This window comes from Amblyomma mixtum, chromosome 3 (genome assembly GCF_055824585.1).
Source record: "Amblyomma mixtum isolate Tamu chromosome 3, ASM5582458v1, whole genome shotgun sequence".
NCBI lineage: Eukaryota > Metazoa > Arthropoda > Arachnida > Ixodida > Ixodidae > Amblyomma > Amblyomma mixtum.
The window spans coordinates 153,745,511-153,889,689 of NC_143014.1; the positions used below are offsets into that span (position 1 = coordinate 153,745,511).

Here is a 144,179-nt window from a genome sequence, read left to right on the forward strand (position 1 = left end):
TACAGAGCATTGAAGGAAGGAATATACAAAACGTTAGGTAGGAAAAGGAGAAAGTCCGGCGGACAATTCACATACGGGGGCCGCGGCGATGACTCTGGTTCGGGTGGCTGTGGATGCGGCGATGGCTCGACGGCGGCGGGCCTTGTACGATGGAACGCGTGCCTCGGCGCGGTAACTCGGCCCTCCACGCCCGCAGACATACCACCCAACCTCTTCAGCTGCCTATTTCCTCCCGACTGTGCCAACCGCTCTCTGCAACCTGGACGGGCCGGCAGATAGCATACTTCTTCCCTTTCCCTCATCATCGGGGCGCTTTTGTCAGCGCGGTGACGACGGGCAGAGGGGACGCATGAACCCGCGAAGTTCCCTCGGAGCGCCGCGCGGGAGAGCAGGAGGCGACGCTTGTCTTCCGTGACAAGCGTCGCCGAGTCGGCTATGCCTGCACTCTCCACTTTCAAAAAAAAAAAAAATTAACCCGTACCACCGCTCTAGAACTTTCCACTCTTCCTGGACTTCCAGTGTCGGCTTCGTTCGCCGATGGCCGAGCCCCGAGAGAATTCCTGACGGACCCCCAGCAACAGCCGTGCTACGTGCCTGCTGCTATTCGAACGCCGCCTCTGCTCTCTCCTGACGAGACACGTTCCACTGGTGTGTGATAGGTTTCTATGCTTGAAGTCGAAAAAAAATTGGCAGCCTTTTCTCTGTCCCCGAGGCAGGCTTAAAGCATATAGCGCTCCATAATTAAAAAAAAAGTTGCTGCCAGATGTCGGACTGTATATTTAGGTATGTATTTGTGTATGCCATGATGTACGTTCTTTTTTTTTTGCTTTTCCTGGCAGTCAGCGCTGCTGCACTATGAGTTTTCTGTAACCCCTAGTGTTCTCGTTTTGCTTACCGGGCGTCCGCCTCATTGCATCGCAGTTATGTGAGCAGTGATTGAAAACTTACTGCACTTTTTAATTGATTCCAGCCTTACACGTAATGTCTGGCTCCCAAAACAGATCAACAGTTTCTTCATACAGGCTTCAAAGCATACATGCCTAAGAAGAGGAGAATCTCAAGGTACTGTCGCGACGCCGGACGTTGGGCCCGAGTCGAGGGTAGCGAAGACCAGCGAAGCGTCGAGGAACCTCGGAGGCGAGGAGCTCTCGTAGGCGAATTAGAATTTATTTGCATCTTTACAGATAGAGATTTGAGAGAATCCCCTCCCCCCTACGAGGCGGAAACCCTGGGTTTTAAGCCTTGTAATGTCCCTAGGTCCCTAGGCAGGGATTTCGTTGTTCTTGGGCACACACCAATCGAAGAGCACAAATTGCCTTTCTTTTCACACGGCACCATAAAGGCCCTCCCTCGAATTCCTTAACGTAAGCCACAGCATGTAGGTACACACACCACCAGCCTTCCGCAGGCAACCGCTGTTGCTCACGCTGCGAACTAGGAAGTACGTGTTCTCGGCGTGTCCGTTCCTCCTGTAGGCTTGCTCCTCAGCGACGTGTACGTTTCTCCAACCGACGGGTTACGGTAAACTGACCCCCGCGCGGAGCCAGCGTTGCTTGCGTCATGCCCACGCCGTCGCACCTTGGCGAGGTCGCCGTTCTAGGGTAGCCTTGTGTAGCTTCCGCCTCATCCGGATACTCGATACGATGCGAACTGGAGCTCCGTGTACGGTCACGCGCTACGGCAGCCCTCGTCGACGCGTGCTCGTTGCCAGGCCATGGTTGCTCTCCGCCCTTAAGCGCTCCACGGTATACTTGGCATCAATGAGACACACCGGCGTCTTCGCAGACAGTTGAGACATAACAGTGCGATTTCTTACAGTTCTTAGTATTTCATCCCGACTACCATTTGTGTCAGTGCATCCGTTCAACCACACTTTTTGCTTCGCTTTTCCCGGTCGCTACCAGATGGCGCTACTTCTGCAGAAATTAGTCCAGCCCGTCCCGACAGCACGAACACCGTCGATGTTGAACCATTCTTACTGTAACCATTCGGCGATGACTGTAGCCATCGTTCCGAGCTGTCCCTACCATCCGCAGACTGCTTCGCGGGCAAGTATTTTCAGTGTTTCCAACCAAAAGAAAAGTCGCCTATCTGCTATGCTAATGATAATGCCTTGTTATACATTGATTCGGGAAAATGTTGAGGAAACTTGATTTCGCATGTTTTAAAAGCCATTCACTGAAAATAGGAGAAGGAGCCCGTTTTGAAAAGCAAAATGTGACCATACGTCTTTGATACCATTTGTAGAAGCTCCAACATCGGGACCTTCACGTCGAACAGCAGGAGGAATGTAAGCATTCGAGTCTCCCACTATCTCCGGACGCCTAGCGCCAGCTAGGCGATATCACGAGAGCTAGAAGATGAGAACCACGGCCACTTGGATCGGCGCGCGCGCGTGACCTGAGCGGCCGCGTGAAAACGGAGACGGGACTGGAGAGAGGGCGGCAGAGAAAGGGGGGAGCAGCAGAGAGAGCGACTCCGACCGTCATGTGATGGAGATCATGGATCCGAGAGATGCCTTGAATAAACGTGTTCAGTTGGAACGGGTGTGATCGATCAAGACGACCAGCGACTGACAGGAACCAGCTTTGATGAAACAAGCAATGTGCATTCGCCAATTGCCTTCACGAATTCAAGAAACAGATCAAGGGAGGACGAGTCAGCGCTGTACGAATGTCGGTCACTTCCCGCCATAAGCTACAGGTTCCCCAGAAACTGAGGTGGTAGTTCGTGCCAATGTGATTGGTTTGTGCGATTTCCTTGGCTTTTTTATGAAAGCAAAAGCGACGTAGTCTTGTGTCACGAGGGGCGTCGACATTTCGACGAAAGAGGGGACAGTGCTGGAAGTATGGAACCAGCTTTTGTTAAGGTTGGTTTTAACAATTGGAAAAAAGCTATCGAGAAGTTCCAGTCACATGAAAATAGCAAATTCCACTTGGCCTCCTTGAGCCGAAACTTGTCATGCCAAGCAGACATTCCTGTTTTGCGTCTCCTTTCGCAGCAGTACAACAAACAGCGGGAGGAGGCCAGGGCAGCACTTCGTGTCATAGCTCTGTGCGCTAAGGCCTCTGCGGCACAGGTCAAGCTCTTCGAGGACGAGGTAAATGTGATGGGAATTTGCTCGACGAGAGATCGGAGGATGTCTCGGTCCTTAAGATGTGGATGACTAAGAGTAATAAATGGGTGAGCGATGACATGCAAAATGAGCTTATAGAGATTTTTTGGTATCATTGCTGATGGAACAACCGATATAAAGGGTGACGAGCAGTTCACCTTTTACGTGCGGTGGGTGCAGAGCGATAATCTCGGAGTTCGGGAAGAGTATCTCGGCCTGTATAATGCGCCTGACAGTAGATCTGAGACCCTGTACCCGGCCATCAAAGGACATGATTTTGCACCTCGCCCCAGACTTTCACTGTGTACGTGGCCACTGCTTTGATGGGGCGGCGAATATGCCGGGTCATTTTTCGGGTGTGCAAAAAAGACTTAGTGACTAGCTGTGAGCCACGATCACTGTATGTCCATTGCAGTAATCACTGTTTAGATCTGGTACTGCAAGAAGCCAGCAGAAGTTGCGACATAATTCGAGACGCTCTTAGCACTGTTAAGGACGTTTCCAACGCAGTCCTCGACTCCAAGAAGCGCAAAAGTGTTTATGCCAACCAGTGGCGTAGCCAGAAATTTTGCTCGGGAGGGGCTCATGTTGCAGCGCGGCCTCCTCATAGAATTTGTGAAGGAATCAAACGTAAGAATAATAACTGCATTCCCATTGACAATGCCGTTGTGTATTGGATAACAATACGCATTGTCTAGACAAGTGAAATATATTTTTTTTAAATAAGAGAATGTATATTCGTATGTCTTAAAAATCGTGGCAGACTTAACTGATGCCAATGCTTCCATCTTTTTGCGTATTTAATAAGTAAAGAAAATATCACACGAAGTCTACAACTATATCAGTCCGAAACCAGCAAAGCAGCGTAGGCCACTGATATGAAAAACGTAAAGGGCATGAAATGAGCAAGTAGAGGACCAATGTTTTAATGAATCTTTGTTGTTCAAGAACCATAACATTTTTGTACATATGCAACGGCCAGAGAAAAATCTCAATGACGCTGTCCTTCGTTCCATTGTACTGCGCAGCAGCAGCAGTCACCGGTCATGTATTGTGAGTAATTGCACCGAAATTTTAGTCGCAACAGCGAGCACATGAACAAACGAGGTGTTCTGCAAAATATGCATTAGAAGTGCGGAAATAAAATGGACTATTAGAAATGCGAAGATACAGCCTGACAACTTGAAATTTGAAAAAAACCACCTTGGCGCAAATAATTTCACAAGGACAAAAAAGACGAGGAAATTGTGAAGTTATTTACGCCAAGGTGGCTTTATTCCAAATTTCAAGATGCTGAACAAACTAGCCCGGCAACATGCTTTACTGATTAACTTGACAAAGGACAAAAAAGTATCACTGGAAACAGTCACTGTATGTTGTGGGGTTGAAAATTGGGGAGATAAACACGTATTCCCCGCTTAAGCGCGGCTGACCCAGTTCAAAACCGCGTAGACCCCACCCCGTGGCCGCGAGCGCTACCGAGCGCGCGCCGACCACGGCGCGCCTTGCTCTGCGGGAACAAAGGAACGACACACTGGCTGACACAAACAAGGCATTTATTGCTATAACAACAATAACGCCAGCTAGCAACAAAATACACTGAGGAATCGAGGATGTCCGACTCACCAGCACGGTTACGAGCGAACGTTCACCCACGCTAGGGCAAAGGGAAGCTCCGAGGCCAGACGGGACGGGCTTGGCGGGAGCAAGTTCCGACCAAGAGGCGCCCGTCGACGAAGAGCGGAGCCGCGAGCTAAACGTCCGCTCGCTATCCCGGTCCCATGGAGAAGAGAGCCCGTCGCTCCCCCCGCGCGCGCAGCAAAACGCCGTCCGTGGCGCTGGTGTCGCTGCGACGCGAACGCCCTCCTCTGTTAGTTAAACACAACTAAGGGGAGTGCGTTGCGGGGAAGCTAACCACAGGGAACTAGTGCGTTGCGGAAAAGCGACCGCAGGGGACGAAGGCGTCCCCACATCCCCCCAACCTTAAATAGACCCCCGCGCCTGCAAGTTACATGCTATGGAGGGATCTCCTGGTCTTCATGCACTTGAGGCAGGTCTTGCAGCGGAGGTCACGCCGACAGCGTGCACGCAGTCTTCCGCGGTATTCCGAAGGCGGCGTGAAGGTCTCCGCTGGGACGATTCGCATGGCCCGCGGACTACGTGTCCACAGGCCCGCGAAGAGGAGGGCCGGTTGGAAACTACAGGCCAGGATCCTGCAGTAGTCGCCACGGTAACAGCAGCCGGAGGTGGCTGCTGTCTGGTCTCGCCACGGCTGCCCCGGATGGATGCGGCGAACAGGATACAGGCCGCTCCGTCGCAGCAGGCGGCAGCGAGACGATGTGCACAGGACAGCAAGCCGGAGTGGCTCCACTGGATCTGCAAAATTTCCGAAACAAACTTCGCATGCCTTTAACGTAGGTCACGGGAGGGGAAACGGCGTACACAAGGGCCTCGTGGCTCAATGCTCAACTCGCTAGCAAAACGTGTCGGGCGGCTGTGCAACGCAAAGTTCGAGAGAACCAAGCCCTTTCTTGAGTTGAACGAGAATGCTCGGTTCATGCGAGGTTACAAAAAAGGTGGGCAGCAAAGTGCGCCCCCTCTCAACACCACGGTCCGGTGGTCGTGTCACTTATGACGTGGTGCAGGCAGCTATGAAAACCTTAAGCCTCACTACCATAGTGACGGTCGACGACCCCAACAAAAGAAAGACCCGAAACGGGTTTCGTGCGCGCAGCCGCGAGGAAACATCAGCTTTGTGGAGTGGTCCTTCCCCGCTCACTGCACGAAGCAGCTTCTGAGCGGCCGGCGCCCACCGTATCGGACGGTGTTAGAGCGCCCGGGGCCGAGCTGTAATACCAGCGAGCTCGTAGCGGCACCCGTGGCCTCAGGCCACCCGGCTCCGGGAGCCGCGACTCCCAGAGTTGAAAAAGAGACAGCGAGAAAATATATGCAGAAAACTCGGACCACCCACGCGGCTTCCGTACCCACTCGCTTCGGGCTCGGCAACTCCGCGGGCGCTAGGCCTCGCACTCCCTCGATGCGGACCAAGTGGTTCTCGGGCTGAAGGTACTCCAGAAAAGAAAATCTTGACGAAAAAAACATGCTGAGCATGTCGAAAAGTTCAAACATGCTGCAGCGCAATACACCTCGCACTCAAGAAAGCATGCCGCAGGTCCTATCGATCAAAATTCACACTAAGCCTACCACTTGTCAAATCCGGACAAAGAGCGTTCCTCGAACCGAACAGACAGTCGTCCAATGTTCCAAGAGCAGGCCCCACGTTGGGCTGCCAGATGTGGGGTTGAAAATTGGGGAGATAAACACGTGTTCCCCGCTTAAGCGCGGCTGACCCAGTTCAAAACCGCGCGGACCCCACCCCGTGGTCGCGAGCGCTACCGAGCGCGCGCCGACCACGGCGGGCCTTGCTCTGCGGGAACAAAGGAACGACACACTGGCTGACGCAAACAAGGCATTTATTGCTATAACAACAATAACGCCAGCTAGCAACAAAATACACTGAGGAATCGAGGATGTCCGACTCACCAGCACGGTCACGAGCGAACGTTCGCCCACGCTAGGGCAAAGGGAAGCTCCGAGGCCAGACGGGACGGGCTTGGCGGGAGCAAGTTCCGACCAAGAGGCGCCCGTCGACGAAAAGCGGAGCCGCGAGCTAAACGTCCGCTCGCTATCCCGGTCCCAGGGAGAAGAGAGCCCGTCGCTCCCCGCGCGCGCGCAGCAAAACGCCGTCCGTGGCGCTGGTGTCGCTGCGACGCGAGCGCCCTCCCCTGTTAGTTAAACACAGCTAAGGGGAGTGCGTTGAGGGGATACTAACCACAGGGAACTAGTGCGTTGCGGGAAAGCGACCGCAGGGGACGAAGGCGTCCCCACCTCTCAACAAGATATTTAAATACCCGTATACCTTCATTACATCTACGCATCTAAGCAAAAGTCACACCATATAATGCGTCAGAAAAGGCAAATAAACACCTTGCGCAATCACAGATAGTAAACTTTACACACGGAAAGACAGACGATCCAGGCAAGAACAAAAGTATGATAGCAGAAGTCGCGATATGTACTTAGGCCATGCTGCGGTCGGTGGCTGTTCGAAAAAATTTCGGGGGCGACTGAAGCCCCCCCCCCCCTTCCTGGCTACGCCCCTGGTGCTAACATAGCACTTCCTACAGGACGGGAGTCAGCTGTGGAGAGTGGATCAAGGCCAAATAAATTACTGCCGCTTTGCTCGACGCAATGGACCGTTATAGTCAAGTCAATGCAAAGATTCGTTGAGAATTACGCCAGAGTTCAAGAGACACTCAAGGAGCTCTTGCAGACACCAGGTTCAGTGACCGAAAGCAGCAAGGCTATTTTTAGAGGTTACGATCGGCTTTTGCAGAAATTTGAAACTTTGTTAGGTATCCACATTTCCGTAGTCTTATTTGGGCCTTGTGAAGAACTAGCCAGGGATCTCCAGAGCTCAACATATTGCGCCGCAGGTGCAAAAAAGGCAGCAGAGGCTCTCTGCCAGGCGATCTCCCAGTTGCGCTCTGAAACTGCGTTTGAGAAGTTGGGGCAGGACACGAGCACAACAGCAGCGCGCCTAGGCCTGAAGGAACCTCGTATGTCAAGTCCGACAAAACCTTTTGCGAGTTATGAGACGACTGATAGACCTGTCCAGCCAGTTGCACCTGACGTTAAGGCCGCGCTGCGCTTTATTGTAAGAGGCGAAGAGTGATGGGAGAGATACGGCCTTTAGAGAAATTCTTGCTTGCTGTTTTATAATAATTTTGGGGGTTGCGTTGGAGGAGATGATGGCTAGTGCGATAGTTGCCTCTTCGGCGATATCGGGGGAGGCAGTCATGACGGTGTTCACTGACCCAGTTACACTTCCCGCAGCGTTCTTGGTTTCTATTTGACTATATACAGGTGTCGCTGTGAAAGAAACTAGACTCAAAAACTGGTTGTATAGAGTCCCGCTGTGTGCAACACGTTGCGCGCCATTTGGTTTCACCTGCACATCTGACAGTCTCTAAACCGTTTTTCCGGCGAGGAGGAAAACAGCTCTGTCGCGAGGGTAGGGCAAGAAAGGGAAACTGCTTGAAGCTTTCTTCCCCTCGCTTGTGAACGCGCGATGGTCGAATGGCGGATACCTGTTCAACAACCGCAAATATATACAATACCCGGCTATACCGCGTATGGATACCATGAAAGCGAGCTAGACATTGAAGACGCGCGCCAGAGTAACGTCTGCTGCAGAGCGTCATGCATTGGTAGGTTTAATCAGCGGCTAGCGTCGAAGTCAAGGGCAACCATTTTAGCTAATACTATGCTTTCTGGTGACCATTAACGACATAAACAATACGCAGTACACAAATATTTCGCGGCATGCTTCGTACAGGCGCGGACATAACAGCGTTGATTCAAAAAACTTCTTCAGGAACCCTTCAAGAAATGTAGCTTGCATGCTACCTCTTTGCAGCCAGTTTTTGCACCAGCCAATTTTCGCGCCAATAACGATCAATTTTCTACAACCGCGTTACCTCAGCAAGTTCTTAAGGAATGTGGTTGCTGTTCAGAATTCGACGAAAAACGTATATTCTTCCGGTGAAGTGGAGGTATTTAGCTAAAGCAATGCACTGACCAGCGTTGGAAATACTGACATATGGAGAACACTACATGTTTGGGACTACAGTCTAGCTTAGATATAGCGAACCCGGATGTATCTAATTATTGTTTTATCGAACAGTCTGATCCCTCCTTGAAAATCCCGTGGAAAAGTATAGCACTTTTTTTCAGCAGAAGATACATCCAACTGCGCGCCGCGCCCCTACAAGTGGAGCTTCTTCTAACGGCAGTCTTCGAACCCTTTTTGGCGCGGAGACGGATCTACTGAGCAGCTTTGATTACCTGCTGGCAGCGCTGGCGCTATGGAACCGCGTGACGAGGTGAACGTGAGGTGTGCTTGACGGTGACATTCGGCCTTTTCTGCTCGTTTTCCACGCCACACCGCGTTCACGCTGTGAAGCCAACCTAAAGAATTCTCTGCGGCGGCCCTCGCATAGCGTGCTTCACTGCTGAAGGGGTTGATGAAACCAGCTCTACCTTAGCTTTAATGAGATTATTGTATTTATAGTGTACCGGTAACAGGATAAGTCATGATAGACAGTGGCTAGTCCAAAGCAACGTCCGCTGCGGCTTCGATGCGAAGCGGGTTAAGCCTAGCAATGCCTAGCGCTGCAAGAGCGTTTCACTAGCGTGGGTGTAATGTATTCTTGCTTCTAGTTCACACCATAGTATGTCTATTGCCATTTTTTATATATCGAACCATAACCATTTTATATATCGAACTATTGAGCCAATCTGACAAGTACATGCAAGCTGTCGCTTTGCGCTCGTTGTTTCCACTCCACTGCGAAGATCTTGTGAGCGTAATAAGTGCGGCTGCCAAAACCGCAAAGAGCGTAAAACACAAAATACGAATGGCACGACGCAGCAACAGGCGTCGAGTTAAGATCGTGTTTTTGAGCTGTGAACAGTGTGAATCTCATAAGCCTACAGAGAAACTTAAAGGATAAGCGAACAGAGTGATGAAGTTGTCTATAACGTCGCAAAAACAAATCTTTGTTACTGCACTCTGCAAGTTCCTTATCGTTAAAAAGATACCTGCACGTAACCTTCGATCGCTACTTGGCGACCAACCCATGCACAAGCCATATCGCTTTTTTCCAATTGGTTTCCTTGCTGCATCCTTCCGTCCACAACTTTGTTCACATCCCACCCCCTCTCTCCCAGTTACCATGAACAGTAGACTACTACGACCACCGGTTAATTCAGTGATTTATTCTTATGGCGAACGCTGCAGCATTAGTCGCACTTTTCTTGAAAAACTTCCAGCTCAAACTTGTCTCCTTGTGGATTATCCCCTGGCTGGTACAGAAATGCCAGCGTTTGTGACATGAAGTCGAAGGTTTCTGCAGAAAAGAAGAAAATAAAGTGACCATTAAAACCAAAGGAATTCATGGTCAGTTCCTGAAGTAACGACTTTTTTTCGCTTTTGCTCAAAGCGGTATACACTTAATCATGTACTCTTAGAAAGTTAATTTATGACGCTTCATTCCTCCCTCTTCCATCTTGACTATGGTTTTTTCGGCCAAAATAAAATAGATGTGGCAGTGGTACTCTTTTAGGTGCTCACTGGCAAAATACTGCTGATAGCTTCTGAACTAACTGAAATAGTTCATAGTGTAATGATTGTTTCTAGGAGCTGCGCTTGCAGAAAGCTAATGGAGACGCTACAACAATAAATTAAACAAAAATGACATGACTAAAACGTCTTTGACTATCGAGCAATGCAAAACAAAGTGGCAGCTCTAAATCATTAAGCTGCTGGCATGCTATCAGTGCGCAGACTGTCATGAGAATTGACATGCGGAACTTGGTCCGATATTTACATTTATCCTCTCGTTTTTTGAGGAGCCTATTGAAGAGTGGTCACCTACGCTTCCGAATAGCCATGTTTATAAAGAAAATACAGGACATAAGTTGCACTTTCACTTCGGCTCGTTTACAGCGGTCAACATGCAACGATGAGATTGAAGGTTGTAAATTTCTATCTCTGCTTTCAGTCCTAGAAATGTGCTGTTCGACACACAGCTCAGTTTCATAGCTACATTGGAACTTAGTGAACAGTCGTCAAGAGGTAACGCTTCTTTCAGCATTCAACAAAATATTTCCCGCATTTGCATAAAAAAAAATTGAGTATCGCCTCTTCCTTTGTCCCGTCGCCACCAGATCCGGCCATTTTCTTAACGCTCCTCCTTGATCCTAGCATGCATGGCTGGCGTTTCCCAAAGGAACGACCACTTTACCTTGGCGCACCAAGCCATGGACGTTCTGAAAGCTTAATATTCATTCAAAGTTAAGTGGTTCCTCCTTTTCTCTCCGCGATATGAAAGCTCTCACATCCAATAACTTCAATATCAATCAATTATTTCATCTCAACATACGCTGGCAACAACAAAAGAAAAATGAAGGTTTGACATAAGCAGATGTCGTGGCTAAATCCTTTTTTTACTGTGCGATGTCAGTGCACGTTAAAGAACCCCAGGTGGTCGAAATTTCCGGAGCCCTCCACTACGGCGTCCCTCATAGCCTTAGTCGCTTTGGGACGTTAAACCCCATAAACCAAACCAAACCAAACCAAACCAAACCAAACCAAACCAAACCTTTTTTTACTTTATGTACAGGTTAGAATCCCCCGAATTTAAGTTCTATATCTGATGAAACACTCAAATATGTTCTCTATTCAGCCCTAACTGCAGGGTTAAGCCATTGGACGCTGCAACTAAAATCGCGTTTGCGCGGAATCAACCTTTCCAGCGTATGGTACGCGCTGAAAAGGTCCCCTGAACTTTCGCTGTCCAGACGGTGTTGCTTTTGCCTTGCTGTTTCGCTTAAAACGTATTGAAATTAGCCGCTTAACTAGGACCGAATCGAGACGTTTTAAACGACGAGAGCAGCCGCGTAACAGGCAGCAAGATTTAATAACAGCTGTACATACTCTGTGGGGAGCAATGACACATGGGTTTGACACAGTAACGCATGTACTAAGTCGTGCGTGGTATGTGCACCCTTGGTCACCCTTGGCTGCACCTGTGCGCCCTTGGCTACATGGCTGCTTTTCCGCTGTGTAGTGAGGATCTTATGACACCTCTAGAGGCCTAAACCTCTGCAAATGTAAGGAGAATCCTCGTACTTACCGTTAAAGAACTTTTGGTCTGTAAGAGCGCCGTAAAGGCTCCGATATGGCTCAAACGTAGACTATCTGCAAGACTTTTGACCAAGGCTGTACTTGCATTTTTTTTTCTCTTTCTCCTCATCCATTCCCCTTCATCTCTAGGGCGAAGGTCGGTCGAGTCAGGGGTGCAGTGGCATGAACGTGGTCGCTTCGGTGCACATGACGGTGACTACGTGCGCCTGTAGTCAGTTTTTCTCCTCCTTCTACTTCCTTTTTTTTCCTACTCTCCCTTTCCTAACCGCAGGCAGTAGTGATAGCTGCACATTTTGTGTCAGTAGACAATCCTATGCACTTCCCTTCTTGTTTTACAATAGCCACTTCTACCAGCAAACTGCTACCTCACTGCGCAGTTCAGGTGTCCACCCAGAGTGAGACACTTATTACGTCTTGTATATATGATAACCTGCCCCGTACCCTCGCTATAGGTTGTGTCAGGCTACTGTCGGAAGGAACTTTCAGCGCGTGCCTACTTCAACCTGCCGCTCAGCGTACTGCTGCTCGAGAGATGTTGAGCGGACGTACCTACGTCGTCCGGCGAGCGCGTTCCGCAGAGGCTGCGGCCCGCGACCAGGAGGCGCGGCTTGTCGCATGCCCCGTCGGGTCCCAGGGAGAAGCGCTTGAAGCGCACTTGCACCTGGCACACGGTGGGGTCGAACTTGCGCAGCACGTAGAGGCAAGCACCGCCCTCCACCGAGGGACCCTCCAGCCGGAAATGCTCCTTGGCGAAGGTGCCGCCGCACGGAGAGCCTGCAACCGATGCCCACGAAAGAGCAGACCAACATTCCGTTCCTCCAAAAATTGCAGAGCTCTCTGCTACAGCCACAGCGCCCTGTCATAGCCCTTTACTATTCAGCTCACGGCATGCGCATATTGGCGATTTAAATTCCAACATCAACAGAAAGCTTTCCAGTACGGCCTTTTGTGTACTTTTGCCTTTGGCAACTAGAAGCTATAGCTGGTGCAAGAAAATCAAGGGTCCAGTTTTCAAACCTATTCGCTCGCTAGGGCTGTGCGGGCCTGTCTGGTACCTTTGCCGTCGCACGACGGGCGTTCATTATTGTTGATTGGACAGACGGCAGCCATGCATTGGGCATTCTTGCTTGCAAGATACTTTACGACCATTTTATCAGGAGCGCCGCTATCTTTGGAAGGTGGCGCCATCTAGTGTCTAGGCCCGTACCGACCACCATGCTGGTATGTGCCATTGGATATGCATTATATGCACCGAGTAGGGTGCAGGTGGCAAAAATCAGCAATACGAAGCTTCTGCATTCATTTTTTTTTGCGTCCTAACAGCACTGAAGCCGTTTGTTCAAAAAATGGTCGCAGTTTCTGCGGGTGATAAGGCCTCAGGCGCTTCCACCGTGACCAGGAGTTATGAGAAACCTATGTGGTTTATAAAACCGTGTTTATATACCGCTGTCTGCGACGGCGGTCGAGGGTGTGATGCAGGACAACTGTCGAGCCCTTTTCCACGATATATTTGACTGAATTTGAGAGACTTATACGGTAACGAGTTTGATTTGTTGAAAGCTAAGCAAAGATAGTAATTTCTTGACTACTGTTTTAAGAGTCAGACTTTATTTGACGAGAAGGCCCAGCGTGAATGCGCTTAGTTTGCTGTTTTAATAGCTACGGCGTGGAGTTAGTTTCGTGAATGCTGACGCGGATGTGTGACAAGCGACGCTTCGCCCCTGCCATCATATACGGAATGGAAGGTTTTAAGGCTACGAAGTAAACCGTCTCGCCGAATGACGAAAATAAGGGTTGAGGACGTACGGGGGCAGACACCGGTACTTATAGCCAGGCAGAAAAAAAAAAAAAACGCCGCGCAGCATGTGCACAACCCTTCTTCCCGATTATGCTTCGGCAAGCAAGTACCTGCTATCGGTGTCCACGTTAAGCCGGCCCCTCTTTTTCCCTTCACAGCTTAATCGCCCAGGCATCGGCGTAGCTTAAATCATTTCCCTTCTTTCTGCCAGCTTGTAGCTAGCTCTCACGATATGTGTGCTGCAAGTTTTGACCTGAGCGAAAGTTGCCTTCATGCACTGTAATTTTCTGAAGTGGATATTCGCGTGTTTGAAGGAACGGCTTTTTTTTTTTCTTTTCATATAACCACATGCACACGTACTAGCGGAAGCAAATGCTTACGGGTTGCGCACTCACGGATAAAAACAAACTATTACAGTGGTGTTTCGGTTTATGGTTTTGGTTTATGGGGTTTAACGTCCCAAAGCGACTCAGGCTATGAGAGACGCCGTAGTGAAGGGCTCCGGAAATTTAGACCACCTGGGTTTTTTTAACGTGCACTGACATCGCACAGTACACAGGCCTACAGAATTTCGCCTCCATCGAAATTCGACCGCCGCTGCCGGGTTCGAACCCGCGTCTTTCGGGTCAGCAGCCGAGCACCATAACCACTGAGCCACCGCGGCGGCCCCTAGCACCAAAGTGTTCAGAGAACACACGAAACGCGGCCGATGGGACCAAACTCTTTCGGCTGGCGCTTGCAAGGCAAAGACGCCGCTTGTATTCATACGCTGATGAAAAATGGTGCTGCTGAAACAGATTGCACTCAAGCACATGCCTCTGCTGTCGATGAAGTTCGCATGGCTCTGCAGCTAACTTTTTCTGCTTCCGATGGGTGTTACTGCAGCTGACAACAACACAGTGGTAACCGTATACGACAATGAGTCTCAATTAATGCCGATATTCAGAAGCAAAACGTTTTGCAGCTGCTTCGACGCGCAAAAGACAGCGTAATGCATGCGCATTCTGCGCGCCATTCCTGGCGCCCCGCGGCCGCTCCTGCCGTCGGCGCATACTTGAGAGGAGGAGCAGCGCTGCGCGAGCCGAGTTTGAGGCTATTTTCCTCCTCGCCGCGAAAACGGTGTCGTCTACGATTGTACACGCTAGTTTTGTGATTCATCTTTAAGAGGGCTCACCAGCTACAAGGCAACTCAGATTTGAACTTTTTCTGTCGATAGATGGCAGCACCTGAGTACCCCAAAAAGAAGGGAAGTTCTATTGCCCCTCCAGGTGTGTAAACTACACCGCGACCCTTGACCGCGACACGAAAGTATTCGTTCTTCCGCGTTCAAAAAGTAGACCGAGAACTTTCTGTAGTTATGCGGTCAAGGTTGTGTGGACGGAAGCACAAAAAAGTTAGCCCATCTCAAGCCATTGAGCACAGAAGGATGTGGGGGTCATACAATGGACCATTTCCCAGTAACCCACCAATTTAGAGTTTCCGGTTTGGGTTGCCTAAGCTTCCTTGAGTCTTTTCTGCGAAAATTCTTTTACAATGGTAGGGTGGGGTTACTGGTTTCGCCTGAGCAGACAGGTGCGGTCAGTTAAAATGGCGGAAGAGAGGCTTGGTGCATCCGCAGGACATTACCCGGAAAAGGTTCCATTGTGTTGAACACCTATGTAGTCAGTCTCTAAATAAAAGGAAAGAAAGGAGCTCCTAGCACACGGCCTTATGACTGGTTTTCTTCCCATTCCCGCGTAGCCTTCCTTACATAGCTACAGAAGCATGTCCTGGGTTGTAGTGACAGCCTGTAGCTTACTTTGCCTAGTCTCGTAGGAGGTTTCCCAGCGCCGAACACCCATCTTCCGCTTATTCTAAGCACCAACAATTAAGGCACCAAGCAAATCAAAGTTGGATGAAACTTAAAAGGACGAGAAGTGTGGTTTGCAAAAGCACCGAGAGCGTCCTGTAGCTATGCATGGTGACTGAACGCAAACTTTGGCATTGCATAAGCGAGTGCTTGATTAGCTCTGTTTACATGAACCAGTAACGCGAGGTTGAGTCGGGGGTCGGGCTGAGAGAAGTCAACCCAACTCGACCGACGCGTATTTACATGAACTCGATTTTGGCTAGTCGAGACCGGTTCATAAGCAGTGACACCAAGCGTCGAGCACCGCATTGCGAGCGAGCAGTGGTAGCATCCTAGATTCAGTGTTGTCGGTAACGCGTTACTTTTTTCGGTAACTTAGTAGCGTACCAGTTACCATTTCGGAACTGTAACGGGTCACGTACTTACGTTAACATTTTTCGGTAACGTGAGGTGCCGCGTTACTAGTTACTTTTTTATTTCAATTGTCCCCCTCCGCCCCTTTTTCAAGAAAAAAACGCCGAAAATGGTGTTGCAAATAAACAAATTGTACCGGTGTTCTCGACGACCATTGTTGCGGCTCGCATGCACGGCAAAAAACACCTGCCCTTGACGACGCACTCAACTAAAAAAAAAAAAGCACGAACACGCAGTCACACACTTGTCTTCACCCCCAAACCACTCACATCCACAACTCTCTAAAGAGTGGACGCATGCCGAGCCACCAATGGACCATTTGTTGAAATCTGTAAGTCAGCTTCTGCGTAAGCTTGTTTTCCAGCCAAAAGGTCTCGTTCCACGCGACACATTCGCATTCCCTCATCTGAACAAACTCATGAATGTCGCCAGTTTACTTCAAGATGGCCCCAAGAGAGCCGTCGAAAGAGTACAATGGTACAGCACAGAAAAGGGGATTGCAGTCAACCTGCTGTTTCTGCAACTGCGGCTATGTTTCAGGTTATTGAGTTCCTAAGCGAGCGAAGCTGACCTTGAACTCCTTGACGTAAACACTCGCATTTTTGCGATAATTATGCAGGTTCAACTAAAAAAGAAATTGTTTATGTACGCTAATATATTTTTTCCGGAACTATGACATGTAAGCATTTCTTTATACATAGCTTGCACCGACGTCACATCCGGTGGCCGTTGGTTGCGAGTCGGCCATGCTGCCGAACCACCGCCAGACCGCCTCTAGCTTTCCGCTGCCTATGTTAGCTCGCAACGTGTCGATTCTCGTCCATCATTAGATTCGGTATGGTTTTGTGTGCCACCCTTGGCTGCTACGATCGTAGCGACTGCTCCAGGTGAAAGGAGAAGCCATTTAACACGAACTTCATCTGCATTGGTAAGATAATCGTAGGCATGCAAGTGCGAGCGCTCCATGACTGAGTACGAATCTGCGCGAGCTGCGGCTGGCTCGCATTAAGCGCGACGATTTGGAACCCGTCAACCCAAATTTACTTGTGCGCGGACTGCACTTTGTGACAAGTAAGAGGCTTGTGTCGTCGACTAAATGTTTACGAAAACGTGGGAAGCAATGACTACACTCTTGAATGTTGCTGTTTTGATTGACGCCATCGAATTTGTCTGAACACAAACCCAGACTGGGTCCCGTGTCGCTGCATCTTAGCTAGAGCACTAGGCAAGCCGGCTCAGATCGCCACGACCGTAGCGAGCAATGACGGCAGAGAAAGCGGCGTGCCGAGGCCAAGCTTCTCGTCTCGTTGCTTGCGCATCGCAGACAGGCTTCTCACCCACCTGCTGTAGAAATCATTGCGTGCCTCCATTGATTCGAAGGCTTTCATTGCTTCCAACTTCCCAAAGCTGGCAAGAGTACACGACATCCCCCGTGGGCCACTTCAAGGAACACATCAACGCCCGTCTTCGCGTCGACTCCCGGTTGCAGCGTGTGCGGATCTGTATCATCGCAAATTTTCACTTTGTCTGCGTAGCGTACGCGCGCCGATCGAATAAATTCAGACTAGTAGCCTGCACTGAATGGTTCATTCCTCTGTGGAGTAGGCATCGCGCCTGAAAGATAAGAAAATAATCCAAAATGTCCGAGGAGTGGCCAGGCATCGCAGGGCGGACGGGCGGGGACGGCCGAATGGTTCGGCAGCATGGCCGCAAGCGCTTGATGGGGGCGGAAGTGACGACACGTGCAACCTATGTATTGCTACACAATTTCCGCGTAATTTCGTAAGCAGAAGCACACCAAAATTACTGTAAATTTGTTGAGTTCAGCTGTTTTCTTTGTGAAGTTGGAATTAAATGAAGTGTGAGCTTTATAAAATTGTTCTTACAGCGATGACTCACTCAATAAAATTTATTGCCATGGAGTAACGGCAAAGTAACGTGCGATACTTCTTTTCGGTAACGGTAACGCGTTACCTTTTTTGTGGGTAACGTAGGGCGGTAACGCGTTCTTTTTTTTTAGTGTAACGAGTAACGTATTTAGTTACTTTTTTTCAGTAACGCCTACAACACTGCCAAGATTGAGGCACACCACCGCTGCTTCGAAGGTGCGACAGCGCAAGTGAAAAACAAGTTTGCATTTATCCTCTCCCCTCCGTTTTTTCGGCCCAGCAGCGTTTACAAGCACATCGGGGCAGGGTGGAGTTGAGTCAACCCCCGATCCCTCGGCGCGACTCGGCGCGTTTACGTGAACAAAGTAACCGGTTTTTGACCCAATAACTCGACTCATGTGTGCTTTGGTGCGAACAATGCCTTACTGTGTGTGCTGCGGGAGGGGTGGGTGGAGGTCAGGTGCTTTTGGGTGTGGCCTTGCATTCCGCTTCCTTTTCGCACCACAAGCTCAAGAAAAAAAAAGCAGAATCCTTCCGAAATTCAGCCCAAGCAAGAAAAAAAGGAAAGAAAGAAATCAAGTTCGTCCAGGTTCTAAAAAAAAGTGTGCGCACGAACACAGACAAGCAAGAAGTTGGTGGTAGAGTGTAGTAGCGGCAAAATAATTTGTCGCCAGGTGGAGCCACGTCGCACTAGTAAAATTTTAGCGCGAAATTCAAATCACCACAGAAAATACATACACAACTTTCAGAGCCTGTAAAATACAAACACTAGGTTAGATATGGATAAAAATTGCGGCTTAACAATCAAAAAAGAAAAAGGGAGGAAATGTTGCGGACGAAATTTTGATATTTGGCTTAGTTTTTGCCCAAGATGACATGAAAGTTCGACATATCTAAAAGCACCATTTTTCTGGAACTTTGCGTCTAATTGGTAAAAAAATGAAACTTAAACAATAAAATCTGTCCGCAACATTTCCTCTATTCACTAAAGACGAAAACGCTGCCACAAACCTCATGAAAATCGAGCCATGTTTAGACACGGTATAGCTTCTGAAAGTTCCCATGTATTTCCTATGGACACTGCCACTGGTGAACCCTCTTAAAGTGTCTAGCGATGTTATGAGCTAGTCAGTGATGCTGGCTGCATTTGAAATTCGTGCTGTACAGAATAACTGGACTATTTCATGTCCGAAAACGAATTGCTTTTCCACAACAAGAAATAAAGCAGGATGTCGCGAAGTTGTTTAGTGCTCTCGATGCTTTTTTTTTTTTTTACTAGGCAGAATGCTTTACTAAAGAACCTTGTTGGATGACTTTTCGTTGCGGAAGAGGTTCAGATGTTAGGCGAGTTAATATATTGGGGCATTATTGCGTTTGGCATAAGAAAAACGCAGCTCATCTCCATGCGTGAATTCCTAAAGTTTTTGGGTCATTCATGTTTTTCTAAAAAAGTGGGCGCTAATTACACAAAACGAAAATTTCGGGTTTTTCTTGATAGCGGAACATAATGCGCGTATGAAAGGGATAGTTTCGACCTCTCGATTCAATGCCGCGAACTTTTACACCCACTTCAATGTCAGTGAACTGCAAGACAGAGTACACGTTAACACAATAACAACACTTCGGTGCATTTACTTAGAATATGTCCGAACTAACTGTCTAAACGTGCGCACTTCTCAACCTTAATAAAATTGTCCTTAACCTCAAACACACCGCTGACATCGTGCAAGCTAGGCCACAGTGAATAACAAAAAGGAAGGTGGTGAGGCGCATAGCATTCTAAAAGTTGCTATGCACCTCAACTGCCATCTTTGTTCAACCATACGTGCCTTATTTTTCTCTGCTGTTCAAAGAAACCTTTGTTCTGAAATATTTGTGGGTAAAATTAATCTCTGTTTTGTTAAATCCAACTCGTAAACTTCGTCTTCACATTTTCTTTGTGCTATTCTGCGGTCGTGCGAGGATTAGTGAGTACGTGAGCGCATGCTGGGTGTCCCGAATCCTCAGTGACTTGTCTGGGGAGTAGTTCGGTGTAGGCGAAAGAAAAGACGTTGCGTCTATTATCTGCACAACTGATGCAACATGCTGCGATATCAAGCCCGTATAACAACACTTCCGCGTGTGGAAGTCTACCGTCAGCCAATTGCTTAATTTTCTTGACCTTCCTCTTTATATACATATGCACGTTTGAAGTTCTCCTTCAGTCGTTTCCTGAATAATATTCCTGAATAATTTTCTTCCTCTATGCGCGCCTATAGCAACCTATGTATCATTGGTAGAGGTAACCAGCAGCGATTTCTATACGCCGGCAACACATAGTAGAGAACGTTGCTTTTTATCCCGCAATCACGGCTAACAGAAAAAGTGGTCCCGTGGAACAGACGCCCTCTAGACGCTCTACGCGCGGTGTGGTCATCGACATGCAAATGCAGGTACACCCGCAAGGTAACTCGCGACATCCGTCTGTCGCCTCAATCCGCACATACGGGTTCGATTTTCAGCAGAGACGTGCATTGTATGCTTGCAAAAATGTTTGTAGACTGTGTGTCTGTTGCCCGGATGTGTGGATCGAGGTTATGGACGGATGTTGCGTCTCTCTGGGGAGGTGTCGTGTGGGTGTACTGGCATTTGCATGTCGACGACCACACTGCGCGCAGGGCTTTCACGAACGAAGGAAGCCTTTTATTTCACCTTTCGTTTGGCATTTATGTGAGTCTGTGGGGACTGAATTCGATCAGTATTTTCTTCTGAGTAACAAACGTACCATAATTGGATCCATTTATCGCTCACCGCCTTCATCTTACTCGAATTCCTGCCGTGAACTCAAAAGCAATCTTAGCGCTCCCAGTAAGGAAAACGGTATTATCATCACTGTAGGCGACATTAATATAGACAGCACCAATACATCTGACGTCTACTGCTCTGAATACACTAAATGTTTCTTTATCTACGGTCTCGAATCATTCATTGACTCATCCACTCGATGCATAGCTCTTGGACCGCAACCACTTATTGATCATGTTTTATCTAATGCCCTGTCACCTCAAACTGCAGGAGTTGTTCAGTTCAACATAACTGACCATTACCCTGTTTTTCTACTACTCGGCTCCGCTTATAGAAGCCTAATATGTCGAACTCGTACTCATTTCATTCACACCGCTTTGTCCACATTATATTTCATCTGGATTGGACTGCTGCAACGAAACAACCCTGTGTTAACACCGGTTTCAATAACTTATGCGCTACAACAGTAGCTGAAAACATTAATACTTGCACATCAGTAACTCCCGTTCTGCGTTGGTATTCTGTCCCTAGGTAGAAGAAACCCTTGGATAACTAACGGACTGCTGCGGTCTATTCGTAAAAAAAGATAGCCTCCATAAAAAAAGTTAAACGACAGCCATTCAACCATGCGCTTAAAAATCGTTTCGAGGCATATTCGCAAACACTTGCATATTTAAGCAAGGCAAACGTGCTTACTACCAAAAAAAGATTGTTAAGAATGGAGTAACAATGCTAAAAATTGGCAAATTATCAAATACTTTTTGAATATAGACCGTCGGCAAAGCAGTCCAACCCAATTTAATGACTGTAACAAAACACTAATTGATCCCTTGGATATATCCAACACGTTCAACAAGCGTTTTTCAAGTGTCCACCCAATGCGATATTCAGAGTCTTCTAACTCAGCGCGCTGTCGGTATTCTTTTGATATCTACCCTACACCACGTGAAGAAATCATAGCTACTATCTCCGGCTTAAAGAATACTGGATCAGGTTTAGATCAGATCCATCCATCTAAAATTAAGCTTATTGCACGACACGTGTCGTGCAATAAGCTCGCTAATCTTACTCGCTAATCTTATTGACAGAATGTTAACGCAGGTGATTTTCCCGCAGGTTTGAAAAAAGGCAAAGTAGTACCTTTTCTTTAAAAAAAAAAAGGAGATCGCAAAAATGTGATTAACTATCGACTCATAACTGTTTTGCCTTTCTTTAGCAAACTTATAGAAAAACTGATGATTTGTCGTTTAATGAAGTATCTCATTAAATTTAATATCTGAACTCTCTGTTAGTTTGCTTTTCGTCCTAACAATTCTACAGAGCTTGCGCTAATAAAACTAACTGATGCTGTCAAAACTCTATAGATCAAGGGCTCTAGGTAGGCACTGTTTTTATAGATTTTACAAAAGCTTTTGATACATTACCCATGCTATTCGTTTTTCTAAAGCCGCCGCGGTGGCTCAGCGGTTACGGTGCTCGGCTGCTGTCCCGAAAGACGCGGGTTCGATCCCGGCCGCGGCGGCTAGAATTTCTTTGGAGGAGAAATTCTAGAGGCCCGTGTACTGTGCGATGTCAGTGCACGTTAAAGAACCCCAGGTGGTCCAAATTTCCGGAGCCCTCCACTACGGCGTCTCTCATAGCCTTAGTCGCTTTGGGACGTTAAACCCCATAAACCAACCATAAACCAACCAACCGTTTTTCTAAGCTGGAATCTAGAAATCGGTGGCCTTACTCTAACCTTACGCAGTTACCTTACTGACCGAATTCAGATAGTCAAGTTCGCCGACATTTTTTCTCAGAAGTGATGATCAACCTAGGTGTACCACAAGGTTTTATCCTACATCCACTACTTTTACAAATTTTGATTTCCCTGGTTATTTTAACAAATTTAACTGTATTTTATACACTGATGATACCACACTATATACTAGCGACCGAAACTTAAATGACCTAATTACAATCTTGAACGCTGAACTTGGAATCCTAGTCACTTGGTGTCAGAATAACAAGCTGTTAATAAATCCTAAAAAAACAAATTCTATGGGTTTTCATTTCCATCATAGATAAGCTATAAATTTTATTCTACTTTGAATAACCACATCATCCCGCTTTCTAAACCTGCGATATTTCTTGGCATCATACTGGACGAACATCTGATATTGAACTTACACACGGAATCATTATGCAAAAAAGCTTTTTTAGGTATTCAGGTGCTTCTGCAAACACCTAATTACTTTCAGCAACATATTCTTCGCGCACTTTATTTTGCATTTACACGCAGTCGCCTAACTTACTGCGCATCTTCCTGGGGGATATTTTATGCAACTCATACCTCAAGCATCCGCCATTTACAAAATAGTGCAATTCTAATAATTAACTTTTCCCCATTCACTACTTCAGCTGCCTCCTTAGAACGAAATCTTATGATCCTTCCTTTATGAGCCAGCTTTCAATTCAAATTACCTCGCTCATCTACAGTGCCCGTAAAGAAGACATTGTACTTGTAATTACTGAAATTCCATCATATTGCCGCAAACACAGCAACCAGACTAGATTTTCGTAGAATGACAATTTTCTATTTCCAAAAGTTAACACTAATTACGGAAAACAAACCCCATTGTTTTCAGAAGTAACATTTTGGAATCCCCTACCTGCAGTCATTCGGGCTTTTCATCGATATGATCAAAACATTTTTTGTGGGAAAAGTAACTACATTGTGTTGCTGTTTTTATTAATTTTAATCATTTATCTTTGCTGTCTTAAATGTTTGTTGCTGTTCATGGATTGTTACATAATTAAATGTCGTATTTGTGCCATTTTTTTTGTTTGTGTTCGGCATTTTTTAATAGGAGGTCCCCCTGACAGCTTCGCTTTGGGACGTCCTTCTGTACCATTTTATCAAACCGCTGATTTTTGTAACACATTTCCGTCAATAAAAACCTGAATGTTTGATGCACCCTCCAATGCAACTCCTGCCACCCCTTCAGCAACAAACGCACGTACGCACACTTTTATCCGCTACACCTTCTAGCATAGATCTCGTAGTCTCAATGCAAGGAAGTACTGCGCGTTTAGAAGGCGTCAATACTACAGGACAACTTTTACTGTTACCCATTGTTACCGGGGATAAAAAACAACCTTCTGTACTATGTATCTCCGGCGTAGAGAAAGGGCTGATGGTTACCTCTGCAAAGCCTAGTTTGCTAAAGGCGCGCATAGAGGAAGAAAATTAGATCCGGGAAGAAACTTAAGTAGAATTTGAAACATGTATATGTATATAAAGAGGAAAGTAAAAAAAAAAAACAGTCGGCTGCTGGCAGACTTCCACACGTTGAAGTATTATTGTACGGGCTTAGTATTGTAGCGTGTAGCATCAGTTGTGCAGATCGTAGTTGCAACCTCTTTTCTTTCGCTTGCACTGAACTACTCCTCAGACAGGTCACTGAGGATTCGGGACACCTAGCATGTGTCCACATATTCACCAAGTCTAGCACGAACGAACAACAGCAAAAAAATACGAAGACGAAGTTACGGGTGGGATCTTGCAAAATAGAGAATGATTGCACCTACAAATATTTCAGACCAGCGGTTTCGTTGAACAGCAGAGAAAAATAAGGGACGTATGGTAGAACAAAAACGGCAGTCTTATATTGAGCTGCACCGTAACTTTTAGAATACAATGCACCTTATCGCACAGAGCTAAGAACAGAAGGGAAAGAAAGTTACACAACATCAGATAAAGCAGTAACAAACTGTATGGATAATAATTTTTGCGATTAACCTCTAGTTATTAAAAAGCGGTCAGTTCATTTTTGACCACAGCACTTCCAAGGATTCCTTGCCCAGATTGTACTCGATAGATAGAAAGCAGCTATATCACTAGTGTGGTGATAAAGATGGTGTCAATAATTTGCCACGCACATCGGTGCCGGTACGATGATCAGCAGTAGCAAGCATGGCCGCTGTGAATGGCGTCGGGCTGATGACAAGTTGAAATTTAAAAGCCCATTGCGTAATCACGGTTCATGATTAAACGGCTTCTCTCTTTCGTCAGCTGTCAATATAGGCCAGCACTCGCGCCATGGGCAATGGTGATTCGCTGTTACGCAAGAGAAGTTTTGCGAAGACGATCCACGTGTTCTAGTCCCATGTGCTACTCTTGTCCGAAAGGCTGTTTGCTGACTTCCTATTCAGAAAGGGTGTCCGGCTAATGGAAAAAATCGAGCTCATCGGACAAATGGAGGGCCGCGAGGCGAACACGATAATTTTGGTCCAAAGTTTTCGCCCGTTTGGGAAAAGAATTTAACATTTCAGCTCATTCAAGAACTGAACGCCTGGCGTCTAGCGATGTGTGAGGTGCAACGAATAACTAAATCCCGAAGAAAAGTCTGCTGAAGGCATTATATTCCAGTTAAAGAACCGGGCAAAGCACAAGAACTCTGTAGAATAAAGAGTTCTGTAGAATCATGGTAGCCAACGAGAAAGCCGGTGGCCGTTCACGGAAGGCTCTTGCATAAGGAAAGTTGTGTCTGTTTTCGCAAGAAACGGATAATCAGGCTCAGAGCTGGCGTGCTTCAAAACCACATGCTCGAAACCTCGTCGAGAGTCACTTTGGAGTCACACAGAGGATAGCACTTTTTGGTCTCGTCGCCTAATCTGCATATATATAGCTGTGAGAGTGCTCAGTCTACCCACATTGATATTTTCCGCAGTACATACTTCGGCTATAGGGGCGACAGATTATGGCACGTGAAGGACACCGAGTGATCGAGCAAAAAATACATCGTAGTTATTTTCACACGTACCTTTTTTAGGGCAAGAGTTTTCGATCTGGGTCAGTCGCAGTGCGAAACCTGTGCCGCTGGTCTGTCCATTTGAGTAGAATTCCATCTGTAGGCCTTCTGCGGTGACCGGTAGCACTGGCGGACGGCACGGCGCGCACAAAAAAAAAAAATTGCTGTATGCCCCCGCAATTGTCAGTAATACATGCTGTTCTCTTCGAAGCTTCCTGACGAACAGAGTGTTTCATTTAGTGCAAAAGAGATTTTTCATAACGAAATATCGACAAGCATCACTTTTGAGGGTTGAACATCTGTACAAGCGGATACCAAACGTTATGCAATTGACATTGTATTTATTTTGTTGCATAAAGGGTGTCCCAGCTAACTTGGACCAAGATTTAAAAAAAAAAAAAACCTAAGCGTTCTTCTGAACTGAAATTGCGTGGATGTTGTTAGGGTTTATCTAAAGTTACAGAACCATTTTTTCGCTCCTCCTATTTGAATAATTAGTAGAGATAAAGAAGTTAACTTCTTAAATGTAGCTTGAAACGTTCAGGCGTCAATAGGAAAGTTGTAGAGCTCCACAAATATTGTCCAACGCAGGCACTTCCAACGAGATAGACTTAGCGTGGCCGTTTTTATTCGGGAAAAACAAAAGCCCGCGGAGTTTAAAAAGTACCGCGTGGCGGCGCGCTCCGTGCGCCAGAATGCGCCGCGATTACAGCGCTCTCATCCGTGCTTTGTAAATACCATCACTCGCTTCGCACCTTTCGTGCTGCCCAAGACAGAGCTTCGTTTCGTGCTTGGTTCCAAGATAAGCGCCAGTGGGCACGGGCGGCAGTTGAAAGAAAGCACGGCTCCCGTTTCTGCGGCGATAATTGCGCTGTCAAGTTAGCAGAATGCATGCGAAGGAACGATGATAGTCTCATGAGTTTGAATTCGGGAGCAAGATCCCAACAAGCAAACACGCATATAAAAAGCCTGATAACGTCGTGTGAATTACGCTGGAAAACAGGAGCCGCGCTCTCTTTCAATTGCCGCCCGAATCCACTGGCGTTTATCTTGGAACCAAGCGCAACGTGAAACCCTGTCTTGGGCAGCACGAAAGGCGCTAAGCGAGTGATGTTTTTTTACAAAGCACGGATGAGAGCGCTGTAATCGCGGCGCATCCGGGCGCACGGAGCGAGCTGTCACGTGGTATTTTTTAAACTCCGCGGGCTTCCATTTTGCCCGAATAAAAACGGCCACGCTAAGTCTGTCTCGTTGGGATTGCCTGGGTTGGGCAATATTTCTGGAGCTCCACAACTTTCTTATTGACGCCTGAACGTTTCAAGCTATATTTAAAAAGTTATTTTTTTTTTCTCGACTAATTATTCAAATAGGAGGACCAAAAAATAGTGCTGTAACTTCAGATAAACCCTAACAACATCTACGCGATTTCAGTTCTTAAGAGCGCTTAGTTTTTTTTTTATAAATCTTGGTCCAAGTTAGCTGGGACACCGTGTATATATTGTACATAATAAAACGACAAAACCCATACACATACACGTGCACACAAACAGATAATATGCAAAAGCTACAGGTAGCGCCAGAAAAGCAAGGCTCGAATTTTAACAGCTCCTGAATGTTAGAGCGGGCGTGACTCACTGGCGCTTTCGCTCTCGTACGCCGGGATATAATCTTGATTGGTAAGCGACGAGCGAGAGCCAATCACAAGCCGCCCTTGCGTGCGGAATGCTTTGAACATCCACTCCCTGCAATATCCACCTCAGTGCCAGCATACTGTGAAGAACAGTATAGCGATTATAAAAATGCGTATCTACGTTGACCCCTCTGAAGCCTGTCTTGAGTGTCTAGCGAATGAATTCTGTTGGTTCTACGGATGTGGCTGCCGTATCATCATGCCGTGGTGAGCTGCATATAAATGGGCTGAACGGCCCCTGCTATCTTTCCAGAGGAGGTGACCCCGAATTTGACGCTCATTATAACGTCGTAATCAAAGAAATGTCCGTTTTATAGGTTGTGCGAAGCTGTCATTGGTATCGCATCCGCTTGCTTTTATATCAGGCGGTTAATGATGGAGAAGCGGGGAAATAGCGGATAGAGGGCGTAAAACCGTACCAACGTGGGATTTAGTTCTTGGCGACTGTCAGAAGCTGGCATTGCATTCATAACATTTTTGTACGCGCGGATTAAAACCGAGTGTTGTTCGCGTCTCCTTTCTTGTGTTTTGTGCACGTTTGCGCTCTTCATAGGTTCAAGACATGCATCAACTAGCATCCTGTTAAGCAAGTGACATGAACCGTTGAGAAAGGGGAAAGATACCGCCGCAAAGTTAGAAATGGGCTTGGAACCGCTCAATTTGCCGGATGCACATCTTGTAGCGTTTGAGTATTTTTCGTTTCAGACACACGTATGTTTTTCAATCAACACGGGGCACGCCACGCAGGTGAACACGTGGCGCGCGCAAGCATGCAGTCCTTAGCGGCCCACAGCGCATGCCGTTGCGAGCAGTGCAACTGCGTTGGCGCGAGTGCGTTGGCGTGACCACCAGAGCGCGGCTATCGTTCTCGCACGCACTAACCGAGGGGCGGCGGCGGCTCGACTCCACAGAAGCGCTCTCCCGTCGAGCGGAGCAGTACGGCGTCGCCGGCGTCGCACCGAGGTGCGTGGCCGTCCACGTCCAGCTCCTCGAACTTGAGCTCGACCGCGCATACACCGGCACCCTGCAAGGAAGAGAAAGTTGCTTGGCGCATGTAACTGTTCAGCACCAACGGTGGCCTCATAGTAAGCAAGAAGAGAGAGTTTAAAAGAGTGCGTTGTTGGGCGAGTCGGTCAGACATAACTTCAGAGTATACTGCGCACACAAAAAACAAGGACGTGAAGGTACACACAACAAGCGCAGACTCGCGACTGAATTAATATGAAAGGAAACACATCTTATGTGCCTTCAAGCATCATATCTAGGACCATGCGCAGTTCGGATATCTGCCTTCTTTTTGATAAAGGTTGACCGAACGGTCACTTACACAGTCATCTCCACGCTTACTGATGAAAAACGCCTCGGCAAGTTCACGTGCGACCTGATCTCTGATTCTCTTCAAAATATTTGTTTTCGTTATCAAAGGTAGACATGGCTTGTCGCGTGTGGCTTCCAGGCAAGCGCCGCAGCAGCGCAGGGCTAAATCCGACCCTGTATTTGTCTTCTTAGAAAGCTGGTCTTCCCTTAAGCGTTCGTTTAAACATCGGCCCGTATGACCGATATCCCCTTCCACAGGTTAGGGGAACCTCGTATACAACGCCCGTCCGACACCTGACATATGGGTTGGCATGACGCTTCACGCAGTCTTGCGTACTTTTCCCTTCGGACATGACAAGCGGTCATAATGAGGCCAATTCGCACGGTGCAGAAAGCACCACCGGCCCATCGCACCGCTTCGCCACATTCTTCAGATTGTGGGAAACCCTGTGAAGGTAGGGCAGCACCGCTGGCCTTCTTTCCTCTGACCGGCCACCCTACCGGCACGGTCTGGCTTTCAGCTTCCGTAGGAGCTTCTCTGCCACAGCAGCAATGACAGTAATCGGGAAACCAATCTTCACGATTACTATTGCAACTCATTTCGATACCAGCGGCATCTTTTCCAGCTTTCAGTTCCATAGTCGCATATAGCCCCTACCCTTCGCGGTTTACAAGCATTCACAGAAGTGCAATCAACGGGAAGCGAACGAAAGGATGTTCACTGTAACCTCTAAATTAATTTCATTACATACTCGTTACTCTTGCCAGTGAACTCTGCTCTCGGCCCAGGGAGCACGAAGCGCGCACGAGGAAAGCAAATGACGTGCCATGAGTCGTGCGCAGCGGCACTTTCACCCACCTGCGGCCGCAGCGTGTACTTGCAGCGGACATTCGGGGGGTAAGACATGGGGTACCCGGGCGACGTCAGCCGGCCGCTTCGCGTCAGCGTCTTGCCGCAAGGCTGCGCGGGCGCTAGCGAGGCCAGTCCGACCGCGAGCGACAGCAGCAGCGGCAACGCCATGGATGAGCAGTTCGTTCCTCCGGTGGGCTGCACCGATGTTTAACTGCCTGCGGCTCTAGCGGGGCTTCGGTGCAGCCTCGGCATCTGCCACTCGCGGCGCCAGCCTGCCGTGATCGGTGAGGCGCTCGTGGATCCGATCCGAGCGGACGTAATTCCGCATTAGCACTCGTCGGACGACCACTTGTGGAGGCATGGATGCCCGCTGAAAGTGTTGTGCTTCTTTGTGGTTTTCAGTGAGTGAGTATTCGTGGCACTCGTTTAAGGCGGTGAAACGGATGCGGGGAGAGGCTGTCATTAATGCTCTGCATTCACGTCCAGGAAAGCTGAAGCCACCTTTCAAAGAGCCCCGCATCTCTCTGTTGTCATACTCCGCACCGTATCAGCTGACACTCTTGGGGGTTAGATATTACCGGTATCTTGGCACGTCAGCTGCCACGTCGTGTTTACCCTGGCCACTTGTCAACGGCAAACTAGCACGGCCTCTCATGCTTCTATCAGAAGAGTTTGCTTTCGCTCGCGAAGATTAATTAATCCAGTGTTTCGCTGGCTGTTATTTAGCCTATCAGGTCTAGCCGCGGCCATGCCATTTTATTTCCACTTTGCCAGAATATGTGAACGTCACCTCTGCGCTGTCATCTTGCGGTAATCAGCGACTCCGATGAGCACATGATGCTAGGATTAGGATGAATTCTGTGCACTGTGCAAAGGTAGCATGCATTTTGAGGAAGTACTCCAAAAAATGTTCCCCTAGTCCAGCACGTACTGAATGCTTTACAGCTTTCCCACAGTTCCGCTTTTGTCGGACCAAGAAGTTCGCATATTTAGCCTCGACTACGTTCCAAGGGCCACCGTAGAGTTAAGAGCACAAGAAACATTCTGAGGTTCAAAAACAAATCATGTACTCATCAAAGAGGGCACATTAAGCAGGAAGTTAAACGGTCTTGGAACAATTTTTTTTTTCTTACAGCCGACTTACATGGCCCATCGCCGTTTGCAAAATTCAACATTCACCTGCAGAAGCAATCGAACTCGTGAGAAAGGGCTGCTTGCTTCACCGTGAAGGAACCTGTACTGTTTACTGTTTTGGATCCTACGCCTAGGTGTGGTAGCCGCACGCTCGCCTTTGGCCTCTGTGATTTTTAAAAGGGGTCTGAAATACCTAATTATCGATCACGAGAAACGCCTTAGAATAGCTAGGACACCTTGCAAGAGTAATAAGGGAGTAATTACTCATTACGTCCACCCAAGCGCAGCCATACGGCTACAAACATGTCCACTAAACATTTGGTCAACACTGTTCCCACTTCGAGTTATTGATCAATTCGCTCTCACCCTACTATAAGCTTGCCGTCCTGGTTAGCTCAGTTGGTAGAGCGACTGCTCCGGTGAAGCGGTGGTCCCGGGTTCGAACCCCGGACCAGGACGAATTTTTCTTTAACTGCGAAGTTTCTGAGAAAGCTGTATAGCTTTCCTTTGTAGCCGTATGGCTGCGCTTGGGTGGACATCAATGAGTAACTACTCCCTTATTACAAATCTACTCCACCCTGGGGGATTCCCCTAAACATTTGATCAACCTTGCAAGAGCTGTCGTTCCGAAATAATTCTTTCAAAATGCGCCTTAAGAGCAGATAAATAAACGAACGATGTCATTTGTAATCGTTTGCCTTTACTCGAATTCCTTCTACATTCTCTCCACTATGAAACTCCGGGAAAACTGCCTCGCCTGTCGCGATCACTGTCCGGTAACACACGTATAACGCAACGTTCACTGCTATTTTGACAGATGGCTCCGGCAGCGATGCGTGGAGAGCAGACGGTGATGAAGAATAAACGCGCTGGCTGTAGGAAACGAAACGAAAGCTTACTCTGTGCTCCGTATAGGCTCAGTTTGTGAGCGCTACGAGTTGTGTAGGAAAGTTTTAATTCGTCATTACTCTCTGTGGTAGCTCAGTGACTTTGGCGTTCGGATGCTGATCCCAAGGTCGCGGGTTTGATCCGGGCTGTTGAGGGCGTATTTCGGTGGAGGCGAAATACAAACACGCTCGTAGGCTGTGCGATGTCAGTGCACGCCAAAGAAACCGAGATGATCTAAATTATTCCGGAACCCTCCTCCACGGCGTCCCTCATTGCAAGTGTGTCGCTTCAGGATGTTAAATCTGGCTATTTACAATTTCCAGTTTAATTCGTCGTTCCCATGGGAAAATCAAGGCCGGTCTAATAATGTTTCGCTCAGCTATAGCCGACGAATTGCGTATTAGCTTTAGCATCAACCAGGGGCAAAACGATATTCAGGTGCTCTGTGCACGCTACGCATGTTCAAAATTAGACCTTCACTGTTTATTGAAAACAAACGATGAGCACCGCACAAAATCCCTTTTCGTACAGAGATTACGTGCCCAGGCGTGCACAAATTGAGGGTATAATCGCTGCCGTCCATCTCGATATTAACCAAAATTATTAGTAAACTTTTCACTCATTGCAGTTAGCGAGCACGTTGGCACTGAGGTGGTCGTATTTCCAGACCATTATTTTAGGTATAACCTTCATATCACTCCTGTGTTCCTGGACACCTGCCTGAAAAATTTTGAATCAAGCCGCCTAGTTACGAATATAACCAGTATGCAGCACGGCGCTGACTGGCGCGAAAACTCCTACCCGGCGTGACGTAGCTGATGAATGTGGCGTTTTCTGTTTCACGAGCAGTAAGTGAAATGGGAACAATTATCATTTTAATCTGCCGCTCTGCGCTGTTGGAAGGCGAAACGCAATACGCAACAGCTGCTTCACAACGGGAAGTAGTTTTTAGCCGATCTTCTCATTTTTTCTTGCGTAACACAGATTGAGTTGAAAATTTGACGGTGGATATCTCGAAACACCGGCATGCTGCGATAGGTCTACCAAATGATATAGATTAGGGATGAGACCATCTTTAATTTTCTGACATAAGAGCATCGTAACTGCGGTGACTAAAAGAGGATGCAGGAAGGGAAAGGCGGGGAGGTTAACCGAGGGAATAAATAGGTTTGCTACCTTGCACGGGGGAAAGAGATGAGGGGATACCAAGGTGAAGGAGGATAGTGCGTTAGAGAAAATTGAAGTCAGAAGGCAAAAAGCACGCGGAAAAGTCATAGCCTACCATGCAGGCCCACGGCGCTCTCAAGAAACGGAGCAATGCTTGGCAGGCCTCCACCGGCTGACTGCCCGAGAATCGTCTCCGTCCGCGGGCGTGGATCAAGGCGCTCCAGCGCACGCCATAGAAACTGTCTTTCCGCACTATATGCGGGACATGTATACAAAAAAATATGTTCTATGGCCTCATCGCATCTGCAGATAGCAGGTGCACTGTTATCTGCCATGCAGATAACAAACGAGTTCGCGAGTTTGTGAATGCGACATCAAGGCACAGGCGGCGCAGAAAAGTTGCTTCACCTCGTGGTAGGCCGGGTGGAAGCCGGAGCTACAGGTCAGGATCCAGGGATACATGACGTGGATTCGAAAACTGTCGGAAATTCCACGAGTCAAGCGTGATCTCGCGCCAAGTGTCCGAAGCCTACCCGCTGCGTCCACTTTCGACATTTGGATCGATAAACAATCACCGTCGTGATGGGCAGTTCGCGCGGCCTTGTCCACGCGATGATTACCTGCGATGCCGCTATGTACTGGTAGCAATTGGTAGGCATTATAATGTCCCTTGTTGGTGGCAGAGTGATGTAGTTCTCGGATTTCCATGAGCAGTTCTTCATTGGGTCCACGAGCTGATAGGCGATCGACGGCGGCAATTATCTGCTTATTTTGTGTCCTCCTGGTTGGCATAACCTGCGTCCAAGAAGGGCTTTCATGTACTGCTCGTCGTTTATTGTTAAAATAATCCTGACAGCCTAATACTGAACACTGTGCACGTCTCTAGACTGGAGTGGTGTAAATTCTGCGCACAATAACGGTACGATATTATTACTCTCTGCTTTTTTTCCGAGAGACATTCTAGTACTCATTTATTCTGACAGCTGCCTGCTAAATTGAAATGGCGTTGTAATTATTCTACTTCGGCAGCTCAATCTTTATACATTGTATCAATAATTAAAGTTATAGAGGACCAGCGTTGACGCGTTCGCAGTGCGCGAACGAATGGCTGCACTATAAGCGGGAGTGAATTGCAGCTACTTAACTTTTATTTACATTCGCTCTCTCTCTCTTTGACCTCTTCTTTGCACCATTCTTTGCATCTCTTGGCAAAGAATAAACACTGTTTTCTATTTTTTTTTTTCAAAAATGCCGCCAGGAACTAGTTGATATCAGGTTTCTACAAGTGGGAACGCCAGCACTTCGCTCCCGCAGAAATGCCGCGGTAGTCACACAAACTGAGAGAGATTATGTCATGCGATCTTCCTTTCGAGTGCTGTCGTTAGTCATCTTAACCCGGATTTGCGATGGCTGAATCCGTTGTGCTGGCGAGCTGAAAGCACGATGCAGACACGATGAGTTTCTATCTGACGGCCTTATCCGCCCGCGGATGGGCTTGAGGACTCATTTGCTATAATTAACGAGTCTCATTACGATGGCACGAAGCGCGCACTCAAACGTGACGCCGTGGGCAGCTGCTCTGGTGCCGTAAACAAAGGGGCATGGCGCGCGCGATTTTCTTCTCTTGTGCGCCTGCCCCAAGGGGGGTGCTGTGCTTGCAATCCCCCCTGCGGGCGAAATCTTACTCGCCATTTCAACGGAGCCGTCTCAAAAGCAATACTTGCGCGCATTCGTTAGCTCGAACATAATACGTTTCAGGAGTAGCACACAAGACCTCGTTGCTGTTAAGGGCGTTTTGTTGTTGAAGGAAGAAAACACCGATAAAAGGGATACGCCGAAACTATCTGCTGTCAGCGGGACGCTGATTTCTGTATGAAGAACGAATGGCTCAGTAATCGCACTTACCCGTACAGGGGCGTTCACGTAATGAGAGAGGAAACATCCCAGCAGTTTACTGCGCACGCTGATTCCATCTGCGTTTTCGTGAAAAAGTTTAGATTTGTGTACTTTCGCTCTTTAAAGAGTTTATACGACTTCAAAAATGAAATGTGCGTACCGCGTGCCAGGATGATGCTTCATAAGGGATGAGTGGGAATGCCAACAGGACGAGACATAGGGCCACACTTTGTAAAATACTACTGAAGCACCTCGAGGTATTCAGGGCGTTTTTTGGTTTTACATGCCCGAACCCGGTACTGCAATTCTCAGATCGGTCACAGATACCCGTCGTTTCTACCATACGCCAAATAAGGGGTACAGCGTAGTTATAGCAGGTGACATAATTGCAATGCCGAGTGGTTAATAAACGAACGTAAAACACTCAGTCATAATGCAAAAATAAGCCGGAGATGGAATTCACGCTAAATATAGTAAAACATGAAATAAATATTATGCCTACAATGTGGGAGACATGAAATACTAAGAGCAAGAACGACAGGAATCTGTACTTATATTTACAGAAATCAAGCAGCCAGACAACTTTACATGCATGCATTTTTTTTTGCGAAATTGTGTTGCCCAAACCTTTGAAAGATTAGAGGACAATATGAGTATAATTTTTATTGGGAAGTTCACTCAGGGCAGATAGTAAACAAAATTCGAACAGTATCCTGCCCATATTGAGCGGTACGTGTACAGTACACTCAAGGACTTTTGAAGGCCTACCGGCGTAGTGACTGAGGTGTCTTGTTTAATATACGCTGGCCGGAACGTCATAAAATCGTCACCAGATCTGCTGCACGTAGTCATAGTTGTGCTACTCGTGACAGTGGCGCAAGATATGTTGCCAGTGAGTGAGCAGTTCGAGACAGTGCAGTGCAAGCTGTCCTAGTAAATATTTCAGCCTAGAGAACGGCGTCATCAAACGACAATGCACTGTTCTTGCGTTACGGTATACATCCACACGTCCCGTTCTTAATCCACTCTCAGCGTCGGCATACGTGCCGTAATCGCGCTTTTCTACCGTGAAAAGGCATCTTACTGATTTCCACCATGTTCAGTCCTTAGTAGGGCAACTCATCGTTTGCCTGAAACTTGATGTCAACTCCAAGAAGTTGTGTTGTGTTGGGTTTTATGGCACATAGGCAACTGAGGCCATCATGCGTCAAACACAAGGTATTGTAAAAGTTTATTTTTGAATATTAGAGATATGTAAAAAGTCATCCTTGGTGTAAAGGCCTTCAGACATTAATATTACCTTTTGAACATGTACGCAAATTTTAAAAATGGCTACTAGTAAAAGCTTTAAACGGGGCTGGGAAACCTCAGTAGCTATCCTTGGCTGGACAAGGACACTGAGACTCCCAACCAACCAAAATTAAAAACCTCAGCCTTCTTCTCAGGCGTGAGAAAGTGGCTGAGGTGTATTATAATTAAAACAGACCTGTGGGTAAAAATTTAGAGACACTTAAAAAATCCAGTTTCTTTAAGAAAGCTGAAAACACATGATATATCAACAATTGCATCATCTCCTAAAAGCAGTGCGGGATGAAAAGGGATGTATTCGTTATAAAATTGAGCAAAGTACTTTTTCCTTAGTTTTTCCAATTTCATACAAGTGAATAAAATATGGTTAATTGTAACTTCAACTCCGCATTCTTCGCAAAAAGGTTCTTTTTTTGACAGTAGGAAATTGTGTGTCAGATGCGTGTGTCCTATACGAAGACGACAAATAATGACTTCTTTGAAGCGTTCTTGGTGGGTGCAAGATTTCCATTCGCCTAAAACTGGTTTTACAAAGTGTAGTTTGTTGTTTGATTCATTGTCCCAAGCGGACTGCCATTTTTTCCTTATTTCACAATGTACCGAGTTCATGCAATCTTTAAAGGGAATGTCTACTTTCTTTATTTGTTTGCTACGAGCCTGCGCAGCGCAGAGGTCTGCTCTCTCGTTGCCTTTAATTCCGACGTGACTCGGCACCCAGCAAAGTTTTATGTTTTTTCCTTGAGCTATGGCTTTTGTTATGTTGTGTATTATGTCACCAAGCATCGGAGCAATTGCATTTCTAGAGTGGAGAGCTGTAAGTAAACTAAGGGAGTCCGTGTAAATAATACTGTTTCTGAGGTTTTCATTTACTATTTTTTTTACAGCCAAGCATACAGCGTAACATTCGGCTGTGAAAATTGATGCACACTGTGGAAGTCTGATTATTTCATTCTCATGCCCTCGTACTACCGCACTTCCTACGTAGGTGGCTGTTTTTGAACCGTCCGTATAAAAATCCGTAAAACCATTGTATTTTTCCTCCAGTGCAAGAAATTCTTGTACTATATGTTGTTGCGGGGTTTGCTTTTTGTGAAACTGTGTGAGAGTGAAATCGCATATTGCAGGGAAGTTGTACCATGGAGGTAGTGGCTCTCGTCTGAGCGCAATGTTAGGTAATGTGTTCAGTACACCGAGACTCTCGCACATCTCTTCAAAACGCAAGAGGAGTGGTCTGGTAGTTTGTGGTTTATTATTAAAAAGTGTTCTGGATGGACACTTTGTAACTATTTCATAACAGATATGTTTTGGTAGGGAACGGATTTTTAGGACGTATGAGCATGTAAGTATGCTTCTTCTATCTGTAAGAGATGGTTCATTTGTTTCAACGTAGAGGCTATTAATGGGTGACGTCCTGTAAGCGCCAGTTGCAAGACGTAAACCTAAATTGTGCACTGGGTCCAGTCGTTTCAAGTACGATGGCCTTGCTGAACCATATACTATACTACCATAGTCTAATGAGGATCGTACCACAGAGCGATAAATTTTTAGAAGCCCTGCCCTGTCAGAACCCCAGTGTTTATGTGAAAGGACTTTGAGTATGTTCAGTGATCGGGAAGTTTTCTTTTTTAATGTGTTAATATGAGGCAGGAAAGTGAGTTTTTTGTCAAATGTTATGCCTAGAAATTTATGTTTATTTTCTACTGGTAAATCTATTTCGTTAAGGTGTAGGGTGGGGTCTGCCTGTAAGCCTCGTTTGAGTGAAAACAGAATGGCCACTGTTTTCTGTGGGGAAAATCTGAAACCATTTCTGTCTGCCCATGTTGTCAGTTTATTTATTGTTAGCTGTATTTGTCTTTCACATGTTGATATGTTGGAGGATGTGTAAGCTATCTGGAGGTCGTCTACATAAAGTGAATACATAACAGACCTTGGCATTATTTAGTTAAGAGAATTCATTTTTACAATAAAAAGAGTTGTGCTTAGAATACACCCTTGAGGCACTCCATTTTCCTGAATAAAATCCCTCGAAAGGGTCGAGCCTAGACGGACATTAAATGAGCGGTTAGATAAAAAGTCTTTAATGGAGTTCAGCATTCTGCCATGGATGCCAAGTTCAGCTAAGTCCTGAAGAATTCCGAACCTCCAGGTAGTATCATATGCTTTTTCTAAATCAAAAAAGACTGCAAGACAGTGTTGTTTGTGTATAAAAGCTTGTCTGACTGTATTTTCGAGACGGACTAGGTGATCTGTAGTGGAGCATCCCTTTTTAAAACCACACTGGTGGATATCAAGAAGTTCACAGGATTGAAGAACAAAGGTTAGTCTTATATTTAGGACACTTTCGAAGGTTTTGGCGAGGCAACTGGTCAGGGCTATGGGTCTATAACTGCTAGGAGAGGTTGGGGGTTTACTAGGTTTAAGAAACGGTACAATAATAGCTTTTTTCCAGGCCTCAGGTATTTTGCCTGATATCCAAACTATGTTGAAGAACCTTAAAAGTGCCTCTACGGCAGGTTGAGATAGAAGTGCCAGCATTTCGTAGTGGATTTGGTCGGGTCCTGGAGCAGTTTTTTTACCAGCAGACAGTACTGTATTTATTTCTTGGAGGGTAATCACACTGTTATATTTTTGGTTTGCACCTCCACTAGTTGGAAGTCTTTGTCTTTCGGCAGTGTTTTTGTGTTTTAAAAAAGACTGTGTATAGTGTGATGAACTTGAAACTGCAGCGAAATGTTCTCCCAGTATGTCTGCCTGTTCCCCTATGCTTGTTTGTGTGCCAGGTGTTGTTAAAAAAGGAATTGTGAAGGGTGAAAAGTTTCCATTTAATTTGCGAACCTGCTCCCACATTTTTTTAGGTGTCATCTGACTGTTAATGGATGAAACATAACTCTGCCATGATGCTTTCTCGGCACACCGACGGACGTACCGAGCTTTGGCTCTTGCCTTCTTAAAATTAACGAGATTTTCATGTGTCGGATACCTGCGGAATTTACCCCAAGCTCTGTTTTGTTGTTTTTTGGCTTCCTTACAGTCCTTTGTCCACCATACTTTATGGTTTTGTCGCGCCACTCCTGACGACTGAGGAATAGCTGTGAGTGCGGTGGTTATAATACAATTTGTGAACAATTCGTTTATCTGGTCAATGCTTAAATTATCTAAAAGTATATTTTCTAAGGTGGCTTTTGCTTTAAAAAGTCCCCAGTCTGCTAAATGCAGTTTCCAGCGCCGCGGTTTTGTTGGGATTATTTCTGGTGAGGAAGTTAAAGTGATTAGTATAGGGAGGTGGTCACTGCCATATGGGTTGTCAATGACATACCATTTAAAATCATTAAAAACAAAAGGTGAGCTAAAAGACAAATCTAAAAAGGTCATTTTCCCCGAGGCAGGGGAGCAGTAGGTGGCTTTTCCTGTATTTAAAAGACATACATTGTTTGTGAGGATAAAATCTTCGATTATTTGACCCCTAGAGTCACAGTGCTCGCTTCCCCAAAAAGGGGAGTGAGCGTTAAAGTCCCCAACTACTAGATACGGTTCTGGAAGTTCATTGATAAGTTCTTGTAAATCGTGGACTGTTAATGTAGAATGTGGAGGAATATATACAGAACAGAGAGAAATTGTTTTATGGCTGACGACACTGACAGCAACGGCTTCAAGTTTTGTTCTGAGTTTTATTTCTCGAGCAGGAATGCCGCTTTGTAAGATAATCGCGACGCCTCCAGAGAGTCTATTTGCCTGCTCACGATCTCGTCTAAAAGTTTTATAATGCTTCAGGATGTTCATATGTTGTGGACCTAGATTGGTTTCCTGGAGACTTAAGGCTACGGGTGACATTGACCCTAAAATGTTTTTTATGTCATCGTAATTCCTCAATATTCCTCTACAGTTCCACTGAACTAGAAAAGCCATGTTTATGTTTTGGGGTAGGAGCAACGAGAGGTTTACTTATGTTCTGGGGCCGTTATGGTAGCCCTGCCTTTTTTTCGCTCAAGAGAGCTGTTCCGCCGCTGTAGAGCAGGCGGGCTGGGAGTTTGGTCCATCACCTCGGAAGAGGTGCTGGACGACCGCGAAGAAGCCGCGGGTGTGTGGGTGTCAGGCCTCCCCCGACGGGGGGAAGTCCTGCGGGATGCTGACCTGTGGGCCGGCACTCCCTGGCTTGTAGTTGGCAGAGCAGCTTTCGCTGTCTCGGCCTGGGGCGTGGATGGCACTGCCACAGGCGCGGTGGAAGTGGCCGCGGCAGGTGCCGGAGAGACGCGGCTAATATGAAGAAAATTTAGCGTTGGTTTGGTTTATGGGGTTTAACGTCCCAAAGCGACTAAGGCTATGAGGGACGCCGTAGTGGAGGGCTCCGGAAATTTCGACCACCTGGGGTTCTTTAACGTGCACTGACATCGCACAGCACACGGGCCTCGAATTTCTCCTACAAAGAAATTCAACCGCCGCGGCCGGGATCGAACCCGCGTCTTTCGGGACAACAGCCGAGCACCATAGCCACTGAGCCACCGCGGCGGCTTAATTTAGCGTTTCAATTGGGCCTCACGGCGCCCGAAGCACACTGCAGGACAGGTTAGGATTTTTTTTCGGAGCCACTTTTCCTCAACCTATGCACAGAAAACACAAGTATTTGCTTGAACAGGGGAGATTTTCGTGTGTGCCTAATCTGTATTGCATTGCAAATTTATTTGATGGGACTCTGCAATCTTTTTGTTGCGTTATTAGACACTCCACTGACGCAAGCTGACTTGTATGAAGACATCTTAGTCACTGCTAATCAAATCACATAACGAAAACATTTTTTCTTTGTTTTGCCCGTGACGTCTGAGCCTTTTAAGTAAAATCCCTTGCCAGACAACTGCTTCATTCCTTCTCCTGTCTTCGCCAGTGTTCGGAAGGTGGCGCCACTATTCCTCAAGAGGTTCGAGCGGAGCACTTCTCTGTCGCAATGGAGGTCACACCAATTCCACCGACGAGTGATCAGATACTAACGGTTTGTGGAAGCAGGTTCGTTCTGGTTGCTTGTTTCTCTAATCCGGTCCTTTTTTTTTCCTTTTTTCTGCAGGCGACACGGGAGAATTTTTTTCTCCGATTATCGCTAAAAATTCGTTACAGTGTAGACAATTTACAGGCACAGTTTAAATGTGCATTTGGTGAGAAATACACTAAATCCGAATAGGTTGTTCGTATAATTATAGCGTTAGATTAAGCCTTCTTGCATATTAGCGCAGCTTCGTTTCGAAAATGAACACGTGCGCTTGTCAGCAGCTTCTTCAAATTTAGATGAAACTGAGAGCTGAGCAAGTTCATTTTCGGCACGTGCGTATTCGGGGCTTTGAAGGCAGGATAAAAAGGAAGAAGCAAGACTACGCTGCGCTAGCCGGACTGCGTCTCCTCGGACTGCCTGCCTATCTGCTTTGGTTCCTGGTGGTGCCGGGCGTTTCTGTTTGGTGAGGCCGTTCCACGTTCGGGGTTTTTTTGGTCAGGATTCAGGGTAGCACTGTAGATTTGAGTAATGTGAGGTTGCCTTTGCCCTGGCTGTAGGCATGGCTTTCACCTCCCCGGGTGGGGGCTCGGCAGCCTGGTTCGCCAGGCTGCCGGTCGAAAGCTTGCCTCTGATTGAATTTGGGAGGAATGGTGTCGATGCAATTCAGGTGGCGCTTGTACCGTTAGGTGATGGAGTACTAAAAATGAAGAATTCCAAAGCAATCCAGCACGAACCGAAGAGTCTGTCGAATCACTATCTCGACATTTCTGAAGTGCGACCTTTCGGGAGGCGTGGTATTCTTTGCAAGTCGGCAAACATTGAGTGTGTGTCGGATCTGCTAAGGTGTCGTACTTTTACTGCTGTTCCGGTTAAAGCCTTCATTCCGGAACAGCTTGCGTGCACCAAAGGTATTGTCCATGGAGTGGACCCGTCATCTTCCAGCCAAGAAATTCTGGAGGAATTCAGGGATGCAGGAGCAGGGGTTATTTCTGTATACCGCTGCTCGCGCGAGGTCGCAGGAGTGCGTGTTGCATAGAGTCAGTAATTACAACTTTTGCTGGTCGCACCTGCCCCTCTGAGCTGAAAATATGGCCTATTGTATATCGCGTGGACCCGTTGCAACCTCATCTGCCGGGTGTGTGGTGAAGGACACTCTTCCGACTTCAGCTGCACTGCTGGTCAACCCATCTGTTGCTTGTGCAGTAACGCCCACAGTGCTGATGATGCCACTTGCGAAAAACGGTCACAAGAGCAGAGTTTATTGGAATTAATTGAGCAAAATAGATGTTCCCGAGCAGACGATCATGCGCTCCTTAACCGCAGAAATTACTCTTACGCCAGCCTTGTGTGTTCCTCTGCTCCTGACCTTGAAGCCACGCTGTCTGCAAAGATTGTGTCAAGCGTCGAAAAAGCACTGTCAGTTGTGGTAGAGCGTATGCTCAGCAGCTTTACTCAGGCTTTGTATGAGATTGCTGCGAGTCAGGCAGTTTGTCACCCCCCACCTGCTGTGCCGCCAGTGGCAACTTCACTTCAAGCCTGTTCTGAAAGTTCAATTGGACCATCATCTTCCAATATACCGACTCCCGTGCCACCTCTCGATAGCATCCCAGTTAGTCTTCCTCGCAGCAGTGTCTGTACTACTGATGTGGAAATGACCTGCCCTACACAGAAGCGTCGTGCTTCCACCTCTCCCTCTAAGTCCTCCGTCCCCCAGTTCAAGACTAAAAAAGGGCCTGCTAAAGTCTCCTCAAAGTCTGATATGCTAAAATAGGCTGTTTCAGCCTCTATTCTCGGCTAGTTATCATGGCTGGTGTAAAGGTTCTACAATGGAATTGCCGATCTCTTGCTTCTTCTCTTACAGATTTAAAACTTCTTTTATCTTCCCATAATCCAGATATAGTGCTCTTACAAGAAACTTGGCTCTTCTCTGTAAAATCATTTTCATTAAATAGATTTCGTGTTTTTCGAGCGGACCTCATACATGGCAGGGGCGGTGGGTTAATGACCCTGATTTCTTCAAAACTGTGTCACCGCGCATCAATTAATAAAAAGGCTACGCTTCCTGACTGCGAGCTCTTAGCTGTTGATCTTACTTTACCGTACTGTGCTCCTGTCACAGTTGCTAACGTATATTATCTAGCGGGAGTAAACAGAACAGACCACCTGGACAGCTTGCTTGGCAACTCTAAAAGGGTCATTATTGCTGGAGACTTTAATTCACATCACGTTGTCTGGGATACCTACACTGACTCTCATGGTCAGATCTTATGGGCATGGATGTCGGCAAATAATGTGCGCTGCTGCAATTCTCGGGCCTAACCTTCATACGTCGAACTTCGCGTTCAGTTCTCGATTTGTCCTTGGCAGCAGGTGGGGTAGGCATAGGGGCATGGTCCACAGTTTACAGTGGTAAGTCTAGTGACCACTTGCCAATTATTTTCACCGTCTTGGTACGCCCACTCCATGATCATGGTTCTGTCCGAAAGTTAGTTAATATTGCAGCCTACAAATCATCTTTGCGCGCCTCCCTTACATCTGATGTTTGTTCCAACGGAACCGACAGGGCTCAGCGAGTGTTTCATTCTGTTTTGAAGGCTACGGAGAGTTCACAGTTCATTGTGCGGTCTGCTGTTAGTAATAAATCACCATCCCCATGGTGGAACGCTGCGTGTGAGACAGCCTTCCGCCGTAGGAAAACAGCATGGAAGAGCCTTTCGCATAACCAGAGCCCTGCTAATTGGATCAACTATAAATTTTTCTCGGCCTCGTTTAAAAGAACAATAGCAAAGGCAAAGGATGACTACAATCAAAATTTGAATACATTTTTGTCAGCCCCAAACAATAGGAAGGCTTTGTACCGTTTTATGGAACGGAATGTCCACTCCTCAGCCATGCAGTTAACAAGCTCGGTTGTGCTGTCGCCACATGAGGCGAAAGATGAGTTAGAGCGAGTCGCACAAGGGCTCGCATTACGCTTTCAGGAGCAGCTAAGAGTGCCCCTGTTCGACCCCTTTCCCTGTTCAGACTACGTGGTGGTTGACAAATCAGGACTATTAACTGTAGTTTCTTCGATGCAATCTTCGGCTCCGGGTTCGGACGGTGTTAGGGTCGGTATGTTGAAAATCTTAGCTCAAGAGTTCACTCAAGACCTCCTCGATCTGGTCAACGCTTCATTGGAAGCTGCATGGCTGCCGCACTCCTGGAAGGGGGCGAAAATAGTATTACTCTTAAAAGACTCAAAGAAAGGATTCCATCTTGATAACATTCGGCCGATAGCTCTAACATCCAATTTGGTAAAGCTCGTGGAAAGAATTGTGCACAGCCGCCTATCAAACCATGTTTCAGAAATCAACGCATTGTGTCCAGCCCAGATTGGCTGTCGCCGCGGATGCTCAATATGGTCTGCCCATGTTGATTTAGAGAGCAGAATCCGCCTTGCTATGCGAAACAACGAAGTATCAGCGTTAGCACGCTTGACATTGCTAAAGCATACGACTGTGTTGAACATTCCATCCTTCTCACGAAATTGTCATTACTACACCCGCCGTACTACGTTTATGCGTGGATCCGCGAATTTTTAGCAGGACGGCAGTTTTTTTGCACTGACGGCTCCTTCACTTCAGACACCTATGCCCAGACCAGAGGTGTGCCACAAGGTTCTGTGCTTTCGTCACTTCTTTTCAATATTCTGATGTGTGACATTCCCATCCACCTTGTCGTTACAGTTATGCAGACGACATAGCCTTCTTTTCCTCGGCAACAGACATTCATGCCCTTTATCGTTGTCTTCAGGCTTACCTCCATGCACTCGAGGTTTGGCTTAATAGCATTAATCTGGTGTTAAATGTGCATAAAAGCAGTGTCTTAGTTTTTCAGTCCAACATGCCTTTATATATATCGTTACACTATCGCACGGACAACATACCGCAGGTGGAATCCTTGCGGTATCTAGGCGTAATTTATGATGCTAGTATGGACTGGCGGCCCCACATCAAGATTAACGTTGAGAAAGGAGAGCGTGCACTTGGTCGGCTACTTCGAATAAGCAATAGGAAATTTGGCATGCGCCGGGACACGCTCCCACTCCTATACAAGGCCTATGTTAGACCCATTTTGGAATTTGGTTGCATACTCTTTTCTGGGTCCGCCAAATACAAGCTTCGTCCGTTGATGCTGTTAGAAAGGCGCGCACTGCGCCTGTGCCTTGGTCTCCCTCAGTCAGTTTCCGCCGCAGTTCTTTACGTGAAGGCTCGCATTCCCGACCTTAACTCTCGTTTTCAGCTACTAACTGCTAGGACTTTTTTTGCGGGCATTTGAGTCTGCTTCTGATGTGGCTACACCCATTTTTGTTTTCCACCCGGTTCTCTTTTTTAGTCATCATTGGCCAAGGTTCCGCCTCCCTCAAGTCGTTTTTACTCAAAACCTTTTATCGATCATTGGTGTAGATCTCAGTTTTGTGCGCAGACTAGGTTCTGCAACGTCTCTTGTAGATATTGCTTTTGATTATATTTTCCCACCTAATGCAAAGCATCTGCCGTCCAGGGCACTAATTAGTCTCCTCTCAGAACACCTTGACACTTTCCCCCAGCACAGTTTGATTGCTACAGATGCCTCCGGGGCTGGCCAGAAGGCAGCGGTTGGCATCTTTTCTGAGGCTCTCTCTTGGAGTTATTCGCTTCGAGTCCCGGATTACACTCCCATATTTCTAGTGGAGTTTATGGCTCTTGGGCTGGCTGCTTTAAAGATTCCCCCCAATGTCTCCCAGGTGATATTCTCTCAGATTGCCTCTCTGTTTTGTTGGCGATGGAGTCCAAACGGGACAATCTCTTGAGCCGCTCATTAAAGTATTTCATTCCTGGATGGGTGAAAGAGGTGCGCTTCGTTTGGATCTCAGGTCACTGCAGTATTTTTCAAAACGATGCAGCAGACTTCTTAGCAAAATCAGCTCTCAATGCACCGGTCGCCTGTATCGTCCCTAATCTCATCATTTTCGGAATGTCTCGCTTTCAGCGCTTTAAGTATCTTACCATTCTGTGCAACGATCCCTTGCTCTCTACCGTGGACTACCAACATCTCACGTACCCATGGACGGTTCGTGCATGTAAATCTCGGTAGTGTGAGGTAGCGATGACACTCATGCGGTGCAGAATCCCTCGCTTAAATCTTTACTTGTGCAGATGCGGGTTCAGTCCCTCAAACCTTTGCGCAACTTGTGGAGAGGTGGAAACATTGGAGCATTTCCTACTCTACGGCCGGAGGTTTGCATATCAGAGAAGGACGTATTTGGAAATTCCTCTTACTCGAATGAGACTGACTTTGTCGGTTCCGCTCCTTCTCTCCTTCGGTGCTAGTGCTAGAGGTTTCGCATTGCATCAAGAATGCGCTTTCCACCACACTTACATAATTGCTATCGGAAGGTTCCCTTGCTAATGGTATCCAAAATTTCCGCATTGCAAAATCATTCATCAATTTTTCTTGTATTCAATTCTCTAATCTTTATGCCCATTTATTTCTCCAATTCAGTCTTTTTTCATTTTTTTTAATCTATACTTCTATCTTTAATTCCTCTGAATTCTTTCCCAAAGTTAAATCATTAGTTTGGCAACCAAAGTTAATCCATTAGCTTGGCACCAATTTAACTTCTTTGGGCTCTCCTCACTGAACCCTGGCCAATCCCCCGTCATGGGCATGTGCCATGCCACCAAGGCAACAACAACAACATCATATCAACGCAACGATCTGATGCCCACACTGACATTTTGACAGTGTGATACCACAGCGAGCATTTAATGTCTGCAGCAATTTTTTCGGACTAAAAGTTAGGTCTGTGCTTAGAGGTTTGATTTGCTTGAGGACATTAAGTAAAAATGCTTACCACATTTGCGTGCATCTCATTATGAAAGCGGTTAATATTTATGGTTTCTGAAAAAACGGACAATCAGTAATAAATTAAAATGATGTCAAGTCATGGTAAATAAAAGTTGAAGGTTAGGGAATCGCAAAGTTTCTATAAAGCTCTCGTAGCATCCCGCTGAAACGCACACGTGTGCGCATAAGCGGGCGAAAACTTTTTAGGAGCAAAATAAACTACACAGGACGAAATTTAGTTGAGTCTAGTGACTGACTGGAGGCCAATTCTACTCATGTCAGCGCCGCGCAGAGTGCTAACAATGTCGGTCTCTCTCTCTCTCTCTCTCTCTCTCACGCACACGGACACGCACGCACGCACGCACGCACGCACGCACGCACGCACGCACACACACACACACACACACACACACACACACACACACACACACACACACACACACACACACACACACACACACACACACACACACACACACACACACACACACACACACACACACACACACACACACACAGACAGACAGACAGACAGACAGATCCAGCACTGAAGAGTCATTGTTGCCCGTAATATTAGAGCATACGGTTTGAAAGCTTTGTACCACCATATGCAAGAAGGGCAAGGTTGCTCACAAGAATTTGTGCTTCAGAACAAACAAAGGTTCACCTTCATTCGGCTACTAAAAGCTTAGCGCGATCCACCGATCTGGGAAATTCAGCGGCTTCGTGAACACGCGTGCCGGAAGAATTGCTGTACCAAAACAAAGCAACTGCTTCATGGACATCGCGAACAGCCCAGGACATCGATAAATGCAGCCACGATAGGGAAATGAAACCTGCGCACTGTGGGCTACCTTCGATACGGCCGGAAACGTCGGAAACTGGCTATGTGTTGAACGCGTTTCGACCGCTGGCTTAAGAACGGAGGGGTCATCTCGGCCCACGACCCCATGTAAGAGGGACAGGTGAGGCGCTAAAGATGCAGTTGCACTCCCCGTCTACAACAGTGGTCTTCCTGTCTAGTCTTTCCCATAGTCATTCCTATCTCCCTCCTTCTAACCCCTCCCTCTTTAACTGTATCTTTCGTACGAAAAAAATTAACAGTGCAGAACTCGGTACCTGAGGTCGACGTTACTTCTTTTCATCTAAGCAGTGCAAGCGCCCTGTTTAAGCGATGCCTTGGCATAACCAAAGAAATTTCGACTCCCGTCTGCATGCGAGCAGGTTACAGCATATTTTCAGCTTGAGGATGACATATTAAGCATGAAATGCTTTTAGCTCCCGTTGTCGGCATTGTGGTGACGTCACGCCGGGACCGAGAGCCATCATCCGGGCACTGAATTCCACTCATCCGGGCTCTGAAACGAGAACATCCGGGCACCGTACGAGATTTAACGAGATTCAACGAGACTCTCTAAGCCCTCCTACGGGACCGGGATACAAGCGCCGGTTGCTCTCCAAACGAGTCACAAAAAATAACTGCTGCCAGTGTGTTCTCAATGTTTATCAAGATATCAGTCGAGCTGTGCATTTGATAATGCACGGAATTATAATTTCCGATTTCTAATAACGCGTGGAAAAAGCACATACATGCCACAATACACTTCGTTGTCATACGTGATCTTTTAGGGGCTTTGAGAGAAGGCCGCTTAGAGAAAGAGGGGAGCTCCAGGGCGCGAATGGCTTTCGGCGGAAAACTTTCGCTCCCTCCCCAAGGATGGCGCTGCGGTCCCACACTCACGCATGTAAAAGACCGGCCGCTTGGGGAGTATCTGTCCACGCTTCGGCGAGCGCGGCTCCGGCCGCTTATCTGATTTTTTCAGCAGCGTCCGCTCCGGCGGACGCAGTTGTTGCTGCGACGCGCGTCTTTTCTTTCCTTTTTCTCTCTTTCCTGTCATCTTTTCACTCTCCTCTGTCTGTACGAGGCAGCGGTGGTGGCTCGGCTTGAGCCAGTAAGCAGGCCCGTGCAATTTCCTTTTCATCCTTCTCTCAGTCACAACAACACAACAACAACAACAACCTTCAAGCCCTTTCCCCCTCTAGCAGGCAGATGTATACACGCTCGCGGAGTATTCGAACGCGCTGCATATACATTCTTGTCAGGCCTGCGTCTCGTCGTGTCCGCGTACGCTTCTGCATCGTCCTGGATTTCAATGCCGCCACCATCACAGCTGCTTAAGCCGAGCAATGGAGCCTGTGTTAGGCCCGTAAACATTTCATGCTTACTCTACTCTCGGTTACGGGAGAGGCGCAATTTTTTTATGTTAAACGGGCGCAAAAGATGGCTACCAAAGATACTGCTTCCAGCAGATGTAAAATGGAGCGATCCATGTCTCGGCTGAGATCGTCGCGTGCCATACGACCGTTCACATTTATTAGTTAAGAAGCGGACGCCCTCGTAACCGGGCCATATTGCTTGCGGCTGCATGGCCCGCCTACGCACCATGAGCGGTAGGGACGACGCCCGAGATATATGGCTGCCGTAGACAGTCTTCCTGTGTTTAAGGCAACTGGAGTTAGTAATGAAATATGTCAAGGTAGCGTAAGTTCATAATAAGCTCTACGTCAACTTAGAAAGTGGGAATAGCCGAGTAGCATGACCGGCTATCGTTGTTGGCCCTGTGTTATTGGAATGTAAAGCGCTCCGCTTAAAATGCGGCATAGAAAAAAATGAAATGATGCATTATGACAGGATGAGGTTAAAGTATATTTGTTGACACCTGTCTGTTTCAAGCAAACATGGTTTTTACCGATAAAAAGAGATTTCTAGTTATGTAACATATGAGCACGCCAGCTGGATGTCGTGAAATACCATCGGTGCAGCTACTATACTACATCAGACAGAATGATTTTTTTGTTGTCCTCCAGTTAACATAATCGATATGAGATCCGCGTACGTGCGTAATCATCAGCGACTGGCCGTCCACGCTGAAATTCCTCGACAGCGTTAGTTCAATAGTTTGGAGCGCTTGGTGCACGAGGCATTTCCAAGGATACCAAAAAGCAGCCTAATTTTGCTCAATAAAACAACACATACAAAACAACGGCACAAGCAGCACCTGAGTTGGTTGCATTGAATGGTGCACAACACCCGCATATGTTTCATGAATGTTGTGTCCACGCATATCGGAACAATTTCAATAAGTGAGCACGAAGAACTTAAGATAGTACAGCATCCACATTGATGGCCCGCTGTGGGGCAGGAACGCTAACGTCAGGAAGCAGGAAGCTTTTACTTGCCGAACTTTCTTTGCTGTTGGCACTGCCAGACAGTCCATTTCCACTACATTCAGTCCATACTGTTACCGCTCGTTCTAGCAAAAAGCGTTTCGTCTGATCGATAGGAATCGAGAAGGACCGTTTCCGCACGAAGTGCTCGGCTCGAGGGCAAGTATTCAAACTGAAGCTCGTGCAACCGATTCCGAGAGTGGAACACTCTCTCCCTCATTTATCTCTCGCGTCATTCGAGAAGAACGGGTGGCGGCGCAGATCTGGAGCGCGCGGCCCGTTCGAACCACTGCCAGTTCCGAGCCGAACGCCGCCCGACTACGCGCCAGCGTGGCTGGCGTAGTCGCGCCGAGAGGAACGATGGCGGTGCGCTTCCCGCGGGCCCCCGGCGGGATCGGCCACAGCTATCGCGCCCTGCCACCGCGCCGGGACGCCGCAGTCGTCGCGGAGCGCCGCTTATCGGCGCCGCCATCGGCCAGCGCCTTTTCGCCGACGCGCGTCCTTCGACGGTCGCCCCCAGGCACCGTTTTCGCGCTCGTGTTTGTGGCCCACGGGCGTTTTTTTTCCCTGCTCGCGTGGTGCCAAGCTGTCTAGCGACGACGCGACGCTAATCGGGGATTGCGCGGCGAGGCGCGCTCAGTGTGACGATGCCCTGCTGGATATCGGTGGCCGCGCCCTTCCCGCTCTCCCTCCTTCCATCCGCCGCTGGCTTGTTTTGTCGCCCCACGTTTCGGACAGCTGGAGTAAAGCGCTTCGCGATAAGCGGTCGCAGCTGTGCGGCCGAGCCAGCCGTCGCTTACGTTCGAACCGCTGCCGGTTTCCTTGCGTGGGTCAGCGGTAAACGAACAAAAACGGCCCCGGCTATTGAGGCATTTGCGCCAAGCGCGTGTTAGGCGGTCGAAATAAAAGCGTACTTGCAAATCTGAGCCAATGCACCGAGATTCCTCCCGTGCGCCGGAGGAGATCGTCATCGATGAGAAGCCAATCGCGAAATTTGATTATTGACTGAAGCTTTCGGCATTACCTTCATTTAAAATGTGGGCCTTCCGCTTAGTCGCATGACACTGCCCTCCTATGGCACCTAAATTGCGTTCGATGGAAAAGGTCGAGTTGGAAATACCGTTGTCCCGAAAACACGTAAGCCAAACATTAAGAACATTAATTCAGGAGCATGAAATGCTTCCTGCCGATTATTAATCTCTACATAATCAAAACGCGTGCGATGGAAACAGCGAAACGTTCCGAACAAACCTGAAAAGAGCCAGCGAAGGACGTGAGCGGGTCCAGGGCATTGCGAAGAAAACCTCCTTTGCTTGCTCTACAGGGCTACTGGCTCCCATTTCAAAACGATTAGCACATTGGCCCGAACTCTGAAGGCGGGGGGGGGATAGCTTGTGCACGCGCACATCGAGGCACCTCTTTTCCAATATGGCTTGCTCGAGTAGAGGTGCGATGAGTTCCCCGACACTTTCTGAGATTGCGAAGGCCGAAAGTTTTGTTCAAAGCACTCAAACGACATAATACGTCGATGACAACGAGTATGGGCAGTGGTAGTTAGGAGTACGCGCACGTAGAAGCGCTAAGGATGCGGGTCAAGACTGCTAAGCTCTAAGAGTCGGTCGTTTTGAATACTTTTATGAACGCATGTCGCGTTGCCTTTTTTAACTTCGGGAGTGACGTAGTGATGATGACGGCGCTTAGTTATATATACTTACCGAATTGTAAATGTATGTGCGAATAAATTTTAATGTGCTGGATCATACTGCACCCTTAATTTGGGAAAAGGCGAGATTTTAAATACGGTTCAGCTTTTCTAGATAGCAAAATTAAAGGAGAGTAAAAAGCGAAAGTTCTTGACTAAAAAATAAAATTGGCTGGCTGTTTAACATTGCTAAGCACGAAATATTGCGCGAAAGAACAATTTATTGCAGGTCGACACCATCGCCACGACCTGAAAGCGCGATTGAGGTGTCCACTGACCCAGGGATCCAGTTATGCGCGTCTTCAACACTTTTCATCGTCATTGACAATTTACCCCATGTACGCCGATGGCCTATGCTCCAGTGTCGCGTTTCTGCAGCAAAGTTGACAATGCCAACGCTTTGACAATGCCAACTCACTCAGTTTTACTATTTTTTACTTTTTATGGCTAGGGTTCAAGGCTGTCGCCGTACGCTCCATCCGCACTCCGCAGTTTTTTTTTTTTGTTGTTCCTTCATGCGGGTTTGTAGGCATGTGGCAAAACAGAAGGCGCTGCGGAAAGCGCTGTGCAGACGACGCGACGCCAAGGCTACGCCCAACCTTCTCCCGTCAGTCAGAACGATGCACCAATGGAGTGCCTTTAGCGAAAGTAAACCCCATGACGTCAAGGGGGTTCAGAGTAGTGGGGCGGGGACGTTTTTGTTGAAGGAAAGAACGAGCGGGCTTTGATTTGAATTTTCGCAGCTTTTCGGGGCGCGCATGGCTCTAGTATTTTGCAGAGGTTATCTTCGATGCCTCATCTATGCAGTGGGCTTGTTTTTTAAAAATGTCCGGACCCTGGTCAGTGGCCCTTTAAGGTTCATCACACTTCAAGTTGGCAAATTTAAAGGAGGAAGAGAAGGAAAAAAAAATGGCTGAGGCTTAACTTGGTTAAGCCTGGAGAATGCGAAGCGTCATCGTGTGGCGTAATTTGGAGGCGCACAACCACAGCGACGGCGCGAGGTGGGCCCCCGTTTCTCCACTGTCGTGACGTCATCGTGTCACGTGGTGTGACGTCATGTATCACGTGATTTGGAGGCGCACAACCACAGCGACGGCGCGAGGTGGGCCCCCGTTTCTCCACTGTCGTGACGTCATCGTGTCACATGGTGTGACGTCATGTATCACGTGATTTGGAGGCGCACAACCACAGCGACGGCGCGAGGTGGGCCCCCGTTTCTCTACTGTCGTGACGTCATCGTGTCACGTGGTGTGACGTCGTGTATCACGTGATTTGGAGGCGCATAACCACGGTGAAGGGCTGAAGTGGTAGCTAAAGTAGTATGCTTCGCATAAAAGGACGCTTCCACCCCTGCGGGGTGACTTCAATGAAGGGAGCGTCATTTCATCATGAGGTAGCAAACTGCTGTGGCGTCCTAAATATAAGACTAACCTTTGTTCTTCAATCTGGTGAACTTCTTGATATCCATCAGTGTGGATTTAAAAAGGGATGCTGCACTACAGACCACCTAGTCCGCCTTGAAAATACTGTCAGAGAAGCTTTTATACACAAGCAACACTGTCTTAGCGTCTTTTTTGATTTAGAAAAAGCATATGATACTACCTGGAGGTTCGGGATCCTCCAGGACTTAGCTGAGCTTGGCATCCGTGGCAGAATACTGAACTCCATTAAAGACTTTTTATCTAACCGTTCATTTAAGGTCCGTCTAGGCTCAACCCTTTCGAGGGATTTTATTCAGGAAAATGGAGTGCCTCAAGGGTGTATTTTAAGCACAACTCTTTTTATTGTAAAAATGAATTCTCTTAACAAAATTATACCAAGGTCCATAACATATTCAGTCTATGTCGACGATCTTCAGATAGCGTGCACATCTTCCAATATATCTACATGTGAAAGACAAGTACAACTTACAATCAACAAACTGGCAACATGGGCAGACAAGAATGGTTTCCAGTTCTCACCACAGAAAACAGTAGCATTACTTTTTTCACTCAAACGAGGCTTGCACACAGATCCCACATTACACCTAAACCAAACCAAACTGCCGTTAAAAAAAGAACACAAATTTCTAGGCATCACCTTCGATAAAAAGCTTAATTTCCTGCCTCACATAAACGCACTAAAGAAGAAGGCGTCGCTATCACTGAACATACTTAAAGTCCTTTCACGCAAACACTGGGGTTCTGATCGGGTATGCCTTCTACAGATTTATCGCTCTGTAGTACGTTCCGTTTTAGATTATGGCTGCATAGTGTATGGATCAGCAAGGCCGTCGTACTTGAAGCGACTGGACCCTGTGCACAATATGGGTTTGCGTCTTTCAACTGGTGCTTACAGGACATCACCCATAAAAAGCCTTTACGTAGAAACCATTGAACCACCACTTGCAGACAGACGAACAATGCTCACATGCTCATACATTTTAAAGATCCGTTCCCAGCCTAAACACATCTGTTACCCACTCGTTACAAAGTGTCCATCTCGAACACTATTTACCAACAAACCTCTAGCAATCAGACCACTCCTTCTCCGCTTTGAAGAGAAATGCCAAGAACTAGACATAATGAACATATTACCTAATATTGCCCGCAAACCTGATCCACTCCCGCCTTGGTACTGCCTACCATCTGTGTGCGACTTCACATTAACACAATTTCGGAAAAAACATACACCACATGAACAGATATTACAAGAATATTTAGCACTCAACGAAAAATACGGAGAATACGAAGCATTTTATACCGATGGATCAAAATCGGCGCACTACGTGGGAAGTGCTGTAGTTCAGAATAATTGGGAAAAAATAGTACGGCTACCTGAGTGTGCATCCATTTTCACCGCCGAGTGTTACGCAGTCTTACTGGCTGTAGAAAAAATAATAAATGAGAACATTCAGAACAGTATCATTTACACTGATTCTCTGAGCATACTAACCTCACTTCACCATAGCAATGCAGTGATGCCACTAATCGGGGATATCATACATAACATAACGAGCGCCACAATACAGGGACAAGACATAAAATTTTGCTGGGTTCCCAGCCACATTGGAATCGCTGGCAATGAGAAAGCAGATGAATGTGCTGGAAAAGCTCGCAACAAAGAAATAAAGAAAGTGAACATTCCCTACAAAGATGGCATGAAGTTAGTACAGTTTAAGCTCAGAGATAAATGGCAGTCTGAATGGAATATTGAAGGTAATAATAAGCTCCACTTAGTAAAACCATTTATAGAAGAATGGAAGTCATGCTCCCACCAAGAACGTTTCATCGAAGTTATTTTATGCCGCCTCCGTATTGGACACACACATCTCACACACAACTTCCTACTTACAAAAGAAGACAAACCTGTTTGTGAAAAGTGCGGAGATGATCTAACAATAAACCACATATTATTCTCATGTACAGAACTTGAATCACTAAGGAAAAAACATTTTACTACCTTTTACAAAGAACACATTCCTTTTCATCCAGCATTGATTTTAGGCGAAGATGCACTTGTCAGGATACCCTGTGTTTTTAGCTTTTTAAGGGAAGCCAGTATTCTTCATCAACTCTAATTTACTCACCCTGTTCTTCACTGCATACAGTTATACACCTCAGCCACTTTCTCAATCATGAGAAGGAGGCTGAGGTCTTTTTCTGAGTTGTTGGGAGCCTCGAAATCCTTGCCGAGCCAAGGATGTCTGCGGAGGTAACCCAACCTTTAAAAGTTTCTCTATCAGACATTTTTAAAATTCTTGTCTTTTATCAGCTAGTTAGTAAAATAACTTTTATGCCCTTTACACCAACGTTTTTATCCACTTTGTTTTCAAACTCTGCTGAAGCATATTTTTTCCATACCTTGTTCTTGGCGCATGATAGCCTTAGCTGCTTATGCGCCAATAAACCCAACACAACAACAACAAACTGCTGTGGCGGTGAACGGAGCGAGCCAAAGAGATTGTAGCAATCGGCCACGTCCGCCCTCCTGAAGTATTACGAAGCAGATATATAGATGAGATGATAAAAAAGCGCCTTTAATCATAAATAATGAATAGTATAAATGATTGAATAGCATAAATGGTTGAAGGATATGTTATCCATGCCAACGCGAAACGGAAAGCTCCGCTCTGGAGCCTAATCCCTGCGGAAGAGAAGTCTGCCACCTGGATGAGCCGAACATATCCAGTCTCCGAGAGATTCGTACTTACACGGCAAACGCCGCTACAAAGCTCCCTTCCACTCACACAAAAACTTAACGGGCTCAAGAGACAAATAAATAAATAAATAAATAAATAAATAAATAAATAAATCAACCAATCAATCAATAAATAAATCAATCAATCAAGCAATCAATCGAAAACTTCGACCCGCCGCGGTGGCTCAGTGGCTTTCGAGTTTCGCTGCTGATCACAAGCTCGCGGGATTGAATTTCGGCCGTGGTGGCCATATTTAGGTGGAGCCAATCGGTGGAGGCGAAATACCGAAACGTCCGTTTGCTGTACGACGTCAGTGCATGTTAAAAAACTACAGCTGTTCTAAATTAATGTGGAATTCTCCACTACAAACCACTTTAACATCGTTTCTCGAATCTGGCACTGGGTTGTAACACTGTTTTGCCCTTTTGGAACCTTACTTTGAGCTTCTTGCGCACTTTTTTGCATTTTTGCACTGCATTTACTTTGCTTTTGCTGTGAATTTGTGTGCTCTTTTACTTTATAATGTACCTTGCATTGTGTCATGCTGTGTATTCTTTACATACCAACCCCCCCCCCCCCCCCTTCCCCGTATAATACCCTGAGGAGCCCTTGCGATATTCAAAATAAAATAAATAAGTAAACGTAGCGTCCCTCATAATCCATGCATCGCTTCCGGATTTAAACCCAACATACTTATACTGATCACTTCGAGGCGAAGATGCAAATTTCACTGTGAAACAAGCTGCGCTCAATATGTTCAAACTGAGCACGACCGTACACAAACGTACGCCTATCCAGTCAAGACATGCCGTCGTTGCCACCCGTAGAGCAGGTCAGCCTTGAACAATGACTTTGGGAACCTTCAGGCCAGTAGCGCTCAGGGTGGTCCTGATCCCCCGCTCCCTTTCGCTTAGGGCGGGCGAGTGTCCCCCCCCCCTCCCCCCTCGCCTCCCCCCCTCCCCAGATTCGTCCCGGGACTGTTTGGTCGGCATCGAATGATATGAGCAGCACACGCAACACGGGGAAGCCGCGGGAGCGAGAATTACTCTCTCCTTCCTAAGAATGGCTCACCCGAATCAGATGTTCAAAAACAGTGCTTTCATAAGTTGCATTCTATCAACAATCAAAGGACATGCCATGAGTACGTGTGACTGTGTTTAACTCCAAGCCTCCAGCTGCTTTTCTGGCATTGAGTCAATCTTTGATTCAGACAGATGTTAAAGGGTAGCCCTGAGCGTTCGAGGGTCGGCGCCGCGCAAACCCTCGAAGCTTTCTTCGGGGCCTTTCTCTTATTCTGACCTGGTGAACGTTTCAACAGTGTACGAGACAGGCGCTGACAAATGCGACTCTCGTCTTGGCGGTATTCATAAAACTTCTTCATTTCAGCTGGCCACCTTTATTAAAAAAAGAAAAGAAGGAATAAGTGAAACACACTGATCAATGTCTATCGCCGTCCCTTTCAGTTGCTTAAATTTCAGTTTCTTCACAGCACAAGTGGGCTTCTACCACACGAGGCGAATTTAGGGTTGCTTGGCGGCGTAACGAATCACTGGCCCGTCAACGCAACGGTTTGGTCCAAGACTTTTGCGAATGTCTCTCCCACCATCTCGGGTCCACGCCTCCTATGAGCCAAAAATAACGCAATATGGAGGGTGTGACTATACAGCGAGAAAGCTGTGCTGGTTAAATGCTGTAGAAATAGCACAACCGCCGAAATGGAAAGCTTAAACTGCACAACGCAGGATTTAGACTATATTATATTAGATTATATTAGATTAGATTATTATTATACTCGTCGCTAGAGGTCTTCACGGGCCCACATATATAGACTAGGCCCGGCCCTACTTGCCGCTACTTCGGACCGGCGCCTCTGAACCCGACCACGACCACGGCAGTAACTGATGGCCAGCCCGGCCTGGTGTTCATTCGGCGTGCCATTGCAGGCCCATTTGCTTTTCATGACGAAACTTCGCTAAAAAAGAAAAGAACTACAACAAGCAGTAAACAGACATCAATGTAGCAGCTGAAAAAGCGCAGAAAGCAAGTAGTGCAACATCGGGTTCTTACCAGCGACGAGTGCCTACTCAGGCTTGTGGCGCGCGTGATGGCCAAATTTTGTTGAGCCACAGCCCCTAGGGTAATCGCGCTTTCGAAGTTTTAAAAACTGATATGGCTGTTACTAACGACCGGTTGCAAATCTAATTGCAACCATACGCCTAAAATGTAATAGTTAAAAAGTTAACAAGAAAAAATGATTTAACCAGCTTACGGTTAACATGACTGACCTCTTTTCAGATGTCCGCCAACACTGGAATTACTATGCCGCAAAAGCCTTAATAATCTTTCGAAAAGGCTATTTTTAACAATTAGTGACGGGCTTTCCTGAAACACCTGTCGTATTCTGTCCCGCTGTTTCGAATTTTGTCACCGTGCTATTAATCATCACGCTTTCTGTCAACCGCATCCGTGAGAACTCTCCCGTAGCGCTCGATCTTTGGCCAGTGGGTACTGGTACAGCCTTTGTCAAAAGTTTAGAGCCCAGCGGGTCGGCTTTTGGGCCACATTGCTTTGCTCGTAATGCGTCCTCAGCGTCCCAAATCTGCTGAAAGTAAGAAGATTTGTCCCGCTCCCTCCGTTGCGTAGGACTTCCATTAGTGCTACAGGAGCGCCACAATAGCGCTTAGAAGCAAACCCCCTGGGCTCTAAACTTTTGACAAAGGCTGTACATCTGCCAGAATTATGATTTGCTAGGGACCTTCGTGAGCTTCACGTAGTACACAGGGTAAGCCCAACGCGAATAAGAGAACGTAGAAGGCAAGAGTGCGGCACAGGGCTGTAAAATCGAAGTGGCTAGGTCAGAAGGAACGCAGACTAGGTCAGAAGGAACGCGTGATGTAAGCATTCCCTAGCCGTCTCCTATTCATTGTCGAAAACTTCCCGCCCATGGCACTCAGAGATAGGACGAAGGAAAGCTTATCAGGAGTGCGGCCCAGCAACCGGTGGCTCATGCGGCTGCTCAACTTTAGTCACAGCAAGGCGGGCTTGCGACAACGATATATACTCAAAAGCATGCCGACAGGCCGGTCGGCCGCTGCTTTCGAATACCGCGATATTATGCCGCTTTATTTTCTCTTTTCTCAGAAAGGGGGGGGGGGGAGGAAGCAGCTATTAAGTTTTCGCGACAGAGTCCTCCAAATGCTTTAACAGGCAGGGGGGGGGGGAGCCTTGGTTTCTCCGTCATGTCGGACAAGGAGACACTATTCTTCAAGGCTGCTTCGTGCCCGTGCTCGGAAAGTGGGCCCGCCCGTCGCGGCGTGGGGGCCCGTTGCCGAGTGGCGCTATCGGAGTCATTGGCGCCCCTCGCTGCTAATCAGCCGCTTCATCTTGGGAGTGCGCGCGAGCCCTAAAGCATTGTTCTGCATGAGCCAACCGGAACGCCGCCTGGTTTCGGGCGTGCGGGTTGAGGCCGCTGGCTGCAGTCACGCAGTGTGTCCCACTCTGAAGAAGTACACGCCTCACCTGATGAGGAACCGTGTAGGGTGCTCCTCAATCAACCGGCTATACCATTTTGGTACACATGGGCATTGTACCACAATTATAGTTTCGCATATTAATTACCTCTCTGGGTCAGGTTACAGCGCCGTTTGAAAAGAACACTTTTTCAAAAATGCCTTGCTGAAAGGAAAAAAATATAGGCTAAGGGGAATTCACTCAGGAAAGTTGACCATGCTTGCATTATTGTTTACTTGACAAGATCATGGCACATGTCATATACTCGCAAATCATGAACTTCTTAGATACTAGCAACTTCTTTCACTCTTCACAGCATGGATTTAGGAAAGGATTTTCATGTGAAACACAGTTGGCACTTTTTCTACATGACCTGCATGCAAATCTTGACTAACATCCAGACTGACGCTGTATTTTTAGATTACGCTAAAGCATTCAATAAAGTATCCCACCGAAACTTGCTGCTAAAACTTTCCCTCTTAAATTTACACCCAGATGTCTTAAGATGGTTAGAACACTTTCTTACTAATCGTACTCAATCTGTGCTCATAAACAGCCAGTCGTCTAGCCCCCTACCCGTAACCTCAGGCGTCCCACAAGGGTCCGTCCTTGGCCCTCTTCTTTTCTTAATATACATTAACGATTTACCCTTGCATGTGTCTTCCTCAATCCGCTTATTTGCTGACGACTAAGTTATTTATCGTACAGTAACTAACATCTCAGACAAAAACGCTCTTCAGACTGACCTTAACAGTGTACAAGAATGGTGCTACCAGTGGTTAATGACTCTCAACCCTAACAAATGTAAGCTCATGTCATTCACCCGAAGTCTTAGACCTTTTCGTTCTGCTTACACAATAGACAACCTACCAATAGAATCTGTGCAAACATTTAAGTACCTAGGCGTCTCACTATCAACTAACCTATCCTGGAATGCGCATATTGTGAACATCATTTCATCGGCCAACAAAAAACTAGGTTTCCTCAAACGCCACATACGCCATGCACCAAAAGACTTAAAATTACTAGCATATCAGTCACTGATAAGACCTAAACTTGAATACGCATCAGCCATCTGGGATCCCCATCAAAATTATCTGAAGGCTAACCTTGAATAAGTTCAATATCGCGCTGTTAGATTCATTCATTGCGCATACTCATACGACATCAGTGTATCGTCTTTAAAAGCTGAAATTAACTTGTCACTTCTTTCCCATCGCCGGCGCATTGCTAGTCTCTGCCTTTTTCATAAATTCTTCAACAGTTCATTGCATGAAGCACCCTACATCGTACGCCGCATGCACATATCCCAGCGCACCGGTCATCCGCTTCAAGTTGTTCGTCCACGCTCCCGTACCACTGCATTCTCGGCCTCGTTTTTTGCCCGAGCAGCATCCGACTGGAACTGCCTTTCCCACCAAGTCGCATCCATTACCTGTCCATCAAGATTCCACCAAGAATTAACGCAGCTGATGATAGATTAAACCAAACCTCATGTTATATCTGTAGCCCCACCCCTTATGTAATACCCCTGAATAGGGGTCTTTAAGGAAATAAACTGAACTGAACTGAACTTGCATAATACTAATAAAAATGTCACGCGTGCCTGCAGCCATGCCTGTCTGCACAGATATACATGTATTTATTTTATTTATTTCAGGTTCCTTTGTGGCCCTTGGAGGGCATTAGAGAAGGCAGTGAGCGGTTACAAATTCGTACAGAATATATACACAACGGGTTATTTAAAACAATAGCTAACGCGCGTATTTAGCAGCATCATTACACAAGATTTCGAAGTGAAGAGAATACAAAGTAAACAATATTGCAAAAAAGTATAAAGCGCGAAAAAACTTTCGGTTTGAGAAACAAAACTATACAAAGTAATGTTAAGGCATAAGGTCATTTAGAAATACTCATAACACAAGCTGCCGCCGCGGTGGCTTAGTGGCTATGGTGCTCGGCTGCTGGCCCGAAAGACGCGGGTTCGATCCCGGCCGCGGCGGCTGAATTTCTTTAGAGGATAAATTCGAGGCCCGTGTACTGTGCGATGTCAGTGCACGTTAAAGAAACCCAGGTGGTCGAAATTTCCGGAGCCCTCCACTACGGCGTCTCTCATAGCCTTAGTCGCTTTGGGACGTTAAACCCCATAAAACCAAACCAATCATAACACAAGCTATAATACAAAGCAATGACAACACAGTTAGCAACAGTAAGCGGCAAAAATAACGATAATGCATGTTTAAAATTGGCGAAATCGCTGTAAACAGGATAGCAACGTGAAAATAAAAAAATTACAATTTTATCTAATCTACTACAAAATGATCCCGCAACAGTTTTTAAAATTTTTCAATGTTGTTAGTAGTAAGTAAGGCTGCAGGTAGGTGGTTCCACTCCGATGACGTCCTGGGAATGAAAGTTGCCAAGCAAGCAGTAGTGCGACAAAGTGGGATGCCGACCTTGTGCGGATGATCAACGCGTGTTGAAATGTAGGTAGATGGAATGAACAGTGCTCTTTTTAGGTATTCGTTCGTGTGCAAAATTTTAAAGAAAAGGTTCAGTCGTGACACTTTTCTGACCGTCTCAAGGGGTGGTAATGACAATGCATTTTTCATGAGTGTCACGCTATGTGAACGATCATAGTTCGAAAAAATAAAACGGGCTGCTCGATTTTGTACAGCTTCAAGAGCTGTCATCAATGATTTAGTTTGCGGTTCCCAAATTGAAGAAGCATATTCTACTTTAGCACGCACCAAAGATTTATAGAGTGTTAGTTTGATAGAAGAAGAAGCAAGAGAAAAATTTCTTTTTAGGTATCCCAGCATGCGATTAGCGTTGGCGACAATGTGGCTGACATGATCATTCCAAGTGAGGTTTGGGGTTAGATACACACCAAGATATTTAAACGATGTAACTGGTGTTAAAGATGTATTGTTAATAAAATGGACTGGAAGATTAGCATTTTACGACTTGAGAAGCGCATCACTATGCATTTAGTTTCATTAAGTGTCATTCGCCATTTAGAGCACCAGATAGAGACTGCGTCCAGGTCATTTTGTAGCAATTCAACGTCGTTAGAATTCTTAATCACATGATAAACAGCACAGACGAGATTTACGAATAGCTGTGCAGTGGTGTGAAATATATCCGAACAGATATAACAATGCCAGTCTGTACAAGTAGCCGGCGCTTAATGAATTTCCTCCATGATTATTGCCGTCTGAGTAGGTTTCACATCATGTTCTTTGATACCAAAGTAGAGGAAGCGCTAGAGTGGAGTGGCGAACAGCATGGATACCAATTCTTTGTGAAGCTTTTTGTACGAAACAGAGGCAGTCTTATCGAAAAGCGAATTGTCAAAAAACGCACTGAAGCATATCATCATCATTATCAGCCTGACTACGCCCACTGCAGGACAAAGGGCTCTCCCATATGTCTCTCCAATCAACCCTGTCCCGTGCCAGCTGCGGCCACCCCATCCCCGCTAACTTCTTAATCTCATCTGCCCACCTAACTTTCTGCCGCCCCCCGCTACGCTTGCCATCTCGTGGAATCCACTCCGTTACCCTTAAGGACCATCAGTTATCTTGCCTTCGTATTACATGTCCTGCTCACGCCAATTTCTTCCTCTTGATTTCTACTAGAATGTCATCAACCCGTATTTGATCACTGACCCACTCTGCCCTCTTGCAGTCGATTAGCGTTAAATACGAGTATCACTTTTTCTTTCCATAGCTCGCTGCGTTGTCATTCACTAAGTTGAACGTAGAACATGTGTTCGGCGAGGCACCGAGGCACCGCTGCCGTTGTCGAGTACGGGCGATCACGCGGAAGGAAAATCCTGTGGAAAAATAGTCCGTTATCTGTACGATTATAGCCATTGCAAAACATAAGACTTTTCAAATAAAGCGCCTTAGGCCGCGCTTTGGGCTATAGGAGCGCTCCCGAGTTCTTCGAAACGACACACGCACGAAACGGACGGCAGATGTCATGTGTCGAGATTCATTTAAAATTAGCCTGCTATGTTTTGTGGGGGCACAATTCGACCTGAATAAATTCAGTCTGAGCATACAGCGCAAGAACTATTTCAGTTAGTTTCTTTTCTCGACAGGTTTCTCAAACTTTAGTTGTACGCGCTCATGTTTCCCGTCACTGCTCCTCGTATACGTTGCATAAAAGGGCTTTCATAGCGAGTTCTTCCAATGAGCGGTATGCAGGTTAGAAAAAACAGTTGACGACTGCATGAACGAATATCACTGGTTACTGGAATATTCTACGTGACAGGGTTTAAGTGCAAAAGAAGAGAAGCAGCTGCAGAGTAAGGTTGGGATGTCAGCATCGAATAACAAAGCCAAGCCGGTAACCCGCCGAGGGCAGTGCTGCGAGCCGGTAGTCTGCCTCAACTTCCTGGTTACGCAAGTACACGGGCAACGCACGTTTTACTTGTTTTCGGATCGCAGCCGCTGCCACCTGAGAGTGCAGGGGCGCGCGCGCTCGTACACGCACGTGGCCGTGCCGAATGCAAATAAGGTCGCGGAATAAGAGCTTCCTATCACCGCGAGCGCGCAGTGACTCGCGCTTCGATTACGCGATTAGAGGCTCTCCCGGGGCGGCGGCTTGTGTTACGGCAGGCCGACACTGTGCTACCGTATTTCCATGCAATGTAAACGTTGTAGCTTCGCGACGGCCGTAAAATACGCTCCGGAGCGGAAGCGTCGACGCGTGCCAGGCTCCTCCCACGGGCCACGGCTGTGCCCTTCTCGTAAATCGTAGCCGGCAATTTGCGAAGCCGGGCAGTACTGTAATTGCTCTGCATTCATTTGGCGCTTGTTGACGGCGCTGGTGTAGGCCGCAAAGGAAAATGGATTGGTTCATTTTTGGCACGCCCATGGTCCAAGCGAACGAACACATACGTGTATGGGTTGAGGAGGGTGGGGGGGAGCTCCTGATAGCAAGCTTACCTTTCCTCTCCCCCTGAGACAACAAAATTAACTCCCCCCCCACTCCCCCCCAAAAGAAATAAAGAATATCGAGACAAAAAACTACGGGGGCCACTTAAGTATCCTTAGGTGCTATGAATGTGAAAGCATGACGCACTACTGCTGTTTCCGTAGGTGCATTTGTGGTTGATTATGTCTCTGGCATTCTGTTCGTTTGTGTAACTTAGTTCGCGTTGGCCACCGAGCGACACACCATTCGGAGCTCTGTGAGTTAATGCTCTGCAAAGGTTATACACAGCAAAAACGCAGTGGTCTGAATGAAAAATAATTCTGCAGAAGAGGCCCTGTGGCTATAGCACGTATATATACCGTGAGTGACACTAGAAGTCGATCACATAATGGTCAAAACAATTTAGAGTTCATGAAGCTATGAATCCCAAATTAAACCCCGCCGTCTCCGCAGGAAAAAGAAAAAATTGAGCGACTTTCAGAGTCACCAACTTGTCTCGCAGGCAAACCTAAGTAACAGCAATGAAGTATCCCAGAAGTACTACTGCAGGTCCTGTGCATGTTGGACTTCAGCAATATTTACGTAGCGGAAAATGGACTCGTGTCCAAAGCCCAGGAAATCTGGGCAAACGCTTCTAGTTTGCGCGGCTGCTACCTCGTGCCATGTGGCACTGAACTCTGAAAATCATCGCGGGAATTTCGAATGTTTGGTACGTCCAATTTCTTTTCTGTGGTAGTCAGAAGTAGTTGGTGTGAGCGCAGGAAGCACTTCATAGGTCATATTTTGCATCGAGGAGAAAGAGTCTGCCATGACAATCACCATGTTATCGCAAAATCTCTCGGGGTTCTCTAGATTTCTCAAAATTAGAAGTTTAAAATATCCCGATCCAGTCCCACCGTGTTCACTACTGGAGGCCAACAGATGGCGCTAGACGCTGAATGTCCGTGAAAATTGGGCACGACATCTGAAAGTGCGAATGTCTTCATAATTTCATATTTATCAATGTGTGAAACAAATGTATTCTAGCTTCACTTACAGAGAAAAAAAATGCGTGACAAGGTTGAGAGCGGAGCTGGCATGTATGCCTTTTGGGCATTGTATGAAATGTGAGTTTATTTTCTTTCGAAAGAAAATGAAAGCCGATACAAAAGCCATTGAGACTGACCATCTAGGCTCTCACTGCAGATAACAGCGCCACAACATCCGAAGAGCACACTCAGACACTTCTAACAATCAAAATGAGAATGCTGACTGTTTGCAACTGCTCGCCAGAAAACAATGCAATTCCTACTTTGTATGGAAGCAGAAATACAAGTTATTCCCCGCCGCGCCTCCAGTATGAGCCCGAAAGCATGCTAATAGGAGACCATGAAGGATAAAAACACAAAAAAGTGGTTAAATTTATACTATAATAACTGAAGATCAGTATTTAATAAATACCGCCTAATTTTACGCTTATATGCTTTCATGGTGAGGCCGAATTTTAATTCCAAGAGCAAATTGGCATATTCTGTTCAGTAACCATTGCGTTGCGCGCGCGCCATCAGCGCCCACTCTTTCGTTTCATTGCGACAGCTGCTGTCAACGCTCTCTCCCTCTTCCCCCCTCCCTTTCTCACGCGAGGCATGCCTATAAAAGCTAGCCTAGCTTGGAAAATAAAAGGTACTGCTCTCTTGCTGGCCGGCGTGGCTTCTGTTCTTCGGCGCGTTTCTTGGGCGTCCGCGGCGATGCAACAGAAACAAATTCAGAGTGGTACATTCTTGAAATTTGAGCTTCTGCTATGCACGGTTCGTGTGTTTTTGTAAATTATATCTTCGTGGAGGGCATATCTACTGTTAGTCCTGTTCAAAGTTAGCCTATACAAACGATTGTGATGTATGTGCTGGCAAAAGAAGTGTATTTGTTCAGATGCCAACATGTTGCATTTTTAAAACAAATAAAGGTGTGGGAAAATTTGCCAGTCTGCCACAATAGCCCTCAAATGCATGTAGAGCCATTTTCGAAGAATTTATCGGACGATGTGGTTCTCCATACCCGTGCGCAATATGACATTTCAGAGTAATATGGGGGATAATAATGATGCAGATCGAGCCAAAAAGAGTAATAACTTCATAATTAGATAGCAGCCCGCAGTTTTACTTGAGGTTGTACGGAACTACCACTGGATGAAAGTGCTCCGGTGCTCCCACCCCCGTTCGCCCACTGGAAGGCGTCCGCTCTCGCAAGAACACTTTAGAAGTACTATTGACTGCTCCTGTTGGCTCACTGGAATGCGCCATTAGTGAATGGCGTTGTAACGCTGCAGAAAATTTGGAAACCTATAATATACCACCTTTAAATTAGACATGTGGTGTGTTTGTAGTTGGTTTTCATAACTTTGAACTTACTTACGTTTACTTCCCTGCTACTTCTGTACCTGTATGCATCGATGTAGCCGGTGGCAGAGTTCTTCGTTACTATGATGATTTGATTTCAATAGCGCAATAGCAACTTCCCCAAAGAGCACCACGAGTAGCGGTTCGGTCTGTCCATCTTTCATTTTCCAATTTAATATTTTCCCACTCTGCATTGTCTAAAGAGCCCACTTTCAGGCATTTCACCCCGCAGAAGCCGAGTAGTCGGCCAGGGAAAAGCTTGTAACCCCTAGAAAATTGGTGGGTACCCAGAGACATTGGGGATCGAACCGCGAACTACCTGCACACGAGGCGAATACTCAAACTACTAGGCCGCCACTGCGGTGCTCCTTGTTATACTGGTGGGTAGGCTTGTGCAACAGTCAAGTTTATGCACAGCTAAACCGTAGATAATCTTAGACAGTGCCTCTTATTTTAATAAAACGAGGTCAATATGAAGTGAGTTCATCCGACAAGAGAGCCAGAGAGCCGTCCTATACTAAGTTTGCTCTTTCTGCTCTACTGTACATAGGGGTGAAAAGTGAGGGTTGCGCGCGCGCGCGTGTGTGCGTGTGTGCGCGTGTGCGTGTGTGTGCGTGCGTGTGCGTGCGTGTGCGTGCGCGCACGAAGATACACAGTGCTAAAGGCCTGTGTATTTATTGAGCTTTCAAAGAACTTGGCTTTCCAGGTTAGTTTGTAATATAAAATGTGGTACTTACACTTGTAAATAGAAACTTTAGATGGCCTTGTGTTCAAGAAATGCTTTTCATGCTGCTTCATTTTCGTTTCTTCTCAGTGATTCGACCAAAACGAGGTGGATGTACGAAAGCGACCCGAGACAGATGATCTCGTCAGCCTCGCTGGTCACGCTTGTCGAGCGGAAGTTCCTCATCACTCGCCCAAATGCATTGTCGGGCCTTGAGAAGAAGTGATCCCGCTGCTGCGCAAGCGGGTCAAGGAGCGAATAAGCTCTGACCACTTTATTTTAGAGGCGAGCCTTCACTTGAGCACAGCTGTCTTTGCCGACCATTGAAAGTTTTAGTACTCGCACTCACCTTGATCTAGTGACTCTCTCCTCCCTTCCATTTCGAGGCCTATTAAGAAGCGCAACCATCTCGGATAGACCGCTGTATACGGCTTCAGTATTCCGAACAACGCGTGAGCGCTCCGCGAAAGGTGTGCAGAAGCGGTGGCATTATCGCCAGCTTCGGTGCCTTCTTTACTTCAACCGGAGATCAGAGGCCGATAATCCTCCCTGGGAATATCCGTGATCTCGTTTTTCGTGTGCGCGTAAACATGTGTTCCACTGCGCGGAATTATCGAACCGAGGTCAGGTACACGGTGCACGACACGTGAGGGAATTTCCTACTGGAGGGAAAGCTTAGGACTACCGTTGTTTTCTTCGTTTTTTTCAGTAAATGCTATAAAAGATAATAAAATAAGAGGAGCAGAGGCGCGCCTGTCGATATGTAATCGTCCCATTAAGTTACTCGATATTCTTAGCGAGATTACACCCTCTTAGCTAGAGCTGAAGACATACTGATATCATTTGTTCATCAGGCGTACCGATACGAAGAGTTGTTTTCATCGAATCTTGGTAGCCGATAAAACGGCGTCAAATGGAGCTGCGACGTGCCACAAAAGTGAGCACACGGCTACTTTTTTGGTTGGAATGGGTTTAACTTTGTTCTGAAGTGAGGGCTTCTGCCAATCGGCGACCATGAAATGGGTACAGTAGAGAGAAAATGAGATTAGTGCAAGTGACCGATCATCACCATGTGATAGCAACTCGCGGTGCTGCCGCTCCCGACAACCCAGATAACTGGGGTGCCAAGCCTTCCTAACTCCTCAGTTTTGCGGGATATATAATCTCTTTAACTCGCCACAATGCTCACTGCAGCACCACGATGAAAAGCACATTATCCAGTCCCTGTTATGTTGGATCGGACGCACGGACGTCGCGCAAGCGGCGCACGGTGGCGCACCGTTTCAACATGCGCGGCGTGAAACATGCAAATTAGTTTAGTGCATGCAACACCATTGTAATTCACGCTAATACAAACGTCCCAATACCGTCCATATTTGTCTTTTGTTTTTGTTTCACGAAAAAGGATTGTGTTCGAACCCAAGTACCTTATGGCTCGACTGATAAACTGCCTGATCGTAGCCGAAGCAGAAGCCCAAGTAGCGTGACAAGGGGGTTTACCAGCCGCCCACATTGGTTTGCAGGAGCCGGCAGTCTTCCCGAATTTAGGTCTACATCCGAGAGCGGCGCTTTGTCATATCCTGGTGCTCTCTATTTTTTCTCGCTTTGATGAGATCGATATGGCAGCATTGCTACGCCCTCCACTTCATTTTCTTCGCTTAGGTCTGCAAAGTGGTCAACACGTACACTCGCCGTCAAAATTAAATGGAAGGCAATTTTGCTAAAAAAATTAATTTCTTTACATCTGTCATTGCATAGTGCAATTCGCACAATCACAATTAGGCTGCACATATGTATTCAAGGATGCATGTATTGGGGGGGGGGGGGGCAATGATCAAATTTTTTCGTCAATATTGCCTTCCATTTACTTTTGACGGCACCTGTACATGCAAGTACTGTCAAAACAACATCACACCTGTGTGGCCCCACTCAAAAGTGGTGTACAGACGAAAGCTGACCTGAACACCTTTCTGGTAAGTAAATGACATTAGCACACGTCCTTAATTATTCCGTGCTTTTATGACAAGAAAAAACAAAACAACAACAACAACGAAGGCTAAATAAATGTGAAGAAGTGCTCTAGATTTATTGCTGCTACCTCGCTCTTCATGTTTCCAGGCTGCGCCGGGGCAGTGTTCTAACGCGCCCTATACTAAACGTCATCCCTCTCACTTGCGACCTTATTTAGGGAATTATCTGGCCCCAAGTGCTTCACACGTCGAAACGTATCAACACACAATTCTTTTCCGGGTATTTTGGGTGAACCTAAACAGTTAGTTAGTCTATAGTTGCGTATACGCATCGTGGAATTTTATATCTGCTTTGGAATTTGGATCTCTGTCCTCCCGACAGCGCCACTCGCTCCTCGCATCCGTTTTTTTTTTATGTTTCATTTCTTTCGCTTCTTTCTCCCCACTTTTTCTCCATTCTTTCCTTTTCCCCAGCAGGGTGATCAACAAGGATATTCGCCTGGTTAGCCTCCCTACCTTTTCTTATCCTTTTGAGCCTCTTATGGAGTGCGAAGAAAAGTAAGTTCGATTATAAAAGAACTAGAAGTGAAACGCTAAATGACAGGCCACTTTGCGTACCAATCGTGACCCCAATAGTGCTATTGTCATGTTCAGCGAGGAGGACTGTCGATGAAACGGTGCACAAAACTCCCATTGTTTATTTGTTTTTTCGCTCTGGTATTAGTTCTGCGAACTACTGATGCTGTGATAAAGAGGGCATATGCACGACAAGCCTGAGAAGCGTATGTTGTCGGTGCAGGCAGAATTACATAGTTCACCAGTGAAACAGCTTGAAATAAAAAAGAGAGTGGATGAACTGTACGATACACGCGCCTCTGTGTCTGTTTTTGCTCATTTCTGCTAAGAGTTCACCTTGCGCTGCTTTCTATTCACCAAGCAGAAGCAAATATGCACGACTAAGTTCTGTGGCAATAGTGTGCTGCTAACCCTGGGCAACACTGTTGTGCACAGCACAAACATAGAAAGCTTGCTGACACGTCGCAACGGGTTGCAGCGTTCTCAGCTATTATGAAGGTCCTGAAAGAATATTCATCTGGACTAGCTCAGATCTGAACTTTATTTCCTTCTGCTTTCAAAAGAGCGTACGAAAGAATAACGTTGTATCGCTTATTGATTCGTTTATTTGGAGAAAAGGTGGTAAAAAAAAGAAGAAAGTTGAGCTAAATTTTGCATCCGGCACTGCTCCAGTCCCGTTGCTACTCGGGAAAGGGTATGCAGCGCGCATACTAAATGTACTGCAGCTTCAAGTGTCATGCATTTTCTTTGGAGTGGAGACGATCAGTTGGCAGAAATTGCGGCAGAATGTGTGTGGAAGTGCCTACTGCGGTACCAGATGCAGCAAATGAACACGCTCAGCTACGTGCTGCAACTATACTATATGCTGGAATCTCTACGGTCTGGAACTAAATCAAGGCGGTTGTGCCACTCGACAGCTTCGCCATACCATGCAGAAGTATCGTTATTTTATAGTGTATACGTGAAACAATCTTGCAGCGCATAACTTCATAATATAATGTTCGTGATGATTGGAAATGCAAAACTGACTTCACTTTGAATACTTTGACACTTTGTAATAAACCCCAGCAGAGTAATATAAAGCCCGAGCACTTTTTTAAGTGTTAGCCTAAGGCACATCTTTTCATGTTCACAAGTTAAAAAAAAGAAGACAGACGAACGAGTTCAGGCAGTTGAAAGTGTCGTATTTACAGGAGGCCAGTCTTTTACACTTTTCAGAAAATAAGTAAGCGATTAAAATCGCAATTGCTCTATCTGAAAATAATTTATTACAGCGGTCAATTACAGCCCCATAAAAGTAACTAACAATCACAGAAAAATGATCGGTTACTAGTGCGTTGTTTTTCGTCCCACTTCTACTGTCATAATAAAAATCCCCCCAGACTACAACTGAGGCTTGGCTTAATATTTTATTACACGTTATTACTTTTCAGAAGGAGTTGTTTTTCGAAGTTTTGGACGCTATTTTTTCTCACATTTTCTCGTGAAGAGGTGAGAAGCTACACTTAACACACTCTAAATGTCTGCGCTGCAGGGAAGGGAAGTATTATAACCTAAGAAGACCTCGCACATTAGCTCGTTGCGCTATGGTTGCCGCTCTTCTTTGTCGCTTCGTGCTTTGTATGGGAGCCTCAAAGCCGGGTGTAGTGGGAGGTAAGTTGCGGCGCCATCTGAAAGGACTGAGGGGGTCCCTACGTAGCAGTCATATAATATTTATCTGAACGATAACTACAGTCGAAGACGGCGGTGGCCCGGTTGTGGTCCGGACATGACATCGCGCGATGCTCCTCCTCAGCAGGTCCGCTGTCACTGCGTCCCAAAGGAAACATTACCGTCAGCACCAGTGTTTGCCGTCAGGCTGGGGTTTGCAAAGTTGCACAGCTGGTTTCACAGCTTGTTTTTAGAACAAAGTAATTGATTATCAGTGATCACCTACAAAAAAGTAATTGAATTACCCGGAACGTTACCGTTTGCAAAAAGTAATCGATTAATTACAAAATTCTAAGAAAATGTAATTGACTGCAATAATTACTTGTAACACGTTAAGTACAACTCTGCAGAAGGCCCTGGCGTATTCGAATTCGCTGCCACCGCCGCATTTATCACACCTCTGACAGCGGAAAGCGAATCCCACGAGCGCAGGCATTAGAAACACCGAGCTAACCTTTAGAGGTTCTCTCCTCGCCTGTTTTCAACTTTACGCAACGTTAAACCTGCCTCCCCGCATCCCCCTCTCCCCTCCCGGTCCCCGGTCCTGCGCAGTTGCTATAATCTTGGTCGTGCGCCATCTCCTCCGACCTACTGCCACCAACTGGCAGTTTATCAGGTGCTAAGCTCCTCGCGTGGCTGAGCGCGCTCCCTACATCGGGCGGGGGCTCCCATAAAAAACAAAGGGATTTGCAACGCGCGGTCCTCTACCTTAGAGCGCTTTCATCGGTTCCCCGTATCGGACATCTCACCTAGTTGTCATTCCACGCATGATATGCCCAGCCAACGACAGCTTGCCGATTCCGGCCGCTTTGTCTGCGTGCGGCACGCCTTTGCCACCCCGTTGGATGGAGATAGCGGGGGGCAGCTATACGACAGTATATAAGCAGCAGCCCAACACTGCGGAGAGCATCCACTGCAGACAGCATCCACTGCGAACCCCCAGCAGCCCCAGCAGCAAACCTCCAGTCATCATGAAGACTGTCGTAAGTGAGCTGTTGTGCGGCAGGATTGTGGGCGCGACTCAGAGACTTGCGAGGCCCTGGCCCCACTTAGGCTGCAAAACATTTGTGAGGCACCAGCGCACTGTTCATCCCCAACAATTTTGGACAGAAGCATTTTTGAGTGGGAAACCGTTTACGAAGGCAATTTTTCCATGTAATGTAAGATTTCGCTATAACAATCAATATATCCGCAGATCACCCGACGGCAGTCTTGCATTTTTTTTTCTGTTAACGTTTTTTGCTATCGTCAAAAGCGTTCCCCATTGGTTTTCTATGGCAAACTTAACTGTTCGATGCGATCGATGGAAACACTTTAAAAGAAAGATTTTGATACATATCGAAGAATGGAGCATTACCTTCAATATTTCCATAATAGTATCTGACAATTTTAAAAATTTTGTGGCCGAGAATGTTGTACAAGAGAAGGTTTTAAAATGCCGTAAATGCGTGCACGCAAAAGCGGCAGAGGCGAATGCGTGGATATTTTGTTGAGCTTGCTTATTTCATTGTGAAAAAATTTTTGCATGGAGTATAGATGATCTAAGGATTCCTCTGCCCCCCCCTTTCTGGAATACCCACGAGAGCACAAATATTGCCATTGCTGCTGTGACTAGTGAAATTACCAAACCAGCAATGTTTTTGTTCGGTATACACTACGGCTGCGAATTTTGTTTCGTCAAGTAAACAAAATTTAAAATATTTGCAGTGTCCCTGATTGCCAACGTTTACATCGGAGGCGCTTTCTACTTGATATGACATATTTGTAACTGCGTCAATACAGCCAAGAGAAAGCGGAGAACGATGCAAGTGCAACGCTGGCCATTCTTGCACTCGCAAAAACAACCCAGCCTTCTCTTGAAAATGTAGACCGCGTTCAGTTTTCATAATCTGAGCAAGCTTACTGTGCATGGTAGTGGAGTTTCAGTGGTGGCTGAGTTTTTGGATATAACAGCTACGGGTCAAGGGAAAGCAGAAAGCCGATTGAAAGAAAGTGCCACCACGTGCTGATACCTGAGTTCAATTGCAGTTCACCATGGCACTACTGTTCAGAAAATGTTTTTTCCCAGCTTCTCTGCGCAGAGAGCTGCAGAATGTTGATTTACATTTAAGAAGGACATCGTAAGTGAGCGGCAAATGCTGTTATATTTTCTTCTTCAGAAAAAAAAAAAGCTGACTGCAACTAGCTCATTGAACTTCAGACTACTCGTTGAACGCTTGCCATAGAACACAAGACATAAATAATTTATTTCACCAACTTCACTGACATGCAATTGAAAGCATAGAGGAATATTTGAACGGGTCGCGAATACAAATTTAGAGCTTACCCTACTTCGTATTTTTTAACGTGATCCTTTCCAAGTGCACCAGGTAGCGGCGATGACAGCTGAAGGCGTTTTCGTTCCTTTGGCACTTGCATTTCATATTCTTTATTAAGCGCAGGAGCTCTAGCGTGTTCATGCGGCTATGAGTTAAATCATTGCGACCATCAACGCAGAGTAAACACAGAGAAACTATCCTAATCGGCGGGATAAACTCAGTTAAAATTTACGGCAATTACATGATCCATAAACAAAGCTCCTGATGACAACCTGTAACTACATCATATGTTGACCTCTGTTTTAGAGCCTTTCACAGTGACTGAAAGCATACTAGGCGCGTGCCAGGAACAGAAAGCAGCCTTAGTTGAAAGGCTGCCTCACTCATTTATTAATTTATTATAATGTTAAACCACTGCTGCTTCTGGGGGATTTAAAGTTCGACTCATGATGACCTTGCTTTTAACGAAGCAGTTTTAAACCGTAGGCACTCGCTTACCAAGCGCCTCGTTGTGTGACACTGTAACGCGTCGTTTCCAACCGTTCGTCAATCGGGCGCGGTTGCGCCTCTTTCCCGCAGGCCGTCCTCGCCACCCTTGCTGCCCTCCTCGTCCTCGCCAGCGCTGGCTACCTCGGAGGCTACGGCGGTCTTGGCTACGGCGGATACGGCCTGGGCTACGGCGGCGGCTATGGTGGCCTCGGTGGATTCGGTGGATATGGCCTCGGTTACGGCGGTTACGGCGGATTTGGCGGTTATGGCGGTTATGGCGGTTATGGCGGCTACGGTCTGGGCTACGGCTTCAAGGGCTGAGGAAGAATGCAGCGTGGTTGAAAGAAGGAAAATGCGTGCGCTTGCTCCGGCTTTGCCATCGCAGAAAATGCCAATGATATCAGTGTAGCTCGAAGACGGGTAATAAAGATGTGAAACAAATCAGCGTCTCCAGCGTGCCATACTTCATATCACTTACCATAAGTGGCGTAGGAGCTGGTTGAGAAAAGCTGCAAATGAACACGAATCCTGCTTATTCATCACTGTATTTGGGTTGTCGCAGTTCAGCTACTAGACATGCCTTCAAACCTACAGTGCGCAACCTTACGTCCTCCACCCGAACTACTTGTTTTGTGTCAGTAATGTTTGGACTAGCCAAAATGAAAATATAAATGAACATAAAGCAGAACTTGAAAAAACATATTTGCAGTTCTGAGTGCTGCAGATGTCACAAATATTGCTCCCTGGAGGCCTTGAAGGAACACGCCAAAGTGTAACAGCACACGTGTACCGCTTTGTTGATCCACTTGTAACAGTAGGTGCAGTAGCACTGATACAATGCATTCAAATGGAGTCGGTTCATTTCTGCAAAACAAGGAAAGTACTCAAGAAGAACTCTAGTTTGGGCTAGTTGGTTCATGATTCAACAGGAAAACGGCGCAAAAGACGTGGACAAAAGAGACAAACACGACAGGACCAGCGCCAACTCGGGACTGGCATGTAGACACGGCGATGAGGTTGACACACACAATGGCTGGTTCGGTGCGAGAGCTTCGAGCCAGTAAAGGGCCCATTGTAGAAGAAATATGCTCAAGAAGAACTCTAGTTTGGGCTAGTTGGTAGTTGGGCATAGAAGAACTAGAGTTCTTCTTGAGCATATTTCTTCTACAATGGGCCCTTTACTGTCTCGAAGCTCTCGCACCGAACCAGCCATTGTGTGTGTCAACCTCATCGCCGTGTCTACATGCCAGTCCCGAGTTGGCGCTGGTCCTGTCGTGTTTGTCTCTTTTGTCCACGTCTTTTGCGCCGTTTTCCTGTTGAATCATGAACCAACTAGCCCAAACTAGAGTTCTTCTTGAGCATATTTCTTCTACAATGGGCCCTTTACTGTCTCGAAGCCCTCGCACCGAACCAGCCATTGTGTGTGTCAACCTCATCGCCGTGTCTACATGCCAGTCCCGAGTTGGCGCTGGTCCTGTCGTGTTTGTCTCTTTTGTCCACGTCTTTTGCGCCGTTTTCCTGTTGAAGGAAAGTACAGAAAGCCAACAAGCAGCGCACAAAGGCAGTATAGTTATAGAAATCCAGCTCTGCGTAAATAAATACGCCTAGCGCAAACTGGGGGTAAGAATAACATTGAAAGGCATAGAGGTTGGCACGAGACGGATTGCTGTAAACTACTACTCTTTAATGGGAGTTGGGGAAGGGAGACAAGAAGGTCAGATTGGTTTTCTGTGAAGAAAGGGGATGAATGCGAATGTGTGGAGCTAGGTGGCTACTAGCGGGCCTAGTCAAAGCCGCTAGTCAAGTCCCGAAGTGTATTAGTAGGCTGAACAAGGCCCAGATGAGTTGCCATGTATCTGCAGAGTCTGATCGCGGGATTCATACTACTACATCAACAGTCAGCGCCAGGATGTCCAGGAGAAGCAAAGAAGCGACTTACGCTTCCCATTCGCCTGTTGATTTTAAGCAAGCGCAAAACATACGGCCCGCAGGTACGGGGAGCTGGCAGATGATGTGGATTCGCAGGTCTTAGATGAGACGCCCAGTCGTAGTCTGTGTAAAAGACTACGTGGCATCACAGCAGTTCAAGCGTCTAAACGACGTAGTCGACCATTTTGATAGTTCGGTTGTGCCGAGTGGCTCGCTGCGGCGCAGGGCGTAACGCCAGGGTGCAGGCAGTTGACAAGCTGAAAAAGAAGGCAGCACATGCGCCATCCTCTTCTCTAGGTCCTAGTATTCGGAGCACACTTCGGCTCGGATCTTATTTATTGTACATGTACTGCTCACTTGAAATTTGGTCCCGAGAGGTGGATGAATGTCTGCGAAGACACATTTGTGCCAATTTGGCTTCTACCCGGACGAGACTGCTCCCATCAAAGCGACTGGCCATCCACTGGCCCATTGCATGCATGATGACCCGTCTCTTGTACACTGGAGTGTGACGCAGGAAAAGCCGGCACAGTGTAATAGGTTTGCTTCACTAGATGTTGAAGCTCTCACGCTACATGGAAAGCAAGCTGAACCACCATGTCTTTCGCAAGAGATGTTGTCGGGCTAGTTGGCTTGATACTTGTAATACCGTGAAAGGTTATGCGCAAAAAAAGACGACATGAAGAGAGAAGACATGGATTTGCGCTCGTCCTGTCGCGTCTTCTCTCTTCGTGTAGTCTTTTTTTGCGCATAACCTTTCATGGCACCTTGTCTTTTCTGCCTTCGTTGCCAATGCTACACTAGACGTTGGAGCATTGGCAATGAAATCAGAAAAGACAGGGTGGTTCAGCTTGCTTTCCGTGTACCGTGACACGAACAAAACCATGAAATATTCTTACAACAATGACACGTGCAATTTTTTACCCTAGGAATTGTGCCGCAGGTCTGCCGCAGGTTCCTCTAGCACAAATGAGCGCCGGCAAAATTTTAAAGTTGATACTTTCGTCCATTTTTGCCCAACAAAAACAAAGTAAAACAAGCTCTTGATTGCTGGCACAGAAATCAGACAAAAAGGTGAAGAGTTCGGAAATATAGTCACATGCACTGAAAGCCAGAATAGTCGAAATATTTTTCTTTTTAGTCTTGCTTACTGAAGTTGGAGGGCTGGTAATCCCTTCTGTGCCGCCTCAGAGCAAAAATTTGAACAACGCGAAGCTACTGTCCTGCAATATTTTTGCTTGATTTCTACGGAAATAGCCTCTTCTCCGTTTTGTACGGTCAAGAATAAAACTGACCATTATATGAATCAAAATTTAATAGGCTGTTTGAGTGAAAACCCAGTACAATGCTTTATTTCAAACAGCTACAATGGAGGAACAGGAATGTGTATTGAGTAAGATTTCATTGAAAAGAAAATTACTATATTGCTGTGCAGATGTGTTTTCGCGGCCTGTACTGCACAGCAAACAGCTGCAAGAAAAACTGAAAGAAGTGCAGTTCTTTTTTGCATTAGGCAATGATGGTAATAGTGGTAATGCTGTCCTCCCTTGCCAACTTATAAACGCGGCTTACTAGCTTCACTAGCTGAGATAGTCGAACCGTGACTTTACTTTCAGAAGGGATGCATATTTTAAGGCGGAAGCCTTTAATACCTCATCGTTGTAAGCAGGAGCTGTCGACAGAAATGTCACGCTTTTCAATTGGTCGAAACGGTCATGACGTCACAGTGCGCGAATTTTAAATGGGGCCAATTGTACTTTGGCTACTGACCATGCAACCAATTAAAGGGATCATATAGTGATGCTCCAAGTAAGTTTGACTGAGTTTAGTTAATTGCTTACTTAACGAATTAGTCTAATTAACCTTTCTAGTCAGACCAGATAAATAAATAAAACCGAGTAGGAAATTGGCCGAGCTTGGGAATCGAACCCCGGCTTCCGGAGTGCGAGTCGAGCACGCTACCACTCCGCCATGCCAGCTCCATGGTTTGGAATGAACAAAGGTGCTTCTAGTGAATACAGTGTCTTCGTTCACTCCCATCTTCCTCACTTCCCGTTACGGCGAGGTTTAGGTTTCCTCCGAGATATGAGAGACAGTTACATTTCCTTTCCTCAAAAAACAATTTACCGACGACAAAGGCGTATTTGTCCGCGTTTCAGATTGGTCCAAATTGTCGTGACATCACCGCACGCGAATTTTGACGGGTGTCCACCGAAATATGTGAGGCAGTTACTGCGCAACTTCCTTTCCTCAAATACAATTTTCATTTCCTTCATTACGGCCCTCTTTCTTCTTTCACTCACACTTCCTCCCTTCCTCTACGGTGCGGCTCAGGGGTCCACCGAGATGACAGAGAATTACAGCCCCATTTCCTTTCCTCAAAAAACATTGCGTTCAAAGGGCAACGCTTCGCGCCGAACGGGTGGCGGCGTTCCTTGGACTCCGTGGCAGCGCTGCAACACGCTGTCGCGTTCCACTCCTAAATTCGAAGCTTAAGCGTCATTAATTGGCAGTTAATTAATGCCCTAACAAAATGTACAGTGAATAATCGCGTAGCAGAATGCAGTACTCAGGCTTTCGCCTTTCACCACTTTAGCCGCTAATGTTCCTCGTAATTTTTGTAGTCGTTTAGGAGAAGTTAAATTACGTTAAAATATAGAGAGCCACAGCAAAAAGAAAAAGTAGGTTTGAGGGCGAAAGGTGCCAGATATCCTGTGAACATTAAAGAGATGGCGAGAGAGTCTATGCCATAAACTAAACAAAAAGAAAAGCAAAAACAAAGCGCTTTGAGCCCTTGCCACGAAGTAAAACGAGACAATAAAGTCGCCTGAGTTGAGGAATATAAGAATTTGAAACTGCCGCCCTTATTGTGATGCATTACAGATAATACATAAGATGGAAGAAGAACAAAATTCTAGAAATACGTTTAGAGCTACGATGGGTGAACTTAGATGCACGCAGTGAGAATTTGAAGCCTGCCTGGTGAGATTGCTTGTCTGAAAATATGACCCTTTTGTGACTCGCGGGTAACCAGTCACAAACAAGAAAAAAAAAAGAGGAGCTTTTGCGTCCTGGCCGGTTGCCGTATTTCGTTCGTCATTGAGAGCAGATGAAGTTAGCTAGCTTACGGGGATTCGTGATTCCCTAACCGCGAGGACTGTAGTCGCGAGATACACAAGATTTATGTATGTGAATAAGACTACAGGTTTATGCAGAACACGAGTATCCATACAAGTTTCAGTGTCACCAAAAGCACAGTAAAGGCACAGTTTATGATAATAAAAGGAGTTGGAGGTGATGCTTCTCAGGACAGCTCAGTGGACATGGCATTGGGCTGCTGACAGCAGTGCCGCGGGATCGAATCTGGGCCTCGGCGGCTGTCTTTAGCTGCGTACGAATACGAAAACGTCCGCGATCTCTGTTCCGACGTAAGGGCTCATGAAAGAGCCACAGGGAGTTGAAATACATCCGGAGCCCTCCACTACGGCATCTCTCGTAGCCCAAGTGTAGCTCCAATCGGAGCGTTAATCCCCACATAGCGCCGCAACAATTGGAGCGAAACGGAACTTTCTCACGTTTCAATTATCGGAATTGCTTGGCCGTGTTTACTTTATTCCAAGGATCGAAGCAAAAAACTCCCCTTACCTATCAGCCTGTAGAATGCCCCTTCTCTTAAATGCACCGCGTCCTGACAAGTACTGCTGCCGCCGTACGACCGCGTTTCGGCGTTGCCATGCGGTTGAACGCAGACGGCGGAGCAAAATCTTTTCTTCGTGCGAATTTGCATTCTGGTCGGCAGCCGCATAATCTCAGTTCGCTTAGGTTGATACGGCAGGAGGTTGGGTTTCGAAAAGCCGTTTTTTGCACTTTAATAGTATTATTTTTGTAACTTTTACCCGCATACAACGACATCTGAAAGGCAGAGTCGGGCGCAGTTATACATATATATATATATATATATATAAAATAAAAAAGGAGAATGAAGCCATTGTTGCGCAAGCACGTACACCAGTGTTTTAGTGTGGTCTGACAGGAATATAGTGGACTTGCCCTCTCCGAAAAAGGACAAAAAGTAAGTAGGGCAAAAGGCCCAGGGAGAGCTGCTCAGTTACTTCCTTCCGCTGTCTCGACCGTTGCGTTGTTTGATCAGATAGCAGTTGAATGGAAAGTTGGGCTTGTTTCCCACCACTCTGTTTTCTTTTCTTCCTTTTTCCACCAGCAGGGTCGAGTGGCATCGAGCGTGAGTGAATTCTCCACTTCGGTATAGGCACTGCAGTGCGTCGCCTCCACTTTTTGATGCATTGAGTTGTTCATCTGTAACGGTCCTAGCAAGATCCAAGCAGCTGTGACCTCCGAGGTTTCAGCGTTCTTGGCCGAGTTTGGATCCGTATTTATGGCTGGGGTGCAGTTAAGCGACAGCTTCTACTACGCGCTTTGCTTACGGTGCGTCCAAGCAGGCAGCACCACAAGCACGGCCCGCATTTCTGCTTCTCCTCCGCACCTATCACTGCACAACTAGCGACGTAGGTGCTTTTGGGCTTTGCTGCTCAAGATTTTCACAAAAAGCTAAAAAAGAAATATAAGTAACGCATGCCACTGGTCAAGACGGAAATACAGCAGGCGGTTTTAATAAAGACTACTTGGCGCTCGCCCGAATTCATGCTGCAGACGGGCCACTTCGTTGACGACGCTGTGCGCCAACTCTTAATTGTGCAAATATTCTCTTGACCTAAATATTACTCCAACTGCTTGATCGAATCCTCTAACTTGCCGATCAACAAACTTTTCGGAGGCAGCGTCGATAGAGTCTGTGGCTTCCTGAGGGCGAGTTCTAACCTCCGTGTCCTTGATCATGGTCGGTACCACCCTCGCTCGTGTCTTCAGTACTCTTTCCAGATCAGGTCACATGATCACTCAATTGCGCAGTAAATCGGCCATTATTGTATTTGTCCCGATAACTTGAGGCTCAATAAAGAATACGTGCTTTAAGCTAGTTGGCAATATTTGGATTTCGTACAAAGCCCGAATCGGCATCAAAAATGAGGTCTTCTTTATTGTTCTGGACAGAAATAATTTATCGCCCGTTTTCCGGCGGTATAATTAAGAACACTGTATTTTTGATGACTAGCGTGAGCCCTTTTAGCCGGCTGTTTCGATGTCAGTATCTGTATACTTTGACTTGTACATTTTGCATATTTCTATATTTTGCCTTTTGTACTGTATGGCTTGCAAATTTTGTAAAGTTCTGGCACGAATCCTTTGCTCTATGACTGTGTGCATCATGTCGCATTTGTCTTAGAGCTTGTTTTATGAAGGCGAAAGCCTTTAATGCCTCATACTGTCGTGGCCAAGGAATGCTAGCAAATCTGTCCGCATTTCGGCATCACTACATAAAAAAAAAAGAAACTGTGTCGAGGCTGGGAATCGAACCAGCTCGTCTGGCATTTGAAATGGAGACGCTACCACTCCGCCACGAACGCCCAAAAACACCCGAAAGACACAAAATATAAAATTAAAAAATATGAAACAAAAATACGGGAAAAAATAGGAAAAATTAAAAAATGAAACAAAAACAAACAAACAGTGCGCCAGGAAACGCTCTCGCCTTGCAGCACTTTAGAGAGCCAAAGTGCCCCTTAATTTTTATGTTGTCTTTGTCTCTGTTCCTTTCCACCCTGCAACAACCTCTGTCTTGGGGTTAGAAGTGTGGGATGTCGTTTCTGCCGAAGGATGGATCCCAACATAAAAACGTAACAACTGTTTATTCGATTAGCGGAGGCAGTGGACGAGCATACCAACGCTACGCTTGTTTCGGTAGCGGAAATAAATAGCCACCCTTCCCAGCCGGGCAGCCTGTTTTTGTAGCCACCGTCGGCGACATATGTCTCGGGTGACGCATGTCTCGGGTGACGCAGCGGTGGCGCTGTGTTTTATCGGTAACGCAGCCCAGCGTGTAGCCGTGTTACGCTGGGTCGGATGATAACAAGGCGGAGGCTGCGCGGAAACATGCGCAGAGTGTGTCGCCACAGCAGCATTCCATAAAATAAATAATTCCTCACATTGCAGTGTGAATCGTTTGCTTGTATGACGACTACCGTACTGGCGATCTTCATTGGTCCTTATGCTCTGCAACTTCCATCTGTAACTTCACTTAAGAATTATTTTTATCAACCGAAAAAAAAAAAAACTTCCGTGACTTTGATTTGGATCCTTAATTTCACCTACACATGCCGTCTTCCGTCTTCTAAAATTATAAAGTTTGAAATTCTTAAATTGGATGCTGGGTGCTAGCGTGCATGTCCCGATTTAGAGTCGCGGTTTATACTGCTCAGCACAGCAAATTGGGGGCTGCATTTTGTACTTTCTAATTATTTTTCTTCTCATTAGCGGTAACTATCACCCATGACACCAGAGCTGATATCTAGCACGTGGTGTCACTTGCTAGCACTAGTATAAAAAGTGGGGCTTACAGAAGGCAAATAGGAAGAAGAATGAACCTTGAAAAGAATCATTGCACAATACTGCGGCACTTTCACTAGCACGCAATGTAACAAACTGGCCAGCAACAAACTGTCCAGAAAAATTCGTTATGAGCAGGTTTGTTTATGCTGATTTAGTAAATATCGAAGTAATCCTTTCATTCACCGAATTTCCTTACAAGCGGGGCCGATGTAGACGGTGCGTAACTAAGGGGCTCTGTAAAGTGTCCCCTAAAATTTTTTCCACCACCTTAGAATTGAGCCCCAACCGGAACGATTCAAAGGAACCGTTTCGAACCGGCTCGGGACTCGGTTCAGTACATCATTTTTTTCAACATGGCATACTTTTTTTTTTCTGAGACAGAATGAGAAGCGCTAGGGCGTAGATTTACCCACCGGAAGCTGTCTACGCTAGGCAGTGCGAAAATGGCACCCAGTACGGAGGGAAACCTAACTGGCAGGCAAATGAACGGCATGTACACCCTTTGACTAAAGTTTACAGCCCAGTGAGTTTGCTTCTGAGCCGCACCGTGCGGCTGGTAATGCATCGTTAGTGATCAAAATCTGAAGGTAAGAAAGTTTTCGGTCCCACCTCCTGCAACGGGCAGCACTTCCAAGGATGCTACAGGAGCCCCTCTACATGGCTTAGAAGCAAACCCCTAGCGCTCTAAACTTTTGACAAAGGCCGTACCTCCGTCCGTGTCCTGTTTCTCACATAGTGTTAAACATTTCGAAGACTTAGCACCAACTATAGCTCTAGTTAGTGTTCCTTAGACGGTATGCGCGAGCTGAAAAACGGGTACTTCAGTTTGAAAAGTTGCTAGCTCATGGGCGGGTCAAGATTGGGGGGGATGGGGTGAGGCGGACCTGAGCGAGAATTTTGGAATTTAATAATCACATTGTTTTTTTAAGGCGAAAGCCTTTAATGTCTCATCGTTGTAAGCAGCAGTTGTCGACAGAAATGTGACGCTTTTCAGTTGGTAGAAACGGTCGTGACGTCACAGTGCGCCAATTTCAAACGGGGCCAATTGTACTTTGGCTAGTAACCATGCAACCAATTGAAGGAATCATATAGTGATGCTCCATGTAGGTGGGACTGACCTTAGCTAAGTGCTTAATTACCAAATTAGCCTAATTAACTTTTCTAGTCAGGCCATATAAATAAATAAAACCGAGTAGGAAATTGGTCGAGCTCGGGAATCGAACCCCGGTCTTCGAAGTGCGAGACGAGCATGCTATCCACTCCGCCATGCCAGCTCGATGGTTTGGAATGAACAAAGGCGCGTCTAGTGAATACGGTGTCTTCGCTCATTGCCATCCTCCTCCCTTCCCTTCCGGCGAGGTTTAGGTGTCCACCGATATATGAGAGACAGATACAGTTCCTTTCCTCAAAAACCAATTTACCGACGAGCGTGGCGTAGAACCGAATGGGCGATGGCGTTCTAAGGACTCCCTGGCAGCGTTGCAAGACGCTGTCGCGTTCCACTCTTCGAGGCGAAGCTTAACATCTTAACCACACATCAGTGACCGCACTTTAGGTCAAAAAAGTGCACCCCCCCTCCCCCCCCCCCCCTGAATTTTGACGGGTGTCCACCGAGATATGTGAGACAGTTACTGCGTAATTTCCTTTCCTCAAATACAATTTTAATTTTCTTCATTACGAGCCATCTTTGTCTTTCTTCTTTCACTCCCACTTCCTCCCTTCCTCTACGGTGCGGCTCAGGTGTCCACCGAGATGACAGAGAATTACTGCGCCATTTCCTTTCCTCAAAAACCGTTGCGTTCAAACGGCAAGGCATCGCGCCGAACGGGTGGTGGCCTTCCGCGGACTCCCTGGCAGCGCTACAACACGCTGTCGCGTTCCACTCCTAAAGGCGAAGCTTAAGCGTCATTAATTAGTAGTTAATTAGTATTCAGACATTAATCAGTAATTAACAATTAATTAGTGATTTGTCATCACTTAGTAATTAGTACTCAATTACATGTGACGCCACCAGTGCCACAGAAGCAGTCAAAGTGGTGCGGAAAACGCTTTCGCCTCTACGCACTTTAGACAGTCAAAGTGCCCCCTGAATTTTTGTTTTGGCGAAGTTATAGAAATACATTAACTAAACGAACCCCCTCTCCTCCCACACACACACACACACACACACACACACACACACACACACACACACACACACACACACACACACACACACACACACACACACACACACACACACACACACACACACACACACACACACACACACACACACACACACACACACACACACACACACACACACACACACACACACACACACACACACACACACACACACACACACACACACACACACACACACACACACACACACACACACACACACACACACACACACACACACACCTATCTTATAATATACGGGGTGTTTCCCCTTTTCTCCTAACACTATATATAGTTAAAAAAGGCTTTTTGAATTTGAATAGAGCTTTTTTGGCACAGCATTACCAGCGGTGTAGTACATCCCAATACCGCTAAGACGTACTAATTAGGAGGCTGGTTAACGAACATTGAATAGTTAACTTTTAAACTGCTACTGTTAAGATCCTTAATTACTAAGAGCCCTGTAGCCCACCGTAAGTAATATCCACACCGGTTTTTAGAATTTCGAAAACGTAGTTACCCTCGCCGCTGTGGCGCAACAAATTCCGACTATAACGCGTAAAAATACATGCGCTTTCGAGTAGCTTGCAGGGAAAGCAACCGCTTCAACACGCGTAACTCGTCGAAATAGCCAAAATTTTTTGGGTCACAGCACCCCAATTTTGAAATTCTAAAAACTGATATCGTTATTGCTTACGGGGGACTACATGCTTCTCAATAATTAATGAGCCCAACAGTAATAGTTAAAAGTTAACCTTTCTATATCAGTTAATCAGCCTGCTAGTGAGCACGCCTTAGCTGCATTCTGATACGTTGCTACACTGACAGTGCTATGCCGAAAAAATCGCTCTTCTAACTCAAAAAGCCTATTTTTAAGAATTGTGTAAAGTTCTAGTTGAGACACCCTGTGTAGTTTTCCTATTAGCAGCACTTCAAGTTGAGGATCCTAAGCTTCAAAGATTGGATGAGTTTTGAGAACAAGAATTAAGTTTTGTCATGAGATTGAGGGGTTTTTTTCAAGTTTGTTTTAAGATTTCAAGATGAAGAATGCGATCCGCTTTCAGAATGTTTGTTTCCATTTATGTTTGAAGAAAGTCGGGCGCCAAGAATTTTTCATCTACTGTCATGAAAATCGTCTCAGTGGTCTTGAAGTATTAAAGTATAGCAACTGTACAACTGCGTTCTCATTAAACGTGCATGGTTAAGTTTTGATGCATGTGAAACGATTCGCCAATTGTAGCGCCAACCTATAGTTACAAAGAAATGTCACATTGTTGATCTGTAGCATTCTGCACTCTTTAGATTCCGGTAGAGCATTGCCAGCCAATAATGTGATTGTTTACAGAACGCCTAATCTCATGTCGACAACAAAACCAAAGACATGAAGTTCTGCAGTGATGAAGAGTGTTAAATGCTGAAAACGCAGAAGACAGCGCCTTTAGAACTATAATTAACTACATCAGGCCACTGACATCACATCGTGCCTTGCCGATAATTAGCGTATCGAGACCAGACCTCCAGCTGGAAAAACGAACGACGGGAATTCATTTTACTTCCGTTTCATTTCATGCTGTGAAATACATGAGGGGGCGCGCCAAAAAAGCTGCGTTATCGGCAACTTGACATGCTCACATAGGGACCGTGTCAGACACTATACAAACGGTACATAATTGTTCACAAGAATTTTATCTGCAAATTACACATATTACACATATTATTACACGTATTATTTGCAAGGGAACACGAACTGTCATGTTCTTGCACTGGTGTTAAGAAATATCAAACATAGCACGCATCTTAGTACACATTTTACTATCAATCCTAAAACAAAGATGGCTTGGTTTGGTTTGGTTTGGTTTGGTTTATGGGGTTTAACGTCCCAAAGCGACTAAGGCTATGAGAGACGTCGTAGTAGAGGGCTCCGGAAATTTCGACCACCTGGGGTTCTTTTACGTGCACTGACATCGCACAGTACACGGGCCTCTAGAATTTCTCCTCCAAAGAAATTCAACCGCCGCGGCCGGCCTAAAACAAAGATATATACATACACAGTAATAAAAAGTTAAGTATATAGCATATCAAGGTTTTTAATGTATTTATTCATTGTGATATTTTAGTGAAGCTTATTCAACAGTCTTGGAATTATGTTCGATAGCATTTGCGTTCCGTAATTAGTTCTTGATGTTGGAACTTCCTAGTTTTCCATATGCCGCGTATGATATGAGTGGTAATTTTTTATTTATTTATTTATACAAAATACCCCTAAGAGCTCTCAGTTCGAGAGTATTACATAAGGGGGGGGGGTGCAGGCATGTAATCAAAAGTAAACAAATAAACCACAGCTTCAAGAAAGCACAACAACACAGATAAAAGTATATGGCTCATTGCAAGAAAAATACAAAACGCAAAATTAAACATTGAAGCGTAAATGAAAAAAAAAAACATGAACAGAGCAGCAGACAGTAACGTTAATACAAGTTATACAGCCGCCGCGGTAGCCCAGTGGTTATGGTGCTCGGCTGCTGACCCGAAAGACGCGGGTTCGATCCCGGCCGCAGTGGTTGAATTTCTTTGGAGGAGAAATTCTAGAGGCCCGTGTACTGTGCGATGTCAGTGCGCGTTAAAGAACCCCAGGTGGTCGAAATTTCCGCAGCCCTCCACTACGGCGTCTCTCATAGCCTTAGTCGCTTTGGGATGTTAAACCCCATAAACCAAACCAAACAAGTTATACAATGTCTCACAAACCACGGCATGAAAATAAAACGAGAATCATCAATAACAGAAATACAAGACAGAAACCTAATGCACTAGTAATGTACCCAAAAAACTTAAGCAGAGGTAGTGGCAGCCAATAGGTGATAAAATTTATCCGCATCAGTGACGGTAGCAACATGTGAAGGCAGAGCGTTCCAGTCAGTTATAGTAAGTGGTATGAATGAATGTGCATAGTTAGATGTACGACATGACAAGCTCTTAACTTTAAATGGGTGGTAACGGTGGTCAAAAATGGAAGAAGGCAAATAAAAAAAAGTCATTATGAAGCGTTGAGTGATGATACAGTTTATGAAAAAGTGATAAACGTGCAACTTTACGACGGAGACATAGATCCTGAAGATCAGCGCGTTTCTTCAAGGCTGTGATTCTGGTATGATGCGAATAGTCAGAGAAGATAAAACGAACTGCGCGATTCTGCAAAGACTTGATGTTATTTATTAAGTATGCTTGATGAGGGTGGTGTAAGAGTGGTGTAACCACGCAATCGGAGGTGGGAGGAAGCATGCTTTAAGTTACGAGTATGTTTTAAGAAACCTAAAGACCGATTAGCGGATGCAAGAATAAGGTTAATGTGGTGGTTCTATGTTAGGTCTGGAAAAAGGTGAAGACCGAGGTATTTATACGTGGTTACCAACTCAACTGGAGTGTTATTTAACAAATACGCTGTTTGAAATCTAGACATTTGGTTAGTAAATGACAAATTTTGTTTTAGAAAGGTTAAGTTGCATAAGCCAAGTAGAGCACCATGCATGCTGTTACTGTGTCGAGGTCGGATTGAAGGGCTAGGCGATCTTCGTTAGTATAAATTTTGCGATAAATCACACAATCGTCAGCGAAGAGTCTGATTCGGGAAGAAACTGAGTTAGGTAAATCATTAATAAATATCAAGAAAAGCATGTCTATGTTAGCTACGTTTATGAGGAAGATATTTTGCTTTTTGTCCTTAAATAAGGCTTTACATAAACAAAATTTATAATAGTGTTCTGTGTTTGCAAAGTTAAGCTCTTTCGGGATCGTGTCAGTTGAGCATTGTGTGAGTGAGTTTCTGATAATTCTAATAACTTCTGGTCATTTTCTTCTGAAAACATCTAAGTTTAATGAGATTAAGTGATGTGCTGTTACCGCATACGAGGAAGCAGTAGAGTAAAGCGGATGAAAAAAGTGAATGGTAGAGCAGAATTCTACATCGCGGTGGCGATAAAGTAGACCTGTAGCGCGAGCTAGTTTGGCTGTTGCGAAATCGAACTGTAAATTCCACGTCACATAATATGAGAATATTATCTTTAATATTTTGAAATTATTATGCAAGTACCATTTAAAATTAGACAGTGCCCTTGCGTGATATGCTTGCCTTTCAGTCGAAAATGTATGGGTTTTGTTTTCTTGCTGTTTATAGTCGCCTAACCTTAAAGCTAACCTTAATAATACTTAATTTCCAGGGCGAAAAAGAGCTTCGATATCATTATCTGCAGTAATAAAGCTGGTGACATCAGCACAGGTTATATATTTTAGAGAATTATCTAATTGTACAATGCCATTTATGAAAATATTAGAGAGATAAGGCCCCAGAGTACTGCCCTGTGGTACACTAATTGATGTTGTTTTGGTTAATGTCGATAAATTTTAGAGCTACATACTGTTGATGGTTTTCAAAATAAGAATTCGCCGTATTAAGCGCAACACCACGCGTACCATATAATTCTATCTATTTTAGGAGTAAGTTTTGATTTAAGGAATCAGAGACCGCAGTACTCGTATAGCCGATGAATATTCCCTAGAGAAAGTTTTTTTTTTCGAAGTCCTCCAGGTTATATTCTTTTTGAGCAATTAGTCCAAGCTCGCTTGAATGATTTTCTCTGGAACAAAGTTGCGAACCTGTGAATACTTTACGTTTATCTGTAAATGACACAAAGCGTGAGAGAATATGACTTTCTAAGACCTTTATGGGCCTGTAGTTGTCTAGGCTGCTTCTGTCTACATTCTTATAAATTGTATCGACTTTACAAATCAGCAACTCGAGAGGAAATGCACCAATATTGAGGCAAAGGTTGAAAATTAATGTTAAAAGATGATAATGGCAGTGATGATAATGGAAGCTCTCTCATAACTGCGTCGCAGCAAGAAGAAAACGGATGCTTTGACGCTAAGTGGTTTCTAACCCCCCTTGAGGCAGCAGCTGCGGGCAGTGACTCTCACAGTAACACGAGCGCTTGCAGTGCTCTCGATGCTTTGAGACGGTTGCTGCCAAGGTGTGGGCTGCAACGTACTTCTACTTGGTTACAAAGTGAGCTCACGACTTCTGAGACGAGAAGTTGTCTTCGGGGCAAGCTTAGCGGACGTAAGTGCAGTCCAAGGTCATGAAATATTACTTCACTTGTCACAAACTCTCAAGGTGACGGGGACTCTCAGAAGGGAACGTGTGGGCAGCGGTTCGTATGTTAGAAGTCCGGACTTCGAGAGAACGGATTTTTATCGTGATACATTGTTACAGGGAGGTCTCTATAAACAACTGGGCTGTGAAGAGAGGTACTCGACGACCTGAGGCTTTGAGAACGCTTATGCACTCTCAGCGTCGTCGTCTTCAAGAGCACCGGTAGCCAATTCTTTTTCAGCGTGTAATAATATTTTCTTGAACTGTAGTGCGTAAAGAAGACCGTCAAGTCGTAATCAACAGGCCAGCGTAAAGCTGAAGGCGTTACGCTGGTCTGCTGAAATTGCTTCTGTGTGAAAGAATAGCTTTTCGCTCCGAGTCCATCAAAGAGGGCATGAAATGAAACTTGTGATTCTTCTGTTAGAAACAAAAGATTAGAGAAATTAAAACACAGAACACTTCTGCCGGGTCAAGCGCTATTGGGATCTTCCACTAGATTTGTGATGGTGTATCATATTACACAAACCGGCTGGCGACAAATCTATTAAAAGAAGGGAGTACTAATTTGCCCGGGCAACTCTGTTTTCTGCGATTCTCTTGAGCAATTGGACGAAGATTTTGGAAAGTATGAAGGTTTCAAAACCGCGGATTAATTTCTGAAAGGAATTGAGAAAACCATAATTGCTTGAATTATAACCATAATTTAGCAATACCATTGCGGTATTGCTAAAATCATAGACACACTAAAGAATTCTTCATCCGCAGGTGTGGATGGCATAAACGCTAAAGTTCTCAAAAACACCAAAGACCTCTGCAGTATCATCTTATCTTTAATTTTTCAGCAGTCGCTTTCTTCGTGCTCATTACCACGCGACTGGCGGGTCGGGAAGGTCATTCCAGTCTTCAAGAAAGGTAAAAGATATTCACCACTAAACTATAGGCCAATTTCATTAACCAGTGTTTGTTGTAAAATCATGGAGCACATAATATATTAGCATACTGCCCGGTTCTTATCATCGAATAACTTCTTTCACCCTAACCAACACGGCTTCCGTAAAGGCCTCTCCTGTGACACCCAACTTGTTCTCTTTCTTCATGATATACATGCATGCCTCGATCGTAACATTCCCACGGATTCCATATTCCTAGATTTTGAAAAAGCATTTGATAAAGTCCCCCATAGGCGCCTAGCACATAAGCTCTCACGCCTAAATCTGCATCCCTTGGTTCTGGATTGGATTCGAGCTTTCTTAACTGACCGCTCTCAATTCGTCCACGCTAATTCACACTCGTCATCCCTTTCTTCTGTCTTGTCTGGCGTTCCCCGGGGCACCGTATTAGGACCACTTCTATTTCTAATCTACATAAATGATTTACCGTCTAACATCAGGTCTAATGTTCGATTATTTGCTGATGATTGTGTTCTCTACCGCCCAATTATTGATCACACTGACATCACCATCCTTCAGGAAGATCTTGTTCGTATCGAGGATTGGTGCCGCACTTGGCTTATGTCACTAAATAGTACTAAAACATCCCTTCTTTCTTTCCATCACCGTCGCAACCACCAGGATAATACTTACATTATTAACACTATTCCTATCATATCAGTTGACTCCTACAAGTACCTTGGCATACACTTAAGTAAAGATTTAACCTGGTCCCATCACATTCATCATGTTACTAATTCAGCAAACCAAGTTCTCGGGTACTTACGGCGTAACTTATCATTAGCTCCCGGTTCCATAAAACTTCTTCCTCACTTAACTTTTATACGTCCTAAACTTGAGTTTGCATGTGCAGCGTATGATCCTTTCAATGCTAACCTTATCATTATGCTCGAATCTGTCCAGAACCGTGCTGTCAGATTTGTTTGGTCTGACTACTCTTATCACACTAGCGTTTCTGCATTAAAATCCCAGCTCAGTCTTCCCACACTAGCCTGCCGTCGCAAAATCGCCCGTCTTTCCTTGTATCACAGATTTTTTCACACCTTTAACCACGATGCCCCCCGTATCACACGCGCTCATCGGATATCCCGTACCCCGAGAAATCTCGTACTGTAACATATCAGCAGTCTTTCTTTTTTAGAACAGCCAACGACTGGAATGGCCTTCCATCCGAGGTGGCGACCATCATCAATCCAGTCCTTTTCAAATCCGCTATCGAAGATCATGTGTCCAAAATAATAGAATTTTGTCAGCCCACCCCTCATGTAATGTCCTTCTGGACCTTTGAGGAATAATAAATAAATAAATAAATAAATAAATAAATAAATAAATAAATAAATAAATAAATAAATAAATAAATAAATGATAATAATTTTTGAATGTTTTTTTCTGGTGAAAAATAGACTTGTTTTACGAATCTTTGTGCTTCTTGCGTAGGAAATCGCAAATCAAAAGTTCTTTTTAATAACGCAGCCAACCGACAGTCTCGCACTTCTAAGCAGGCGTAGCATCCCATGTCGCACAAGCGAGGAAGCGGTTAATTTATTCGTATATATACATATTAGGCATACAAGATGCTGCAGTGGAAATGAAAGCTTGAAATGTCTTCGCTCGCAAAAACGCATCAGTTTTCGGTATAGTCGCAACCAGTAGCGATGCAAGGACATCATCGTTCCAAGGGTTTCTACATGAAGCCGTGAGCCGTCTCTGCGCGGCGCCTGGATGGCTCGGTAAAAACAACCTTGAATGTTTGCACTCCCACGAACTTTGGCTCACTAACATAGCTTTCAGAAGTTCCATTGCGCCCATTGCGGATTCATTTTTTTAAGAATATGTCGTGAATATGCTAACATTGAGAAATATACGCTTGTGTGAAAGTTCTCATGGCTGTCATGCTTGTGATCATTTGTTGTAAACTGCTAACTGAAGACAGGTTTAAGTGTTCGTTGAGTCGGTTGCTGCGTTACTTCTTAGTAGTGTCTTGCTAACTACCGCTGAAAAGGCACTGAGGACAAACTGAATTTGGCTTGTATTAACAGGTTACTGCTTTGCAATCACAGAGACCAGGCTCACTGAAAACGGGGGCTTTTGTAAGCTAGAAAACACCAAAATAACCAAATACAGCGGTCACCATAACTGGCAGATTCTGCAAGTAAACTGCGCTGCGTCGATACAATTTCTTGGGCACAGATCTCAGAGGGAAGGCTACATCGCCAATCACATCAAAACGGCAACCACGAAGTCCTTCTCGGTGTAGACGTCACACGCTTGAAGCGAATGGGGAATGAATTTTTAAATGCAACTTTCTCAGCAGTAAACGAGTATTTTGCGGGCAGACAGACGAAAACATGCACGCACACAAAAAAAAAAAAACAGCCTAGGAAAGAAAATTGATGGAGCTATCCTCAATGTCCCTTTATGAAGAGAATGATCCTCGAAGCTTCCGTCGCAACATGAAGCCTGACAGTGAATAACCAAGATAAATAAAATGCGGCACGCCCGAACAGCCTTATACCCAGTGCTGTAAAAACTGACAAAGCTGTCCACTTTTAAGGCCACAGTTAGCTATCATCGCAGTCCTGCAGACCCACGCTTAGCTCCAACATACAACCCGGGTGATTATGCCAGTTCTGAATATTTCTCTCTGGCTATCGTCCTCGACGTGTATAAAAATTCAGTGCCGATCGTGGCTGTATTGTTTTTGGGCTCCTTTTTCCCGCGTCTCACTGCATGAAACTGCTTAGGTTTTTCACACACAATAGGCCACTCGCAAAGCAGCCGCCATCGGTTACAAGGCTCGCCTACATTTTCTGCGTGTTTTATTGCAACGCCGCGGCGCATATATTTTTTTTCCTTTCGCTGCAAAGTTTAACGCGATATGAAAGCTGAATGCTTTGATCGCTCTCTTTTGTTCGCTTTTATTGTGCCACACACACTTAACCATAACAAACCTACGCTGTAGCAATCTCTCCTTCGACTGACTGCTCGTTAGAGAAGGCTTTCAAAAGCCCGAGAGGTAAGATAATGTCCACAGTAAGCAAATTAGGGCGTTTTGAAAACCAAATCTGTAGGACTGCAAACGAACAACCAGTGGTGGTATCGCCCGTGGGATCTTTCTCTGTGCGCCGCTCACGGATCATAGCTGGTGACCCGTACCAAAAAGCGATAGATCTTGGCCGCTTTGTCGCGTCGCTTGGCAGCTGGCACGCCTAGCCCTTCTCAAGTTACCTGCTTTCAGCTGGCTATATAAGCCCGCGGTGCCTCAGGGGAGGCACAATTCAACTGCTCCACGAGACCAGCTGAAACGCCAATCCCGTCGCCATGAAGACCATTGTGAGTAGGGGCAAGCTGCCGTCTCAAAATTAGTTACACTGTTTTCTATTGCGGAGTGAATGCTTTTTGTGCCATTAACGCCTAGCTCTATTTCGAATGTTGTATTTCACAGGTTTCTGCAACTTCCCCACTCCTCAAATGCAGCGTATTCTGTTGCCTGGACATCCTCCTTTTAAACATAAACATCCAGTCTGCTGGTTAGGAACATTGTATGGTACCAAACACGCTAATCTTTATTTTTTTCGCAGAACCTCGGAAAGAACTTGCGTAATTCTGCTGTTAACATGTATCCGCATCGTGCAAAAAGCGCATTAGGCTGCTTATAATTGAAGAGCGTATATGCCGCAGGACAATACCGCGGACGATGAACAACGTGACTTTACTGCTGATCCTCACTTTTCTGACACTCATTAAGGGTTAGAACTTCAAACCCCTTCATGAGGGTCAAATGGAAAAGTAAGAGTCACTTGAAGCGAGTGTCATTTTCGGTTATTATCGTTCAGAGGTGTGTATCTTGAGGGGGAAAGTAAACCGGGCTGGGGCCTCGTTACTCGCCTCCTGAATCTGTGGTGGTCCTCGTGTACGAACACCATATTTTACTTCGATTCTCAGCCCTTCCCTCAATTTTCGAGCATATCCGAGCTCCATAAGGATGAAAAAAAAAGTTATAGATACGCAACTGGACATTGTTTGCAGCCAGTCGCAGTCGGAACCTTCAATGGCGCTTGCTTCAGAGTTCAGTCAGCCTCAGCCGCCAGAAAGCGCATTCGGTCAACTCATTTCACTTAGCTTCGATGGCAGGGCTTTAAGAAATCAGCGGGAAACTATGCAACACAACTAAAATTGAGGACGTTGTTATTCTGGAGCATGAATTAATGATTTTTATTTGCTAGAGCAGGCGCTAACAATCTGCTCACGTCACTCTGACAGCGCACTCCGGCCCATTGCACGTAAATAGTGATTTTTAGTTTGTTACTTGTTTTGTTCACTTACACTTTATGTTGCTACAAAACAGTGGTAAATGCGCTCATATCCCAAAACAGCTTTCCAAAAAGCGCATAAAAGCCATAACAATCTGTCGTGAACTTCTCTAGAGTGTAAAGACTTTTGAGTAACGCCGGTTTTACTGATCGCTTTCTGGCTCCAACTACAAATGACTCGTTCTCTACGGGTGTAGCATTGCCCGGCTGAAGTGATGCTTCATGTATTTGCTCAACTTGACACTGTATTTTCTCTCATGAAAACGAGCGCCCGTACTGCGCACATAACGGAGCCTATTATAATTATTTAATATACGGGGCCATATTTCCGGACGTTCAGCCACTGCATATGTAATTACTGGAAACACGTACCAAACCTCGGGAAGCTCAGTAGGCGAAGCTAAACTTGCGCCATTCGTAGATGTAAGTTTGCAGAAGAAAGGTCCCTTCGCAGGCGGAGAACAGTCATTTCCGGCTCAGTATCAGTTCAAGAGCGTCAGTGTGCTGCTGTGCCAGGAACAGTGCGCTTGCAATGATGTAGAGATATTTGCTTCGCAAAGTGGCCTTGTGAGTAGAGCTGATGTGACTTCTGTTCCATCTAGGCCATCCTCTTTACCCTTGCTGCGCTGGTCGCCCTCGCAAGCGCCGGCTTCTTCGGTGGCTACGGCGGCTATGGCCTCGGCTACGGAGTGGGCTTCGGTGGATATGGCCTCGGTTACGGCCTTGGATATGGCGGTTATGGCCTCGGCTACGGCCACGGTTTGGGCTACGGCTACGGTCTTGGATATGGCGGCCTTGGATTCAAGTACTGAAGAAAAGCGAGCAGAGAAGAAAGGCATGGGCATTTACGACAAGCAGCCCAACAGATCAGTGTGAACCATCATCAATAAAGATATTGTTGACAGTTATGATTAAGGAATGTGCTTCACAGTGATGAAATTGGAAGAAAGTGAGAGAATGTTTTGCAAAAGTACATGCTTAAACGAAGAAAACAGCTACGACGAACGTTATCGCACTACTTCAAAATTTAAATCGTGAAGTTTTGTGTTTAAAACCGTGCAAGACGTTAGCTTTCAAGCGTTTTGGAATAGCACTTCTCGGTACAGCAACCACAAGGCGTTAGTGATCAATGGACATGGTTCGGGACCCGATTGGCCAAAGTCGTGACGCACAGTTTCAAAGCTGTCATTATAGCAAGTTCCATGGAGACATGAGTAAAGAACAAGAAAAAAACGCTGTCTGCAGTAGCGTCATCAAGAGTCGGCGTGGGCATGACATGTACTACAGGAAAGGCATAGCACATTCTAGGGCTCCTCATAGATGGCAGTAGCCGCAGGTACCGGCCAGTCCTTTGGCTGCTGGACGCACGGCCTCTCTGGCTGCTTCCGAGGCTTGAAGAGCAGCCACCATCAGCCAGCCGCTTCTCTCGCAGCTGCGCTTCGGTATACCAACGCCTTTTGTGTTGGTATACCGAAGCGCAGAACTAACGGATGGAAGGTGAGGAATACCGCGATTTAAACCAGCAGCCCGAGGAACAACTAGTTCAAACACAAGCGCGTGGAGCTCCGGGGATGGCCGAGTTGTATTATGTTATTTTATAGTTTGTTACTTTGTAGCAAGTGTTGTTCGTCAAAATGCGGCAATAAGAAAAAAAAAAGTCCGAATGGTCTAAGGTATCGGGAACCGAAGCTGCTGTGCTACTGCGGGCAGTGGTTCAAATCTAGCTTGGTGCTGAAATTTCTATCTACTGGATACCATTCGGACGGAAAATTTCGAACGTTCGCCGCCGTACCAAGCCGATACGCGCCTGAAGTTGCCCATAATGAAATCTAAAAGCATTCATGATTAATAATGAGCAAAAGGATAGACCTAAAATAACAATCACCGACATCGTCGAAGTTTTACAGTTGTTCTGCTCCTTTGGGGCAACTAAATTTTAGCTGTCACTGCTGAAACTTCTTCGTTTAAGGCTTGAATTCGAAGTATTTTTTGCTGAAAAAAAAATCTGATGTTGACCTTTTACGGCAATAGCTGCGATAGGTACTTTCTCCGGGGCTCAAACGACGTCGGCGTCGTCCGTCGGAGCTGAAAACTACTTAATTCGCCTCGTCATAGCTATCGCTGTCACTTATTCGCACAGGGGAACGGAAAAAGTCCGGGAGTTGTTGCACTACAACAAACGCATACACCCGATGGCTGAGGCTAGTGGAACGGCGATCGACGCGTTTGAAAGCATAGAAGCTGCACTAAACGGAAAACTCCATGGATCGAGACGATGAATGAGTGAATTCGAAGACCGCCATTGAGTTAGAAATGGCTAAACATCTTGCCCAGAGCGAACGATTTCGTCCAACCTTGTTGCATAGGAAGGTCTGCGCATCGGGACAAACATCTCTACGCCTCCTACCCCGCTGTGCTGCGTATTAGGAAGACGCAGTCATTCATCCACCGCACTGCACGCAGCACGAGCAACGGGCCCCCTATGGCGACAGCCCCGTTACAAAATATCCCTTACGCGTGCGCGCACGTAACCGGGAAGAGGGAGTGAGCGCGAGCCCGGCCACGCGGGCCAATTAGGAACGGCGGCCGGCGCCCGTCCTGTGTCAAAGGGGTGGCGCCTGTAGCCACCCGAGGCTGTTCTTTGACCCGCCGAGGGTGCGAAAGTAGGAAGCCGAAGTAAAAAAAGAAAAGGGAACACAAAAACTCACCGGCGCAAGGTAAGGGCCCCTGTTTTCGATCGCTGCGGCCCGAATCCTTCCGAAAGAGAACGCGACATTCAAACTTGCCGTCGCCGCGCCCACGGTGCGCGCTAGGGCGATAACGGAAGCGTGTCAGGAGAGTAGACGATACTTGGCTATAAAAGCCGGGACTCCACAAAGGAGAAGAACAACGTCTGAGCTTCGCAGCGAGCAAAGAACGCAGCAGCACCATGAATACTCTGGTGAGTAGCACACGGGCAGCGCCGTGCACAGCACTGCTCGCGTCGCGTCCAACGCTTTCAGTCCCCGACTACCGTCATCGCTAACTAGAAGGCTTGAGACTTGCACGGGAAGTATGGAGCTGTGAAACTTTTTAACAGGAGCAGAAAGGTTGTATGATCTGCGTGGTTCGAATTTTTACGCGAGTAAGTGCTCCATTGATTTACTGTTTTTTATACCTCTGCTGCACCCAGTTGCCTGAACAAAAGTGAACGCGAACCCTTGTGTCCCGAAATGTCACTTGCCATGCAATAAGCAAAAAAATATATATATCCCGTAATATATCCCGTAATATATATCTCGTCCTGTTCCCTTACTCGTCCGTGTTGCCGTTTTGAGCTCTCATGTCTTTCACGACTATATCCCGTAAAGCCATTCAGCGTTGGCACTTTACGAGACCTCAGCGTAATGCTGCTAACGCTTATGCTTTTCCATTAAAAATCCTCTATATTCACGAATGCCGTGCAAGCTTCACCTGTCATTTCGCGAATTTCAGCTTCCCGTAATATCGTGATGGTGAGAAACTAAATATCATTCGTATTCGGAAGAAATGAAAATTGCACCAACTGAGCAGCTTGAACACTGCGGAATACATTCGCAGCCGAGGACTATCTGTAAATGCAGTCGACAGATATACAGATGGATCAGGTCCTCCTAGGAAGGATTTTGTATATATATACATATACATATACATCATGTATATATATATAATAAATACTGTTGCGAGGAAGGCTCTATGAACCAGAAGTTATATACTTATATAGTTATAGACTTTTACTCTTAAAAACATAACAAGGGTTTACTGATGTTTCGACTGGAGACGAGTCTTCTGTACCGCAGTCGAAACGTCAGCAAACCCTTGTGAGGTTTTTAAGCGTGTGTCTACTTTATATATATATATATATATATATATATATGGGTTGCGAGAGCATGAGGTACTTTACTGTTTACAGGCGTATAAGGCGAAATATACGCTTCATAGCGCTTCGTTCGATATATATATATAAAGAAGGGCTCGTTATGACATACATGACAGAAGCCAACAGCCACAGAAACCAAGACGCATAGGGGATTTTTTATTTTGTGGTGTTGGTCAGTGGAGATTATTAGTGAATATTTTATCCCACAAGATAACTGATAAGAAAAGCAGAAGAAAAAACAACCACATGCCGCCGGCCGGAGTGGAATCCGGAATAAATATATATCCGACTCTGACGAAAGCCGGACCCACGCCAAAACGTTAGAAACAAAGTGCTTTTCGCCAGTGTCCTCTTCTTACACAGACTCATATACACGCACATGGTATATATATATATATATGTATGTATGTGTATGGGTGTGTGTGCTTACGTCCGGCGTTCAACTACCTCCGAATATTTGTTTAGCTTTCAAAGAGGAAGAGAAAAGCCCAGCGCCTAGTGTTACCAGCCAGGTCTAATTGTAGGACTGTAATAGCATTATTACTGTTCACATTGTATGTATTAACAAATAATGCAAGAATATACAGTCATGAAGAGTTTTTTTCTAAACTTTCATTCTTAAAATACACTCTTCAGATCGTCAGTGGTTGAGATCCGTTTACGTATAAACAGGTCTCGCGTCTGTATTGCAGGCCCATACCAGCCTGACCGGTCGCGTTTTCATTAACTGATTGCTGCGAATTGCACTTCATTTTTTCCTTTCGAAAACAGCCTGGAAACACTGAACCTGAGAGGAGGAAAGCACGACACGAGCGCGGGTGTTGTCTCGGTTTCTTCCTCCGCCTTGTCTTTTGGCTATTTTTTCCCGTGATCTTGCGTCATTTATACCATAACTGTCGTTGAGCTTGTCTGCAGACAGAAGGCAAAACACAGACAAAAACGCGGAAAGCTTTGTAGCGTCAGCAGCCATTTTTTTTTTCAGGGAATCTTCGCAAGCATCTTGCTTCTGGCCGCGGCTGTTAATGCTGGCTTCGTGGGTGGCTATGGAGGCTACGGCGGCTACGGTGGCTACGGAGGCTATGGAGGCGGCTATGGAGGCGGCTATGGAGGCGGCTATGGAGGCGGCTACGGAGGCGGCTACGGATACGGCGGCTACGGACGTGGACTCGGATACGGCGGATATGGAGGCTACGGAGGTGGATTTGGCAAGATAATTCGAATCGGCTACGGAGGATATGGTGGATACGGAGGTTATGGAGGTTATGGCGGATATGGCGGCTACGGTGGGTACGGCGGCTACGGTGGCTACGGTGGCTACGGTGGTTATGGAAAATATTGGTGAATACCAAGTCACAGTATCCCGCTATTCATTGGACTTTTCATTCCCATATCATATCACTACAATAAACCAGTGTGAAGTAGAAGCTACAATAAATAGCCTGTTCCACACAGTAGTTGCCCTCTTGCTTTTTATTGTTTAGCACTATGCTTGTGCTAGAGGTACAGGATGTCTCCAAAGAGCTGCCCTCGCAAAAAAGCACGCACGAACACTGTGAGATTATCCTTACCATTGATATTTTGCTTTAGCTCTTCAGCAGTGTACACAAGAAAAAATTCTTCACCGCTTCCAATTAAGGATCTTAGAAAAACACCGCAGCAGCTGGACAACGCTTATAATATGGGCTTAATAGTCATACTTTTCCGACCGTTTTGTCATGGTGCATTACGCACTGTGCATGGCGGAAGACACAAAACTTTGATCTGCAATATGAATGCCATTTCGGTGAGGTATTCTAGAGGGAGAAGCAAAAGTTTAGATAATATCTGTGATGGGGAAAGAAATGGTTAAAGAAGCACGCAGGCGTACACTCTAACGCAGATACGCGCGCATGCCTACATGCACTGCCGCCAGCGTACGCACTGCTGAGTGGTGCAGTTGCCAGCACTCTATTTAAGGCTAACAGCGGCTGTAGCCAACATATTCTATTCTTCTTCGTTCCGCCTTGAAGAAAAAGCAAACGACTGTCAGGGAGTTCGAACTGGCTGGGTTGCTAACTATCCACCTCACACCGGTACTCCAAGCACACAGACAAACATAAAAATTACCAGCAGGACGGCCACGCCTTAGTTCCTGCGCCGCTGACACGCATTGAAAGAGGCAACCCAGAACAACTCTCGCGCCGACGCAAAAATTACGCCGGAACGATAGCGAGGCTTTACGCGCATTAGAGAAGTGGATTTCTCTTGCAGAGTGCTTAGGCGGCAACTATCGCATCTGATCTCACTCTGTGGCGCAAAGGATATGCACAAGAGTCGTTTCCTTAAGGCTGTAAGCCGCTCACGGTTACCAGATTTCTGTGTTTATTGCTTCCGGGTTTCGCTCTATTCGTACGAGAGTGGCTGCTGCTTGAGCAAAAGCAGTGTACTTGTTAGCCATCTCTGTTTCCTACAAACGAGGTAAGTTTTTCACTTTTGCATTCTTTCTATTCTAGTAAATTCTTGTAATGAAGAACTGGCAGTGTTTCGCAAACTTGAACACACGATGTTCTTGTTGTACACAGTATTTTCATCCGGTGTGTTTTACGTGGATTAACAGTAGTGCTGTCAGCAGGCAGTTCATCGAACAGACGTATTTATTTGCATACCGCGGTCATGGCGGGGCGAATCATAGTCATGAGCGGGTCATTACGAAGTCATAAAAGAAAACACGAGTTCAGACAGAAAGAATGTTGGCGGAGGATGCTTTGGGCTTTGTCGCGTGTTTATTGAACGAAGGCAATTTAAACAATAGTAATTGGTTGTAAAGAAAGGAAAAGGGCAGTAACTGTCTCACTTCCGGTTGGACCCCTCAACCGCGCCATGAGGGAAGGGATGAAGGAGGTAGCGTAAGGAGGAAGAGATAAAGTGGCGCCGAAGATAAAAGCTTCGGGTTCATTTCGACCTGCTGGACTTCTTTAACATACACCGAAATCGCATCGCACACGGTGTTCAGAAGAAGGGGTATCGCTGCACAGATATCAAGATTGTCGTACGAGCCTGTGCGATGAATGCTGCTTAAGGTGTACGCGCGTCCGGAGGCCTGTAAAAACTGATGAAAATTAGGGGGGCGTTTATAATTATCACCAGACTATGACACGGAGATAATGCCAGGTTATCTTTTTGATTTTAACGGTTTCATCTGTACTTCTTATCTTCTCTTCAGATTTTCTTATATACTTTTCTATGTCTACTACCCGCAAGAAATGAATCGCGAAAAGACAACTGCGTCATGAACAGCAAAATAAGAAGCTCTTAGCCCGGGGAAGCTTAGTTTTAGCAAAGGACAAATTCTCTTCCAAAGCTGAGGACTGTTCTTCAGAAGTGTTAATCAGCCTCGCTTCTATTTGCTCTCCAGGAGCTTACTGGTATTTTCGTGTTGGCGCCTCAGTTTTCTGGTTCGCGTTTCATTCGTTACTGATAGTACTTCTCTTTGCCATTTATGTCTTCTGCAAATTTCTGAGGAACTTTGATGTGATCTTTTCTGAGCAATTTGTAGTCAATTTTTTAATTTTGCTTCGTCATGCTTAGTCATTTTCATTTTTGGTGAGTCGTTATTAGTCATTTTCACTTTTCCTGAGTCATTCGTGGCATTATTAGTCGTGTCATTATAAATTTTAGTCATTTTTGAGAGTTATTCCCGTATCAGCCACCTTCCAGCCCCTACCTTCTCTTACTAGAAGTGATGAGGGAAATTTCCCCCTCTCCACTTTGCCACCTGCCACGGTTGGCAGGTGGCGAATGTACACATCCCTAATTTCCAGGAACTTGAGACAGCGCTCAGCCAGTGCCACTGTGATTAGCGGCCTATCACTTTCTGTTCTGCAGCCACTCGATCATTCTCTTTCTTTCTTGCAACACAGATGACGTAAACGCGCTATTTTTTAATGTTCAAAGCTATGCGCCACGTTGTGGCAGACAAAGGAACTACAAGTGCTTGTACGAAATTCCTGGCAATGATGTCGGACGACACCAGACACTTTTTCTTCATGATGGGGCTCCTAATGCTTACGCATGGAAAACAGCTTTGTTTCGATAACTCGTGCATGAACGTGTCATTAAAACTACTCAGATAACCCCCAATTATGGCTTTTATAATAATTTTTTACAAGTCTAAAGAAAGTTTGAGAATTGCGTATACTGTCTACGGCCACCGATTATGGCTGCACCCAGCTTTCAATGCACATGCGCAGACGGTGGTTTTAGGCCAGGTGCAGGCATCAACGAATGCGCATTGGCGGTTGGAGGTCGCGGTAAGCGGTTGCGGAAGACGGTATACGCGACGTGAAATGTTTTTAATGTCAGAACCCCCAAAACAGGGCTTTTAGATAGTTTAGATCGATGCCAAAGTGGGCGTCATGCTGGCAAGCCACTGGTGGAAACTGCAAGAATCAGACGGTCGCAAAAAATAGGAAATTTTTTTTAGGTGTCAGAAAAAAAAATACTAGGAAAACTGCTCAACAAACGCTTTGTATGACCGAGCAGGAGATGAGTTTCTGATATTGAACAGGCTTTTATTTAAAGTGTCCTGGACGCTTGTCGCACAAATTTGAGCCTGCGGCACCTTTTTCAACGTAACACTCCCAAGTTCATTGGTAATGTAGCCCCTTTGGAGTTTAATGTGGCGGCTTTGCCTTCAGTATGCTGATAAAGTCGGCTACGACAATGAGCCCATTATTCCAATTCTTGCCGCACCCTTTAAAGAAAGCAGATTTCAACACCGCAAGCTCGAGATCTGGGGTGAAGAATGACAAATGCGAAGCAATCGATTACATTGCGCACCCAAGCGCGGCTGCGCGGTGCTGATTGCTGAGGTGAGATATCACTTGTTTCGACCGGGTACGACGAAACAACGGGAGGCAAACGCTGTCCATTCTCTGGACACCACGCGAAATCGCTCCGATGTCGGCAAAAACAGCGTTGCCGGTCGCGATACGCAAATGACTGAGAAATAAATGATGGCTAGAAAAGTGCGCCGGTAATAAATGGCGTGTCTCAATACGTGGGCCCTCAGGCTCACGACAATGACACCTGTTTGGACGGCAACCTAATAGACACCACTTCCAAGCGAACGATGAAAGCCGCACAAGTTCCGTAATCTGCGGTGTACAGCCCGCAGACTATAGGAGTATTTATATGGTAAAATTTTAGGCAATGTGGGCCGTGTACAGCAGTTTCTGTTTACTTTAATCGCGTACAGTAAAGTGCTATGCACCACGTAAATATTACTATCACGAGGTTTCTTACGACTGTATTTGCGCTGTGTTTGTTTTCATGCGATCGCGGAGTTTTTCGATTTTACACTTGATTACTGGCTCCAGTCGCAATCTCCGTTCGAAGAATTTCGCGCGTCTTCTCCCTACTGGCCGCAGTGAAAAATAATTTGTGGCTTGTGGAAAATAATTCCAGGAAAAATGATTCGTGACCTCCCAACGAGCGCACGCAGCCTTGCTGGCGTCGCGGACTGCCTACGCAGTGTGCTGGTGTGTGCTTTGCCTCGCAGGCAGAAAGAGGGTCAAGTCAGTGCTACAGATGTCTGCTATCGACGAAGAAGATGAAAGCCAAGAAAATAGTGCAGTTAAACCTTTTGTCGACATAAAAAAATAACAGACTTTGTTTGCGCCAACAGGCTAGATAATGTTGATTAAGATAGGCTCCGAGAGTGAACCTTTTTTGCATGCTGCAGCGACTGGAAAAAGAAAAAAAAACGTGCGCTCTATAAAGAGGCTGGAAATAAGCACGCTGAGACTTCGCCGACCTTACGGGTTCGTGGACTGTACACCCGCCCCTGCTGTTTGTGTATCGGTGCGGGCATTCTATTAAAGCAATTGTTTTTTAACGAGAATTGAGAACTGCGAACTATACACTGGGTGTGGTGTATGATCCTGAAACTACGGTAAATGCAGCGCATTTTTTATGAGTTGAAAGCTTTGTTGAGCGTTCAGGATAGACGCTCGAGCGCACGATCGGGCACATGAATAGGACATGGGCGCAAGACATTGCCAGGGTGTGCGTTAGGTTATATATAAAAAGGTTATTTCGGTGTTTCCCTTACTGAATTTCGCGTTTGTCTTGTCGAGAGAGTTAACTTGGCGCCGTTTATTTCGAGCTTTCTGTGAAAGGCGCGTCATTTTTAACCTTTCGAAAGCAAATAGTCTCACTATGCGGTAAAAAGCGCGCACAATATTTATAAAAGCCTGTCATGAATCGCTCTGAGAGTGATGATTAATTGTTGCCTTGCTTGTGGACGCTGGACGCACGTTATGCCAAGAGGCGCTCTAAACAAAGAAAAGTTCTCAAACTCGACATTATTTGAAGATCATCGTGCATGAGCGCAGGATTCAAGAGCGAGCATCCCAACTCTTTGATGCAGACGATGCACTGCAAGGTGGTTTAGACTGCGACTGAGCCGAACTTGACAAGGATCTGAGGAAGAACGATAAGAACTGCAGTAATGGGAAATGCCAGGCGCTCAGACTAAATATCACTTGAGTCAACCTCCCTTTATGTGCAAAAGCAAATCAAGCCATGTTTTAGGACGCATTTTTCAATGCTTTTAGAGCAGAAGTTTTAATGCTGAGCAGGTGAGGATGCAAATAACTTATAGGGTAGAAACAACGTAGGTCTCACTAGGTATTCATCTTGCTCGGCACAAAATTAAGGGCACTCAACTTCAAAAAGAGCCACTTAAGACAGCGCCTACACATTCAGCCATATATATATTGAAACTAATGAACAGACACACAAACAAACAAATAAAAACGTACAGCAGAAAATAATTAAGCTTCGCTTTCCGACTACAAAACTACCTAACTCCCAACTGGATGTGAAAACGGCAAGCATTGTGATGGGGGCCGAGCAACCTTTCAGTCATGGTATGCTGACTCAAGATCTAGATTTGATTCCGCACATTGCAATTGATATAAGCCAGGTTGGTGCATTCAAGCAGCTGTTATGCTTGATGCAAGGAGGTAGCTTAGCTTCCATTTGATAATTCACAATAAATTACTCGAGAAATAAGCGTGCATCTGAAGTGAATCCGAATCAAAACTGCAATCTCTGCCCCCCCCCCCCCCCCCCCCCCCCTTTTTAGCCTTCCTGGTGTTAGATAAAAATATGAAGATGATGATTGCTCCCAGGAAGCAATGCGTATACTACATAGGTGGCCGCGTAGGTAGGACGATAGGTTATCCATGAAATCCAGAAGTGCTTAGAACAAGAAAATGACCAAAAATAGCAGAGACAGATCATTGTAGCCTCGACCGAATACACGGGCTTTTATGGGTAGTCAGTGCGAATGCATATCTGCAGCAATCACGCCCAGCCAGTCGCGCCCAGCTATTTGTGTGCGCATCTGATTTTTTTTTATAGTAGACTAGGATGAAAGACTTGAGCGTCATTAATATGTCGGAAACGAGGCAATGAGGAAAGGCTCCCAATGCTTTACGTTGACTTGAAGCCGAACAAAAGCATGCGATCTCAAATACCTGCGGGTGTAGTACCAACCCAACATCAGCAGTGGGCAACCTCACAAAGTGACGTGAGGCCGGAGATGTGCAGGATTTTTGGGAGTGAGGTCAGCACGCTTTACGTGAACCACGCCAATAGAAACGGAAATCTAGGGCCGTGGCCCAAACCTTCTTCTTTGAAGAAAGCAATCAAGGCGCTGGTTTGAGTACCAGAGTGTAGACTCAATTCAATTTCAATTCATTTTATTTTCCAGAAAGATTCTGGCGGATTTATAGGCAGAAAGCTGTTCCTGACAGCTTGACAAAGGCCTGTGAAACCACCAACGAGGTTGCACAACTGTGTGTGCATCCTGTGTTCTCACGGAATAGTGGCTCCCACGGACACATTTCATACTGTGCTTAGATCTTCTATTCCTCTCATTTTTTTTTCTTTCGCTCCCTTCATCTCCATCCCCACGTGTAGGGCAGCAAATCGACCACTGCCTAGCTAACCTCCGTGCTTTTAATTATTCTGCCGCTCTCTCTGTCTTGCAAGAGCGTGAGATTAAGTCGGGCGTCATTCGGTGATTTCAACTTATGAGGTCAAAGCTTTTTCACTGTTGCCACAGCTATGGTCATCTTGTGTACCATCCTCTGATAAAAAATTACAGCGACAAATACCACCCCGAAACGAGTCGCTACGTGACGAGTGTACCATTGCTGTGCTTAACTAGTGCTTAGATAAAAGAGAGCTAGGGTTAAAACTAGAAATAAATTATCAACTGAAAATTACCGTCCAATACATTTCTCATACATCTGCTGTAAATCGCTAGAACGCATAATTGCATGTCATGTTTTCAGCCATCTTCAGCACAACTTTTTTACGCTGATCAGCGTATGATTTAGAAAGGGCCATTTTTGAGAAACACAGTTATTTGAAATAAGTTATCTGCATTTTAATATGGTCCATAAGCTGCAAACTGATTGTATTTTCATTTACTTCGCCAAAGCTTTCGATATAGTAGCACATTGCCGCGTGATATAGAAATTACCATCCCTCGGACTAGACTCACTGACCTTATCTTGTCTTCGTAACTTCATTTTGCATCACCAATAGTTCCTATTTATTAACAATCTTTCCCCTAACCCTCGCTCTCTCCTCCTCCTCTAATCGTTTCCCGGTCAACTCTGGTGTGCCGCAGCATAACGTGCTCGGTCATTTATTAGACATCGTTAGTGTAGACGGACAGCCGTACTGTAAATACGGTAAAGCGTTGCCGTCGCTACCATTGCCAGGCTTGCTTAACCAAGTTTGCCGTACGATAGCAGCTGCCGTAGCTACCTTGTTTACTGTACTTTACGGCGAAAACTATCTGTTTCTGATTTATATAAATGATTTATCCCATAACATATCTTCCTGTATGCGAATTTTCGCGGATGATTTCATTACTATTTCACCCTATTAACTCCGCTGATGACCATTTGGCACTCCAATCAGACTTTCACCTTTGAAAGTATTCTCATTTAGCCGTAAACGTAATGATTCTAACTACACTAACCGTGTTCAAGATTACTTAATGTGTCAAGTATCCCATTACAAATACCTCGTAGTTAACCTTTCTTGAGATCTTTCATGGCCCTTCCATATTACATCCATATGCGCCGTCACCTCAAAGTCTTTTGGGTACCTACGCCTCAACCTCAGAACTTCTCCTCCTAATATGTAATATACGTAAACTAGCTTACTTTACTTTTGTTCGTCAACAACTTCAGTTTGCTCCCCCATTTGGTCTCACTATCATAACAACATAATATCCATCTAAAACAGGGCTGCGCGATTCATTTCAAAAAAACTATAACTACCATTCAAGCGTCACTCAGATTAAAACCGATCTTTCACTAGAATGTTTAGCGACACACCATGACAACGCTCTCTCAAAATTATTTCAAAAGTATATGTTCACCTCAATAGATAATGTCCGCTTCACCTCTATGTTTTATCTCACGCGTCTAAAAACTGCACTATAAACACAACTTCACACGGATCTACGGGGAAATATTAGTTTAAATTAATTGGAATTTCCTCGAGCTATCAGATTATGGGAGGATATACCAGACAACATTGCTTCTATGTCTCATTCACATTCATTTCATCACACACACTCATCACGCATATTACTGAAGCCGTCGCTTAACAGGCCTTCGATCACATCCTTTTATTATCTTTTTTTGCTAAGCAGCAACTGCGAAGTGCCCCTTTGGTGCTATTTTTGTAATTACGTTTTTCTTTTATGCTTTTCATTTCATTTTTTTTTCATATCTATGCTTAGTATTTTGCTCACTATTCCATGAATTTTACTATATCACGATTTGTTTGATTACGCCCTGATAAGACGTTTCTTTATTTTAATTTATTGCTGTGCTTTGACCTGTATTCCGTATTTCTTTTTCTTATTTCTCCGTCGTTTGGTCTACTACTCTGGGCTTTTCCCATCTGTTCAAATATTTTTACCGTTTATTAATTTTTCCCTATTATGTTCTGCTTATTCTGTTGCAAATGATTGCCACTGTTCGACATTTGACGCCCGCTTTATACAATACCCTCCGGGCCTGTAAGATATCTCAATGAATAAACGAAATAAATTATGAATAGGGGTACAGTGGGGCTGGCAGTGAAAAATAACGCTCTGTAATGATAGATTTTGTCAAGATTTTTCGCTCTGACAGGAACGTAGACATCGTGCGAGGTAAACGACACACGGTGACGTGGTATCCCCCAAGCGTACTACAATGCTGCGGTCACTTGTTACACAATGAGAACCTTAGTTAGACGGGCCTAAAGTTGCCCCTTTTAGTAATGCGATTCATGTAGACCGTAGAATGATAACCCTAACCAGAGAGGTACTGCTATCCCTGCCACTTTGCTCCAGAAGGGGGCGAGAAGTCTGGAGTTCCATCTTATTTTTTTGTCAAGACATTGTTGTAGACTCCATGTTCCTGATTTTGAAATTGCCTCATAATGCTTTTGCAACGCGTAAGCCCATTACATAAGAAACCTAGTTTAAGAGAATTCGTTACTGTCCATATTTTACGAAAGCTGACGCCATGAAAAATATTCGCCTGTATATACCGGCATCAGGTGGAGAGTATCTTTTTGGGATGGTACTTTTACGTCTTGCGGGCCAAGGTGTTTTTGCGCGTTAAGCATCGCTGAATTCTATGCAGCAGCATTTCCAAACGAACTGCAAGGCGGTCGAAGATATCAGAGGGGCTTATTGCACCTCAGCTCGACATAGCTTGCACATCTTTGGAAAAACTTGTAGCCGCATGACCGAATTCCTAGCTTGGGTCCTTTTCTTTACATCATTTTTCTTCTTTCGACGAACAAGTATTCACAGTTTCTGACCCGCCAGCCCGCGAACTGCTAAGGCGAACGTATTAGAATCAAATTCGCTCGCGAGACTTTGCGCTTGACAGGGAAGTGTGCCGTATTTCCTGACCAGGGGCTGATACGTTTGGAAGTCTGGTGAAGACGTCACCGATTTCCGGCTACGTGCCTGGACTGTATTATTACTCAAAGTTATCTGTGTTTGAACGTTGCCCGCGGCGCGGGTTCCTACTTAGACACGCATTTGAGGCCACCTGTTTTGTCTAATACATAATACGAACGGAAGGTAGTTCCCCAAAGTAAAACTTTCGCCGTAGGACGGCTTTCCTGCTAGCCTTAGCGTTTGATGGGGAAGACAGGCCATAGGCTGTGATAACTAAGCAAAACGGTTGTTCTCGTAGTACAGCCACCCTTGAAACAGTAGAGGAGCAAAAATACGACATAATAAAGCCTGACAGGTTCTCGATATATTACATCCAGGTGCCACCGCAGCCCACTGGACTTAGTAGCATGGCGGCCGGGATCGGGCCAGACAATGGATTGTGTTACAATGCCAAGATGACGGCGCCGTAAAAAAAGAGATTTATATCTAGCGTTAACGCAAGTGCTTTTACGTTTTTTTTCCAGGACACAGCGCATCGCAGGCAGCCATCCTGCGGACGAGGTCGCTAACTGCCCACCCCGACAGAGACTGAGTGTCATCCCAATTTCGAGAGCGAACGCAGCCGGTTGGTTTCGAAAGCGTGCGCGGAATAACGCGCTTGCCTCATGAAATTCCGGCCAGTTTTGGTCCTCACGTCTACAATAACTGGACCCTGACGTGCAGCTCCGACTTCTACCCTGCCTACCACAATATGAAGCAACTTTGCCGTGTCACCTGTGGCTTGGTGTCGAAAACACGGACCACTACTCCTTTTTTTGTCTGAATGACTGACAGCACTTCATGCGCTATCTCCAGGAGTGAAGAAAGTGTAGCACACGTTCTTTGCGCATGCCCTGCATACAGTGCCGAAAGACATTCTCCACGCCGAACACTGGAGTGCTTGATCCACGCTCGCTGACGGAGATGAAGATTCTCAGACAGTGGCTGCGGCGATCGTCGGCGGTGAAGTCCAGCCTGCCATTGCTCTGTTACTTAAGGTCTGCAGTGCATATGCTATGTCTTTGCCACCCGATAATTGCTTATCGACTTCATTTTCCTCTTTCGCCCCTTTTCTTCACCTTTATTTCATCTCATTGCTTTCCCCAGTTCAGGGTAGCAAACCGGTTTCTGTTCGCGGTTAACCTCCCCATCTTTCCTTCTCTTCCTCCTCATCGTTCACGAGGGAATCATAATATAAACGCCATTAAATTTTAGGCAAGAACTTCAGAGTGGCCTACACCACGGACATACAAGATATTATGATTATTATGAACATTGATATTATTATTATTATTATGATATCAGAGCACTACATTAGAAGCATTATTAGAAACATTATATTAGATATTGTGAACATTGAATGGCATGTATACGATACATATTGAGCTATTACAAGCAGCTGCGTGGCTCAGTGGTTATGATGCTCGGCTACCGCCCGGAAGACGCTGGTTCGATTCCGGCCTTATCCGGAGCCTTCCACTATGGCGTCCGTTATAGCATAAGTCGCTTTGGTGCCGTAAAACCCGTGAACAAGAAAGTATTGCTCACCCTTGACTACCATACTGTTAAATTACAGGATACAGTGGCAATGTCATAACTTTGGCTCGCTTATTTCAAATGCTTCGCGGCCTTGGAAATGTCGGAATTTCATAATCAGGATAACGGGAGTGCTGATCTTTTTTTTTGTATTTTGAGTTCGTGTACCAGGCTACACTTGGATGAGGTTGAGTGAGACGTTAGTTGCCCTTGAAGGATTGAAATGAGGGCTTCTTGAGTTTACCTTAATTTTACCTTATAATGTCGCCGTTTCCGAGGTGAGATGCCCACCCCTGACCAGCATAAACATCATTCTTAGACGAAACGTGGAACACAAGTCATTTCGGTATTCAGTGTGCCCAGTTACACGGCTAGGTCAAGCCAACAGTGTGAACTAACTCTAGGAGGGTACCAGAAGTGTCGGTGAAGTGTAGGTTAATTATAAAGTCCTGTATTAGCGACACCAGAGTGCGGAGGGAATTGAGATATTTATGAAAACGTTCAAAATAACTGAAAAACATTGATGAAGGTCGAGTCCGTGGGTAGTCTAGTCCCGTGTTTACAAGTAAACGGTTCATAACTCTGAGCACTCCGTAGTAAATGGCGATCGAGCGATCAGAGAAGGGTCCAGCATGATGCCATACGCAGACTGCTCATAGATTAAAGTGCGATGCCACTGCCTCTCAGACTTTGGCGATACTATGCTCCATAACGATACCTTCTAAGTATACTGCAACCATGTTTCCATAAGAGCCAAAACTTTGAATTCATGTTTTGAGGAAACGATATTAGTGCCAACTTCTTCATACTTATTTCGCAAGCATAAGATAGCGAGACGACTTCCGGTGTCGTGCTGGCTGAATAATTCTATTAGCAGCGTTTACCCAACATACACAAATTCACCGACGTCGTCCTCAGTTTTTATTTGGTGAGCCAGTTATTCTTGCTGTCTTCTTTTTTCTGACAAGTATTTTCATTTCGGTACCTGGCAAACTGATACGATCGCCTAGACGCTTTCGACTTAGCCAACCACAAAAGTTTTATTTTGCAGAGGCTTAAGTTGTCGAAAAGACGGAACGCCACACTGCTCCAACGACTACGGCTCATTATCTCGGGCTATTTAGCCACTGTTTGTTACGTCTGATAATGGTCTTGTCGCACAACACCTCATTGAAATTCAATGCTCCCCCCCCCCCCCCTTCCCCTCCTTCCGTTCTTTCAAATGCGGTCGCAATTCCGCCTTACGGGCGCCGAGAGAGTTCTTGTCGCGCTTATCATAAAGGGACGGTCAAGTGAATCTCATTGCGGCTGTAGGTTGCAGAATAAGCTGTAGAGGACGCTACTGCGGCATTTCGCCGTGCTCGAGCGCTTTCATTTCATTTAATTTTATGAAACATAACTAAGTAAAGCAGAATTTTGTGCGAGTTGGTACATGTTCGTTTTGCTCACAGCGCAAAAAAAGACGGCACAAAAAACTAAGGCAAAGACGAACAAGCACTGACTATCAACTGGGTTTATTGGAGAATGCAACGCACATACATGCTCTGAAAGCAATAATCACAAACAAAGTTATCTACAGCCCACGTGGAAAGACAGATATCCCATTTCCCTCTCAGGCAAGGCAACGGAAGGATTACTTAGGCACATTGTGGCTTTGTGATGAATGTGGAACGCCTCCATTACCTCGTACGTTAACTTATCGCTACGGCGGAACAGGATACGTGTGCTCTTGTAATCTGGAATGCATTTGCACTTCTTACATCAAATGCCGACCGAGCAAGAGGGTCACCTTTTGCTTTAATTCCTTCGTATTCCTTCTGGTGCTTGCATTTGCACGTCCTCCAGTGCACAACTGTGTGTGAAAGGGGGTCATTTTTCTTATGTTTTCATGCTCCCTAAGACGCTCATTGACACGCCTTCTAGTTTGTCCAATGTACATGGCGCCGCATGAAAAGGGGCCCCGATGAACCACCCCTACCTCGGAAGGTATATACGGTGAAACGTGACGCACTTGACAAGCATCTCTCCTTCGATCTTGCCTCTGCATGACCTGTTTGCACACTATGCTCAGTTTCCTCAGACCGGAAAACATTACATCAATGTCATATCTACACGCGACTTTCTTCAGCCCATGTGACATGCAAAGCGCATACGGAACCACATCCGGGCTTTTGTTCTTATTTCTTTCCTTCGGCCGAACCAAATGCTTCAGCTGTCTAAGCAACTTCTCTGCTGCCATTGAATTGAGTTGAGCAGGGTAGCCGTTCTCGTATAACCTCCTTCATTGTGCTGCAACGCTCTCCCCAATCATTTCATGGCAAGATTTTTTTAGTCAAGATTGCAAGCACGAAAGGATAATGCCTTCTTTTATGAGCTTAGAGTGACCAGAGCGGAAGTTTAGCAAGTGCTTGGCAGATCTTGACCGATAACTCCAGCACACGTATTTGTCTTCGCTCAGTTGTCATGGCGCTCGGCGGCTAACCCGAAAGATGCGGGTTCGATCCCAGCCGCGGCAGCCGAATTTCGATGGAGGTAAAATTCTAGAGGATCCTGTGCTGCGCGATGTCAGTGCTCGTTAAAGAACCCCAGATGGTCGAAATTTCCGGAGCCCTCCACTACGGCGTCCCTAATAGCCTCAGTAGCTTCGGGACGTTAAACCCCCCTAAACGAAACCAAACAAAGCCATATCCAGAAGCTGAGTACCTCAGTTGTAAATTCCAGCCCATGCCCGTACTCACTAATCACTTATTTAAGGGTTTCGCCCAAAATATTTCATGCTTACTTGTCATGCTTACTTGTCAGTTCATACGAGAGGCTAAGGAACCGCGGCACGATATCAGAAATGTTGCGCGGTTCTGTTCTGCCTCAAAAAGCAAAAGCGTGTAATCCTTTCTGGAAATTAAAACATTACGGCATATCTCCTTTTCATTTCTGCGAAAAATCATAGCCGCTAATTCGGTCAAGTATGCGGATGATAAAGAAAAAAATAGCGCTTTGTTCAGCGAACACTTCCCTGCATTGCAAAGTGCACATACGTTACGTGGGAGTCCCTTGTACGGCAGCATAAAGCCTCATCGGAGCAAAAAAGTGGCGGCGATTGTCTGGTGTTGACCCAGTGATATCCTGAGTGGCTAGGGAGCAGTGACGTCATCCGTGACGTCAACAGAGCATTGAAATCCTTATGGCTGGAGGGAAGTGACGTCACCGCACCAGTTTCATCTGTGTTAAGTTTCCACCTGCCAACCATTATACGTGGCAGCTGGTGAAAGAGAAGAGTTCGGTCTCACAAGCCCCACCAGTCACTTCCGACAGAGGCATCAACAACTTCGAATACTATCGCAGTGCCAACACATAATGGAATTAGCTGGGTGTCCCCTGCGTTTTTTACCTGATCACACGTTTTAATTTCTGAACTTCATGAAGCGTCATTAGTTTAATTGCTTCAGACAAAATTAAGTTGGGTGCGGGAGCAGCAACCCCGCTTTTTGATATTAGATATTGCTGGCTTTTGATAGCCCATATGAACTTTCAAGTTGCTCGCTTTGTCCGCAACTGTATGGCAAACTCTTTTTCACTACCAAGCCGTCCAGTACTCTTTGGAATATCACAGACAGTTAATATATTATCTACGTATGATTATGTTTCCCGGTACTGCAGCGGAAGAAAGTCAATCGCACTCTCTCCGTGCAGTTCGATCCAGCAGCAGGTGGCCAGGAAGCGAAGGTGTCCAAAGCGCAAGGCTTTCTTTCTGCTTGCCTCATCACCCTGTCATATATCAACTTCAAGAAGTCGCCTGCCAAACGTGTGCCTTGCCGGCGGCACGAATTCGGGCCTTGAAAACTTGAAGGATTTCAGCTGGTATTCGTTGTAAACCACAAAGCCATCTCACTGACGTCTGTCGTTTTTTTGGGGGGAGGGGGGGGGGGGCTTATCATACCCAGACGCTTCTATAGAAATATACTGATTGATTTGTTCGTATACTTCCTTCTTATCCTAGGGACTGTCAACTTTCAAGAGCCCACTCTGGAATCTACCAACTGAATTCGACTGGCTCCTGTAGGGACTGTAACGAGAAGAAATCTTGAAAAGCCCTCTTGTACAGACTGAGCAGATGACCTAATATACGACGGGTACTTCCCGTACCTTGCAGTGTTGCTCCGCACAGGCATTCCTTGCCTCACCATGGCTGCGAGTGCATGGAAACATATCCCCCCCCCCCCCCCCCCCCCCCCCCCCCACCCTGACACCACAGGCCAGCAGACGGCAACCTTTGGACAGCCAAAGCACCAGGCATTGTTGAATGTATGTGAACATGAACTCGTAAAAATACATTTTCATTGCCAATCTCCGTCTGGACGTGGCAATAAATCGTATGCGCATTCCTGTTTCGAATATTTTGCAACGTCCCCAATATTTCAGGCAAAAAATTTTTCTCTCCGGTATTCAAAGTTTCCGGAAATTTTACATCAGTAATCTTCTTAATTATGGCGTAAGGAAACCAGCTCCATAACTAACCAAGGCGTGTTTCGAAAAGCGGCTGAGAGTATGAGAGTTCCTCCCATTTAGTGCCAGGAGAAGGGTCGAAAAATACCATGACTTCTTATGTTTACACCTTATATAACGCGAGAAAGATGACATTACGCCCTGTATTTCACTTCGAGCCTTCTATGGGAAAAACTTTCAGTCCAAGTAACGTTTTTTCCTGGAAGCTAATATATACATCACACAAAACCATTCTGGGCAAAAGCAATTTTGAACGGAAAAAAAGTTTATGGGCATAATTTTTTATATGTTGTAAGATTTCTCTGTAACAATCCATAAATACGCAAATCACTCGTCGGCAGGTCGCATTTTGTAGTATTAACTTTTTTGCTACCGTCAAAAGTGTTCCCTACTGGCGGCCGTAGCCGCCGGCGATGGAAAAATAAAAAAAAGACAGATTCCGCAACACATCGAATGGACCATTACTTTCAATTTTTACGTAACCGCACCTCATAATTTTCCAGTATTCAGAATCTTTGTCTTAGAATGTTGGACATGTATATATCCTTGCGCTTATATTTTTCAGCCTACATTTCCTAATTATCTTATTGAAATACGTTTAACGCTGTTTTAAGCTAAGGACAAAACGCCGCAACACTATCGCGGTGCGCTGAGCAACGGAATTAATGTTTATCATCGTTATGTGTGAATCCAAGGCAGTAAATGACCATTTATAATCTCCGTGTTAGGAAAGCAGCCTGTAAAAAGACTGCGCCAAAAGTGAGCGAATAGCGAATAGGTGACACAGTAAAACCGACGGGTCACGAAGTGGCGTCGAAATTGGATACCAGCGTAAAATAAATCCATGAAATTGCCTTTGACCCGCTGAAGTTCCGAAATGCGTGCACTTGATGAGTACTCAAGCATTTGGCACCCAGGATGAGCGTGAGATGTCTCGATTCTTCTAGAAGCTGCTACGTCGGTGCTAGGTTGATGCAAAGCCCATCTGTCGAGTATACGCTCATCACTGGAGTTGGGGCTGGGTACATTTCTTGAGTTGTACCGAAAGTGACAAAAGATGAAGAATTGTCCCACGCCGGCTGCGGCCGCAGAATTAGACGGGGGCTGGCGCTGGAAAGCGCCGCACTACATGAAGATTTCAAAAAATTTCTTCCGCTGAAATTGACCGTAGAGTGACCACCTAGCGCAGCGTTTTACCTAAATCATTTTCTTTTCAATGGTAAATCCCGCGGATTAAACCAGACTTGCATGCTACTTCCTAGTATGAAAATAGTTTTTTGGGCTGCTTTTAAGAAAATCTGAGTTCGCAGCTTTTTGGCGAGTAAAAAAACTATGCTATGCTACTGCCGCATACACCTGTGCTCTACCCTTGACAATTTCTTCGCCCCTCATAGATGCCGTGGACAATAAGAAGGCAGAGGTGGCACTAATGTTCTCCATCATAGGACACGCGAGTGGGGACGAAAGCCGATAGCTGTGTTATTACCCGGTCTATTGGAGGCTACAATTGTGGAGCTGCTTAAATTTCGACTCACATTCTCCCATGTATGGCAATAAAATGAGGCAGTCGTTCGCCGACCTAGACCTCCGTGAGCGCGTCCTGGAGACTTTTGTCCTCGATGGTACATGTGAGCATATTATAGGCAATATTTCGCTCAAGCTGGAGGGAAAATGGACAAAGAAAAAATCGTGTTTTTGGAACGAACTTTTTATTAGGCTGATGGTCATACTCGTGAGATGCTCATTAACAGAGAAACGACATGAATATTGCAGACAACCGCGGATGTCTTCACGTGTTGTTAGCATTGTTGGTGACAGCGTCGGAAGCTTCACACGTCTCAGCGGGTGCTTTCCCATGGACTTGCTTATCCATAGAAACCCTTGCCGTATCCGTAGCCGCCGTATCCGCCATATCCCCGGAATCCGCCTCCATAGCCACCGAAGCCGCCTCCGTATCCAAGGCCCCTGCCCAGTCCGAAGCCGCCGTAGCCTCCACCGAAACGTCCGAAGCCGCCACCGTAGCCGCCGTAGCCACCGAATCCTCCGTATCCAAAGCCACCGGCAGCAGCCAGGGCGAAGACAGCAGCCAGGCAGACGAGGAGGAGCTGCGAAGAGGAAAGCCACATTTCATAGAAGCTCAACAAAACCCTAGCTAGAGATATGAAATAGCTGCTGGCCACGGTCCGTGCACTTCCCAATACAGCGCTACGAAAAACTGTGGTACTTTGCAGAGCTGACTAACTTTCCGGTCGTTGAATGTCTTGGTAGAATCAATGTGCACGCCTTGTTGTTATGGCCTACAGTGGCACTCTCAAAGCAGCAGCTGAGTATAAGACATCAAGCGCTTACTGCTTATGTTCAGCTTATTCGGGAGAGCGTTCAAGTTCGCAGGTGATAGAACAGAGCTTCTTGTTTGAGGTATACGCGAAAAGCTTGAACGTCTCCATTTACGCAAGTAGGTTGTTCCTTCATAACGAAAGGATTGTATGTGACATGGCTAAACTCACTTTATAAAAACTAAAAGGGTTCGAACTGCACCTGAATGATACGGTTTGCTTTATAAGCGCTGCTTTTTTGCACTGTATATCAGAACTACAGCACCAGGTACAGATCTAAAGCTAGCGAGCCAAGTCTCTTGAACGAACTGAAGATCCTTAGGTGCGTCTATGTAACGAGACAATAATTTTCACTTATAAACACTACGTCTTCAAGCAAACGTTCATCATGGACGGCTGTATTTACAAGATTTTCTCTATAAGGGGCCCGCTGCCTCCAGCGCACAACAGAAACATGGATTATCCTATTCTGAACACAACCAAGGTTAAAAATTTTACAGTAATAACTGACTACATTATTCAGCAAGAGTTATGAATTCATTTTCCGTAAAATTTACTTTTGCAGATATTTAAGAGTTAAGTGCGATTAAGGCACTCCACGCAGTCGCGTAGGAACAGAGAAGTGGCGTGGCGACTTAAGTCACGCCGTCCTGTGGTCCCACGCGCCTGCCTCTCACGGGGGCCACAACAGTGGACATGTCCGGCGGTATTCGGTTCACTCACCGTAGCCTTCATGTTGCTTTGATTGTTGGGGTGAGTACGAATCTCGGTGACATAGACGAGCTCCACGGGTCGCTTTTATAGGAAAAGTGTGACTCGGCGGTACCGCCTTCCGGGGAAAGAAGGGGCGTGGCCTGGCCTGCGGGGAAGAGGACAGCGGGCTCTGCCGAGGCGCTCTTCCCTCGCCGCCGCCAACACAGGTTGACCGCACCGGAGCCCGTAAAAGTGGAGCGACGTGCGAAAAATTCAAGGCTTCACGAAGCCGCAGGTCGCCCGCACATCGCGGCTGCCGCCGCGCTTGACGGCAGCCCAAGGTCCTCGAGGAAGATATGGGGCTGAGCGTGTTTGCCAATCGTTTCTATCGCGTCCCGTTTCACTGGCGGCCGAGGGCTCTCGCGCGCTGGCGAGCCGACCGCGTCGACAGAGCTTTCGCTCGCCTTGGCTGGCGTGGTATTGGCGATAATAAGTTGGGTCCGTGAGCCGATAGCGGCGAGGAGTGAGAATATATGCAAAGCTCGAGTGCTAACGATCGCGAAATGCGTACACAGAGAAAGACCGACACCGCTACTAAGATAAAAGCGTCCTAGTGGTAGCTGACAAAAGCAGACAAAGTGCCACTTTGCGGTGAACGCTGCGACAGAGGCTCATTATGAGGCACCCCAGCGGTGCCGTTCTTGTGCACAAAAGTCAACGTGTCTGTAGACTGTTGAGTTCTTCCTTCACCTTTTCTTCTTTTTTTCTTTTTGAGCGGTGACGACAGCAACAAAAAGCAAGCGAGAGAGTGTTTTCACGTTGTCAGCAACATAAAGAAACGTTTAATGTTTCCAATTGCGCAGATAGGGCTGATTTTTTTTCCCAATACATTCCGGGCATTCTGGGACAAGAGCAGAGAAGTGTACGATTATTTTTACTTTCAATTTCATTTAAATTTCTGCACTGGATAATACTTCAGGGCTTCACGTTCCGGATGTTATCTCTGTTATCTCTCCAAGGAAATTTGAGAGGCATGCCGCCCGCAACGGCCCTACCCGGTCGCCACTATCAGCGCTGCCCGAGCCATCGATGGCTTCGGGGTGCGCTGACCCAGATAGGGGCCCCCGTCTGCTGACATCCTCGGCGCCCGGCATCCCCCGGCGCTCGTGGGGGCACGTGCTGCGTGCGTCGCCGTGGAGACCGCGCGACACTCTCGCGCACCGGCCCCGAGCGCCGTCTCCCGAGCACTTCGCGGATGGGTGTCCGTGGGGGTCGACGCAGCTGCGGCTAGCGCAGTCAGCGTGAAAAGCCGGCATCCACCTGGGCTCGCGCGAGCTCGGAGCGACGGGTGAAGCTACGACGTCAGTGAAACGTGACTTCCGCGGCCATGGAAACGTCAGTGGCGGTGCGAGACACTGGCGAGACAGGGATCTTCGATAATCAAAGAATACAAGGACAACAACCGCTGTCCATCTAGAAATGGACCTTGTCTGTGCCGGACTCCGTAGAAAAGTAAGAAGAGCAGGAAGGGTTATGCAGAACAGCCGATGAGCAATGCCGTCTGGACTGAGAGATACGCCCACTGTGTAAGCTTCTTAGCACAGAAAAGCGCCTGGCCTCTGGCTAGTATTGTAAGCGACGGTGAGAAACCGATATTCTGGGGACGACATATATGCCCCGTGTCGCTCTGGCGAAGGGGAAATGTCCCCCGGTGCTATTATGTGGATGCAACAGTGAGAGACGAATGCTGCTTTCGCGCAGCGGGACATATTGTTCTGCGGCGGGAAAGTGAAGTAATGGAGAAGATATTCCGCTCCGTAGACAAAAAGAAAGACGGTTGTTGACATTTTTTTGCGCTGCAAAATATTGAAGTTTCGGTGACGGCACATATGAAGCACGTCAGCATACACGATGGAGAAACGCTGCAAGATATATTGGGTCGCCGACAGGTCGACTGGTCGTCCATCGGGGAAGGATTCCTTCCAGGTTGACAGAACACCAGGTTAAACTCCTCAGTGCTTTAGCATATAGAACGCGGACGCAGATGGTACGTAGAGGGCTGAGGTTCCGCTATGCCAAAGCGTACTTTAGCCTCATTTCATCGTCACAGTGACGAGCCATGCGGCACAAATGCACGCATGCACGATACATGGTGACATGCGCGAACTACGAACAACGCTCGGCCCAGCTTCGGAATCGTGGCCTAATGTAAGGGTTTATTTTACTCTTCTGTCCGATATTTTTAGACGGCATCTGTCGATTACGGGTTATAGCGTCGCGAAATCAGATAGGGATTCATTCTTTCAAGCTCAATTTCCGTGGAAAAGCCGTTTTTTCCTCATACATAGTCTATGAAGGTCTAAAGAAAGGTATATAACTTGTTTTGGAATAAGCATGTCCAAGGTTTTTGAAGATCCTTTTTCATTGTGATGCAATAGTAGAATATTGGAAGACACGGCTGCGGCAATATTGACAGTAAGGGTTCATTCTGCCGACGCGTAGCAAAACATTTTTTCTATGATCTGTCCATCGCTCTCGCTGAGTAGTTAAGACTGGCATAGAAAACGATTGGAGTTAAAACGTTAATAGAAAAAAAAATGCAAGCCTATCGAGGGGAGATCTGCGGTTATACTGATTGTTATAGCAGAATCTTACGATAAATAGAAAAATGCGTTAATAAATAACTTCACGTTGATAAATTCGTTTGATCACAATTTCTCGTTATGAACATGCGCTGTTTATTTTCTGCGGGTACGTATACATGGTTGGTTTATTGGGGTTTAACGTCCCAAAGCGACTCAGGCTATGAAGGACGCCGTAGTGGAGGGCTCCAGAAATTTCGACCACCTGGGGTTCTTTGACGTGCACTGACATAGCACAGTACACGGGCCTCTAGAATTTGGCCTCCATCGAAATTCAGCCTCCGCGGCCGGGATCGAACCCGCGTCTTTCGGGCCGGCAGCCGAGCACCATAACCACTGAGCCACCGCGGCGGGCATGGGGGGGGGGGGGGGGGTGCGTATACAGTAATGTGCAAAGCGCCATAGTGAACGCAAATTTCCGATGAGGTCTAGTAGAATACATCAGCTGTGTTTTTCGATTCCGCTTTATTCGTATCGCCCTCTGTGCCGATTGTCTCACACGGCTGTTTATATCCGCGCATGCACACGCCGATGCACGGTTGATAATGGCTGGTGATTTTAACCTACCGCACATTGACTGGGTCTAATATGTCACCTGGACACATAGAGGCTAAGAGTGGTGAAAAACTGTTAGAAATTTCAATTTTGTATAACTTGCGACAAATTGTCCACGAAAACACTAGAGTGACACTTCATTCTCAGTCTTTACTTGATCTTGTATTTGTTTCAAATAAAGTCGGCGATTGCGAACTGACTGTCACAGATGGCTTGTCAGATCATAAGATGATTTTGTTTAATGTACCAGTTAACAAAAATGCTTGCACAGAGCCTTCCCCTCAGGTGCTAGCGAAAGATTACGCACGGGCGGACGACACATCTATATTGGATTACTTAGAAATTTCTTTTAGTGGATTTGAGTTAGCCCTCGAGCAGGAATACGTGGAGCACTTATGGCAGCGGTTTAAAAATATAATACAATTTTGCGTGGATCGTTTTATTCCCACACGGCGCAAAAAGATACGGAAACACAACCCATGGATAACCAGAGATATCATACACATGAAACGTAGACTACATAGATTACGTAAGAAGCAAGTTACTCCTGCCACCCTGATAGAACTACGTCACCGGATAAAAGCTGCTGTATCAGCATCGAAGCAACGCTTCTTCGATGAAACGTTAACCGGCTATCTCAAAACCTCTCCCGATAAATTTTGGCGTTATTTAGGTAAAAAAGCTGAAGGTATAAACCAAATGAAACTAGGAACAACGATTTTGACTGCAAAGTTGGAGATAGCGGATGGTTTTAATAACTTCTTTCAAACCGTTTTCACGAGATCTGCCGGAAACTTTAACAGTGATCACGTAGATTTTGCACGGAAACAAGACAGTTCAATGGAAAACATTTCTTTCACGCAAAGGGGAGTACTTCAGCTTTTACTAGATTTAGATGCGAAGAAGGCAGGTGGTCCCGACGGAATACCCACTGCATTTCTGAAAAGATATGCCGAATAGGTGTCTTTTTACTTGGTTGCGATTTTTGACAAATCGCTCCAAGAGCATTCCGTACCAGAAGATTGGCGTTGTGCTGCCGTTATTCCCATATATAAAAATGGTAGCCGAATGCTTGTAACCAACTATCGACCTGTGTCGCTTACCTCAGTTTGTTGCAAACTCATGGAACACATCATAGCGAAACATATCACTGTGTATCTGGAGGCTAATGGATTACTAAATGAGCATCAGCACGGTTTCCGCCGAGGGCTTTCAACGACCACGCAACTTATAGAGACTGTCCATGATTTTGCAAAGGCTTTAGATAACCGTCAGCAGATTGACATTATATGTGTAGATTTCGCGAAAGCCTTTGATAAGGTGCCGCACAATGAGTTGCTTCTTAAACTGCATGAAATAGGCATTAATTATGAGGTTCTGAAATGGATTGAGGCCTACCTGTCTGGCCGTAAGCAGGTTGTACGTGTTAATGGCTGTGATTCTGGATTATTGGATGTGCACTCGGGCGTACCACAAGGGTCCGTGCTCGGACCATTGCTTTTTCTCGTCTATATAAATGACATTGTGGCTGCTGTTGAATTACGTGTAAAAATTAAACTTTTTGCTGACGATTGTTTAATTTATGGAGCAGTATCTTCTATGGAAGACCAGATTAAAATTAACCAATCCCTCGATGCTTTCTATGACTGGTGTCAAAAATGGAAAATGCAAGTTAATTACAGTAAAACAACTTTGACAAATATTACTAGGAAGAAAAATCCACTTACCTTCCAGTACTCGGTAACAATTACTTGACAAATGTGTCTAGCTTTAAATATTTGGGTATAACTATTGCACATCATTTAAATTGGCGCATGCATGTTGAAGTGATTTCATCGGCTGCTTTTAAAAAGCTATGTTTTTTTGAGAGCTAAGTTGTCGAGGGCAACAAAGGATGTGAAGTTATTGTCATATAAGACATTCATTCGACCAGTGCTCGAGTATGCTTCAGCAGCCTGGAATCCTCACCAAAAGGTACTGCAAGATGATCTCGAGAAAATTCAACGACTTGCGGCACGCTTTATCTGTGGCAGATATAGGAGGACTGATTCGGTCACTGAGATGTTGCACTCCTGCAACCTCGAGCCGTTAGAAACGCGAAGAATAAAGCAAAGGTTGACAGTACTGCACCAAATACTGCATGACGATTTAAAGATAAATAAGGAAATGTACTTCCACTCACCTGCTAGGCATAGCGCCAGGTTCAATCATGATGCAACCATACGGCCGTACTTCGCTCGCACTAACGTAATTCGTTTTTATTTTTTCCTGACGCGATAGAGCCGTGGAATAAATTGCCTACTCATGTTTTACAAAGTGCCAGTAAAACAGCATTCCAGAAAAGTCTTGATCAATACTTTAACGCTAACATCTCGTCCCCCGTGCGTCGCGTCCTATTACTTTGTATGTGCTTTTTCGCTTTCTGTGTCATTTGTTCTAGCTCAGCAGCTTTCTGAGATGATGTTTGTATAACTGTAACTCAAAATATTTGTTACTGTGTTCTGTGATTCGAAATTTTAGATGTGTTATTGATTTTATATGTATTGTTGATTCCCTCCCTGTCATGACCCTCAGTAAGGGTTAACAAAATAAATAAATAAATAAATAAATAAATAAACAAATAAACAAATAAATAAATAAATAAATAAATAAATAAATAAATAAATAAATAAATAAATAACCAGGGCTCGGAGACCTTTGAGACAATGAATAACATCGAAAAGAATCATTACTGTACAATCGCTAATTCTTCTGGCCATTCTTTTTCAAAGGAAGGACGCAGAAACATTTACTTGTTTCATCAGGCAGGCCAATTCCCCCTCCGGAAACGATAGAGTTGCCTTTGGAAAGGTTAAAAGTCTACGGCAAGTAGCATACGCTTTGTAAAGTGTATTAGCGCCAGGCTGCGGCACGCGTCCATGGCTTCCCCCGTTTGTTTGTTGGAGTGTACACTAGCGGGGGTTTCTATTCGCCCTGTATTGTCTTAATTTCTGGTGTGACAGCATTGTCCTTTCAAGACAATGCTGTCACACGGCAAAGGAAGACAGAGCCTGCAGATGATGCTAATTTTTCGCTCGGCCTGTTCACTGTCGTAGCTAAACATGTGCTCCATGCGGTGTTTCCTGTATACGGTACCAGGGGTTCGGATATCTGGGCTTCGCAGCTAGCGTAGGGAGTGAATTACAGCATTTGTCAAAAGTTTAGAGCCCAGGGCGATTTGCTTCCAAGCTCTGTAATGGTACTTTTGTAGCATCCGTGGTAGTCCTAATCTTCGGATAGCAGAGGACCAGAATTGCGCTTACTTTTCAAGAGGTTTAAAACGCTGGCCATGAATAACGAGCCACACGGTATGGCCCAGAAGCAAACCCCCTTGGGCTATAAAATTCACCCAACCATATACCAAGACACATGTCCTTGATGCGGAGACAGCTGACCAACACTATACCACACAACATGCATTTCGTACTTGCTAATGCGAGGTTGATCACACGCCACCTGAGAGGTTATAAAAACGGAGGGTGCGTTAAATAATTCCGGAAGCCTACCTGGTATGTCTTCGAAACTTTTGAACTCATATCGAAGTACACGTTTTAGCAGGATGTATTATGACGTTGCGTTCCTTAAGTCGCAGCTTTAGAAATTATTCGTAAGTGCAATATTAATGTAGTTAGCGTGTGCGTTCAAATTCGAGCGGTTGAATCGCTAGATTTTTTCATTCTGCAGGATTCTCGAAGTACTGCTGTGTTCTGATGTATCCCCTTCTAAATACTGAACACAGCCTGGAGGGTTATGTATGCGAGACTGTGACGATTAGCTAGAATCACTTCCCTGGTGCGACGCTGCTGTCGCGTTTGGAGTTCGTTCTGTTTCGTTAGATGGAAGTAAAAAGGAAGCAGTTATAGGCTTTAGCTAAGCCGTTTGCAGACGCGAGGTTCTCGCATGTGATTCGCTCATCCTTGGCGAATTTCAGTCCGTGAATGCCTTCCTTCCATTAGCAGAGTGAAGGCTCCCCATCCTGAAATGGCGCCTAACAAGAACGGCATCGATGCGCTGAAGAATCACTGTGCAGTGAGCAGAACGTATCGTTTTGTGGTGTGCGTGCCTGCTCTTCTAGCGTTTTAATTCCTCACTTGTCATGTTTACTACACTTTACAAATAAGGTTTCGCTATTGCAGATAGTCTCTTGATGTCAGTTCGCAACTTTGAGAGAGCCGGCTGACTAGGATTCAATTTTTTGGCAGGTAAAGTATGCATGATGGATAATTACTCAAACGCTTTATTGGTCGTTGTGAGAGAATTTGTTATTATTTGTGGCGTTGCGCAACGGCAGCACCAATCAATCTGAACGACAGTCCTGCCTGAGAAATATAGTCTAATTTTCAAAAAACGAAGCTAACCTATTTTTCGCGAAAAACTCCTGCGTAGAAAATCCGCAAGCGTTTCCTTTGCTGGCGGATTGCAGCGTTCACACTTCGTTTTAGTTTGGTATTACATTCGTAATTCTCCGTCGGGATGCTAAACTAGCTGACCACTGCTGGCCGCTGACCCCACCTTTTTAAATAGATTAGGTGTATTGACAAAGCCGCGCTGGGAAGACCACGAACGCTGGATTTCAGTGGTTCTGACGTGCTTATTACATCCTTGCGTATTTAACACGGGAGGTCTCGCAAACAAGTGATCCGATGATGACATATCCCCATTCAACCGTGTTCACGCGGTGCTGCGCTGTTATCTTCCACGCACAACACGTCGCTTTCGAAGGTTGGAGATACTCAAGGGGAGCAGTAGCCCCGATGTGGACAGAGAACGCCCCTTACGCCCTACGGATCGATCTGTCACGTCGCCCATGCCTCCTTCGTTCGTCTTCGTCGCACGTTCCTTCACAGTGTGGTGCTCGCATCTCGCCATGATCGGGGGCTCCGACACTTTAGCTCTTCGTGACGCGTCTTCCCACTGGTGGTGACTTTGGCGCAACGCCTCGCTATCGCATAGCGCGCCGCTATGCTCGCTATGCAAATAGCCTGCAAGTGTCGACACGGGCTCACCGACCAATCGGATGCGACCAGTGTTCCCGCTGAGTGCGCCATTTGCATCCAGCGCACAGCGCGAGCTTTGCACTGTCGCGCTTGCGTCACGGCCTGTCTCACGCCGCCGTATGCGTTGATCTCGCGAGACGGCGCCTGCATCGGCAACAGGTGCGCCTTACACGAATGCAGATTAAGATTGAGGATTAGGTAAAGACGCTGGCTTCTTTGTTCACGGGAAGCCGAGTGCTGAGCGGCAACGCAACCGCAATACTAACGATGGCCAAATCAGCGATCAGAAGTCAAACGCACTGCAGGAGCTTTCGAACACGCAATAAATCATCTTTGCGGGACTATATAGAGCCCCCGTGTAAGCGCTTTGAATATCGTTTTTTTCTTCGCGATACCTCACATGTAGCGGATATCAGTCTTTGTCTTATATCTTGCATACTTTGGTCGTTCATTTCGATGCTCGAAAGAAGTGTAAGGATGGAGTTGAATACCAATGACATTTACCGTCAGTTTGTTGTCTTTTGCAGATTTCGTCCCACGCTCACGGGAATCTATTCACGAGGCATATTTTGCAGGTGCGTTCTCTCTAGTTACGCTTGCAAAATTTGTTTTTTCAAGGAATTTGATCCTGTTTCTGAGGGGTTTGATCACGGACTTATGTCGGCGAGGATAAAATGTCCTGGTTAATGGTACAAACGAACTAATCGAGGTGCGAAACAAGAAATACGCTCTGCTCGACAAGGAATTATGCGGGCCTTCTCTGCTAAATGAAGCCAATTGTTAAGGTAGAAGCCTACGGCGCCAGTAGGTAATTCCCCCCGTACCGTGTCGTCTGAAGTCGGGTGGGGTTGACAATGATGATAGCGCGTCGCGCGCTTCGGACGCTGTCCAAGTCCGCGGGGATTGGGGAGAAAGACCGCGAACAGCCTTGTCGGGGCCGCAAGGGGCCGACGACCGTTTCCCGTTGAAAAGAGAGTAGCTCTCAAGTGGGTGGGGGTTCAGTAAGGTCGGCGACTTCTGAAATAGCTAAGCAGTGTACTTACTGGCACCTCTAGAGCCGGGCTCTCGCGAGCACTGGGCTCCGCCCACTTATATGTACAGTGTCATTGCAGCGGTATTGGTCGAAATTGGGCGAGAGCAGGTTTGATAAAGCTCCGCCCAATTATCGAAGGCATTAAAACCCGCTGCAAACAAAGAGCGGGGAGCGCGCCGAGTCTCAGTCTCGGCCGCTTTTCTACAGCCCTTCTTTTAGAAAGCCTTTTTTTTAAACCGCCCTTTTCTCTAAGTTCTTGTATTCGGTCCCGTCTTCATTAAACAAGTTTTGCCTCTCAAGAAGTTTGTAGTTGCTGCCCCAACCGGCAACGTGTCGCAGGACGAGTGGACGAAGACGTGAAGTGCTATACGATCATCGGCCAACGTGCCATCGTTATTCGTCGCCACCGTCGACTTTTACGGAAGTTACTTAACTCCAATATTTAAGAAATCAGCATCCGACGCGCGTGAGACCAACCCAGCACTCTTGGCGTAACGGTAACTTCAAACACCGAGTCACTTTACAAAAATACTTTATGAGTTTAAATTGCCGTTTATTTCAATGTGCTCAATAGAACCTTTAGACAACAAATTGACTCGGTATGGAGGTTTTCTATTGTGTTATCCCAACAAACTGGCCACCGCGTTCAAATGAAAAACAATAAAGAGTTTCAGATGCGTCTCAATTGAGCTCGCTCGATACGTTCTATTGAGCGTAAATGGAATGTCTATTGAGCCCCTTGACTCACTATGCTGAGTGGTAACAGCCTACGCCCTGGTACGAGTACGTTACCAGAACGTTATAAAATTGTTTCTTTGGGTAAAAAGCAATAAAATATCCTGTCCGCCATACATTCTAACCTTTTTGAAAAATTACGAATGCACTCCAACGATACGCTTTTAAGCTTCCACGAGATCAACAACGCATGCGAAACTTTCTCTGAAAGAACATTTTATAACCCAAATCGCGAAATTCTGCAGCAAATGCCTGCTCTGCCAGGACTCTGGAAACAACAAGCAACAAGTTGGTGGAGACGGCATTATAACACAGCATAATCATCTGCGACACCCATACAGTCAGCCCCATCAAATCTACGCACTCATGCTTATGTACTCGCTGTGAAGGGCGTTCCATCTTTTATTAGCGGTGAGGTGTTAATCACCGCCAATTTCCAAAAGAATTTTAGCGCCATTGATGCAATCTGTGGGTGGCACAAAGCGAGAGGCTTAACTGCAAAGTTTTGTTAGTTGAAGCGAGTCCTTAGTGTACGAAGAGCGAAAAAAATATTTACTACTTGGAGTCGATGCTTGACGCAGACATCTACACCTCTGGAACGTTTTTTTATTTCGCCTTTTCCCCAGTGTTTCAATGCTGCAAGTGAATGTTCCATAAATATCGCTTAAACGTTCTGCTTCAAACACCAGTGCCGCCGCGGTGGCTCAGTGGTTATGGCACTCGACTGCTGACCCGAAAGACGCGGGTTCTAGGCGAAATTCTAGAGACCCGTGTACTGTGCGTTGTCAGTGCACGTTAAAGAACCCCCAGTGGTCGATATATCCGGAGCCCTCCACTACTGCGTCCCTCATAGCCTGAGTCGCTTTGGGACGTTAAACCCCCATAAACCATAAACCATCAAACACCAGTGGTCAGCTTTTTATTAGGCGTTCCATGAAAAACTAAGTTGTAGAGAAATAATTGCCGAACGAAATTAACGAAAATAGGTATCAAAACAGTTTTCGGTATCTGCTACCGTCCTCCCGGAAATAGCCCATCATTCTGCAATTCCCTTCGCCTTTCACTGACATCAATTCGGAGCAAGCTACCCAACGCGCCCATCTTTCTTTTTGGTGACTTCAACTATCCCACTATCAACTGGCCTCTGCTTTCAGAACCTCACAAAATCACAATCAAACGAAGAAAAAAAGTTCCTTGATTTATTTCTAGATTTTAACTTACATCAGGTAATAACATGCCCCACAAGAGGTGACAATACACTGGATCTTTTACTGACATCTAATCCAGACGACAGTAAAAGCATAAACATATTACCAGGCTTCAGCGATCATAGCCTCCTTCATATATGCATCTCTCATTACCTATCAAAAAATGGCTGAGGCTTAGCTTAGGTTAAGCCTAGTCAGATGCGAAGCATATTGTCGCCGAGTTGCATATCGAGCACGCCGCTTGGCTAGACGTTCTTCACGCTCTTCGTCAGTCTCTGTAGCACGCCGCAACTTTTGCTTCCCATTCCAACGAGCAGCCCTGTCTCCAGGAGGCATCTCTATCCCGTGTACGCCTAGCAGAGGCAGGCGCACCCCCTTGTATACCGCCGCTCCAGCATCACGTGTTCACTACAGCGCACCTAGCGGCAGAAGCAGGAAACACATTGGTCGCGACGCCTCGCGCTACGGCGCGAGCTGGGGCCCCGTTTCTCCTATGTCGTTGCGTCACGCATCACGTGGTCCTCCTTGGTCGCGACGCCTCGCGCGACGGCGCGAGCTGGGCCCCCGTTTCTCATCTGCTGTGACGACACGCACCACGTAGTCATCCTTGGTCACGACGCCTCGCGCGACGGCGCGAGTTGGGCCCCCGTTTTTCATCTGCTGTGACGTCACGCATCACGTGGTATGACATGGAGGTCACGAAAGGTCAATGGTAACGACACCGCCGCGCTCGAGGAGCTGGGTTGGGCTATTTTAGTATGCTTCGCATAAAAGAGATCCCCTACCCAAAAGCTTATCACTGATTATAAGAGGGCGGACTTTGAAGCAATTAACCGGGAACTTGAACAGTTTTACGAACACTTTAGTACTATATACTCATCTCGCTCTGTCAACACGAATTGGGAATTATATAAAAACACGATGCTTAATTTACAAGCTTCTTACATTCCCACCGTCCTTATAAAGGCTGATTTAAACAACCAATGGTTCAACAACCGTCTTAAAAGGCTCCTTAACAAGAAAAAACTGCACTACAGGCACGCGAAACTCGTTAATAGCTGCATGGCATGGGAGCGATACCGTCTTAGTGCAAATAATTATGTTAAAGAATTGAAGGCGTCTAAAAAGAAATTTTTTTCTTCTGATCTGCTATCAATATTACAGTCAAACCCAAGTAAATTCTGGCGAATTCTCTCCCACAAAAGCCATACTAACCAGTTCGAACTCTCAGGAGATGATGACCAACCGGTCGAGGTAGAACAATGCGCGACGGCTCTTAACAAGTATTTTTCATCAGTGTTTTCTACCACTAACGCTGTTGCTCCTTCCATGCATGGCTTTCCAGTGACCGCAATGCCAGAAATAGAAATTAATGCCGATTGAACAGCCAACTTAATTGACTCCCTCAAACTATCGTCGTCAGGTGGATGTGACCAAATTAGCACCAAAATGTTGAAGAATACTATCGAAATATCTAGTAAAATACTATACCTGCTGTTCTCACAGTCCCTCTGTACCGGCGAAGTTCCTCACGATTGGAAAAAAGCAAAAATAATACCTATTTACAAATCAGGAGATCGGTCAAAACCAAACAACTATCGACCAATTTCGCTCACCAACATCCCGTCCAAACTCCTTGAGCACGTAATAGCATCAAATGTAATCGCTAATCTTGAATCACTAAATTACTTTTACCGGCACCAACATGGCTTTCGAAAGCTACTATCATGCGAAACACAGCTCGCCCAATTCACTCACGACATCCTTCAGTACATGGAAAATCGCCTACAAATTGATGCCATATTTCTCGACTTTTCTAAGGCTTTCGACCGTGTTCCGCATAATCATCTGCTAGCTAAACTTGCTGTACTTGGAATCCCTCAAATATTACTTATCTGGCTCGAGCGCTTTCTGAAAGGGCGCGTGCAATTTACATTCGCCAACTGTTGCAGCTCATCGCATACTGACGTCACATCAGGTGTCCCTCAGGGCACAGGATTATCACCGTTGTTATTCTTAATCTACATAAATGATCTCCCATCTAACACAAGAACCAAACTTCGACTTTTTGCGGATGACTGCGTCGTTTATAACATCATCCATGCCCCTGAAGACACCATTAAGCTACAAAATGATATAGACACAATTGCATCATGGTGTGAAAAATGGCACATGCCACTTAACCTAGACAAATGCCAACTCATGTCCTTTTCTCGTCAACAAACCTCTATTAACTGCACATACCATATTAATTCAACTCCCATTGCCCGAACTTCCTCTTACAAATACCTTGGCGTTCACCTGACATCATCCTTATCATGGGTCACTCATATTAATTCAATATGCTCCCAGGCCTCACGCACTCTTGGTTATCTGCGACGGAACCTAACATCAGCACCACCTGAAATCAGACAACTAGCTTATCAGACATACGTACGCCCAAAGCTTGAATACGCCTCCTCCATCTGGCACCCTTCACAAGCAAACCTTGCAAATGAATTAGAAGCCGTTCAAAATCGAGCTGCGCGGTTTATCATGTCACAGTACTCGCGTGATAGTAGTGTCACTGCACTAAAACGAGCCCTTTCCCTCCCAAGTCTCCAATCACGTCGCATCGTATCACGCCTATGCCTCCTTCATTCCTTTTTCTACCGCCCTATTAACAGGCATCCTTTGCTACAGCCGCCATCAAGAATATCCCCTCGCCTAAACCACAGTCATCCCATAGCTCCCATGAAAGGCCGTACGTCAGCTATGAATGATTCATTCTTTCCAGATGCAATAGCCCGATGGAATGCCCTGCCTGATAATATTGCTTCTTGCACAGATCGAGCAATTTTCCGCACTGAATTAGCGAGTAACCTGTGTCTTACGTGATGTATTCGGCTTTATCAAATAATCTGATCCTGTGTTACTGTCTCCTTTCATGGATTTTTTTCTTTGTTTCGTTTCTTTGCTTTTTTGTTTTTGTTTTTGTTGAGCTGGTATCATATGTTGTTACACACTGTTCTTGCCCCCGCCTTATGTAATGCCCACGGGCCCTTAAGGCTTCAATAAATGAAATGAAATGAAAACTGAGATTCAATGGCATCTTAGACAGATGGCTACTTGTTGACTCAAATTTAAATGAGACTCAATTAACCAGTAAACAATTGGCTGCCTGTTGACTCGTATCAGTAGAGAACGTTTCTGACGTCTTAAAGAACTAGCTCAATGAAGTTTGAGTCTTTAATGAAATTTTATAGATTCTATAAGGACTAAATGAGCGGTCAATTAAAGCTCAATGTGCATTTTTGCAAGGGCTATAACATGCCAGCGCTGTTTCAACGCCTGCTAACTTATCCTCTTGTCACCAAACAGCGTCTTTCTATCTTTCCCTTTTGCATACCTCGGCAACATGAGAGGTGGCTCACCACACTCCCACTCACGGCCACTTTATTTATTTTATTTTATTTACATAATACAGCAGACCGAATCGGTCCAAGCAGGAGAGGGTACATACATTTGTTAGTAAGTAATATGCCTTAGGATCAGCAAGAATGGTGAAGGTACAAACTAGAACAAGAAAATATAATAACAGAAATAAGCAAGCTTACAGATCAAATACACTATGTGAGAGTACATGCCCCAAAGACAGGCACATAGACAAAGAAGCACACTATGCACTGTTGATAAATAATCATTATTTCTAACTATACAGACAGATATAGGCTCTCAAACGGTTGAAGACAGGAGAGGTGAATCATGAGGCAGAGAATTCCAGTTGGGTATTGTTTTCCGGAAAAATGAATATTTGTAGAAAATCGTGCGGGCAAATATTGGCCTGATGCTATGACTGTGTTTATGTCGTGAAGGTCTGGTTGTGTCCCTTTCGCAGTAGTCCTGTGGCTGAATGCCTAGCTTCTGAACATACAAAGAGTGAAAAAAAAAACGCAGCCGGGAAGCCTTTCTTCTTCCAGCCAGTGGCTCAAGGGCTGCCTGATGTAACATGGCGGACGGAGAGTCCCTTCGCTTATACCGGTTATATATGAACCTTACTGCTAATCTCTGAATTTTTTCTAATTTTTCTATGTTGATTGTGGTGTGTGGGTCCCATACTATGCTGGCATATTCAAGAGTAGGTCTAACAAAGCTTGAAGTCTCAGTACGCTTGAAGAATTGCCTAATTTATGTTTTAAGAAGCCTTGGAGATGTTGGAGATATGATTGATTTGATTTGATTTATGGGGTTTAACGTCCCAAAGCGACTAAGGCTATGAGAGACGCCGTATTGGAGGGCTCCGGAAATTTCGACCACCTGGGGTTCTTTAACGTGCACTGACGTCGCACAGTACACGGGCCTCTAGAATTTCTCCTCCAAAGAAATTCTAGCCGCCGCGGCCGGGATCGAACCCGCGTCTTTTGGGCCAGCAGCCGAGCACCATAACCGCTCAGCCACCGCGGCGGCTCGTTGGAGATATGGGATGGCCATTTAAGATCAGATGTTAAAGTTACGCCCAGGTATCTGTATTCTTCCACTCGACTAATTATGTTGTTTCCAATGCCATACGCAAATTTCATTTTGTTGATCTTATTCGTAGCCCATAAACAAACGGTTTTGTCATAATTAATTGTCATGTCCCACTTGTTGCACCAGTCCGCAAGAAGCTGAATGTTCGAATTTATGACAAGTTGATTGGATACAGAATGAATGCTTTTGAAAATAATGCACTCATCGGTGAATAACGTGGCCGACGTGCTTAGTTCCAGAACGCCTAACAGGTTGTTAATGTAAATTTTAAATATAACAGGCCCCAAGACTGAGCCCTGAGGAACACCTGAATGAACATCTAGGAAGCGGGAGCAGTTGCCATCAATTTCCACATATTGTTTTCTATTTTGTAAATATGACGCAACCCAAGCGATGATATGGGAAGGGATACCTATTTCTTTCATTTTAGTTATTAATTTAGAGTGAGGAACCCTATCAAATGCCTTGGAGAAATCTATAAAAATTATATCTACCTTACCGCCACTGTCGAGAGTTCTTGTTAGATTATGTACGGTATAAATTAGTTGTGTAGTAGTGGAAAAACGTTGCCAGAAGCCATGTTGCCTGTTGGTAATTATTTCATTCGTATCTAAAAAACTGTTACGGTATTTGAGTATAATATGCGGGATTAATTTGCAAGGAATAGAGGTGAGCGATATTGGGCGGTAATTGTGGATTTTCAATGGATTTCCTTTCTTTAATACGGGTACAACACGCGCAACACTCCAGTGATGGGGTAAGACGCCTGACTCTACAGATTTTTGGAAGATTACGACGAGAAATCTAGCCAGAATTTCTGCATACCTTTTTAAGAGTGCTGTGGGAATATTATCAGGGCCGGCTGATTTTTTGGATCCAGTCGTAAAAGAAGTTCGGTCACACCTTTCAAAGAGAAAGTAATGTTGCTTGTGCCTTCGCTAACTGACGCGTTATCAATCCTCGCATCAGGCCTTGAAAAAACGCTTTGAAAATGGAGGTTGAACCTGTCTGCCATTTGCTTTTTGTCTGTGACAACTACCCCGCCAGCCGTTACTTGCTCTAACTTTTTATTTTCCTTATTCGACAGGTACTGCCAGAATTTTCGAGGATCTTCCGTTGCAAAACGACCAAGTGTCTCGGAAAAATACCTGTCTCTTGCTTTTTGGAATCCATGCTTGAGGGAGGCGGTTAATTTTGGGATTAGTAACGCATTTTTATTCTTTTCAATCCATGCTTGAGGGAGGCGGTTAATTTTGTGATTAGTGACGCATTTTTATTCTTTTCAATCCATGCTTCAGGGAGGCGGTTAATTTTGTGATTAGTGACGCATTTTTATTCTTTTCCTTCCTGCAGCGCTTGATTTTCCGTTTTGATTGTATTAGTTCCCGGGTTAACCATGGGTTTGTTCTCCCTAGTTTCTTTTTTTTCCGGTACAAAGTTTCGTATGCAGTAATCGCAGAGGTATTTAAACATCGCCCACAACGCATTTACGTCGTTCTCACATAACGATGAGAGGGTATCTTCCAGATAATGCATGATACGTGGGTTGTCTGCCGCATCAAAATGCTTCACAGTTTGTGATTTTGACATGCACTTTCCCATTTGGCGAGGGAGCATGCAGGTAAAATAGACTAGTTTCTGATCAGAAATGCCCTCGTAAACATCAGTAATTCAATTTTTTATGCCTGCGGAACATAAAATGAGGTCTAACATTGAAGAAGCTGAACTAGTTACGCGTGTAGGAGAGTGTACAGTCTGGACTAGATTATACGCCAACAATATATCAAGTAATACTTCTGAACTACGCACATCGGGGGGACTAAACTTCATGGTGCCCCAATCAATGTGGGGAAGATTAAAGTCACCTGCAATAATAATATTCTGATTTGAATACTTTTCTAGGTAATCATATAATTCCAGTAGATAATCTGGTCCCGCCCCAGGAGGCCTATAGATGCCAACAATACTTATTTGGTTGCCTGAAAACATCAGCCTACACGAAACGCGTTCGTGATAAGTGGAAACATCAGGCAAAAAGATAGAAGACAATCCAGCTTTCACGAGAATCGCAATTCCACCACCCCTCGTGGCGCGGTCCTTTCTGTAGCATGTGTATGAAGGCGGTACGGCGCAGCTATCAGGAATGTCGGCATGAAGCCAAGATTCAGATATGATCGCCACGTGTGGATCATAGGAGAGTAATAAGTGCTCGAGTCGGTCTTGCTTGTTGCACAAACTTTGCGCATTCAAACATATTAGTCGAAGTGATTTTTCCGCAACACGTGTGGTGGTATCTGTTCGTCAATCTTCGGACGTGTGGGCTGCTTTGTGCAGCAATACCCTGCAGTTATTCTGCTCGTCCCACGCATAAATGTTACCATTTACATGCATTTTGTTGTAGACGAGCTTTATTTTGTCACCGGGGTGTTTTTCGCTCTTATAGGATTGCCAAAGCAGTTTCCTTATATTTAAAGTTGCCTGCGAGTAGTCGTCAGATATTGACACTCCGGAATCTTTGAGTTTGTGGCCATTCGTAAGTACGGCTATTTTTTCGTTATAATTGTAGAGACGAAGAATAACAGGCCTTGGTTGATCATCCCGTTTTTTTCCAATTCTGTGTTTACGTTCCAGAGAATCAATATTCACTCCTAGTTTGTCCTTGCAAACGTCTTGAAGAAATTTTTTTTCGAGATCAGACCGGGTTTAACTAGCATCTTCCTTTATTCCGAAGACTACTAAGTTATTTCTACGGCTGAGGGCCTCAAAATCTATCAGTTGTTTTTCCTGTGCAGCCACAACATTCAGTAAGCGCTGAACTGTTTCCTCGCGCTTTAGTATCTTCTCTTCGTTTGCTTTGGATATTGCGAGCACTTCTTCTAGTTTGGACAGCTTTTCGTTAATTTCTGCAAGGGTAGCGTCACGCTTTGAATCAGTAAGTTTCAGACCCTTTAATTCTGCCAGGATTGTGCTCAGTGTTGGCTCATTATCACAGCCAGAACCGGGATTTGTTTCCACATCACCACATAATAGAAGTAAGGACACAGACCAACAATCATCAAGAATGCTTATGCACGTCCGAGGGCACGGCAGCATCACAAGACCATAGCAACTGGTACGTAAGCAATGGTACGAATTGTGAAAACTGATCTGCACAACGAGCCATGCGAAATGTGACATGTTCCGATGAACGCTACCGTGCCCTCTGAGCCCATCGTGGATACTTGCATCTTTTAGAGAAGGATCCGCTGACGTCACTGCCCTGTGGTTCCAATGCGGTGAGACGCTGATTATGTTGTCATAGTCCAGATAACCGTCAGAAGAAGTTGCTGTTTGCCAAGCATTTCTTGATAGAAGGTTGGGCGGCGCCTGCTCCGTGGAAGCCAGGTGCGCAGAACATGGCAGTGTGATATGTGAGACAGATACTGCGCCATTTCCTTTCCACAAAAACCAATTTACCAATTTTACCGGAGAAGAAGGAGCACCTGCACAACGAGTCATGCGAAATGTGACATGTTCCGATGAACGCTGCCGTGCCGTGCTCTCACCTCCACTCACCCAACTCACACTCATGTCCATTCACACTCACAAACTCACTCACACTCGCACTCACAGCCACTCACTCACACTCGCACTCATGACCACTTGCACTCCCAACCACTCACTCATACACGCACTCCCTCTCACTCAACCACTCACTCTCACTCGCACTCATGTCCGCTCACATTCACAACCCCGCACTCACAAGCACAACCACTCACACGCGCTCACTACTCACTCGCGCTCACAACCACTCACTCACTCACTTTCTCACTCACTTTCTCACTCACTCACTCACTCACTCACTCACTCACTCACTCACTCACTCACTCACTCACTCTCTCTCTCTCTCACTCACTCACTCACTCACTCACTCACTCACTCACTCACTCACTCACTCACTCACTCACTCACTCACTCACTCACTCACTCACTCACTCACTCACTCACTCACTCACTCACTCACTCACTCACTCACTCACTCACTCACTCACTCACTCACATTCACGTTTACTCACTGTTTTCTTGTTTGCTGACAACGGAGGGAATGAAAGATTTACTGCCTTGACTGCGCTTGTGGCTCCTCTGGCATAGTCGTCTTGGTCGCACAGATGTGGTGGCGAGTAACCCGGGGCTCTGCACGGCTCTTTGACCAGTTTTCACAGTTTCAATGATCGAAGGAAGTGGTCGCTTATCACGCATATATTCCATGTCCCGAAGCAATGTTACGCACGTGGGCTTCCGTGCTTGCTGTTGAGGCGATGAGTGCCTGTTTAGCGTCAGCCAAAATTCTTAGACACGTTTTTGAACGGTTTCTATAGGCGTGCGCAGGGTTCTCCATGAAGGGGAGCCAAGTTCCAGCGCCGCACCCCCTTCCCTCAACCCCCTCTCCCCTAGGCCCCTATGGTCAAAACGGAGCGCAAAGATGATTAATGATTATAAAATATTTATTTCAATGTGATGGAATTGCAATGTGTACAAAATATTATTGAGCAGTAGTTTTTACTTTCATGTGCAAGATCGGCAGAGAACGGCAGTCCCTGCGCGGCTGAGGCATGGATGTAACAACGCGTTTCCGAATGAATTTACATTCTCTCTAAACCACAGAAGACATGACACATCTTTCTTTTGTTAATGCAAAAAAGAACCGGGAAATATTGCCTCAAAGTGACCCTGTGAGAAAACAGTTTTTAGAATGCAACATCATGGGTCTTCGGCTGCCAGTATCATCAGAAAACCTGAACGGCCATAACACTGAACTATAAACAATGACGAACATATCCGACAAATTAAAGGTATGAGGCAGACCTGGCGCCCCCTTTGATGATGAAAGAGTGGTCGCACCCCCTCCCCCCCTATTTCTGTTGTTCATGAATGAATCAAGTTCTGCAACTAAGAGAACGTTGCATGTGAACTTGATTACTTCTGCTACACATAAAATAAATGAATAGTAATAGTTATAATTGACATAACTTTGCCGATCGGCAGGCCACCACCTGCGCAGATCCGGACACCCATGTGTAGGAGTTGTGCTTAAGATGAAAAGGTATGAAAAAGATGAGGTCATGTTGTGGCCTCATGTGCAATACTGTTCCATGTTCTTTATGTGGTGCTTGTATAGGCGAGTGTATATCTATTTATGTATGTATTTATGTTAACATGTGTGTTTGTGCATATGTGTGGAGCACTACACTGCTGGGGATGTCAGCGTCAAGTTAACGAGGAATTGTAGCAATAAATGTGAATATGCCACCGAAAATTGCATCGGTAGGCCCATCTGACGCAGTACAGATATATTCCTAGGATTTTTTTTACCACAACCGAGATTCAGAATGATGTGTTGAATCACCCCAGTGATTTCAACATGAAAGCAATGAGAAATTTCGTTGAGAATGCTCAACGCTATCACAGTGGCCACTCTTCCGTAGACTTTCAACTCGGCCTCATTAATTCACCAACGCGAGGCCATCCTAGTACGAACAAAAATTCAACATGCCATGTTGAGTCTGCTCATGAGAAGCCCAACACTGTCTCAAAAAGGATTTTTGTAAGGGCTGTTTGCCCATGACAAAACGCAGTGGCATCACCCACCAGCATGCACGCATAATAGCTGGCAATTTACTAATCCTTTTACTTTTGTCCGCGCCTGTACAACTTCCGTGCATACCAATCGTGACTTGGGATGAAGCGCAATTTTGTCAAGCAGCTGCTCGCCAAGTGCATGCAGGGCACAAAGACTTGCAATCGAAGTCTCCGGCGCTGCGCCCAACTTGTGCTTGCAGGGCGAGCCACAGCACCATGATAAAAGAGTTTTTGTTTTGCAGGGTAGTTGACTTCCGGAATTCTGCAACCCGTCTTTTAGACATTTTTAAGAGGCTGATTCGACTGTGAAAATAAATATTGAAGTAGTTAGTTCAAATTGCCCCTTTGCAATTCGTGAAAAAGCGGAAGAAGTTATTTGCTCAGAAATTGCGGTTGATAACAGATGTATTGCGATGAATAGTTTTGGAATACGCGGCGTCTACGCGAAACTAGTGCCGCGGCTGTTCTCGTCAGAATGAAAGCAGAAAGATTACGACTGAGTAAAGAGCTCCTTTGGCAGGCTACATCTGATCAGAACTTCATAAAAACGATATCTATTGATGAGACACGCGTCTATGAATCTTGTTACGCTTCGCCTTCGTCGTGTGGAAAATCCGGCGTAGCTGCAGCGGACTGCCGATGAGTCACTAAAGGCACGCAGGGTCAACTCCTGGATTAGCTACGGAAGCAGCGACAGTAGTCCTCCTTGAAAGTAGCCAGCGCAGCTCTGGGGCGCGATTACGAGTCGCTCAAAATCGTCTCAATCGGAAAGTGTCTCAAAAAGTGTCTCATTTGCCCCGTTCCTATTGGTCGGTCGTGACCAGCGGCCATATTGGTTTTTTGCGTCACCGGCCGACGTCATAAGTGTGCCAAAAGTGTTGACGTTGCTCACCTAATTATGCGAGCCGATTGAGACGATTTCTTGCGACTGGAATGAGTGATCTCAAACCGCTCGAGACAGAAAATGGCGGTTGTTTACATGGCCGGTGGCCGCGCGAGCAGCGGTGTAAGAGGGTGCATGAAGACGGTTTTGACGTGCCGGACGAGTTGTTTCGACGTTTTGACATAGGAAGGAGCATAATGGCTGTGCGACGAACTCGCCGTTGAACTTGGAGGTGTGCGGGTGAGTGCGCGGTCAGTGGAGCGGCAAGTGCCTGTGCGCGCCTTCGCCGCCGGTGGGTTTCAAGACACCGTAGGAAATGAAGTAAACGTCGGCGTAGCCCAACCGACTGTGCAAGTGTATGCGGTGAGTTGCGAAGACCACTGTCAAAGTTAAGTCGCAGAAGGTGCGCGCTTTCCGGCGAGACCCCCAAAACAAGGCAGCGGCGAAGGAGGACTTGCTTCGCATAAACTTTCGCCACCGCAGTATCCCCGGCGGCGTCATCCGAGCATCATCGGAACGGAACGGCAACAACACCAACACGAATGTCAAGTGCTTAACCCGAAGCGGGCGGCATGAGTTGGTTACGAGGCGTCGTGAGTGATTGTTGGCGCAGTGACCGGGCGCGTGCCGGCTCTTAATTCCCGCAGTGAGATTGCAAGCTCCCAGCAGCTGCACCGGTCTGCTCCCGTGTGTCGGCAGTTGCTGCAGTGTGATTATTCATGGTCGCCTGGTATTTTCTGAACAAAAATAAATAGAACCACGCATCGCCCTTTGAGCACATTTGCCGTCGATAGCAGGCTAGGTGAGTTCACACTGGCGAGTCGCGGAGGTCGCGCGACAGGCTTAAATCGATTTATTACGCTCCCTCCCCGCTTTACATGTACTTCGGAAACGGTAACTAATTGACCGAAATCGGTCGCCTAGAATACTAGCGCGACGTTTGCAACTCGCCAGTGTGAACTTGCCTTGAAGCTGCCTTCGCCGGTTTTCGAGCCAAGCGCTCCTTGCAAATTGATCTCGGCAGGCTCGTAGCAATCACTGCCTTTAAACAGATTTTTCCGCGCACTTCAGACGTCTGCGCAGTACTTTGATTCTACGTAATGTGTAAAAAAAGAGGACAGCCGTTGAATCAGCTGATTTTTTTTCTGGCTGCCATGTTTACGATGGGTGAATATGTGGGTGGAGTGATAAGGCTGAATGTAGCTGAATCCTTTGAATCAGGCGGCAGCTCACGCCACCTAGCCGACGCTTTTCCAGCGTCAGTGCACCCTCGCGGCAGCAAAAGTGACTGAAGAGCAAACTTAATTGCAGAACTGAGGACGCTTCTTGTTTTGCTTAATGTTGTTAGGTTTGAAACACAGTTTGTTGGGAAAATAAAACATTGTTCATTTTGTTAACGGCTTGTTTACAGCAAAACGTTTGCATACGGTCCCCTATTGCGCAACTAAATGCTTCCTGGGTGGAGCCCTGCTACTATCCGCTAAAGCCCCTAGCTAGGGACTTCACTGGCCACCGCTGATTGGTTGTCTTCGCGTTCGCATCTCGCGGTGTCGTCATTTTGACGTCAGAGTCTCAAAATTGAGACGAAAACTCGTAATCGCGCCCCTGCAGTGCAGCTTCATCTACAGGACGAAGATAGCTGCCAAGGCCGGCAGTACTTGACCTTCCCGAGGGACCGGGGGTCAGCTGGGTTCAGTCATCAAGTTCCACAGCAGCATCCGTCTTCCAAGAAGAAGCTGACAGCGAACGTTTTTCTACCCCTCGTGGACTTGCACGTAGCCTGGGCCCTGCACGTGCGACATGAAAAGCGGGTGAACGCAGCTCGCTGACATTCCGGTGTCTGCTCGACGTAGATGGCATCCTTCTCTCAATCTCAACACGTAACGGAGGCGTGTTGCCCAATGAGAGAGTGTCTGATGAGTGCCACAGTGAACTTTTCAGGACACGCCTTCCTCGGCAGGCCCAGCCCCCATCTAGGGATTTCAGGGAAACAAAACCCTATAAAACTCGGCATCGAGTACGGCCGAGTAGCTCTCACTCATCGAGACTCTTTGAGAAACAATCTCAGTTTCTGTGTGTACATAATGTAATTTGCTTGTATAAAGTTCTCCTTGCCTTCTCGTATCTTCGTCTCCGACCTTGCTCATCCCCTCTCCGGCCCGACCATGCTATCTGAGTCGCAACAGTCTCAAACGGCAAAGAAACCCTGCTGGCACCGAAATGTTATAAGAAAGTTTCTTTTTTTGCTTCGTTCGAATATTAATACACTGTTATTAGTGTCTTTTCTTCTGCTAACGTTCCAGAAACATTTCAAATAAACGTTGCAATAAGCATCCCTAACCTGAATTAAACATTTAAACAACATTACTACAACTTTCTCTAAAATGGTGCCGTGAAGGCACACAACTCGATGCTTTGCAAAGAGCAACAACGAGAGCGACATTTGAGTTCTACAGAGCACAAGAACCGATACATGCAACACGCTCATCTCCAAAGGATACCATGGAGACAAGTTTATGTAGCTATTATTAAAGTATTTCTCATGAGTGATAGTGGTGAATGGGTAATAAGCATAGTTTTTTAACAAAATAATAGGTCTGTGCTTGCGATGTATGGAAAGCACAATTTAAGCGATTTATTGCAAATTACGTCTAGTAGTACACATCTTAACTGCGGGAATAGTGGGAAAAGTGTTGGGACACAGTGCTGGAATATATTTGCAACGGTGTTTTATAGTTGTGATATAAACATTATAATAACATCCACTACA

At 46.0% G+C, this 144,179-nt stretch overlaps 2 protein-coding genes, 1 long non-coding RNA gene and 1 other non-coding gene across 4 annotated transcripts; 2 read left to right on the forward strand and 2 right to left on the reverse strand.

The window, feature by feature from the left end:
* Nucleotides 1-2,255: 2,255 nt before the first annotated feature.
* On the forward strand, nt 2,256-74,612 carry LOC149352424 (uncharacterized). The gene is made up of 2 exons (XM_089577162.1): nt 2,256-3,100; nt 74,331-74,612. The coding sequence occupies exons 1-2, from the start codon at nt 2,849-2,851 to the stop codon at nt 74,559-74,561; spliced, it is 483 nt and encodes a 160-aa protein (XP_089433288.1). The 5' UTR covers nt 2,256-2,848; the 3' UTR covers nt 74,562-74,612.
* LOC149352425 (neuropilin-1-like) lies at nt 9,936-29,768 on the reverse strand. The gene is made up of 5 exons (XM_089577161.1): nt 29,279-29,768; nt 27,985-28,126; nt 25,425-25,538; nt 12,435-12,659; nt 9,936-10,086 (listed from the first exon to the last, which is right to left on the reverse strand). The coding sequence occupies exons 1-5, from the start codon at nt 29,438-29,440 to the stop codon at nt 9,980-9,982; spliced, it is 750 nt and encodes a 249-aa protein (XP_089433287.1). The 5' UTR covers nt 29,441-29,768; the 3' UTR covers nt 9,936-9,979.
* TRNAT-GGU (transfer RNA threonine (anticodon GGU)) lies at nt 30,791-30,864 on the forward strand. The gene has a single exon. It is a non-coding gene; the product is annotated as a tRNA-Thr (tRNA).
* A 43,283-nt stretch (nt 74,613-117,895) lies between the features above and the next one.
* On the reverse strand, nt 117,896-119,523 carry LOC149352427 (uncharacterized). The gene is made up of 2 exons (XR_016289530.1): nt 119,220-119,523; nt 117,896-118,265 (listed from the first exon to the last, which is right to left on the reverse strand). It is a non-coding gene; the product is annotated as an uncharacterized LOC149352427 (long non-coding RNA).
* Nucleotides 119,524-144,179: the final 24,656 nt, after the last annotated feature.

Excerpts from the sequence above, each read along its gene's own strand:
- LOC149352424 (XM_089577162.1), top strand. The coding sequence starts at position 2,849 with ATGGAACCAGCTTTTGTTAAGGTTGGTTTTAACAATTGGAAAAAAGCT. Across the intron at positions 3,101-74,330 it reads TCAAGCTCTTCGAGGACGAG|GCCGTCCTCGCCACCCTTGC; the intron begins GTAAATGTGATG and ends TCTTTCCCGCAG.
- LOC149352425 (XM_089577161.1), bottom strand. The coding sequence starts at position 29,440 with ATGGCGTTGCCGCTGCTGCTGTCGCTCGCGGTCGGACTGGCCTCGCTA. Across the intron at positions 28,127-29,278 it reads AGTACACGCTGCGGCCGCAG|GGTGCCGGTGTATGCGCGGT; the intron begins GTGGGTGAAAGT and ends TCTTCCTTGCAG. Across the intron at positions 10,087-12,434 it reads GCGCTCGCCGGACGACGTAG|AAACCTTCGACTTCATGTCA; the intron begins GTACGTCCGCTC and ends TCTTTTCTGCAG.